We start from the raw sequence: 110364 nt of genomic DNA, 5'->3' as shown, positions 1-110364 counted from the left end.
GGGTGTCCTCTCAGTCCCAGCCTGGACTGCAGAGGGTCGGAACTGGGCAAAAGGTTGGGGTTTGCACCCTCGCTCTTTCTGTTTCCCTGGTCAGACACAGCTCGTGACGGCTGGTGAGTCAGAGGAGCACAGGAACACGTCACCACTGAACAAACTCCAGTAACCTCTCAGTAGCTGCATCTCACCGTGTAAATGGGGAAGTTTTCTCAGTCAGAGCTGAGCCACTAATTTCCAAGTGCATGTCTTGTCTTCCCTTCATGTCTTCAGGGCTGTCCTGTGCACAATATGAACCCAGGTGCACCTGGAGCCATTGTCCCAAACCAAGTATTAAACCATTTCTATCACGTCACCTTATCAGACCCATTAATAAAACAGATTTGTTTTGACCAGCAGACACCCTAGACAGACTCTTTTAAATGTGTGACTGCTGGAACTAGTCTATATTAAATATTTTATGGGGACTCTGAGCAGAGCCACCGAGTGAAAAAGTCTGAAACTGATTTAGTTTGCAGTGTGTGTTTCACAATATTATCCCATCACCCATCTTTCTCCTGCTTGATGCTGCTTAGTATTAAAGCTGTTAAAAGAAAAAACAAAACCAAAAGAAAATCTTATGATTGCTGAAATGTGACTAGGTGCATGATGATTGCACCAGGAATTTTCATGTAACTTTGCTCCTGTTCTGAAGATGTTGATTTTAACAGAATGCTGTTGAAAGATACTCTCAAATCAACCTATACATGATCACTGGTGCCCTCATGCTGAAAATGCTGTGCTATTTACACTGAGTTGTCTTGTGGTGCCACCATTGGCCTGTGAGCAACTGAAAAAGAAAAAAAAACCAAACCCCAACCCCCCCAAAACAACACATCTGAAAGTTTCCCAAACTTCAGCAAATTGTTGAAGAAACTGTTTCATCAAATTAGTAAAATCCTAACTCTGAATGGTAAGATACCTTTAATAGAATACATAAGATACATTTAATAGAAAGCAAAATGCATGTAACCTTCAGAGTTAGTCACTTTGCTTTTCTTTTTACCTTTCCTTCCATCCTTTACACAGGGAACTGGAAGAAGGCATTGCTGCCTCTGCTCCCTGCCACTCACACCCATCATCTGCTGTGTCTTCACCAGTCCAAATTGCTGCTGTTTCATCAGCTACATCATTTACTCTGCTTGTCACCACAGTGATTGCAATCTTGATTTTTTAGTGTTGTACACTAATCTTATGGGCTGCATCGCCCAGTGATTGCCTAACCACAACCGTTCCTGAGCACTCCTGGCTGAATCAGCACCTGGTCATTCCCATTTGTAGACGTGGGAACCCTAACACCCCAACTCTTTGCTTCAGCTTCACTTGCTTTCACCTACCCACAGTGCCAAGCAACTTGACTTCTGCAGCACTGCTTGTTTCCCTAATTTTTCCTTCCTTCCTTCCTTCCTTCCTTCCTTCCTTCCTTCCTTCCTTCCTTCCTTCCTTCCTTCCTTCCTTCCTTCCTTCCTTCCTTCCTTCCTTCCTTCCTTCCTTCCTTCCTTCCTTCCTTCCTTCCTTCCTTCCTTCCTTCCTTCCTTCCTTCCTTCCTTCCTTCCTTCCTTCCTTCCTTCCTTCCTTCCTTCCTTCCTTCCTTCCTTCCTTCCTTCCTTCCTTCCTTCCTTCCTTCCTTCCTTCCTTCCTTCCTTCCTTCCTTCCTTCCTTCCTTCCTTCCTTCCTTCCTTCCTTCCTTCCTTCCTTCCTTCCTTCCTTCCTTCCTTCCTTCCTTCCTTCCTTCCTTCCTTCCTTCCTTCCTTCCTTCCTTCCTTCCTTCCTTCCTTCCTTCCTTCCTTCCTTCCTTCCTTCCTTCCTTCCTTCCTTCCTTCCTTCCTTCCTTCCTTCCTTCCTTCCTTCCTTCCTTCCTTCCTTCCTTCCTTCCTTCCTTCCTTCCTTCCTTCCTTCCTTCCTTCCTTCCTTCCTTCCTTCCTTCCTTCCTTCCTTCCTTCCTTCCTTCCTTCCTTCCTTCCTTCCTTCCTTCCTTCCTTCCTTCCTTCCTTCCTTCCTTCCTTCCTTCCTTCCTTCCTTCCTTCCTTCCTTCCTTCCTTCCTTCCTTCCTTCCTTCCTTCCTTCCTTCCTTCCTTCCTTCCTTCCTTCCTTCCTTCCTTCCTTCCTTCCTTCCTTCCTTCCTTCCTTCCTTCCTTCCTTCCTTCCTTCCTTCCTTCCTTCCTTCCTTCCTTCCTTCCTTCCTTCCTTCCTTCCTTCCTTCCTTCCTTCCTTCCTTCCTTCCTTCCTTCCTTCCTTCCTTCCTTCCTTCCTTCCTTCCTTCCTTCCTTCCTTCCTTCCTTCCTTCCTTCCTTCCTTCCTTCCTTCCTTCCTTCCTTCCTTCCTTCCTTCCTTCCTTCCTTCCTTCCTTCCTTCCTTCCTTCCTTCCTCTATTCCACCACCCTTCCCTAGGTAGCCTGTGCAAGAATATACTGCTCTCATGTGCACATTATGTACCATCACATTTGGTGATTGATGCACCTGAGCCTGTCTCTCAGCTCAGGGGGAGCATAAAGAAAACCCTTTGCTGTTAATGCTTTTGTGATGACCAGGGTGGACAGTTATACACCCACGACAACTGGGGGGGAAAGGGAGCTTTGTGCAGCTGAGAGAGGCACTGGGGAGGCAGCAGCATAGCCTGTACTGGCCTGTGTTACGAAGAGGTGGGGATGGCAAGGGAAGCGAGACAGAGAGTTGAGGCTTTCACAACCCTACTAGAAATTCTGTGCCTGGTCTTGTTCCTTCCTGTAATTTTTTGCAGTGCTGCAAAATAGATGTGATTATCTCTGCCTACTCTTAATTCTTAGTAACTCTAATTTATTTCTATTTTAAGAGTTTTGCTGTCAATCAGCCAGGGAATAAGTAGCTGTGGCTGTTTCTGTTGCTGGCATTTGTTGACCAGAATGGTTAATTCCTTTAAAACTTCTTTGTGGGCTTTAAAATCAGTCACCCAAGAGCCTCAATACTTTCACATGTATCGGTAAAGTGTGATGTGTCCTATAATAAGCTGTATAGAAATTATTTATTGTTTATAATTTCCCAATATGTACTCATAATAGCACCATCCTTATGCATAAACGAAATAGCTCCCTCACGTGGTTAAAAACATTATTACATGTTTCACTTAATTTGTTTCCTTAAAAAACCCGAAACAACAAAATTACAGTAATGTCAGATCTGTAATGTTAAGCCAGTTATAAATGAAGCAGTAAAATGAGCTTCAATTTCTGCATAACCAGAAAAATGGTGTGGATGTAAGACTGAAGCCAAAGCTCAGTTAGGCAAGTGCTGCAGTTAAATATATATATAATTTTATATCTATAAATATAATTTCATGTATATATCAAATTAAGAAACTGTAGAGGACTTCAGCCTGATCTGGTAATGAATGATTGAGTTTTGGCAGGAAAACCAAAAACTAGCTCCAGCAGATATCAGCAGCTATTGTTGAGGATGCCTGAAGTGTTTACAAATCATTAAGACTGCTTTTTAAAATCTCTGGTTCAAATTTTCACAGTTCCTGCTACCAGCATGTTAAGATTTTGTATGTATTTGCCCTTGCTCCTCTTTACTTTGTCTGAGGCGCAGAATTTTCAAAACATTTGGTGAAACAGATTCAGCAAATTTCGGAGGAAAGACAGAGGCAGCAGGAATTAAAACTCCAACTTCAGTGAGCAATTCCCCACTTCGAGTTACTTTCCAAGCAATGAAGTTTTGCAGGAAGATGAAGCAGTCGGAAAGAAATCTCTCCCGGCAGAGGGCAGCGATACCTTACTCAAACATCACGTCACTTTCTGCCACAGAACTAAAATAGTCGTTGACAGAGCACGAGGTGCAACAGCCAACTTAATTGTGGTGATTCCATTGATGAAAAGGGAAACTTGCATTATTTTTTGAGGAACAAATAACTTTTCCTTTCCCTAACACTCTGAAGTATGGAATGAATCTTGTAGTTGGGCTGGTGTGATCATTGGGGTTTTAAGTTGAGGAAGTTATTTCTTCAGGCTATTTAAAAAGAAGTAGATCCTTCTAACCTGTAAACATCAAATCATGAAAGATATTGAATCTGTATAGGTATAACTATTGCCTAGCCCTGCCAAGGTGAACCGTGTTTCCTGAAACTGCTCTTTACCCTCTGCAACATCCCAGCTTTCTCTCTCTGTTAGGCTCAGAAACAATTTCACCTGGGTCCCAACCACATTATATCTCATCATTACTTGGTGACACTACCTCAAGCCAATCTCAGATTTATTTTGCAGCATATTCTGCTGCTTATTAAAATTGCATGAAAATATTGACCTGGTCTCTGAAGTTATTTCAGCAGCCCTATTAAATGTGCAGGCAGCCCTGGAAGAGTGACTTCAAAGAGATTAGTTCCAGAATAAACAGGTCTAGTTACTCATATTGACTCTCCCATATATAAGGGCTTTCTAAATATTTTTGTGGAAACTCAGCACTGGACTTGGCCAGCATCTCCTTCCTGTTCTTACAGTAGCAACTGTACATGCTCCTTGTGACTCAACAGATTGGCAGCTGTGCTACGCAGCTGGGACCCTTCTTTGTGGAGGTAAGACATAGCAGGTGGAAAAGTAGACATTTTACACCTAATTTTATGACTACTCATTACTCTGTAGTAGTAATCTCTTCCTCTTCATATTTCATAAAAATGTGCATTCATTCTTTCTCTCCCCCCTAAGTAAATACAAAATTGTTTGCTATTGTTCTCTCCACAGCTACTAAGGCTCTTAGGTGGAGAAAACTGTGCAAGCCAGTGTTTTCTACCATTTTGTTGGCAGCACTGCCTGATGATGGACATGGAAGAGAATTAGTGCTTATGGAATGACTGGTCCAGGGTGATTTACAAGGCAGTTGATTGCAGTCTGCAGATGTACAGTCCTACCTATGTTGTACTTTGCAAAGGGCTTATGGGGACTAGTAACTTTCTATGTGCAGTAATCAACTTTTTCACTTTTCTAATGTGGGAGATTTCTACAGCTTTCTCCACTCCCCACTTGTAGAAACAGAAGCATGTTCTTAAGGCAGGGATTTCATACACATGCTGTAATATATATATGTATTTGTAATCTTTTAGACTGTCTTCAAAATAACATTATGAGGCTGTGGGAAAACAATTGGATTTGAAAGGTGTGGGGGGAAAAACCAACATTGAGGTGCTACGTTGAGAACGGATCAGCCTCTTTGAGGGAGTATGAGACTCTTAGCGCCATCAAGGAGAGATCTGACAGAGAAATATCACATAGGTAGTGAGTGTACTTGCAAGAGACATAGTGAGCACCATGGAGAAATCTAGAGTATCAAAATGACAGCTGGAATCATAATGCCAGAAGTGTTTGATTATTGTAATTAAAAATCCCCCAAAATATGAAGACATGGGGAAAAATAATCCCCATCAAAACCAGAGGAGAAAAAATATCTTCATAAAACCATTGAAGATTGACTCTCCACTGTAGAAGAAAACCACATTTTCAGCTTTCAGTGTCGGACATTTCTGCTTTTCCAACTTTTTTTAATCTCTGTGAAGATAGATGACATCTTCCGAAAGTTAGTCCCAAGCAGGAGACATTTCTAAATCTGCCCAGCCAGCTTTTTGGCTGTTTCCATGGCAATGAGGCAGTGTGTCCTGCTGCTCTCCCTTCTGCAAGAGCATTTCCCAAGCTTGATACGGACTGATAATGCCATGCCTTTGCAGCTCCCCTGCCAAAAAACTTCCCTCTTCTCTGTTAAGGTCATTCCCATCTGTTCCTTTCTGCTTCTCCCTGATTTTGGAAACACCTAGCCAGAGAGAGAATCCATCCATGTGTTCACTTCTCTGCCACAATGATTAAGGGCAAGGAGAGACTGCTGCTGGTTATACAAGCTGAGGGACTGGAGAGGGCAGTGGCTTCCAACCTTCCTGTCTTAGAAAGATGTTTTGGGTAATGGTGAAGGGAGAACACTGTAGGGGCCAGGAGCATGAACTAAGCAGAAAGAAAGAAAATCCAGATTTCTGTCTAGTCTCTCAAAAGATTCAGACTGAAACTTGGCACCTCTGGCCATAGCAACAAGTAGAATAGTAAAGAATGTACAGACTTGGTACAATGCAGTGCTTATTAAAAGACATGACAAGTGTGAAGGAACACTTCCAAAACCCCAAATTCAGATAGATCTTTGTCACAGCTGAGCCTCTGGCAGCTTTCAAGAGCATTTCACTGAAAGTGGGAAAAAAAAAAAGTAAAGAGTTACAAAGCTGAAAGAGGAGTTTTGCTATCAGCTGAGGACTGGCAAAAATGGGAGGTTATAATGGAACTACACTGGGAGGTGAAGCAATCTGCAGGGTTTACTGCAGTTGATCTGTATTGCACTGAGTTGATGTGGTTACAAAAACATCTTTGTGCTCAGCACTATTCCGTTACTGGCCTAGTGCCTTGAGGCTTACATGCTTTGGAAATATGGATGAGGAGATGAAAACTTGAGCTTGTTTAAGGGATTTAAATCTGAAGATGGCAGGCCCAGGGGAGGGATTCTGAGTTCAGGCATGTAGGTCATGCAAGAGAGGTCTTGTCTTCACTAGCAAGTTAGTATGAAATATAGTAAAAGTGTTCCTGTTAGTGCAACCCTTGCCCACACAAAAAAAATCCCTCATTGCATAAAGTGGCTGCAGAAACATGAATTGACAAAACAACCAGAGAACAGGGTAAGCCCTGAGTGAATTCCCTTCATGCTTTACCACTGCCATTTCTCTACAGTAGGGACCCACAGGAGTACTATTGAAGCAAACAGCAGTGGTCACTCACCAGATTTTTTCCACTTGTACTTTCCTCACCGACTGCTTATTGCTTCCTATTTGTGAGCTAATTTTCACACTTGCAAAAGGCTTCCAGTGCCCACAGAAACAATTGCCCACCTTCAGCCCATAAATCTTTGGTTTTTTGAAACTGCATCTTGTAAGACCTCATTTTACTGTTCCCTGCTGATCAGACACCAAGTTGTGGGAGAATCACTGGTGTGATGCTACTGTAGTCTGTGATTTTAGGAGGAAGGATCCAGGCTGAAAGATTTCTGGTGGCATTCCAAGTAAGCTGTCATGAGAAGAGAATCCAATGCGCAAGACCTCAGTGCTAAGGGAAAATCAGTGGGTTTCTTCTACTCAGAGGAAAGGTGTAGAACTATAAATGCTAACCCAGTAACTCCCCAGGAATGAGCATGTGCCATGCTGAGACTGAATGAATCATTAGCAAATCCCTGAGGCCGGATCTCTATTTCAGACTGCACAGTATAACAGCTCCAGGGAACATACAAACAGAGGATGATGGTGATTTCACAGTTTCTGCTTCCCTGGGAGGCAGAAAATAGAAGTGCTCTAAAGCTCTTTCCTGGGATCACAGAAGTAATGTTTTTTTCAGGGACATCAAAAGCAGACAAAGATAGGTGTGTTCTCTGCAAACTGGGAGAAAGGGAAACAGATTAATCTGCTGCCATGGCTGCTAAAGGAGACTCTCGGATAATCAGGCAAGTTTTGTGGAATGAAGCTACAGGACTGCTTCCTTGCAGAAGAAATGTTAGGAAGGGATGTGGTGTTGGTTCAGGTAGACATAAACCTCAGAAGCACATACAATGCACTGTGGATTCATGCCTTATCAATGCCTTCCCTAGCAGCACAGGTTAGTAATGCGTCTAGTATGTCTGCTCTTTATCACAAGCAACCCATGGGAAAAACCTCCAAGACTGATGACTCAAGGTAATTTTGTAGTGACTGCATCCTAAGAAAGAGTAGACAAAAAGGGAAAGGCAGACAGCCAGGCGGTCTCTAGCACACTGAGGTCAAATTCCCCTTTCTGTCACTCTGGGATATGAGAAAGTTGAGGACGACACAGAGAGGTAACAGACATACTCCTCTGTCTGCTGGCAAAGAGAAGGCACCAGGCAGACTTAAACACACACTCGTGTGAGCACAACGATATAATCTCTGACTATCAGAAAGAAGATGCCCGGGTTTCACTCCTAAATGTCTCAACTTCTCTGCATAGTTCAGATTGCACAGTAAATGCCTCAGCTGTATGAAGTGTGCTGTTGGCTCTGGGGAAATATTATTTCAGGTTGGCTGCAGCTGGGAGTATGTAGCATGACTTCAGGCCACATTAAATGAACACTAGACAAGTTTTCTGCACAAAGATAAAGGGAAGAAAGATTTTATTAAGAAAACAAGGCTTATACAGTTGTCCTAGGTGTGTGGGGAAGGGATTGTCTGTCTTCCCTAGCAGTCTTTTACCTCCCAGTAAGTTCAGAACCTGTTGGCCTATTTGATGCAAATCAGATGGAGAGACAGACATTCCAGAAATATTCAGTTCCTATGACTTTTGTGACAAATTCAGACTAATTAGAGGACAGTCTTAGTTTATGTTCCGAATGGAGGGAACCTGCAGGTGAGCTCACCTTTTGCTAGAATAAAAATTATTGTTGACAGGGATCACTGCAGGACATCTAGTCCAGTCTCCTGCTCAAAGCACAGACAGCTTCAACATTAAATTAAACTGCCCAGAGCCTCATTTTTAAAACCTCCAACTCTGGACCTCAACTTCACAAAACAAATGTATCAAATGCAACTCCTTTGGCTCTGCCATTTCTCCCTCTTTTAAAGAAGGCTTAGAAGTAGCAGCTGATAGTAAAGCCTGCAAGAATTCCTGCACCAGGCAGCCCATAGGACTCCACTTAGGTTAAATACATGTAACCAGCAGCTAGTTACTTTATTTTGGCATTCTGTGTTAGTTAATGAGTACAAGTACAAAGGTCAGGCTCAGAGACACAAGGCTTTGTATGTCTCATTGTCTGATTTACTAGAAGCTACAAGGGAAGGAGCGCTGCTCTGTATGAGCGGGAACTACAGGCTACATATCCAGCCTGACAAGCTAATGAGAACAAGTCATTCATTAACAGAAGACTTGCTGCTAGGCAAACACACACAGCTGGTACTGGAGAAGAATTTGGATGTGAAATGAGACAGTATAGCTGTTTTTTTATAAGACATTTCCTACTTCAGCAAGTTTACAGTCTAAATAAAGACCACACAAAACACATTAAGAGCCTGATCAGGGGAAGACTGGGGCTTATGTGTTTTCTGAAAGGTTTGGTAATGAGCAGAGAGGCAGAATTTGCAAAGAGAACAGAAATATTTGCATGTTTAACAGAAGGAACAAGTTAAAAATTTGAGTGAGATTTGATTACAAATGTATATGCTGCTCTCTTGGGTACCAGTCTATTCTGTGCACATACACATACATGTGTGTTCACAGAGACATCAATACAAAACCCTGATACTTTCTCCTACTTCAGTTGTATAATTTCACTTTTATTTAGAGCAATTTCATGCTACTGGGATTTTTTTTTAAGAAATAATGTTAAAGCTGGAAGCTGAAGAGCATCGATATTTTATACTATATAACTGTGTAAGGAAGGAACACAATGTTATTTGAAAGATAAAGTAGTCACAATTCTTGCATAATTAAACAAAAAAGCCTGCCAAGAAAGAATCTCCAAACTTTGTAGAATAAAACAATAACAATATTTTAGACCAAACTTTGACTTTTAAAAGTGATTAAATTATTTAGCATCACTGCACAGAGTATTACACTATTCATGGCCAGAGCACATGGGCATTTACCAAAGTGGTCTAGAGCAAGGCTGGATCCCTGCCATCCTAAATATATAATACAGAGCAACAATCCTGCAAGAAGTTGTACTCTCAGTCTTCTTTACAAGATCAAAGACTAAAATCAGAAGTGTGTACAACTCAAAGCAATACCAGGAGTGCAATCACAGAGATACTAATTGGCAATAGCAAGGGCAACTTTGGAAGGTACAGTTTTCAGTATGATTTATAAAGGGGAAGTGAAGCTGCATGAAACTCACTGGCTGGCAAAGTATTCTGAGCATAAGAGACAGTGCGAGGAGGCAAGAAGACAGAGTTGGAGGAGGTACAAGGGGAAACTAGCACATGAAGCAAAGAGCATGGAGAGGAAGCACTGCCAAGTTCAGAGTCTTTTCAAACCTAAATGATTCTGTGATTCTAATTCCAGCTTACTTTAGCTGCATGTCTTGGAAAATCGAGAATTTTTCTTTTCTTTTTTTTTTTTTTTGTTAATGAGTCTTTATTTTGTTTTGGACTATCATGGTGGTTATTCTAATTCAAGAACAGTAGAGCAGTCATCAGAGGAATCTAAGGTGGGATGAGGTTGATCTCAGAGGCACTGATGGAGGTACCGCAGTATAGTGTGCTCTGAAGCATTTGCTATCCCTTATCTAAATATCAGCTCTCTGGCTGTAAACCTCTCAGAGACAGAAAGCAGAAAACATAGGAAGAAAATCTTCCATCTGCAAACTAGAGAACTCCCTCACTGTCCAATGAGCTATTAAGATTTCAAATGAGGAACCAAAAAAATCAGGCTGCTAAACATGAATTGAGGCAACCCTAGAACTCTGGTGGCAAAACATTCCTATTGACCCACCTGCAGAAAAATGCCTAAAAGCCTGAATCATCACCAGCACTGTCAAGGGACCTTATATTACCTCAGCAAATGTACTTTATCAGTGATCACACAGTGCAAGCTGAGTACTAATTTGCAATTCCCAGCAGATGCAGAGACTTGTCATCATTTTTGTTCGGTGTAGGCAACATTTTCCATGGAAAAAGGCAAGCAAACAACATTCTTAATGTTTTTATTAGCATACCCTTCTACAAACTTTTGTGCCTTAAACAGATGCTTGGAAGGGACAGTGCAGCGGTAATACTTACAGAAACATATCAGACAGGAAATAACTGAAGAAGTCCTATAATCTGCTTATTCTATGTCTCGCCACCTCTGGCTTTACTCTAATAGAGGCTGTGAAAAGGTTATGGGTTATATCATGAAGGGTATAGTTATGCAAAATTTCAGCACAGTTTATGTGCGGTTGTTTACAGTTAGCAGATATATACACAAGGGCTGGCCACATAGCCATGATCCACAAGCATGGTTAGTTATATATCTAATAAAAAAACACGGGACCAAATAAAAGAAGAATAGGGATGGCCAAGATGCTGCAGCTGTCTCTACACATGGACACACCCACAACCTTTCCTCCCTCTGCACAGAGCCCTTCATGTACTTGCTCTCCTGGTAGGCGTCAATGTTTAGACTAGTAGCTGGCAGTGTCAGAATAGTGGTTTGAGTTAGGACAATGCTGAAGTAGCATTGAAGAAATTAATAAAAGGTTGGTTGCACTGAGGAAAGGGCTGAGTTGGGTGGTGGGATGCAGTGTTTGGGGGAGGGTGTGTGTGGGGGGGGGGGGTTAATTTTAGCTATGGTGGAAGAAAGAAAAGTTACTGTGAGAGGAAGTGTCATCTGTCAAGGGCTGCACGTGACCCCTTCTGTGCTGTTGGGCAAAATCTGTTAGAAATCCATACTTCTCCAGAAAACTTTTATGTTCATAGACTCTCATTGAACAGGCATATGAGTACCCCAAGCTATCTTGCACGCACTGTACATAAATTCTAATTTAAATCTTAGTCATGATTTCAAGTAACTTGTAAGACAACACTGAAACACTACCTATTGTGCCATGAAAGATCTGTGCAGACAGTACATTTTAAGAGCTGTCAATCAGAGATTAAAGGGTGAGTGCTTGTGCATGTTGCACCAAGAAATATTCTCCTTTGAAATGGCTCAGCACTTACAAGCTTTCAGCGTATAATGTGGAGTAACTAACCTTCTGTTACAAAGCCTTTATCAGCTGAGATTTAAAAAATATTTATTTTTTCTTTTTGTGTTGTTTCTTTTTTTGCTTGTTTGTTTTGTTTTAATGTCTTTCCCCAGAACCCTTCCATTTAGTCTGAGAGGTGGCTGCCTGGTTTTCAAGCAGGTGTAGTCCAGGGCCTTACAGGGATGCAGAAGAGCAATGCCATGGCCATCTAGTGGACATAACACATGACCTTTGCAGGCATCCCAGCGGAGTTACAGCTGCCCTGAGCTCCACAACTTGTTCTAGTATTGCAGTAAAGAATAAAAATCATGCCGTGTTATGCACATGTATCCCTTATGCTTGAGAATTCACCAAATACCTCAATCAGTACTCTGTTGTTCAAGGCACTTAAATACCTCAACTAATACCATCCATGTCCTAAATACCAGCCAAATGTTTAAACCAAATCTGTTTCTCTATGTAGCTTTGATACACAGAAGGTGTATGAGTTGGGAGAAGAGCAAAGATTACCCCTAGAATTAATTTCCAAGCCACTGGTGGAGTACTGCTGGTTCATTTTTCCTAAGCTACAAACAAAAACTCCCAGTTGATTCAACACTTAGTTAGGTTTAGGAGTCTCCAATTTTTTCACAGGCTGCTTCTGGCACAGGGCCTGTATTTCAGGTGGATGACAGCAGCACACTCATGACATATAATTCTGAGCATGTAAGTCTGCTCACCCAGCACTTATTTGATTGTGTGATTTTGGGAGCACACTGTGGATGTGGAGCAATGCACTGACAGTGCATAGAAGAAGCTTCAAGGAATGGATATATGGTGAATATTTAAAGTCCGTTCAAAAGCATTTCTAGAAATATCAATTTTCTTGTCAGGCACATCATTATAACCTCAATGCTGCTTTTGTTCCTTGGTCCTTTTTATCCCTTACTTGAACAGCTCATGAGATGGCAGGTTGACTGGAAGCCCAAAATCGCCAGGACAGTAACTGTTACTGACGTCTCATTAATGCATGGTGCCAGACCTCTTCAAAAGGAATTACTTTCTGAAAAACAACCTGTTCCTGATCCTACATGAGGCTGATAGCATCACAGCTGATAATAACACGTAGCATTGATACCGAGTTTACCTCTTCAAAGCACTGTGTAATCTTTTCAAGATTAATAACCATGACACTCTGTGAAGTAAATACTTATTAGCTCCCACTTTAACAATACAGAATGGTGTGGCTCAGTGTCATCCATGACTCAGTAGCACAGAGTCATTTTAAGTTTGGGGAGTTTCTTGTTTATATTCCCATTGCTTTTCTAGCAGGCACTCTAGAAGACAGTCACCAACCAGATGCATCCACTGTTTATATGATACCATACAAACTATGTTGTTGGTAGGACCTAGTGGGGTACAGTCCAAGGGTATGGCTTGTTTAGCACACAACCGGCAATGGCTGGGGCACTAGTTTTGAAACTTCTTTTAATAGGGTACAGCCCGGATCTTAAAATACTATGGTAACAAATGGCAACCATGCTGCAGCCCTCTTCCCCATGTAACATGCTGTTTTAGAAAGCCCTTGGCTGACTCCATCCCCAGTACAGACGTATCTCTGTGCCACACAAGCTCCATGCAGTCAGACATTAATGTAACCCACAGCAAGCTGCTATATGTGCACATGCTGCTGGTAGAGAGAAGGAAGAATTTCATGAGATCTGAGGAATAAGAACAGTGTTGAAACCAAATTCTCCTCAGTGCACTTATGTATAATAGTCTCTTGATACTGGTATCTTCTTTTAAATTGCTAATGGCCTTTCTCTGGATACTTCTTTAGGATCAGCAAGCAAAGGGCATTAGGAAAGAAAAATCGTATTTGATTTTTAAAGTGGCAACTGCAAATGGCACGAGGGAATTCTGTGTTTGTTGTTTCTCTACAGCCTCCAGAGAACATATATTTTGTTTACAAGACAAACCATTTACAAATGCCAAACCCTGTAAATTCTAGCTGGAATGAGACCAGGAAATATCTCCACTGCAGTTTACCCATGTGGGCCAGTTCTGCCAGAGGCTGTTCATCCTGCAGAGACAGCCTCTGCTCATATACACGTAACCATACGTATACATGGTCCTGGACGTGGCAATGCATACCCTATGCTACAACTCAGATGTTCCCAGAAATCATTTGCTGTATGTTTTTAGTCCAATAATTTAGTGAGTTAAGGCATTTCTGGCTCCATGTGCTCCTCACTCCCATTTACTCCAGCCTGTGTCAGAGTACACACCAGCCAGCTGGACAAGCCACACCTATTTTAGGCAGGGTGCAGTTTGAGTGCATGTGATAGTATGGTTAGCATTTTGGTACCACCTCATGATCCTCAGAAGGTAGTCTTAGAATTCCTGTAACTACAAATTTAATGAAGAAAGCTCACTTTCATGGAACTTGCAAAGGAGCTTCTTCTCACCTTCCCAGCCCAGGACAGCCACACAAAGGTTCATCCAGCCATAGGCTGCAGTAGCTCCTTGGCTCTTTGTCTGGTGCTGGGTGTTACCAAGCCAGTTTGTCACTGTCATGTCAGTTCTCAGTGATGTGGTGAGGGCATCTGAGATGAGCAACATGATGGTTCATCCACAACGAAGCAACATTGCCAAAGCATTGCTGAAATAATAGCCAGCATGGAGACTGAAATACTTCCAAGCGCCTTGTTCCTCTAAATGGCAACAAACACCATTATCTTTTAGGATGAAACCTCTCATTTTTGCCTTGTATTGGACCACCTTATGCTAACATTACAGAAGTGGAAAGGAAACCGTTTACCAATTACAGAATAAAGTGTACGTTCAGTCACCCGATGACAAGATGCTGCTGTCAGCCACACCTGGCCACTAACTATGCTATTCATACACCAGTACCTTTCTCTTCCTCCACGCCTCTGGCCAGGAGAGCAGGTCCTGGATGAGAGGAGCTCATCCAGGGCCTGGTGAGCCATGGAGGAGATGTGTATGGCTCAAGACAGGCCCACCACTGCTCCCTTCTGCAGCCGGGTATGCGACCCTAGCATAGCACCTCACATCTGCTTTGGTTTGCAGGTGAACCTGCCTTGCTTTAGCTTGCAGGTGAAGCGTGTTTGTGGGGCTGGCGCTCAGCTGCTCTGAGTGGGGCTGCCTTCGGGCCATGGCCTCAGCATTCGGTCAGGTTGCCGGCGCCTCAAATCGTGGCCAAGAAGGAAGGACCCTCCGAGGGAGCAATCCCGGCAGTACCCTGGGGGCTTGCTCCTCGGTCCGTACTTGTCCCCGTCACAGCCACGCTGCCGGTGTGACCGTGCCCGAGGGACCGCGCGTGACTGCCGCTGCTGGGGAGGGGTGAGCGACCTCCCTCGGAGGACCGGAGGCGGCTGCGGGAGCCGCTCTGTCCCCGCTCTCCCGGCGCTCTGTGGTTTAAGATGGCGACAGGGGCTGAGGGGGCGAGTCCGTGAGTCCCAGGCCGGAGCGCCGCGGGGGCCGGCGGGGGCGGCGAGGCGGGCGGGAGCCGCCGGGCCGGGCCGGGCCGGGCCGCGCCGCGCCGGTGGGAGGAGCGGGAGGCCGCCTGCCGGGCCGGGGAGCAGCGGCGGCATGTGAGCGCGGGCCGCGGCCGGGAGCGCGGCGATGGGGCAGCAGGTGGGCCGCGTCGGGGAGCCGGGCGCCGGGCTCCAGCACCAGCCGCCGCCTCAGCAGCAGCAGCAGCAGCAGCCGCGGGGACTGCGGGGGAGCAGCGCGGCCAAGCCGGCGGGCCGCCGGCGGGAGGCTGCCGGGCGCACCGCCGAGGGAGGCTTCAATATCTTCGCCCAGCACGGTGAGGGGCCGGGGCTGGGGCCGCGCCGCCGGGCGGGTGGAGGGCCAGGGCTCTGAGGGCGCCCGCCTGCGCTCCGCTTCTGCCAGAGGGTCGATCGCTGGGATTGGGGGAAAGGGGCGAGATCGCCCTTCCTCCCCTGCCTCCTTTGTTGTTGTGGGTTTAACTGGGGGAGGGGAGAGGTGCGGGGCGAAGAGAGGCGCCTCTCCCGGCCGGGGGAGCGGGGCAGCCCCGCCACCGTACCACGTCCTGGGGGGCGCTTGCCTCGGCCCAGCCCGGAGCCTGGCAGTGGGGCCAGAGGAACTTCCCCCGGAGCTGGGACTCTCCGGCATCTGCGGCAGCGAGGTGGCACCACCGGGAATCAAAACTCGCAGTTCTTGGTGGCTGTCAGTGCAGCGTTTTCTAGCTCTGGTTTTGTTTACAAAGGTAAAGTGTACATGTGCTTTGTCTTTCTGTTTACTGGGGCGCTTATAACTTGCCCATCTACATCTGTAAGTCTCTGTTGTTGTATAGCTCCTGACAGAGCAAACGATTTTGTTTTGACTGGGGTGTTACTGCTGAAACCTCATTCTCTGTTTAAGTTTTTGCCTGTCCACATCTATTCTTACTGCTGTAAACTGATACCGGAAATGTTTAATGCCACACGATTGTTTTCAGTAATCTCTTTTAGGAGGACCCCACAACTTTAAATCCCCCTTTGTAATTATGTAGGATTTTGTTGCTGTTTGTTTTATCTGTCTGGCAACACCTTTATATAATGCATAAGTTTTGGAAGATAGGATCAGCTGAAACCTGTCTGCTCTGACAAGCATGTTGAGAATAGATGTGTGGATGCATCTCTAATCCTAAGGAACTGAATCTGCTATGGAGTGCGTGACTGGTTTGGTTTTAGGTGGAGAGATATGTCAGTGTTTATACCAGCAAACTTCTGACAATACATGTTTTCTTCTGCTCAATAGAATGAGCATAGGCAAAAAGATTAAGAAACATGCAAGCAGCGGTCTGAATGTAAATATCATCTGCTGTGACTGCTGACACGTAAGTATGAATCAAAACAAGAGTGCAGCAATAAATTTGGTTTTTAAAATCTCAGTCTTACAGCTTTTGAGTTCAGGGAGTGGTATCAACTTTGAAACCAAAACAGAACTCTGAGCTTGCTGAAATGCCTGACCCTCTATTACTGCAATTAAAACTAAGTGTTTTATTGCATCCTTCAGCCCTAGTATCATCAACTTAATGTTTTACTCTCTTGTTTTTGTATTTTTTGTACTTTGAAAGGCTCTTTGGCAAAACCATTGCCGTCATAGACTGAAATACTGTAAATGCACAATGTTAGGTTCAGAACTCAGAAGTTATGCATGTATCCCACTTCTTTCAGGATGCTGAAGTCTACATCTTTAGACTTTGGAGCAAAACTGCTATATAGACAAAATGCTAAGTATGACTTAGCAGGCAGGAGCACTCCTGCTAATGACAAATAGTCTCTTTTTGTGTTTTGGTACCAAGATGGCTATTTAGTTCTTGCTCTTATAAGGCAAGGACAGAAAGGATGTTTGTGGGAAGTACAGTGCAGCATCTGGGAAACCTGTAGTTACTTCAGAATCACACAGTTGAGACTGACTCAAGTGCATCTTTTCATTTATTGTTGCATGTTTTAGTAGTAGTTTAGTTTAACATCCTAAATAAATCCTTCTAGCTCCTCCCTCTGCTCTACTAATTTTTAAAGGTAGATGGTAGAATTATTAACATGGAGTGGCAGGGAAATAGAGAGGAAAAGCTTTCTTAAGCATGCATGCGCACCAAGGCAAGAAATTATGTGCTCTACCAGCCCTCTGCTTTGTCTTCCATAGAACTCAAAACAAGAATGAGCCAGGGAAGCCAACACACTCTGAATAAAACTGTTCAGGGGCATATAAAAAGAACATTTATCTGTGATAACAGTGATTGTATCTTTAAAATATTTTCTCTACTATTTATATTGCTTAATTTATCTGCTTCAGTGGTAAGATGATTGATATAATTAGGTATTTGTTGCCTCTATTTTCTTTGCAGACTGTAAAGATATGTCTATTGAAAATAAGATACAGCTTTTTATTCTGTTAGATTATGTAAAAGGGGTGTGTTTTTTTGGCAGTCCAGTTTTTGAGTTTTAGGGCAGGCTTCAAACTGCTGTCTTGTCTTGGTGAGTACCTCAGCCGTGTTAAGTTGTTCCCTGATTCCATGCACATTTTACTAGAAATGAGTGAACAGCTTGCTGTTGATTATCTGTACCAAGTGCTAATCAAAGTTGGGCATCTATTTAAATACTTGTCTTGGGTAATAATAAAATATTTTTGTCATGTTCCTGAATCTGGAGTTCACTTCCTTTCTCAGTTCTTTTCTTGTGATCCTGACTTCCCTTGCCTGAGGGGATTTCTCAATTTCTATTCTTATTTTTCATTTACTAACCTTGTTGTCCTGTTTTACTTAACCTAGCTTTTTGCTAGCTTTAAGTGCTACACTTATTTTGCTGAGATGCTGCGCTTGCTGCTGATATTCCTTCATCTAGATTTCTCTTTTGTAGTAGTTTCTTTCTGAACCTGACCTTCCATCCCATCTCTAGGATGTCCATTTACAGTATATGAAAAGTGATGGAAGAAGCACAGGATTATGAGTTAGCACTCTTGGACCAGCGACTAAACCAGCCAGTCAAAAGATGAGCCTGGATTATCTATCTTCCTTGGCTTTTCTTGACAGTCATTTATTTAAGGAAGACAACCTGTTGACCTACAGGTGTAAATCCCTGCCTCAGCTCACACTGGTAGATTTCATACTATACTGTGAACCTTCCTAAGCACTCTTGCCAAAGTTCATTTTGAGTGGTTGCTTCTTCAGGATTGTTTATGAAAAGGGTGTAAATAAACAATATTTTCATCCTCAGACCCATACTGCTACAGGATTTTGAAGAACAGCTTGTGTCAAATCAATAAAATGTAAAATCCCCTATGCTAGGCTGAGGCTCTTATGAAAACCTGAGATGAGTGTTTTCGTGCAACTAACTTGAAGTATAGTCATCCTTGAAAAACTGATAGATTGAGTTGAATCAGTTTGTCCCAAGCATGTTTGCTGTGTTACAGCTGTGTAGGGAAAGCACTACAGCTATACAGGCACTACTTACTTCAGCATGTATTTTGGAAGAGGCAAGGAATTTGAAGGTGTTTTCTGCTTTATGGAAAGAACAAGGAAATCTGTGTTGTGGAATCCCACTATTCTTTCATGAGAACAGATACCCAGACTTCTGGAGGCTTCAGTTTACCATAGTATTGAATTCTGTGAGCACTGCTGCAAAGTTGAGCAGAAAAGTCCTAAGCAAGCTGATATACTTGTATGATTTTTAGGGAGGTAATCTTCCCCCTCTATTTGATCCTGGTGTGGCCACATCTGGAATACTGCATCTGGTTCTGGGCTCCTGAGTACAAGAAAGACAAGGACCTACTGGAAAGGGTGCAGTGAGGAGCCATGAGAATGATCAGAGGTTTGGAGAATCCTTCTCATGAGGAGAGACTGTGGAAGTTTTCCTGTTTAGAGAAGACTGAGAGGGGATCTCATGAATACATGTAAATATCTCAAAGGTGGGTGCCAGAGGATGGTGCTAGACTTTTTCTCATTGGTGCCGAGTGACAGGATAAGGAGCAGTGGCCATAAACTAGAACACAAGAAGTTTCACCTTTCAATATGACGAAGAACTTCTTTATGTTGATGGTGGCAGAGCACTGGAACAGAGTGCCTAAGAACATTGTGAAGTCTTCCACCTGAACATGATCCTGTGTAACCTCCCCTAGGTGGCCCTGCCTTGGCAGGGGGATTGGACTGGATGATCTCTAGACACCCCTTCCAACCCTACTTATTCTGTGATTTGTTAGCCATGGAGCAGATCTCTCCAAAATGCAAAAAGATAGGCATAGATTTTGCAGCCTTTTGCAATTAGCCCTTCGAAGCACTCTTTTGTGAGCATTCCTAGCGTGTAATCTGTGACTTATAAAAGCAAGCAATGGATCATCAAGCATATTTGTTGCTAGTAATGTACTAGAAAGGAAGAGTGTAAACAGAAGGATTATTCAAACACTAGTGTTCCCATGTGTGCTGCATCAGAATTAACTAGTACCACAGGGACAATAACAGGGAAAAGCTGTAGAGAACACTAATTATGATCAAATTTTTACAGTTCAGTACAACCAGAAAATAAGTACTTGATGCCATTACAGGATGAGCTTCCTTTCCTCTTTCAGAGAAGGAATAGAGGAGAGAACAAGAACTAGGTTAGCTCCTTACCCTTTCAGTAGTTTATTTGAAGGAAGTGGTACAACTGATGACAACCAGCAACTTCCAAGTTGTATGGAAGCTCCTTGTATGAACTCTGAATAGTGACATGCTTTCATTTTCTTTCTGAAGAGTAGATAACTGCCTGCTATACCAGGATATTCTTTGGAATGTTCTTAGCATGCTTTTCATCTCCAAAAAAGACTTGCTGAGTATTGTAGAAAAAATGCTGCAGGAAAATCAGATTATTTAAATCCTGGCTGGAAAGCCTTTTACTACCCGTTTGCAGTACTGATACAGTTGCCCTGGTGATATATTTTGGGGTAGCAGAAGTCTCTACCACACTTGAGCTTTTGATCAAGCAGGCGCAGGACATTTGTTCCCTGTTTTGTTTTCTAGAGGAAGAGTTTAGCAACCTTTTACTATGTGTATCAAGGTCAGGCAAGATAAGCCTATACTTTTAAAAATAAAATTATCAGTAAAGCTCCCCTAAGGCAGTTGGAGTGCTAAGCCACATGATAAAAACATTCTAAAGTAGGAAGAAGCATAAATAACACTGTCCCTTTGAAATTCAGTGAAATTGAAGGGCTGGATGCAGGAAAATGAAAAGAAGGGGAGAAAATAGGGTCAGTTTAACAACTGCACTTTGTGAGCTGCCTAAAATGTTCTTTAGTTTTCATCTCACTGAAATGCAGCAAGCTCAGGCCAGAGCTACTTGCCTGCAGACTTTCCTGTCAGTAAATGCTCTGTGCAGATGGAATATAATCACTGTATTCAGTGTCTGACTCTTTATACTGTAAATCAGAAATCTTGTGGGACCATAATGTATAAATAACTCTTAACTAATTATTTGGGGAATGAAGGATAATTCAGATAAATGTCTAGGGGAACATCTCCTGTAGAACATAAAATTGCAGGCGTGTTCTGTGTTGCATAATTTTCCATGATATCTAAATTATTCCTCTAGATTCAGTTGCATTCAATACTCATTTTTATGTCTTAAGTTGGGATTTTTGCATACTGCATTTTGCAAATGAGAAGACTCTGCCAACTCTGTGGAAGGGACAATACAATACAGACTATTGATTGGTTCTAATTCCTGGCCTATCTGTATTTCCTATGTAATTTTCACATACACAGAGGACTGTTGTCAGAAGAAGGTAAGACTGAAATTAAACTACTTCATAATATGTTAGTCAGAACTAACTCAAAAATCAAATTTCAAAGCCCAGACAGATCTCTGATTTCTCAGTTCTCCACATGTAGCAGATGGTGTGGTACAAGTTGTTCTAGCAATATTTCGCAAACTTGCTATTGCTTGCAACTCCAATGTTTTGCAAAAAAAAACTTGTGGGATTTTTTTTTTGGAAATAGGGACATGGCCAAGTGAACAAATAGGTGGAAAGTGAACATGTAAACTATAGGACAAACAAGCAAATTGTCACAAGCAGCCTAAATAAACTTTTTCAGTCTAGCAGGGCTGACAGCTCACATAACTGGGAGTTTGAAGATAGTTGGACTATCTCCTAGAGAAGCTGTTGGAGGGTTGGCTTCAGGAATACTTTATGGCTGGTACTAATTACAGATTTTGGGATAGTAGGCTTGAAGTCATGTTTTCATTGGTGTTCAGAAGTGACCTGTTCTGTGACCCACTTTTCAGCATATGTCGTGTTTGATTGTTCTTAAAGCAGACCAGTCTTTGCTGAGCTAATATCATACTTTTTAGGTCTGTATTTTGTAGATAAAACTAGATGATTGTTAGTGTGATTTATTCTAGCGCATTTCTCTTAGTTGTCACAACTTAATGTTTCCAGCATACTTATCCATAAACTGTCTTCTAAATACTGCTGAGAGCTGACTAGTTCACACTTGCAAGAAACTATGTTAAAATCCAACTAACATAAAACAAGAAACAACAGTTTATGCTTATTTCAGTAGGGATGTGTATGAAAGATACTTGAAGTTAAGTTTTGGCTAGTGACTTGCAGTTCATTTTTACCTCTTTGCATTTCAAAAAGCCAAGAAATAAAAGACCACAAACTAAAGCTTCATCTACACTGTAACTGTTTGAGACTAATATCCTAAATCATTGCTTGCCAAACAGTTAGTAGTTCTTCCAGCAGTATGTAATTATGAATGATGCAAAGCTTGGTAGCTGTAGTGCAAATGACCAATTGACAGGCTTTGCAGGTGAATCTGCAAGGTAGGCATACAGGTTCCTTCTTAACAGCATTCAGAAGCGTGTTTACTGGTAAAGAAATACTTTTCATTGCGTTTGGACCACCAGCAGTTTCTCTCTTCGCACAGCAGGAAAGAAACAAAAGTTTGTGCTAAGTGATATAACACAGTTGAAGTGCTGGGTCTGAAGTAATGGCTTTTAGTAACTGCATCATCCTTCACGTTTCACTGGTTTTGTGGTTATGAAATACTTTATTTTAAGGACTGATCTTGGTATTATCAATAGAGGCTATTCTCTCTAGAATAAGTGACTGTTACAAAACCATTGAGGCTTCCTGTTGGTAACACTGTAAACCACAAGCCTTAGTTATATTACCCATATCTGCTTAGGAAGTTTCATGTGCTTTGTGGGCTTTCTATAAAGACATGTGCATCTCCTAATACAACTGCTTATAGTTCACTAAGTGAATTGGTTTTATTTCAATCTTCCACTTCTCTTTAGTGGCCATTTAAACATCTTTTAAGACTGAACTTTTTCAAGAAATTCCTTCTCTCATGTGTCTTCCTACCAGATGTTGTTCTTAGGATCCTAATCTTCAATTAAAAATAATTGCATGTGTTAATAAACTTGGAGCTTCACTTATGTTGATTTGAAAGTATTCTATGACATTGTGATAGAATTGGGACTACAATTACATAAGAAAAGTAGCTTTTCAGTGAAGAAAAACTCATTTTCTGTAGGACATCCTCACTTTCTGTAGGACCTTCATCCATTAATTTGATGTTACCGGTTTGGATTTTGGCTCTTTTCTGTTTTGTTTTTTTGTGTGTGTGGTTGGTTGGTTGATTGTTTTTTGTGTGTGTATGTTATTTAAAGCAAGCTTTACTAAAGTGAAACTGAAGTGAAACTAAAATAGCTGCTTCTTGTTACAAGCTATATAGGCAAAAGCATAGGAACCATCTCCTGCTGCTGTTGGGGTCCAATTAGGAATCAAATTAGAGGATAGTAGGATGAGACCATTATGGATTTGTGACTCTGTGCACCTCTGTATCTTATTTCTCCTTCCTTTCACCTACGATAATCCCAACAGCAAAACATCAAGTGTTTGTCTGCTGTTCCTATTTGTCATCATCTCAACTAGGAAACGTAGCAACTATGGAGAAAAGTATCTCCAGAAAGACAAATAATGCTGGAGAGAAAAGAATGGGAATAAGGAAAGACTGGAAGAAGAGAAAAGGGTAAAAGATGATCTTGCAGCTTCTCTATAATAGTGCATTTCAGTACACTGGAGACTATTTCAACTGTTCAGTTTTGCAGATAGTGTTTTAAAATACAATCTTGAGTATATTTAATAATTGTTAAATTAGACAGGTGGGTTTTCTAAACTGACCTGTCATAAGTTGAAACTGGGTTACTGACTGATGTCCCTGTAACGGGCAGCACACCTGTTGGGGGAAGTACCCCCATATAGAATAGAATATCTCAATTGCAGAGGACCTACACCGATCATCTTACTCAACTCTGTGACTGAATCGGGGCTAGAGTAGCTGATGACTGATACCAGGCACAAAAAGATGAGTTCCAAGCTCCTGGAGCACAACCAGACGTTAATTTGCAGGACTGTTCATTTTGGGAAGAAAAAACTCATCGAGATCTCCTTCTCCTGTTCCCTTGTTACCAGAGGTAGAATCAAGTGCAATTGGAGAAAGAATACACGTATACCCTCTTCAGAGTTCACACATGGGATTTATAATGGTTTGGCATGAGATTCCAGTAATCGCTTTTGTTGCAGGTTAAGTGTGCTCCACACCTTGGCTAATTTTGAAAAGGTTTCAGGCTTGCTTCTGGTTGAAATAAATGATATTAATATTATCTATTATAGTGGTAAGATGTAGCATAGGTCATGAGGTGTTCTGTTTTTCAGATTCCTTGTTCAATTAGACACATTTTTTTTTGAAAAGTTGACTGTAGAGTAGTATTCCTGTACAGTAGACACCCCAAAACATAGGAATTGCAGTGTGATGAACTATCCTCATCACAAATCTGTGCACGTTCCAACACAGCCTAGCCTAGAAGCTTGTTTAAATATTATCAAATTCAAGTAGATTAGTATTGCCTCCTACATTTACCCTAAACATTAGGAGTCTAAAGGTGTTTACAGAGCACAGATCTGTTTTCTAGGGAAAAACAGAAAATATTTGTACATTCATACTTTGTAGTCCAATTGTGAAGATAACCCTTGAAATCCAAGCTGGAGTGTAAATTAATATAATGAGGCCTTCCTTAGCTTACACGGTCAGCTCAGTTTCTCAACATTATTTCAAAGCCTTTGCTGCTGAGGGTTCACTTTGCTAACCAGCAGTGTCACAGAGTTAACAAGACTGTTCAGTTTTACTGCTGCTATTCAGAAACCTGTGGGAGGCTGTGCAACTGATGAGAATATCAATTCTGTGTTGCCACTTAGGAAAGCCAAAAGCAGAGGTAGAGACAAGATACAGCTATACTGCTATCTCTGAAAATTACTTAATAGAAGAAAACTGAAAAAAATATTTAGAGCTCACCTATTAATGAAACTATGATGACTGCTTATTCAAACTTTTAAAAAGTTGATACAAGTTATGTTATCTAGGCAGGATGAAATGGACTCTTCTCAAGGCTGTGAATAATCTTGAAGATCTTTTGAAACAGTGGCATAGCTTCCTTCCTCTGTTATGTCACTAAATGCAGCAGAGCTTGAGTTTATACTGGTCAGAGCTGTATTGCATAAACAGAGACGTATTGTTTGTATTTAACACAGTTGTTTTCTTAGAGCACAGGTTTGTAATTGTAAAGCTTTCTTCATGTCTACTATTCACTTCCCTACAAGTGAAAAAGAAGCCGTCCTTTCAGAGCTGATCTGTGGTTCATCTTCTCCTGTGAAGTTTTTTCATCTGTAAACTACTCTTATAGTTGGCAGCTCTCTCACTCAGAATTAGGATACTGAAGTTAAAACAGCAAATTCTTAAAACTTGGAACTTTAAACTGCTGAATGTCCTACATGTGCTTTTTAAAATATTGTTGATTATTAATAGAGTCAAGCCTTGGTAAGGTACTCTTGACACCTTGATCAAAACATAAAGGCTGTGGTACAGGCATTGGAGATGCTCTGAAAGTTGTTTCTTTGATTGCTTCATGGTGATATCAGGCAATTCTGGTTTGTCTGCAAACCTGCTTTTTTACTGACTGGATTGGCATCAAGTAAGCCATGGTGAGATTTATCATTTGTGGTAGTAACATATATGAACAGTAAAAGCCAACTCTCTATAGGCCCCAGAGAGTTCTTGTGCTTTCTCTGGACTAGGAAGATGAGTGAGGCTTTGGTAAGTTTTGCCATCTGTTTTCGAGGCAGGGAGATGCATACATTTTACAGAGGAAGAAGGGATGAGCAGTGCTATTGCAGTTGGCATCACTGTAAAACCTATGCTCTGGCCCAGTTACCCAGGGAAGCACAGTGAAATACCTTTTTCACTAATCATAAGTCGTATGCTTCTTATTCAGGATAATCATTGGCCTTAATTTTGATTTATGGCTCTTTAAAAAAAAAATCCCAAGAGTAAACAGAGAAAGAAGAGCTGCTTTATCGGATTAAAAAGTTTTTGTCTAGAGAAGATCCTTAGAAAATGGTATGTAGTGTCTTGCAGTGCTAGTATTTCAACTTATATTTAGGGTTTTTTTTCTTCAGGATCTTAAAACCTGTGGATGTTAAGGTTTGCAACATAGCTGTGAGGGAGGAGCTGTTTGTTCGTGTTATAAGAAACTGAGATCTTATTTTTGAGAAATAGAATACATGAGTCTGATATAAACTGCAGAAAAGTCAACTAGCCCACTTTTTGTAATTTTTTCTTCCAGAGGTGCATTGATGGCTTAGGACTGATGTACAGAATGAGTAGACAAATGATTTGAGTAGCCTGCCAGAGATACGCTATGAAACAGAAGTCTGGCAGGTTTAATTCTTGCTTTTGTCATAACAGTACTAAATCTGTTTTTGTTAGAAAACATTCATTTTCTGGTTTTAGATCATCATAATTAAATATATTTAACTGCTTTGGGGGTAAAATATTTGAAAAAGGGCACTACCCGCTAAATCAGGTCATTTAATTGTGTGGTAATTCCTGTACTTTACCATTAGCTGGGAGTACAGATATGCTTTGAGAAGTTGAAATAGAACACACCTTAACTCTGTCAAAGCTAAACTTGTGTGTGGTCTTGTATCGTAACTCTTTCTTTTGTTGATATGAATAAGTCTTTATAGCTTCCACCTATTTCTTGTCAAATGGTTAAGCTGAATTTGATTAAAACAGTTTGAGATGTGTCTCTTGATCAGTACACAAGTTTACACCATGAGGCTCAATGACTTTTTCCGTGTGCCATGTTAGGAGTTTCTGCTATATGTTTTTCTCAGTTTAGGGGTTGGTGGCAAACCGTGTAACTGCTGCTAGGTGCAGCCTAGCTCTAGAATAGTGCTCAGCTGGCCTCTCAGTACCTGCTCACCACAGGTGGATGTGTTACCCCTAGTATTATGCTCATTGGCTTGTGGGCTGTGGAAGTTGGCATGCCTTAAGGCAGCATAGACTCTGTAGACTCAGGTGAGCCAATTATTAGCATGAATTCTGTTGTGCATCAGCTGTTACAGAGCTACACTGCAGCTGCTATGCATGAGGTATTGCTTGTAAGTATTTGGTTCCTGAGCAAAACCAGCACTTTACTACAAAGAACTTTTTAGACAGCCTTTCCACTTTCTCTAGCCTTCCTCTCTCCACACAAAGCTTACCACCTTCTTTTCGAGCCAGGAAGTAGGCTTTGAAACACGCTCTGCATTGACAGCAGGGAGCAGGTGAGAATGAGAGAGAGCAGCCTCACGCTGGGCAGACCTGCTACGCTAGCTGAGAAGCCTGGGCAGCACGCAGAAGGCTCTGTCAATGTAAAGTAGAAGTAGAAAGGTCAATCGCTGCTTCTTACGGAGAACACGATTTTTCCAGCCTACCACGCGAGGGTGCTACAAACCTTTGGCTTAATTTAACCACTGCTAGAGGGTTTTTCTGTTAGGAAAAGTGGAGTGTGTTTTTCAACATTACTGGGTTACAGGGAAGAGTGTTTTAACTGCTTGTTGGTTTATGAAAGCAGGCAAGATCCACATATCAAAAGGCAGATGTAGCTGTCTTAAAATACGTGTTTATTTTGCTTTTGACTTTTAAGAGCTGAACTGCTTCCATTTTGTTGTTTTGTGTATGTTGGGTTTTGTCCTAACTTCATCTGCCAGCAAGAGAAATTTTCCAACTTGTTTATGTCCTCGTATGCAGGCAACCTTTCATGCATGAGAAGATGTTAAATCTGATACTTCTGCTAGGTAATCTGAACCTTCAAATTAAGAGTCTCCTTGCTTCTGTGCACTTCTCATCTGTAAAATGGCAATAATGCTTGCTTTGTTTATGGAGATGTTTAGACTTAACTTTTGCATAAACACTCACAGAAAAGTTGTCTGCAGGCTAAATGTTCAGTCATGCACTCTTGTCTCATCCTTTAGGCTGTTAGGGAAATGTGTTTGTTGTGTTTCTAGCTTGTATTTCAAAACACTTGGTGCATGGTAATAGGTCTGAAAGAAGGTCAGTGTTTGTGTTAATTGTTTGGCTTGCCTTGAAATGGAAGCTGAAAACAGTGTGCTTTCCTGAACGTTATCTTATCAAGCATCCATAAAGAGGCTGAAGCTACAGAGAATTAGCGATACATAGCTTTAGTTTACTGTCTTTGGTTGTTTAGCAGTAGAGCAATACAGAGTGAATTGCAGTAAGCGTTCATGCACTTAGGTTGTTGGCTGGGAGACAGGATCTCTGCAAAGAGATCCCAGACCTGGTGTACAGAGTTCAGACATGTAGTTACAAAAAAACATGACATCACCTGACACGACTATATTGTTCATCATTGACTGCTCCGTTGTGGGGTAGTTGTTAGACTAAATTGGGATGCATTTATGTTTTTCTGGAAGTCACTTATTTCTTTTAATACTAATCAGTGACAGGCCACATTGAAAGAAACAGGTTAACTAGTCCTAAAATACAGAATACTACAAAGGAGATAGGATTTTTTTTTTTTTTTTTTCAAAATACTACCAAGGCAGACTTTGTCTTGAATACTGTCATGTAAAAGCAAAGGCAGAGAGACTTCTGGTATGCTGTAGCTGTCCTTCTTCTCTTCTCCTTCCCCCCGCCCCCCCCCAGTCTGTTATGAGATAGAGAACTTGCGTGCATTTCAGGCCTATGCATTAGGCTTTGTTACATCCACCTGTCCATTATTTACAGAAGGATCTGTACATTATTTTACAGAAGGATCAAAATATCACACTTATTCCCAGTGCTCCACCCCCAAGCCTATAGGGAGGGTAGAAACCATAAAAGCTGTTGAAGAAGCAGCATCTTGGTTTGTTAATAGAGAAGCAAGCTTCAGTATGTAGAATAAACTGCTTAGGCACAGTGGTGCTTCATATTCCTAACCCGAAGGTTACCCTTCCAGGGATCACTCCTGTGCTTTGAGATAATGATCCTGTGCATTGAGAACAAGTGTCATTCCAGTGGTGAATACTGTGTGGAAGGTTATCTAAGGCTTAAAGAGAAACAGAAATAACTGTCCAAGAATTGGTGCTGGGTGACAAATTAGGAAAAACTATTTCCTTTCTTACAATCATTTAGTGTTCTTACTCAGCTGCCTTTATCTTGATTTGGAGCCATCTCTCTTAACGAAAATGAAACAGGTGATGCACAGTATACTTCTGTCTGTCTCTCTGTTCTTGGGGAAATATTTTGTTCCCAAATTCCTTGCCTTTGCTGACAGACAAAGGATGTCAGCTCTAAAACCAGGAATACAGACATACAGGAATTGATTAAAATGATTTCTCCCTATGAGGGTAGCATCTTTGTTTAAATATAAGAAAATGAGATACTCATATGAAAAATCCCTGCAGTTAGGAAACTGTTTTCTGTAGTGGTTAGCTGTTTAATCTATGTTGGTCTAATTTCAGACACACTGGTAAGTAGTAAGTTTATAAAAGGAAGACAGTATTTTATCATACAGGTGAGAGGCATGAGTACACAAGAGGGTTTATGCAGCAGGTCTCTAGTGGAACTGATGCAGACCACTATCCACAGGACCATGCTTTCTTTTCCAAGTTTGACTGCAGGGGCTTTCTGTTATGCTTGAATTTATAACAGATTTTCTTCCCCTTGAACTTAAAGCTGTTTGTTTTAATCCTACTTAATTAGTGTGAGGAAATGTAGGAGTTTTTGTTTAGAGAACATTGGTAGCTGAGGCAGTAGCTGTTTTCAAAGTGTTTTGTGTCTTCATATTGGAAGTGTTATTCATTACTTGGAGAGGTACTGTAAGGATTTTGTAAAAAAAAACTTAAGTATTGCATTTTAAGGAGGATGACTGATCCAACGCCAGTTTGTGTCCTGCTCTGCCATAGCTTCCAGTCTAATACTTAGCAAATTACTTTGTTTCTTTTCCTTAGACCTTCTTCTGCACAGTACAGGTTTTACCCTGCTCTGTAGTACTGTCAAAAGAATAAAATACCAAAACTGCAAGGCACTCGATATATCAAGTGCTACAAAAATATCCCATGTAGTATCAAGTCATAATATTAGCATGCCCTGACTGAGAATGTTCTGCAGGCTGTGAATTTAATGCATGTGAGAATAAGTATTTACTGCTGGTGAAAAGTACAGCATGGTTAATACTAGTGAGGGTAGTCATCCACAAAACAGGTATGGCCTTGGCAGAAACCTAGGATCCAATACATCATTCTCTTTTGTCCTTAAATTACTAACAAAGTGTTTCAGCAAAAATTGTGGATCTTACTGTTTAGTTGCAGACATCTGAGAAGGTTACATGGTTACCTACTAGAGGGTTTCAAAATAAATTTTATTAGAATTCATGTCCTCACTGGAAAAAAAATGTTATTGCATCTCATCACAAATCTGGAAAACAATTATCTAGTTAGAAAAGCTTCACTGCTGGGGATGAGATACTCATGCTGCTGAACAGGCACATAACTGTGTGACGCATGTGTTCACTCAACTTTGTTAGCGCTCTTGTAATTTTAAATCTGAAAAAAAAACATGACAGCACATCTCAGGTCTGGTCTCTGAGGAGGAATGCATAGTCCTTTCAGCAGCATGCTTCCAAGGACAGCTGCACAGTTAGCATTCATGCCTGCCAGGGTCTGTTCTCCACAGTGATCCCCACCCTGAATCTCCAGACAAAACCAGGAGATGAATCTCAACAGCTGCAGAAGGCTTGGTTTATGAATCTTAGTTAGAGTAAGTAGCTATTTGAAGTGTTTCTTTTCATACGTCTCTAACAATGGTCATAAGGGCTACACATTCCTATTCAAGTTGTCAAGATAATGCTAACCTCTTTATAGAGGTGGACATCCAGTGATCTGAGCCTGTGTGGATGCTGTGTCCCTCTAAACATAAATGATGTTCACATAGACCATAGTGTTTTGTCCTTTGCTCTACCAATGTGCTCTCAGTTCTCCTTCCTCTTTTCCCCTGCCCAGGTTGCACCTTTTTTTGCACATGCTGATTTTTCCAGTTGTGTTTTTTCCGTGAGAGTAGCTACCACACTTATGTGATGTACTGCTTTCATAACATTGGCAAAGCACCCCCAAAAAATGGTTTGAGACCTCCACACCCAGACCTGAATATTTTTCCTCCTCAGTTTAAAGCTGAACTAGGTGGGAACTTAAAATGCAGGTCATTGGTTATCCAACTTTATATTTGTCTTAGATTACAGCAGCCACCTTCATATAGTAAGAACAAAGGCAAGGATGTTGGTTTCCCCATAATTACATTGTACCTGTCATTATGTAGGAAGCCCTGCCCTTTCTTTAGAAGTTAAATCATTAGATTCCATGTATTTTAATTGGGTGAGTAATTTCATTTCAGTCCTGCTGCTAGAGCACATGCCTGTTGTTGTCTAATATAATTTCCCCTTAGTGGGTCCAACAGTAGCAGTACCAGTAGCATGAAGTCTGTTATAAATAGTATGTCTACAGTATTCACAGTACATTATTTCCAAAGCTTTACCATGAGTTTTCAAAGCCAGAATACTTGCATTACATATTTTATTTTCCTGTGATGGAGAGGGGTATATGTTGAACTAAACTTTTACAAGAGAGAGCCTGTTTGTATCCTGGTGATCTGAATTACAATGAGTTGATAAAAACTTGTCAAAAGAGAAGCCTGTCACCATCACCACTGTGCTGCTTCTTTACTGGTATTTGTTCTCATCTAGCTCTGGGGTGATGCAGTCCAGGGAGCTAAACTGACAGAAAGCTCTTAAGTGTTCATTTGGTTTCCTGACCCAGGGTACTGCACACCAGATGAACATGGGTGTGAGCACTGAGCATTTGGGAAGCAGCAAAGGAGGCAGCTGGGAGAAGGGGAAACAACCATCAATCTGGCAGCAGCTGCCTGCTGGGTTCACTCAGCCACATGCTCAGTCTGCACCCTCAAAACCTCAAAGTAGTTCAGCAGTTTTGTCTCTTGTGCCTGGGGAAGGGCTTTGGTGAATCCAGTTTAGGATTACTTAAAAAAAAAAGGAAAAAAAAGAAGAAAACCACCAAAAACTTAATAGGCTATACATATATGCTTAGTATTGTATCTCGTTAGTGAGGCTGCTCTCAGAAATGGGCCTCTGAAATTTGTCCTTTTAGAATCTTTGAAATTCAGAAATTAGTTGGCTGAGATGCTTAAAGAATCAAAGGCAGTATCTCTTCATAACAGGTTACTTCCACAAGCTTCTAAGAATAGGATCACCGCTTACCTGTTTTAAGGGTGGGCTTTTTTAACATCTATTTTACTTCTCTGCTTATTGAGTTCTTGGCCTTCCTGGCTTTCTACAATACTACATTTGTACGCCTTGAATGAAAAGCTGATTATAACCCAGTGCTCTTGAACAGCAGCTCTCACTGCTGTTACTGAGTTGGTGAGACTGACAGCTAAAGGAAAAGGCTGTCCTTCAAGCTGAACTGGGTGTGAACTTAAAGTTGGATAACCAAATGGATTATTTGACTAATATTTCTGCCAGAAGAGTCTTAGTTCTGTGAATAAATCTGTTAATTCCGTTTCTCTAGTAATTAGGAATTAAGTTCTTACACTGGTAATCTGCTGTTGCATTTTAGTTAGATACACAGTTTTCAATACAGTTTTACTGAACAGTCACATTTGACATTACTGATAAGAGAACATACCCACCTACATTAGTCAGTCCTTTTGAGGGTTGATTCTGCTTGTTGTATTTGATCATGACAGTCTGACTTTTGCTATTACTCAGCTTTTCTAGCTTCAGAACCTGAGGTGTAACCCTGCATGTTTAATCTATTGGTCTTTTTAGTGGGGGTAAGAGGGAGGGAAGAAGGTTTGTACTATGTGCAGATCTCTGCTGGATATTCTCCAGGCTCTCATCTTTGTACTTCAGTCACTGACTTGTGTGCTGTTTGTCTTTGTGGGTGCTTCAGCGGTTTTCCTTTTTTTGGGGAGGCTGCAGACAGCCTACTCTTCATGGTGAAAACATGACTTTAAGGGTGTTTGAGAATCTCTACTGATGCTTCATGCTTGAGCTTCAGCATTGTTGGAGGAGCTTAAATATGCTGGGTGCTTCCAAGTTTCTGTATTTCAGCTCTTGGTTAATTTTTTCAGGGACTGACCATGCAGGCTTTATGAAATTTAACATTGTTATGCTTATATGGTTTATTTCAGATTGTAAGAGACTTAAATCTCAAAGCAGTAGTATGTCCATATAAACGTCTCCCCTTGCCTCACTTCCCTTACTGGTTTTGACAGTTTTGGCATATGCTCAGTTCTATAAACTATACAGGAAGCTGTTTCTTCTAAGCAGCTTATGCAGCACATAGTTATATTGGCTTTAAGTGCTTAAAGTAGCTTGAAAGCAATGGGAAGACTGTTTCTGGTAATGATGTAGATGAGCAGGAAACATGTCATTAATTCTAAAGACCCTTCAGATACCTTTCAAATATTAATTATCTTTTGATTCTATAAAGTCCTTCTAAGCTGAAGGACCTATTTTAAACCTACATGGTACAGCAGTTACTGAAGTTACTCGTATCTGCTCATGGATACTCCACTGCTTGCCAAATAGCAGTTCTTGAGGTATGTCTTGCAGTTTACCTGTAGGTACTTTTTCAAAGAAATTTCAGAGTTAAGTAACCAGTAACAACAACGTGGAATTCCAATAAGGAAGCGTCTTAAAAGGTAGACGTTTAGTGGCATCTTAAGAAGCTGGCAGTGATTGACTGTCTTGCAGTAGTGCTAAATAAGAGGTCTCTGTAAGGGTGATAGAGAGGCCCTTGGCTGGAACGAGTTTCTACATGGGATGGTAAATGTTCTGCTTTCTAACTACTGCTCTGAGAACAGCTAGTTACTTTGGAAACACGTAAATACAGGATTGCCAGAGATAACTGCTGTAAATAGTAGAAGTGAAACTGAAAAATCTTACCCAAGCTTCCAAAAGCCAGAGCTGCTTTAATTTTGAGTACCTGAACAGAATGCAGAAGACAGCATTCTGTCCCTTTGTTTCAAGAGGCTAAGTTAGAACTGAGTACTAGTTCATCATGCTTTTGGTTAGTGAGGTATCCAATTTAGAGTAGATTTGTACTGCAAGAGTCTCGAGAGAATGATTTTGAGGAGCATTTGCAGGACTGCCTGTTGTCTTGGCACTTCCAACTTCAAGACAGCACCTGGTATGCTGCTACAGCCCAGTAATGAGCTCTGGTCCCAGAGGAAGCCCTTAGTGTTGCTGATTCTTGAAGGGATACAATATAGCCTTGTGTAGTTGTCCTGGTTTGAGCAGTAGCAGTCATTTTTTCTCCTTCTTGGTAGCTGGTGCCGTGCTGTGTTTTGACTTTTGGGCTGAGAATGGTTGCTGATAGCAAGTATGTTTTGAGTTACTGCTCAAATGTTTGGTTTTGTCCAAGGCCTTTTCTGAGCTCATGCTCTGCCAGGGAGGAGGGAGGCTGGGAGGAAGGAGAGACAGGACACCTGACCCAGGCTAGCCAAAGAGGTATTCCATACCATAGCACGTCATGCCCAGGATGTAACGGGGAGAGACCCAGAAGGGCTGGAGCTCTGGGGGGATGGAGGAGGTATCGGTCGGTGCTCAGTCAGGCAGGGTGGGGTGAGTTATGGGCCGGTGGCTGGTGAGGTGTTGTATTCTCTTCACTTGTTATTGGCTTTATCATTATTATTTGTAGTAGTAGTAGCAGTAATGAGTTGTGTTATACCTTAGCTATTAAACTGTTCTTACCTCAATCTGTGGGGGCTACATTCTTTGGATTCTCCTTCCTAACTCTCCGAGAGTTGGGGGAGCGAGAGGGGGAGTGAGTAACGAGCTGTGCGGACTTGGTTTTAAACCACGACAGTAATCCAACAGTCAGCTGTCCTGACAACCTATATAGGCCAGCAACAAATGGGAATGTTTTTCTGTGGAGGGGGAGAAAGAAGGAGTGAGGGAGAACTCTGTCAGATTAGGAGAGGAAAAAAATAAAATCTTAATTTGACAAGATAAAGAGACCTTTCTTGGCCTTTCAAACCAAAAGGTTTGCTGCAAGCAAGTTCCATTGTGGATGGCACAGTTAGACTTTGGTTTCAATCTCAGTTCAAAATTTACATTTCATAAAACAATACTCCTAAATTAAATAGCAGTTTTACATACCTCCCTCTAAGCAAGTATTATGGCACAACTGGCAAAAATCTTGCCATGAAACTGAATGCAGCTTATTTAGTCATCTTGCACTTCATTAATTTCCCCAATCATTCTTAGAGTGATGGTGATAAGAGTACAGTTACCATTCCTCCTACGGGCTGCAAGTACTTCTATGAGCAGTATTTGGTTGATTTCTCTGATTTTTGTAACTTAAATATTTTTGTCTTGTTCATGCATGTCATATGTCAGTGATATTTTGTATGAACTTCAGTGTCAGTTTCTGTGCATTTCTACTTGTCACTGCTACCATTGCCACAAGAGGCAAGGTAGTATTGAAGCATCCTCCCAGTTCATGGTGTGCTGTACTACTTGCCTCTATGGAAAAGCATCTTACTGTCCATGGTAAAAAAAAATCTACAAAAAACCAATGTTCTAGATGGATGCAGTTTAGGAACTAATCAGTATTGTACAGATAGAGAAGAAACAAACTGCTGAGTGAGCTGCAGTGTTAGACTTCCCACTGGGAATTTCCAGACCTTTTCCTCTTCCTTCCTCCCTCAGAATATGTATAGCAAATAGAGCACATCAAGCACTGGGGGAGGTGGCATCCAAAGGCAGAAACAGTAAGAGGCCAGAGTAACTTTCAGTTAAAAACAGCTGACAACATACTGGCCAATCTTCCTAGCATCCCTGTCGTACCACCACGAATACAGGCAGCAGGAGAGATGTCTCAGACATCTATGTCAGTATTAAGTGGGAGGAAGGCTCTTTAAATAGCTAGGGTGAGTCTTATTCCCTGACTGTGTCAACATTGAGTTGTTATTTCACGCTCTGAACAGGAAAAATTAGTCAAGTAATTGTGTGGCAGGCAAGTGACAAAATGAAGTAATTTTTTGCTTTTTCTAGTTGCTGAACCTGTTTTAGAAAGCAGCAGATACTTCCCTTGTCATTTTGCATCTCTAGTCAAAAACCTCCAAGCAATAGATGAATATCAGTACAAGATGAATAATTTTGTTAAAACTGGGGGAGTAGCAATCCATTGAGTCACTGGAGTAGTCCAAAACAACACTTGTCTATATCTTGGTTTTGGAGTATCTGCATTTTGAGGGGGCTACGGCAGCATTCATACCTTCCTTTCTCATTGTTAATGTTAGCATGCTTTTGGACTAGCCTGCGTAATCCAGTCCCAAAAAGTCTGCCTTACTCTTACACTACATAGGTGACATATCTGTCTTTTTTTATTCCAGGTGAATAGAAGGTTTTGTGGTACTAATTCAATGGGATACAATTTCAGTTAGTTAGGATTGCCTTAAAGCCCTTTATGATCCTAGATAAATCCATACAACAATTTTCCTCTTCCATATTTCCCCAGCACAAAGAGGGAACATTTGTAGTTTTATAGAAAACCAGACTGTTGGTGTTCAGGTTAGCATTGAAAATAGGCAACAGTTCTTGGCTCTTGTGAGGATTTGCCTTTTGACAAATTATTGGATTAATCTGGAATTGCAGCTATCTCCTTTGAGGTTTCCTTGTCTGTAGATCAGATTCTGTCCTTGCTAGCATAATTTGTGCTTAATCTAAATATTTTCCATGCAGTTTCTGGTTTTTGAAATAGCCATCTTTAACATAGTTAAAAGAGCAGTGTGCGCTCGCAGCTCAGAAAGCCAGCTGTATCCTGGGCTGCATCAAAAGGAACATGACCAGCAAGTCAAAGGAGGTGATCCTGCCCCTCTACTCTGCTCTCGTGAGACCTCACTTGGAGTATTGTGTGCAGTTCTGGTGTCCTCAACATAAAAAGGACATGGTACTGTTAGAACAAGTCCAGAGGAGGGCCACGAGGATGATGAGGGGACTGGAGCACCTCCCATATGAAGACAGGCTGAGAAAGTTGGGGCTGTTCATCCTGGAGAAGAGAAGGCTGCGTGGAGACCTCATAGCAGCCTTCCAGTATCTGAAGGGGGCCTATAGGGATGCTGGGGAGGGACTATTCATTAGGGTCTGTAGTGATAGGACAAGGGGTAACGGGTTGAAACTTAAACAGGGGAAGTTTAGATTGGATATAAGGAGGAAGTTCTTTACTGTTAGGGTGGTGAGGCACTGGAACGGGTTGCCCACGGAAGCTGTGAATGCTCCATCCTTGGCAGTGTCCAAGGCCAGGATGGACAGAGCGCCTTAGGTGACATGGTTTAGTGTGAGGTGTCCCTGCCCATGGCAGGGGGTTGGAACCACGTGATCTTAAGATCCTTTCCAACCCTGTCTGTTCTATGATCCTGTGTGGCCTTATGTTTCTGGGCAATTCAGTCCCTTTTTTCCAATACTGTTGTACTTTGTTTGCTTTACTGCTCTGAAAACTAATCAGTAGCAAAACCACAACTACTGGATGTTTCTGCTCTGTTTGCATCCACACACATTCAAGTTTCCATTCTTCAGGAGTATTTCTCCACAGAGCCAATTATATCTGCTTTAACTAGTCTTCTAGTTCAGCGGTTTCCCTTACAAAGTCATTTTTTGTCTTTTTTTGAAATATTCTCACCAAAGGTTAGCAGTATCTGATGACTTAACCCGACCATACACTGTACTAAACATTAAACATGTAGTATACTACTTGCTGGGATGCATTAATGCTTTTGTTTAGTGAAAAGGTGCTAGAAATGAATCAGCTGTCAAATAAGAGTAAAGAAAATGTCTTCTACCCAACTTCCAAGGTTTTCTTCAATTCACCTGTTTTTTAATTAAAAGCTGTTATTGGACCACGAAGCATGATGTGAAGAGGAAGAAAGCAAATACAAGATGATAAAGTTGCCAGTAATTCTAACTTAGAGACAGCAGAGATGAAAGTCGACTGAAGAATTACATGAGGTTGCAGGTTTAAGTAGCAGAAGATTCAATGTAAATGTGTGGGAAGGGATACACAGAGGAATATGCTTCTAGGCTTTGCATATGAGGCATTTATCTCTGAGCTGGCTACTGTAATAATAGAAATAAGTCTTTGAGCTGCAGTAAGACTATATCTTCCCAACACTGAGAATTATAGTCTAAAAAGCAGGGTGTTAAGAATAGAAAAATAGTTCTGCCCCTGTACAAAGGTACGATTTGAGTACTGCATGTAGTTCTGATCTGGTTATTTGGAAGGGTATGTAGTGGAGCTAGACAAAACAAGCAAACAAAGTAATCAAAGGAGGACTGTTTAAAGGTGACCAAAGTCTTAGCCCTCAGACTGCCTAAGACAAACTCTTCAGCTTGGAAAAGAGATGGCTGAGGTGGAATACAGTAAAGGCCTATAAAAACCGCAAGTGGCAGGGAAAACACCAACAGGTTGTGATCATTCAGGATTTGCGACCACAGACAGTGAGGATCATCAAATGAAACCAGCAGATGTCATGTTCAAAACAAGTAAAAGCCTGTTTTTTATTCTATAATGTGCAATTGAGCCATGGATAACATTGCAGCAAGATACTGTTTGTGGTGAGTTTAGTTTGCATTACTTTAGACAGCAACTGGACAAAATAATGGAGGAAGCCTGTTAGAAACTTTAAGTACAACACCACCAGCTCTGGCTCAGAAAGACCTCGAGCTGCAACATGCTGGAGGCTTGGAAGGTATTCTGGAATAATACCATTACCCTTTCCCCGAATGCTGGGCTGTAAGTACTGTACCCAGTACAGTGATTGTTACCTGCCTGAAGAATCCCAGTTGTCAGCTAGTTGGCTTGCTTTTGGCTTTCTTAAGTGTTCTGCTAAATCCAAGAGGCAGAACTTGTTTTTCCTATCATACTTCCTTTAAATGTTCAATAGTTTTGACGTTATCAAAAAGTACTTAAAAAATAGTCCCAATGCCTAACTTTACAATAGATGCTACTACTGTAGTGGACATACATGTTTGTACTTTAGTTGCATAAAATTTCTTCAAGTTGTACACATTGGCTAGTTCTACCTCTCCAATTAATTATTTTTAAAATACTTTATTATTGTGTCAAAAAATATTAGACCTACTGAGTAGTATCATCAGAAACTTGCTACGTAAGCATTTTCAGTCTAGATCCAGTTAACTTGTTCCTAGTCTTTGTATATTCATTTACAGTTATCCTTTGTAATAAACATGATCTTTTTACTACACCAGCATGTCAAACAGTGACTTTTTTTGTAGCTTTGATTACTTTTAGTATAGGAGTATTGAGCTTGCTCAGTCTTACTGTAGGTTCTTCTCCAAAGCTGTATTCTGCTATGACCCAGAAAGAACCTTTCAAAAAATGTTTCAGTGAGTACATTCTTGTCTTAGTATTGGTTTCAGACACACTTGGGCTAAACACCACTGTTCGATTTGAAAAAGCAAATGTAGTGACACAGCCTGATACTGCAGAGCTGGTGATGCTGAGCTGGGAATTCTCCTCCTGCTGAGGCTGGGGTTCATGTTACCATGGTTATTTAGCAGCTGTTGGGAATGGCACTGGTGAATGGAGCCCCTTGTCTGGCCAGTGGAGCCAATGACAAGTGTCTGGGTTTCACCGACAGGAAGTGGCACAGCAGCCAGTAGCTAAGTTTAGTGCAGTGGATGTTTCTCTGACTTCGTATTTGCACAATCACACTGCCCCCCCTCCCCCCCCCCCAAGTTAATTAGCCCATAGTGCTGAGAAGGAGTAAGACAACTAAAACTCCCTCAGCCAGGGCTCAGCTCAATGTCAGACTTGGATCCCCTGACAAGCATCCACAGTAAGAGTTTACCCTGGTTCTGAAGTTAACAAGACAGCATGCGATTTTTGGGCAATTACTCCTGCTAAAGCTCTGTTTTTCTTGGAGGAAAGGAAACACTGGTTTATTTTCTAAGACAAACATATTTCAAAGGAGGCAAGATCACAAGAGTATTTTAGTCAAATGAAGTAAATACTTTGAAAAGGAAAACCTCTTCTTTGTTCAAGAGAAGAAAATGGCTGTGGACAATGGCTTGAACAGCATATTGGCTGCTGACAAATGAGATTGACAGTTTTGTGATTTATTTTTAGCTAGGGAATTTTTTTAAAACCAGAAGTACTGTGTAGCTTTGGCAGTTGCTACGTGTTCAGTGTGGGTGGATGGAACTGAGAAGTCGCATCTGTGCTAACAAGCTTTTTGGGATTCCATTAAAAAATTAAACTCATGTACTGGAAACTGAAGCTATATCAGCTCACCTGGGGAGCTCTGCCTTCCGAATATCCTCCAGAAGGTAAGCAGTGCTGCCTTGCCTGTCCAGGGCACTTGCAAAAATAATTACTTGGTCCTCAAGATATGACATCAACTCAAATTTGAGCTATTAGATTGACATTTTCTCTCACTCCTGACATTATGAGTTAGTGGGCTAGTCTCTCTCCTCTCCTTCCAAGTTTTTCCTCTAATTAGAAAGGCTAAAAATAAATTTCAAAAGGCCAGCTGAAAAACAGTTTAACGTGGTCATTGTTCCAGGTGCTGAGTCTAAGGAGAGTAGCTAATACTGTAAGACTTCTAGATGTAATTATGTCACTTGGAAAGCAGTTGGGACATTTATGCCATGCTAACTCAAAATCTGATCAGTTAGTGCTTTACATCTGCAAAATAAACCTCTTACCAGCTAGACTTCATTAGTGTAGATGCTTCTGGCTTGCTTAGGGTTGAGGGGCTCAGTTGAGCCATGATTTTTCAAGTAGTCCTTTTGCAGAAGAGCTCCTACTTCAAATGTTTGTCTTAACTTTGTGAGTAAATAGCTATTCATTTGATTTGCTTAGTAGATAGTATCTTGACTTTGATGTGGCCAGTAGTAAGAAGTCCTCAGGAATTCTGTTGGAGTGAAGTGTAATCCACATTAGGCAACTTCTCTCCAAAGTACTGATTTAAAAAAGTGCTAAGTGACTTGCTGTAAGATGTCAGAATGTTTGGTCATCCCACCTTTCCTGGAGAGGGACTGGGTGACCTAATCCTCCTTCCCCTTCAGACTGGAGAGTTTTTACTGGAACTTACAGTGACAGAGGGAGAATGTCAAATAGACTTTTGATCTACATATATGCAGTTTCCCCAAATCTTTGCAATTCAGGTGTCCCTTCATTGCACTCCTTTCCCTAAAACTGTCATTGTGGGGATAGTTACTGTCTGCTATAGGCAGGATTCTGAGGAACGAAGATCTGAACTTCATCACGTCAGTACTCAATGGAAAGAGGTATGTAATGCAGAGCATCTGAAGTTGGTGGTCTATTTGTTTCTAGAGAGTGCTTGCAAAGCTGACTAGTTTTATTGGAGCAGAACAAATCCTTAGAAATTAAGGTAGCAAACACTTCGCAGTATTCAGGATTTTGCAGAGATATTACACTTGTAGCTTTTTGTTCTAAAATGTTTTGTGTATATAATTTTAATGGCATTAAGACAGACACCTTCTGAAGTGCTGTTTTGTATTATCTGTTGTGCTGTTGAGTTTTGATTCCTCACCCTGAGGTACATTCAGAGAAGTAAGATTGGTGCTTTGAGTGAATTCTGGTGCTTCTGGCCATTCCCATTACCTGTGACAGGAAACATCCATTGCATCTTTTAGATTCAGCTCTCCTGTGCTCACATGAGTTCCTCACCTTAAAGTGTTTTTTAATTGCACCTGAAAACCTGCATAACTTTGCTAGCTACATTTATCCCAGAGCAAGTTTCCTGCTGGAGTTCTGCAAGGACAGTAAATCTTAGAGCTCATGAGAGCCAGTCTATTGAGTTAGCAGCATTTGTACTGAAGATGATCAATATTTCATCTATTTTGAAATTCTCTCTTAAAACAACAGTGCTACCAAATGGCTCAGTAGAAGGTTTGTTCACTTACAGCCTATACAGTTGTTGATCTATGAAGAGATTTATGCACTTTTCATTCAACATAGAGTGAAATGAAGATTTTTAGATGCATACTTTTAAGCTTAAACTTGATATATTTAATACTGATTCTGCACCAAAAAAAGATACTTCTTCACCAGAAATCAGTTGAAGAAAAAATGAGAAGTACTACATTAGGTTGATGTTAGAGGACATACACATCACTGACATCTGAGCAAAGAAACGTCCTGAGAGATGCCTCTATTTGATAACATTAACAACAAAGCAAGAGTATAACTGGAACCAGTGAAACAAAATAAGTCTGCTCCAAAGAGGTCAGGTGTATGGAGAGCTTTTAGGTTTCTCCGTATATTTCTCTCTCTGATACCAAAAATTACTTTAACATTTTCTATGTCAGATATATTTTGGTAATTGAGGTAAGATGGTGCTGCCAGCTTGGCTTGAAACGTTTCTTTTTATATGATGTGAGTTGTTTGTGATGCAGTTTTGTCACTGGCTCTAAAGTCTCCTTCTATTCTGTCTCTCCCAGCCTGGTGCCATAAATAGAAACCTGTTCCTTGCCCATCCCAAGTTCTTGGCTTGGAGCCGTATTTCTTGGCTTTAGTCAGTGGGCTGTCTACAGTACTTAAACCTTGCACCACAATGTGGGAGGCCCAAAGACTAGATGGATCTGTGCTTAGTTCAAGCAAACCACCTTATTAAGAGTCTGCTTGCTTGCTGGACAGGAACACCTAGGAATGGCATTTAGTTGGACTGCCTGCATTTTACCAAAGCCATATGTGAGCTGTCTAACCCCTTTAAACTGGTGTTTTTCATGGCCACATGTATGTTAGCAGAAAGTCTAGGTGGTCCACTTAGGTAAGGGATGAAGTCTGTTACAGGGTAAGGAAAGTTCATAGGTCTGCTTCTATGCTACCACATTATTAGACAGCAGGAACTTGGCCTGTTTAGCATTGATTTGCTTCTTAGTATGTACTTTGCCTTGAGTATTTTTGGTTGGTAGGAAGTGCTGAGACTTGGCTTCAGAAACAAAGCTACTGTAGAACTTGGTACTATTCCAGTCATGTCAGCAAAATAGGAAACCCACTTGCTGCTGTGTTATCAATTTTGTTTCCTCTTATTCATTAAGGCAGGAATCCTCCCACTAACAAGCTGGTTAAAGATCTTGAAGTCTAGTGATGTAAAGTGATGTACGTTTTGAAGATGCAGTGGAAAGTTGAAGTTATGCTAATGGTTGTTAGATACTGGATGGCCTGTTTTCTATGGTTGACCAAAGTCTGTTCTTTGGTAGTTTTAAATTCAAGTATATAAAATGAGTCTGCATGTAAAATAGTGCATTGATATTTATATTAGCATTTAGTTTGAGAACTCAAAGTGAAAAAAGCGAAAGAAGTGGCATATGCAGAGATCTTGGTCGCCCCGTATGCATGTGTCCCTTTGTGAAGGGAGACATGCGAGCAGCCAGAAGATAGAACACCATGTGTTGTCTATATAATGTACAAACACATACACATACAGCCTATATGTTTTGCAGCAAAATGAAAGATAACAGATTGAGACTGTATGCAATAACTAGTATTTACCCTATAAACCTTTCTTTGTCTCTTCCTTCCATTGACAAACCAGTCACTTTTGCCTGCTGCCAATGCCAAGTACCTTTCAGGGCTGTATTTCCATTTACATGTTTTAGGGACACTGGCAGTTGGTTCAGAAACTCAAAGTCTTTTTAGGAGTACACTGAGCTATACATTTCAAAGTAGCATAGTCAGCAATATTTCCTTTTATTCAACTTTTCCCCATTGCTGGAAGAACTAAAGAAATGCTTCAAAATGGATGACTTAAGTTGTACTGGAAGGGTAACCACTCTTGGGCAACAGTTTTGAAGAGCACCATAGGGAATAGTCTGAAAAGCTGGGAAGAGCTGTTGTGCCTGAAAGGTGGATTCTTTCACTGAGAAAGTTGAATATACCAGAATTAAGATTTTATATTGTGCCTTTACTGTGAATATGGTGCAGATGTGGTGGATGGAGATGTTGAACTGATGGCCTACAGGGTAGAATAACAATGTAGGAAAATCAGTTGTAAAAGAAATAATGCTCATCTAGAAGGCAGAAAGATGCCCAAGTTTATTCTGCTTGGGTTCATTTGACAGGACCTTATCAACTGCTTCACACTGCGCAGCGACATTCTGTGTCCTTCCCACTGAGAAACACCTTCAGGAGGGTGGCTGGAAGGGTGCAGGCACAGAACTGCCCTGTAACAGCAAGCTTACAGCCCAAGTGTTACTTATCCATAATGCCAGTGCTGGCCACTGCTTGATTTCCCATCAGGAGCTCCTTAACAGATCAGCCAAGCCAATAGGCTTTTGGCTAAGGATACTCTTCTGACAAAGACCAAAACTGATAGAGTCAATAAATACCTTTGCAAGTTACATTATTAATCCAACCTGTCTTTCTACTAGTTCTTCTGTGTTCCAAATACTAATTACTCATCTGATGTATTTTAACTAACAAGTAAATTTGTTATTTTAACCAAGGTAATTAACTGTAACAGCTACGAGTAATTTAGCCATAAATCCATACATAGCTTGCCATTTTCTGGTACCATTTCAGAAGTGTGTTACAAAACTCATGCACATGTTTCTGAGGCTATGCTGTCTTTCTCTACAAATCCTGCTTATTCTTTGTGTATTAACGGATACACTAAGGTTGGTACAAATAAAAGTGTAATGAAAAATATTTTGATCAAGTAGGGGAGAAAACACTAAAAGAGGCAGAAACACAGAGGAAAAGAGATAAAGCTTAGGAGCTCTTAACTAAAGAAAGGCAATCTCTGGCTACTAGGTAGCATGCTGCAGGATTTACTGAGCTTAGTTTTGGATAAGGAAGAAAAAAGGTCACTCAGTTGTCAAAACTTTACAAAGACAACACTATTCAGGTAGTCAGCCTAAGTTATTTTATTTTTTTAGTTACTTTTTCCACATACATTAGGGGTTGGTGGTAGGGGATGTAACTTATGTCACAGGCCATACAGATGGAAGCAGTTCCCCATCACCACAGGATACCCATACCATTTTATTACAGTATTTTTCCACAACCTTACAAGATACAAGTATTTGGAATAAGTCAGGTTGGTCATTTCTTACCTTCAGCCTGATGAGTCCTCATCACATGGTGCAGCTGCCTTTCTCATAGAACAGTGGAGTTAATGGACTGTAGAAATGCTGTTTGTCTTTGGTCTTCCCCTTGCTAAGCTTTGACAACTCCTCTCTCCTCCTCACAACCCAACCATTGACTTCCCTCTCCCTGCTCCCTTTATACTGCTCTGCAGGCCTACCACCATCCCAGGTGTGAGAGTGCCATGGTGATTTCTTGTTCTTTAACCCTTCCTTGTCCACGTGTTAGGAGGAGCCTGTCCTGGTACAAAACATACAGTACAGCCTTTCAAAAGCACTAAGGCTTTTGAAGAATTTATCCAACACATCTTACGGTTTTTGAGAGGTAAATCTGATGGTGCCCTTTTGGAGAGTTCCTGACTCTAGTAGTCAGCAAATATGCAGTTCCCATTGGGTGTACTGTACTGCCCTTGCTTTCTCTTTCTTTCTGAAATCCTGAAATGTTCAAGAGTTTTTACTTGATCAGTGCTTGTACATCTCTTAGACATATATATATTTTCACTAGCGCCATTTCCTGTTGATTCATCTAAGTAATGCTCCAGCAATGGTATGTGGAGTGGAAAAATGAATCAATCTGGGCAGTCGCCTTAATGGGTAATCTGTTTTGTAATTTGTACAAAGGAATTTCTCCAAGGAAACTGTTTGCTTTCTTCCCAAACACTTTGTTGCCTAACTCTGATCGGAACAAAACTCTGTCCTTATAGCTCATCTCAAAATTGTTTCAACTTGCAGTCCAGTCCCCACATCCTCTTGTTTGTTCAGCGTTCCCTGGGAAGCTCCACCCTCACTTCCAGCTAATAACCACTTTAGCCCACAGCCCAATTTTCCCAGTTTCTCCTTTGCCCACTCGGGAGCACTTGATATTTCATTGGCCACCAGCCTTCAAGCAGGGATTGACTGCACGTGGTGGCATTTGTGCTGGCAGTGGCAGTCCAGGACTTCTTGTGTCAAGCAGCCTCATCTGCTTGCTGTGAAGCACAGTATGATTGTAGGGACGATCCTCTTCCAGTCTAGCAGCTATGGCAAAGAAGGCAAGCTGCTCTGCTGCCTTGGCAAGGAAGCCTCTGAGCCTGGCGTGGATTTCACAGGTATGATGCTCAGGAATGTAATGTTCTGCTGTCCCTTTCCTGTATTTCTCCAAGTGTTTCAAGGAGGATATGGGTCTTCTCAAATCTACCATTGTCTTGTAGTATGAGATCAGCCACAGGTAGGACTGAATTGCCTGGTTTTATCTGGGTTTGGGGATTATTGAAATGTTTCATTTTTATGAGCAATTACATAGTTGGTATCTCAGAAATAGAGACCACTCCAGCCATAATATGACTAGAGTTAAAGTTTTAGTATACACTACGTCCTGCTCCTGGGATGAACAGAATAGTAATTGCAGCGTTGGCAGCACAGGGTAGGGGACAAAACACCCTTTACATATTGGCTGAATAGGAAAAGTGTTCATAGCCGGAGGGAAGCAAATTGTATTGTGGGAACAAAGAAAAGGAAGGAGATGGATGAAGCATAACCTCCTTGCATGGCCATGTATTACTCGTGCACTAAATGATGATGTAAGTTTTCCATTGTATAGGAAATGAAAGTGGTAGTATATGATTTATTGTTAGCCTTTAAAAGGAGCTGATATAAAACAGAACTTCCTAGCTCATTTCTGTATTCTTGGTGTGCATAGAGCTTGCAGACTATTCAGCTGGAAAAGAATCACTTGTGATACGCTTTTGTGATCTAGTTTTCTTAATGAGGTTTATGTGACCGTCATGTTTCACTGACTTTCCATAACCTTACATACTGGATGGTATAGACCCACACTGTATTGAGCAGCATAGGTTATTGTGTACTAACAATAGGTACAGTAAAGTACTAAAGACCTGGTAAAGTCTCCTTTAGTAGCTATTGGGTAACCTGTACAGTTACTTAAGCATCCAAGTCACTCTAAAATGAAAGTGAAGGAAGTTGGTGAGACATGAACTCTTAAAAGCATTTGCTTTTTAGGTAATGTGATTTTTAGGTAAGTACTGTAGCTGATTGAAGCTCTTCATCAAACATTAACTTCTGCTGGGTTTTTCTGTACATAAAGTGGGTGTTAAGAACGTGTGCCAGCCTCCCAGGTATTCCCGAGGAAGTGGTAGTAGTCCCACACCTGCTTTGAATCTTTGCTGGCAATCCAGCACAGCACCACAAATGGTTTCATGTGGGCAGAGCTGCTCAGTGCTGAGCAGCAGGTGGCATTCTGCTGGTTTTGCCTTGTCTGGAGTGCCCTCTGGGGGGCTCAGCATGGGCATGTTTAGCTGGTCATGGGATTCACTGCAGCAGCTCTGAAGCTAAGTTGATACTGTGCCACTTCAGGCTTACCTATCGAGTTACATGCTCACCTCTGTGCTGTCTGTTAAGCAGGGGTTGGATGCTTAGTTCATGAACTTTTCTGGCTTGAGAAAGATACTTAACATATGTTTTGATTTAGAAGAAATGCATATATTTCTATTTAAAACCTTTTGTATTTCAGCAGGTACATAATTGAAAGGAAGAAGTTATTTAAACATTAAGATATTTTGGAGCTGAAAGGTTGGATATTTTTTGGAAACATTGCCTACTTTTGTGTTTGCTTCTTGGCAGAGATGCAGAAGTCAGATTTCTTGTATTGCACATTTGCTGAGTGCCTTCACGTAAGGCACTGAAACACTCTAACACAAGTCACTGTAGGAGTATAAAGAATGCATTATTTAATTAAATTTGTTTTGGTTTTTTTGCTTCATAAAGAGAGCTGTATTTAGGAACTAGTGTTCTTTCCTAGTGCTGAACAACTGGACATGTATATGCACATACTCAGTCCTAAAAAATTGGAGGGGGATGTTGGCAGCTATACTGTAATGTAGGTAGCTGAGCAGGCATTGGGATTTCCTCTTTTTTTCCGTGGTAAAGCCAGTCTGAATGGTTTAGTATATTGTAAAACTAATTGCAGTTGATAGTTAGGAATAGGAAGCATATGTCAACATAGCATCTGCAGTGAAATCAAAGAAGTGGCATTCTGTTCTTGCTAGGAAAACCCTGATAAGCAGGCTACTTTGGCAGGGCTCTGAAGATAAGTTATTAAGTAATTGCAAGTTGAGCAGGTTATACAAGCATTTTAACCCTGAGTAATTATGAGAAATACTGTCAAAAGCCTTAGCTTTTGACACACACTTAGCTATGTGTTTAAAAACAAAATTGAACAAACCTCAACCATTTACTTTCTCATGTACCTACAATATGAAAACCCCCTACGTCCTCATTTTCCAGGCTTGAGCTCTGTCCTGTGACACAGATTTGGCATATGTTTGCCTATTACTTGGCACAGGCCTCTTCCTGTTTTGTGTCTTGCTGACTTCCCAGTTTTCCCATCCTGTATTACATTTGAGTTCTTTGTTCTCTTTTAAAGTGTGTTATAGACTTGCTCTTGCTCACGAATGTAAATCTCATGGGAGTGTGGGGAAGGGATAGTCACATGCACGCGTTCCTTGGCAGTGGTCTGCTTAAAAACATCCTAAGCCTTACTTCTCAGCCCCTCAGAAATGGGTCATGGCAATGCTTGTAAAGTGAAGAAAGCCTCAGTTTTTTTAAAGAGGACTTTTCATGTCTGGTGCTTTTAATGAAATCTCCTTACTATGTACATTTCCAGAATTAAGTTCAACAAGAGAATTTGGAAATACATATTGGGACAGGAATTCGGTGTCAGTTCTGCCGTCAGAGAAAATATTTGTATCTTTACATCTTCTTATTTTTTTGCCCCCTAGAGCAGCCCATATGCATTAAACTTCATCATTGCTCTTTTCTCATATCTTAATATTGAAATTTATTTGGCTATGTATTCCCAGAAACCCTCTCTCTGTGTTCGAAAGCCAGTGATGGACTTGGCATAGTGCTTGCATGAAAAGTTCAGACAGTTCTGCTTTTTACTATTGTTCTTTCCAAAACTTGTGCATTTACATTGTTTTCATCATCACAGGGTGGGGACTTTTGTCTATAAAACAAGTCTGACTCCTCCCCCCATTCCCTTGAACTATCAAGTTTGTATCAGTTGGCCGTTGAGTCAGCAAAACAGAGCTGCCTGGGAGTTCAAAAACACTACTGCTACATATCTGCCATCACTTTTGCTACTTTCTGTCCATGTCAGTTTTCCACCTCTTATTTACACAGTCTCGAAATGTATTGCAAATCACCATCATTCTTATTAATACTACTACATCAGTTACTGTCCTAACCTGTAGATCTCATTTGTGTCATGATTCAATCTGTCTTACCTGTATTTATGATGTTGGCTTCAGATCAAGGCTATCTATTTCAGCAACAGAAACAAAAAAACATAAAACACTGTATTTCAGCATCAGAAGGTTTCTTTCACTACTTCACGTAATTAAAAAAAAAGTACTTTTAATTTCTCACCCATTTTTTATCTATAAATATTTAAATTATCTCAAATAAAAGTGTATCTAAATAGAATATATATAATACAATAAATACTAAATAGGAATTTTATATACACAGCTTGCTACTTGGTATCTAGGCAATTAATCACCTTCTCCAGCCCATATTAGAAGTAACCTATGGAATGAAGAGTCAGCAAAGTGGGGATTGAAAACCACTGATCCAAAACCATGCATGTGGTTTTCCCTTTCTAAAAAGAGCATATTGTGCAGTATGAGATTCGCTCTGCTCTGCACTGGGGTTTGTTCTATTTATGAATGTACACAAAGTAATTTCCTCTTCCATTCCTTCTTCAGAGGCCCTGCACCGCCCTTATGGTTGTGATGTTGAACCCCAGGCACTGAATGAAGCCATCAGATGGAGCTCCAAGGAGAACCTACTTGGAGCCACTGAGAGCGATCCCAATCTCTTTGTTGCACTTTACGATTTTGTAGCAAGCGGTGACAACACCCTCAGCATCACCAAAGGTAAGGCTGTGAATCACCGAGCAGCTACAAGGTTGAAAACTTAGCAACAGAAAACAGAAAGCAGAATCCTGCTCCAGAGAGGGATAGGAATGAGTATAGTTACAGATTTTTCTCTAAACTGGTAAGTAGACGGTCTCTCTCTCAATTGTGTTGGAGATACACCTGCTGGGCAGTTCTCCTAGTGCAGACACTGCTGAACAGTCTAATCCAGCTGCAGTAGTTCCTGTTCTAGTCCCCCCAGATCACTGGCCCTTTGAGACACCTGGTTTAGGGAGGAGCAGAGGAAACCATTACATTCTTGATGGTAACAGAATTCAGCACTTTGAACTAGGGCAAAATCAATAATTAAGAATTGCACAGAGACTTTCTATTTCTGTTTGGTATGTATATGAGAATATGACCTGCTGCAGAACCATTTTAAATCCCATGCCATTTAAGGCTTCAAGAAGGAGACACACCTCTTCCCTCCAAGAAGAATAGTCTTTCTAGTCTAAAAAATTGGACTACAGGGAGCTCTTATTGTTCGTCACTCACACGGCAGTAAATTAGGGAACAGTATGCTGGGTGTTCTGCTTGAAACTTCATAAATACTTCATATACAGCAGTTTATTTATAAGATAGCTACTGCGTTTTTTTTATTGCTAACTACAAATCCAGGCTTAGTCAGCTGATGGTGAGTTTCTTCCTTAATGAGACCCAGTAGATTACACTGTGCTTATTTTCTTTTTTTCTTTCTGGTCATAGGTGAGAAGTTGCGAGTCCTGGGTTACAACCAGAATGGTGAATGGAGTGAGGTACGTTCAAAGAATGGGCAGGGCTGGGTACCAAGCAACTACATCACACCAGTGAACAGCCTGGAAAAGCATTCATGGTATCATGGACCAGTGTCACGCAGTGCAGCAGAGTATCTGTTGAGCAGTCTCATCAATGGCAGCTTCCTGGTTCGTGAAAGCGAGAGCAGCCCAGGGCAGCTATCCATCTCGCTCAGGTACGAAGGACGTGTTTACCACTACAGGATCAATACCACCTCAGATGGAAAGGTAAGGATCTCTGGACAATGCTGTGGGGAGAGGAAATAAAAATACAATTAATAGGTTGTGCAGAATCTCAAGTTGCAGACTGTTATGGGAGGGCTCTGTGTGGGAGAAAACGCATTCACTGCTTGATATACATGTTCTTTTGGTATACATGCACTTTAGTAACTCACCAAACACCACTTTGGCAGAAGTACAGACAGTACTTCTCATGACTGAAGGTAGCTAGAGAGCAAAACAGATGTGGTTTGATGTTGTGGTATCTTTCCATTGGTTCACTTTGAACAAGAAGAGCTTTGGTAAGTCAGCATTTTTAACCTTGATCAAGCAGAAACAGGCCTTGTGCTTTGCTACAGGAATTCCACTTTCTAGTCCTATGAAGCACAAGGCAGGAGACATCACTGCTCTCAGGTGATAGCTTATATCTAGCTGCATTCTGTAGGTAACAATCTCACAGATTAATAATTCATTTGCCCAACAAGATGAGAAAAAATACTTTAAAATCTGGTTCTCTGAGTTTTATTTTAAACATGTTAGAATTTTTTTACTATACCGGTTTTCCAGTGTTCCTGAGAACTTTCATTGAAATAGATTCCTGGTTCTTAACAGGTATATGTGACAGCAGAGAGCCGTTTCAGCACTCTAGCAGAGCTGGTGCACCATCACTCAACAGTAGCAGATGGACTGGTGACAACTTTGCATTACCCAGCACCCAAGTGCAATAAGCCCACTGTCTATGGAGTGTCCCCCATCCATGACAAGTGGGAGATGGAACGAACTGATATCACCATGAAGCACAAACTTGGGGGAGGGCAGTATGGTGAGGTGTACGTGGGTGTCTGGAAGAAATATAATCTCACAGTTGCTGTGAAAACATTAAAGGTGAGTTTTCAGATTGTTTTGTTCTGTTCATTTATGATAAGGGTAAGGAAATTGTAATGTTCTCAGATTTTACCACTTAATTGTATTAACATCAGAAAATGGAGTGTGCTGATCTGCAGAAGCCCCATGCTTGAAAGTAGCTTTGCAGAACAAGGTTAGCTCATCAAACTTGCACCAGTGCATGTGTCTTAGAAACAATTTTGAATTTTGGCCCAGCAAGCACCTGCAGGAAATGCACATCTGTACAGCTGGTTTCCATGTCCACTTCCTTTGCCTCAGAAGAGCTGTAGAAGCTTTAAGAAATCAAAAGTGTTGGAAATACATTCTACAACTTTTCTGCTACTCCTGGAAAAATTAATCTTCTCCATTTATCTATCTTGTCAAACTCTTCTGTTTGTTTCAATATGAACAGCTACAATTCTGTGTACTCCCTAAGTAAGGGAGCTTTCAAGCTTAATTTTTTTAGCTAGGCAGGGGAACTAAGGGATCCTGAGAGTCTTTCTCTTACCAGCCATAACTGGTTTGGTAGCCACAATAGCTACCAAACAAGAAAGCCTAGCACTTTCTGGGTACTGCAGATCTGTCACTTGGCCATGCTGCAGGACAGCCAGGCAGCTTTTCAGGGCTATTATATATATATATTTTTTTTTCAGTTAAAAGCCAAAGCAGCGGAATGGAGACAGGGATGGCATCGCTTATATTCAGCTAGGATATGTGGGATTAAGCAGATCTTCTTAACGAAGATAATTTTTTCCTTCTTTTGCCTCTCTGTTCATCTAGGAAGATACCATGGAAGTGGAAGAGTTCTTGAAAGAAGCTGCTGTGATGAAGGAGATCAAGCACCCAAATCTAGTGCAGTTGTTAGGTTAGTGAAATACCTTGTTCTTTCTGTTCTTATTTTTCCACCAGAATGAAATCTGTCTTGTTTAAAAGCAGGGGCAGATTTTCTGTAATTATATAACTTTAAATCAGGTCATGTTATGGGTGGTGTTTTGACAGCTTACTCCTTTAGGTAGTATTGAAGCTGAGAGATGCCAATTTTAAATAAAACATAAAATACAGTCTCTTACATTAGTAGACATAAAGGTTTGCAATATCAGCCTCCTGTTAGTTTGTATTCTTGGCCTTAGACGTGTTCCAGGGGTTAAATCAGCTTTACAGAATTATTGTACAACTTATTTTTCTGATAGAACAGAACAAAACTATAAGAAAATTAAAAGTGAAAGAAAAGTTTTTACTGGAAGCACAACAAATACTGTTCTTCATGCTTTTCAAATCGGAGACATTTCTAGAAAAAGCTGCACTAAATAGAGCAAATTTGTCCACAGTTAAGCAGAAAACAACCAGATTGCTGCTGCTGTAAGGGTCCCAGTATATCACCAAATAAGTACATGAGGTCAGGGCCCTGGAAATGCAAGGAAGATCAAACAGTACATGACTAGAAGAAATCTGCAGGGTTTACAGCTTGGCTGGGCACTGTTTGTTTCAGTGGCAGATGCATGATATGATGATCACTATTAAATAGTCTGTATAGATGTTAATTCTACATGTACAAATATTCTGAAGGAGACACCCTAAATTTCTTTATTAGAGTTTATTAGAGTTTTGTTAGAGGGACCTCTGCACTTTCACTGCTTTCAGGAGCAAAGCTGTCAAGCCAAGTGTAGGATGAAAGGAGAAATGTGAAGAATGTGAAGGCTTTTAATAATGCAACTATTCTGTACCCATTTAAAAAAATGGGCATAGATGAGGTTTCTGTCCAGCCCTGTCCGGTTTCAGGAGTAGAGACAGAAAAACTTCTCATCAGAGATGCATTTTTGCTCTTTCTGATGCACAGCATAGTTCTTTCACGCCTGTATGTGTGTAATCGTAGGAAGAGGCACACAGCAGTGCTGCAGTGGGAGTTCAGAGAGGTTTGACATGAGTATCCTGTTGCCCTCCTCCTCCACTAATACATACTTTGTACATAATTGCAGTGACTGTAGCAAGTAGTCATCTGAAGAATGTGTGAGAATGCTGCTTTAGAAAGAGGTCCCACCATGCTGATCACTTACCCAGCTAGTACACATAGGACTGCTTCACATTACTCTGTAGTGACACTTCAGTCTCAAAATCTTGTCAGTTGATGGGTATTTACTTCCAGTTGGACACACTTTAGCTTCATAGAGGGAGAGAGAGGAAGGAAAGCAAATCACACATGTTCAAAATAATTCCTGTTTCATTCAGGAACCCTCCAGAAACAGAACTACTCCTTCATGTATATTGTATGGGAATAGCAGTGCTTTGATAGACATGTTTCCCTACGTCTGCAAAGTGGACAGACATATAAATAGGCAGAAGCACTAAATTTTAAGTTGGACTGCATTGATTTGGGTCTTGTAGATGGAAGTCTTCACTTTTCAGAGAAACACCAGCACAAAATGTGACAAATGAATATTAAATCAGGAATAGTGGTAAGCCAGGGAAGAAAGGGAAGCTTTATTCACGTGCTCTTTCCTCCTCACTGCTAGGTGTATGTACCCTGGAGCCACCTTTTTACATTGTGACAGAATACATGCCATATGGGAACCTGCTAGACTACTTACGGGAATGCAACCGGGAGGAAGTGAGTGCTGTCGTGCTACTCTACATGGCTACTCAGATCTCTTCTGCTATGGAGTACCTGGAGAAGAAGAATTTCATTCACAGGTGGGTAAAGTCACATTGAGCTGAGAGAGTTTCAGATTGCAATGATGAACAGGCCACCAGCAAGGTGGCCCAGGAATTTGTCTTTGGGGAAAGATTCTTCCGAAGTTAGGTTTCACACTGGCTTATCTATTGGCTGTTCTGGTTTCAGTACAGTCTTTCAGTACTTCCTCGCCATGGCTTTCATAGCAGACTTAAAATCTTGTGCCTGACAGCTATGAAAGTTGGTGTTGTCCTATTCTGATGTACCCCCTATATGCAAGACATTGTCAACCCCAAGTCTTGTTTTAACCCAGACAGATAAAGCCATGCCATAAAGTTGTTAGTGGTGTGGGATGAGCTGCTGATCTCATCCTATTCACAGGAAACATGAACTTCTCATTGTAACAGCTATTACTGGAAATTTATTAGAATTTGAAGAATGAGCCCCAATCCTGACTTGCTGCTTCTCAGAAAAAGTCCACTCAGTTTCTGACACTGTTGAGAGCAAGATTCACATTGCCTTTACCTGCGATATAAAGAGAGTGCTTCCCAATTCAGAAAAGAAGGACAGGCTATGCAGACACAAAACTGTATTCAAAAGCCCTGCTCTTGCTTCAGTAGAGGACTGTGCTTTTTCCCTTTGTACAGGGATCTGGCAGCACGGAACTGTTTAGTTGGAGAAAATCATGTGGTGAAGGTGGCTGACTTTGGCTTAAGTCGACTTATGACTGGAGATACCTACACAGCTCACGCTGGAGCCAAGTTCCCAATCAAATGGACAGCTCCTGAGAGCCTGGCCTATAACACCTTTTCAATCAAATCAGATGTGTGGGGTAAGAAAACTCCAGTCTTCTTTTCTCATTAATTTTGTTTCTGTTTACCAGCCTAGACAGTAACTTGCTTTCTGTCCTGGACAGAAGTGTGGGGAGGAGACAGTCACACACCAGGCCACAATAACATTTTTAGCATATAATGTCTTCACCTAGACTGGCCTGAAATAGTGCACAAGAGTAATGTTGTCTCAAGCTGAAGTAAAGGCCACAATGTGTGCACAAGAGAAGGACAGACTTATGACCAGAAATTCTGTTTTCCTCCTTTTGCAGCTTTTGGGGTACTGTTATGGGAGATTGCTACCTATGGGATGTCACCATACCCAGGCATTGACCTCTCTCAGGTGTATGATCTGCTGGAAAAGGGCTATCGGATGGAACAACCAGAGGGGTGCCCTCCAAAGGTCTACGAACTGATGAGGGCATGTGAGTAGCTTCTTCCAGTTTGGAGGACAAAACCTGGGAGAGGTGGGAGAAATCTGTAGGTAACTCTGAAGTCCTTTCTTCTTTTGACCATTTTGTTAGCTAATGCAGAAAAGGGCCCATCACCTGAGACATACCTGGTTACTGATACAAAATGAGTGTGGTCTCTAGGGAACAAGAATTCACTCCCAAAACCTGTAATTTCTGAGTACAGCCAAATACCATTTTATGGCACATTGTACTGGTATTTTGTCAGTAGGACTTTTACTATGGAATCACTAAATGGGAAGGAAATTTAATTCTCTGCAAACACAGCACCTGTGCAGGAGACACATAGTTGACAGAGTTGCACAAAACACATCCTCCAAGCATGCCATGAGGAGCTCCCTAATGCAGCATAACAAATGGAAAAGGTACTAACTAATAAAAGACAAAAAAAGTACAGTTTGGTACAGGAAGAGAGCAACAGAGTTTAACAGCATTGCCAGTCTCCTTCAGGCCTGCAAGAGTGGGACTCCTTGAGTCCCACAAGAGACTATACTGGGCAAAAGGCTGAAGATCTTAGAGAGCAGACCAGGCCATGATGTAGCTCTGAACAGAGAGACCCTGTCAGTGTGACCTGGGAAAAGACTCCTTGGTGCTAACTTGGGCAATCTCTGTGGCCCTCAGTGTACAGGACAGACAAAACAGGGTAGAAGAGGCCATTCTACAGCCTGTCTTCAGGGATGCCTGATCCCCTCAGCATGTCAGAGAAAGTCAGGGTGAACTTTAGTTAAAAAACAAGGAAGTTTGGTAATGATGAAAGATATTGCTTTAAAAAACTTTCAGGAAGCTGACAAAAGCCCAAAAGCAGGTAATTCTTATGATACCAGTGCCACTAAAAATGAGCGGAATGACAGTCACTTCCCAGACCCTATAGTGGTATGAACAGGTAGTCAGCTGCTTCCAGAATATATTCCCCTCGTGCAGACTTCTAATTACAGAAATTACACTTTTCATCATGATACCCTTCTCTAATTTTCCAAGATCCATCTCAGATCAATGCACTCTCTTGCTCATCCACCCACAGGATATATACATTCTCCTTTTGGAAGGCTCTGCCTGAATTTCAGTATTAAGAGCATGTGAGCAGAATGTGCCTGGAGCTTTGCATACACAGTTATCTATGACTGGCGTAGATGTGCATTCAGTCCAAACAGCCAGGGTAGCAGACATGGAATTCACTTTTGCCCCAAAAATTTAGAAAAGAGGGATACAGAGACCCCAGAAAAAAATAGTTGAGTTGGTAGAGAGCTGGGATTTTTAATATTGGTTCTTTCCTCTCAAGATTTGGTTAGTTAGGATATGACTGCTGCTGTGAATTAATTTCTGTAAATGACTCTAAAGCCTGTTTAATTGTAGGTCAGAGTCTGACTACAGTTGAGAAACCTTGTGTATTTTCTTTCTCCTTGCACAGAATAAAATATCTCCTACCTCTTTCAGACACTGAGACTTACTCTGCTTTCTCACATTGCAGGCTGGAAGTGGAACCCACCAGACCGACCTTCCTTTGCTGAGACCCACCAGGCTTTTGAAACTATGTTCCATGACTCGAGCATCTCAGAGGGTGAGAGCCCCTGTTGCTTTATTTCTGCAACAGTACTGGAAGGTTCCTTCCAGAGTGCTATGCTTATGGATAGGCCCTTACGGCTCATCTGCTAGCAGTGGAGGTTGTGGTGAAGCTTCATCCTTCAGTTAATTTCTTAACCATAAGTAGGTAAATAAGTTCTCTTACTTGCTGAACAAATACTGAACAACCTTTAGATATACAGCAATGCAGGGGACAGTATAGTTTCATTTGAACACTAAAATGCTGAAGAGTTAATTTAAAAAATATCATATCCTTTATTAGAGGAAGCTTCTTGTGTCCCAAACTGAAGAGCTGGGAATAGTGAGTGATGTTGAGAGATATATGCTTGTCACAGTCCTTTGCTGACTGTGGCAATTAGGTCATGAAATACTCTTCTACCAGCCTTCATTTTTAAGTTTGCCTTAATCCCTGGATTTTCTACATAGCTACTTATAGGAGCGAATCTGTACAATTCAACTCTCAAATATAATCCATAGGAGTTAGTTAAATCCTGGTGAGACATGTGATACTGGGCAGCAAACAAGCAGAAGTGTCCGAGCATCTTCTAAATTTTTAAATTAAATACAAAACTTCCCTACCACAGAAAAAGTACACCAGATTGAATTCTACCAGGGTGGATCTATATCAGGCCCATCCAGTGGCCCACAAATGCCAGCTTTGGTACGGCCAGGAGGTTGTGGGGGACTTTTTGGTGTTTTTTTCAGTCACATACCTTGTGTTGATGCTGGGAAGCAAATGTGCAGTCTTCATTTCTGAGGGGGAGGTGCAGGGCTTTGCTTCAAGCAGAGCAGCTTAGACCCAGACCACAGAGGACACATCTTTCGGGGGATTGCAGGAGCATCAACAAGAAGCACCTTAATTGAAAACAGAGGCAGTGCTGACTTAGCTGTTGAGCAATCCTTAACCTAGCAAAAAAAGTAGATTCATACTAGGTGTTTTGCACAGATCCTACCATTGTTTTGTTTTCCTGAATTCATTAAGATGTTACTGAGTGTGAAAATACTGTGAAAAACAAACATCTTACCCTAAATACCTCTAGACTTGAGCAAAAACTAAATCCATGAACTAGGTATTTCTCAGTCATTTATTTTTTCTTGCCAGCCTGGGTTTGCAGTAAAGACACAGATTTTCTTTGGCTCTTCCTCTGCAGTCTCTGTTTCAACTATTCCCTTATTGTTTGGTTTGTTTTTTTGTTTTTCTTTACAGAGGTAGCAGAGGAGCTTGGAAGAACAGCCTCCTCCTCATCCATAGTTCCTTACTTGCCCCGGTTGCCCATGCTTCCCTCCAAGACTAGAACACTGAAGAAACAGGCAGAGAACAAGGAGAACATTGAGGGAACACAGGATACTGTGGAGCACTCAGCTTCCAGCTCAGCACCAGGTATGGGCACTGGGACAGTGCCAGTGAGGCCATGCATTCTGGGATAAACTTGCTGCTGGTATCAGTGCCAGAGAAACAGAAGAAAACAACAGAAAAAAAGCCAACACAATAGGGCAAGGTGCTTTGTACTGCTGTGTCATCAGAGCTGTCAGACATCTCGTCAGTGCAGTTATTCACTAGCAGATAGAAAATACTACAGCTTTTTCAATGTTCTTTTAGTAAATCCCACTGTATTTCTTTAGAATTTAGTTTTGCTGCTTTTTTTAAATGACAGCTTCAAAACTTAAGGTTGACACTGAAGCAACAGATTTTGTTTTATACTTGTGGTATTTGGGGAAGGAGAAAAAAAATACAGGAAGGAAATAAGAAACTGGGAGAAAAGAGCAACTCCATCTTTTCCTGACCTTTCTCCTAAGTGGCATACTCAGTTTAGACAAGAGATAATGCATGCATGCAGAAGTGGGATAAAAGTAAAAAAATCACACAACCCTTGCACAAAATCAGTGTTAATTTCCTCTCAACCTGTCTCTAAGCAGAACCTGCAGAATCTGGGCAGCTGAATATGCCAGGCCCATAAAGCACACTGCAGGATAGGGAGGTGAAAATGAGAATTGATTTTAAAAAGTCACACTTGTTTCTTCTGTCTAGGTTTTATCAGAAGTACACAGGCAACAAGTGGGTCTCCTGCACTGCCTCGCAAGCAGAGGGACAAGTCACCCAGCAGCCTATTGGAGGATGCCAAAGAGACCACTTTCACCAGGGACAGAAAAGGTGGCTTCTTCAGCTCCTTTATGAAGAAGAGGAATGCTCCCACACCTCCTAAACGCAGCAGTTCCTTCCGGGAGATGGAGAATCAGCCACATAAGAAATATGAGCTGACGGGTAACTTTTCATCTGTTGCTTCCTTGCAGCATGTGGATGGATTCTCTTTTGCTCCCACGCAGCAGGACGCAAGCCTAGCACCACCTAAGTGCTATGGTGGGGGCTTTGTGCAGAGGAGCTTCTACAACGATGATGGCACTGGTACCAGCGGTGGTGGGGGTGTAAGCACCAGTGGTGGGTGGTCGGGCATCACTGGTTTCTTTACACCACGCTTGATTAAAAAGACACTTGGTTTACGAGCAGGAAAACCGACTGGCAATGAAGAACCTTCAAAACCTTTTCCAAGGTCAAACTCTACATCTTCCATGTCCTCAGGGCTTCCAGAGCAGGATAGGATGGCAATGACCCTTCCCAGAAATTCCCAGAGGTCAAAACTCCAGCTGGAACGGACAGTGTCCACCTCCTCTCAGCCTGATGAGAGCACGGGGAGGGGCAATGACCTGCTTCCCAAAAGGTTTGAAGAAGGCCCTGCTTTGACCAGAGAGAGACCAAAAGCAAAACTCTTGCCAAGGGGTGCCACAGCACTCCCTTTCCGAAACCCCCCCGCATCAGAAGACAAAGAGGGTCCAGGGCTAGCAGCAGCTCCTAAGGGCAAGGAAAAAAATAGTGGCCCATGGCAAGGGGCCCTTGAGGATGGTGAAAGACCAGGGTGGTCATCTCCAGTAAAGGCTGCAGCAATACTTCCAACCACTCATAACCACAAAGTGCCAGTCCTAATCTCACCCACTCTAAAACACACTCCAGCAGATGTGCAGCTCATTGGCACAGACTCTCAGGGTAATAAATTTAAGCTCTTATCTGAGCATCAGGTCACTTCTTCTGGCGACAGGGACCGGCCCAGACGGGTAAAACCAAAGTGTGCTCCACCTCCACCACCAGTGATGAGGCTCCTACAACAGCCAGCTGCCTGCTCAGATGCAGCAGAAGAGCTGAGCAACATGGCAGGAGCACAGCACGGACTGGAATCAAATGAAGGGAGTAAGAAGGCAGCAGCAGCAGCACCTGTTGGTGGAAAATCTGGGAGGCCTGTGGTGCCTCCACCTCAAGTGCCTCTGTCATCGTCTTCCACCTCCCCAGTGAAACTGGCCAATGGCACGGCCGGCACAAAAGTAGCGCTGAGAAAGACCAAACAGGCAGCTGAGAAAATCTCCGCAGACAAAATCAGCAAGGAAGCACTGCTGGAGTGTGCGGATCTTCTCTCGAGTGCCATCGTCGAGCCAACGCCAAACAGCCAGCTGGTGGACACAGGGCACCAGCTGTTGGATTACTGCTCAGGCTACGTGGACTGCATCCCGCATACGCGCAACAAATTTGCCTTCCGGGAAGCCGTGAGCAAACTGGAACTCAGCCTGCAGGAGCTGCAGGTTTCTTCAGCAGCTGCTAGCGTCCCTGGGGCAAACCCCGTCCTTAATAACTTATTGTCATGTGTCCAAGAAATCAGCGATGTGGTGCAAAGGTAGCTACTGTCAATCTGGGTAAGAGAAATACACATGGGAAGGGGGGGACTTTTTTTCTGTACTGATGCTTTCAAAAGGAAAGACTGATACTTGAGTATGTGAAGTACCTCAGATCACTGAGTTCTCCTCACGTTTACAGGTTCATCTCAAAAAATGGGGATGGAGAGGGTAGACTAAAGCTGTAAGGGGCAAAACATCATGTGTTTGTCCCTGCCTAGTCAGGCTGATCTGCTTAGTATGGCAAGGGAAGGAGACTTCTTGCTTCTCCCTTGGAGAGGCAGGAGTATCAATGGCAGGTTCTAGCTCTGGAAAGGATGAATTGATCTGCGATAGCTGGAGTACTGGAGTGGCTGCAGGCCACTTGGCTGTACAGATCTTCCCCTGTCTGTGCCAAAGTATGCTTTGGTCTCCTGACACGGCAAAATACAGGCACTGGGGATCTGTTGGTACCAAGTGCCGAGCAGTCTGAGCTGGAGTAGCCGTCAAGAGGGAGGTTACGTGCAGTTGGGAGAAAGGTCTAATGCACTGACAGTATTCAGAGCTGCTGGAGGTGGATGCACTAGCCCAGATGGCTTACTTCCACAGCACTGTTGCTGCTGTAATGAGAACTGCAAAATTAGTTAATATATTAAACTATCCCTTTTCCCTCCTGTCCACCTCATCCACTACATGTTCTCATCTGCATTGTATCAAAAGCATCAGGGATACTGGGCAGACTTACCACTGGAATACCCCCTTCCCCACCACACAGCCTTGACTCAGTTGATACTTATTTCTAGTGGTTTCGCACCAGTGCTGCTTGATGGTCATTTGTGAGTAGTTTGGGGCTCTTGCACAACTTGCCAGTTATTGGGATGGGTGGTTTTTGTTTGGTTTGTTTTTTTTAAGCTCTAGGTTGTTTCTATCTTGTTACCAGGTTGACTCCCCAATTAAGTTTCGTCACCTTGAGGACCCATAGTAGGTAAGGCAGAGCTTCTGCTACCCCTAGCTGTTCTCCACATTCCTTTAGTGGTCACAGCGCTGCAGAGACAGCTGGAGAGCCAGGAAGTACAGCCTGGCCTGCCCATTACACACCTTTACTGCTGCAGGGTTCTCTAGATCTGTCTCTTGTCTTGGCCTAATGCTTTATACTGAGGGCTTCCTGAGATTTTCTGTAGTGCTTCCTCTTCTTGCAGACTTCCAGTTTCCTGGCATCTGAAGGTGACTGTGTATGGCAGTGCAGAGGAGAATAACAGTCATCTTTTTTATTTCTTCCTGTATTTTAAAGGCTAGATCAGAATTTTATGCTGTGGCAAAGGGAACATGCACATAAACTGCACACTCCCCTGCTTGAGATACGACAACAAATGTTATGGTTTTGCCTTGGAGTGCTCCCACTAGGTCATGGTTTCTGATGTCTGATGCCTACTAGCAATGAATGCAGCTGTGTGGTTGAAGTTGTCTTTCTTGGTCCTAGTGCTAGCTGTAGACTGTTGTGGCATCGAAGAGCTGGTCTTTTGCCTGTATGCACAACTCCCTGAGATGTAAATGTACTGGCAAGTAGGGAGACCTCAACTAATTTGATTTGTGAGAAATGGAAAACAGGCCTGATAGCTGGCTCCAAATACATGTTACCTTGCATGCTGCTGCTCACTTCACACTATTGGTGATGATAGAGGATCTCGCTTGCTTTGCACCTTAAATCTTTTCTTTTTTTGCTAAAATAATTTTTTAACTTGTTTTTAAAGTGTGACTGTGCTGCTTGTAGTTTGAGCATTTAGACTTGAGCTAGGGCGCAGGTGTGAATTTACAAGATGGGCACTTCCACTTCTGTCTAGGATCATTGACCTGTTGGTGCTTGGAAGCAGGTTGGGCTGCCTCGGTGAGCATCCCTGTTTTTTCCATGGAGCATAGCAAGACAGGGGCCTGAACAATCTTTAGAAATAGTATCTAAGAATCTTCATTTTATCATTAGTCTGTGGTAAATGAAGTTGTGTCACAACACGTGAGTGCACCCCAGTGGAGCAGTATGTGAGGCAAAAAAGACCACATGAGCTTCACTGTTCAAGTAAGCGAAATGGTGAGGGGAGAAGAAAAAGGCAACTCCTCCAGCCCAGCTGACATTAAGGCATTAAGTGACTGAACATCTCAGTTTTACTCCAATGACCTAAGTGGAGACAAATCAACGTACAGCGTGGGTTAGTCATCCTGACATACAGTCAGTACCAAGCCTACCCAGCAAAACCTGCTGTCTAGTTCTGCAGTAGGACCTTTAGTAGGTTGAGAAGGGCTGCACCAGGACCTTTCACAGCAATGCTCACCTGTGAGGCAGAGTACCAAACCATTATCGTGTAGACTTTACTGAGGGCTTTTGTGGTTTACCTTATCTCTTCCAGTCATCTTTACTGAAGGTGTGCATTGCTGCACACCAAACTAATTGTCTTTGGAAAGGTGACCTGCAAAGGGAAGGCAGCTTGTGATATTGCTACACATGGCCTTTCAAACAATCAAGAGGATTTAACAGGTATGGGAGCTTTCTTCGGGGCAGAAGGGCAAGTCTTGTTTGCCCTGGCAGACAATTGCATGGTTTCATCATTGTATTACTACTCAGCCTAGGATGAACAGACTGAAACTGAAGTGATTCTCAGGGGAAAGATATTTTAACCAGAACATTTTAAGGCTGTTAGTCCAGTTCTGAATGATAAAATAGGATACAATTCCTGGAATGTCTAGCTTCTACAACCGCTGTCAGCCCTTTCTGAAGAAACTGACTGTGCCCCAAGGAAGGACTGTTCCCCTCCACTGGTCATCCTCACTCCCTTTCAGATGCCACCCGGTTTCTTCTCCCCACAGCAGAGGTGATGTGTGGTGGCACTGGGCAGTAGGCAGTAACACAGCTGAAGCAGCCTCTGCTTTTACAGTAACAGAGCAGCTGAGGCTGTAAGGAACCCCTGCCCAGGCTCCTGCTCCAGCAGGAGCCACCTGCCCAGGACCACATCCTGACAGCTTTTGAGTATCTCTAAGGATGGAGACTCCAAAACCTCTGTGTGTCACAGAGCCCCATTCAGTTCTGATCCCTCCCGTGGTGGAAAAACTTGTTCTTACCTGTTGTCTTACATCAGGTGGGTAGATGGTGGCAGAGGTAGTGCTGACTTGACACTAGAGTTATTTCCCCTAAATAGGAGGCTGTAGAATTGCTGCTTCTGCTGCCTAATACTGTTTCATTCCCAAACTGGAATTTCCCCCCTGCCCTCTGGCAGGATATCAGAAGGATGGTATCTGGAAAGCTGGTTCTGCTGTAAGTTATTGTTCAGTTGTTCTTCCTTCCACAGCCACTCACATAACATCGTTTAAGTTCCATCTCGCTTTTGCTAGGTTTGGCTTTTGCCTTAAAGGTCTCCACAGTGGCAGCTTTGCTGCTGGTTTCAGCCATGTACAGTACGTTCAAAGTAACGTAGGGATGGTGAAGCCCTCGTATTTGTGCCAGTGTAGAGCACTTCTTGCTCTACTGATTAGGGTAGGGGACAAGGCATAAACTGTTGTGTTTCCTTTCCTCACCACTGTCAGCAGGCCTTGTGGGGTAAGGATGTTATTGCAGCTGGGCTCTCTCACTTGCACTAGAACGGGCTAGAGTTTAGTCTTCTCTGCAACAGGGGATGGCAGCACATAGGGCCTGGTAAACACCAAGCACAAAGCATGCGCTCACATGAGTGAGTTGACGTGGGGCACTTTCTCTTTGTAGCTACTGTGGGGAATTGGCCAACTCACAGGTGCAATTCTCTTTTCTTCCTGCACTGTACACCCTTTTTAACCCCAGAAGTGGTGCACTTGGCTGTCTGACTGACAGCAACACTTCAGTATAATCATTGTCTTTAGTGTGGACAGAGGTGAAGCTGAATTAAGAGTCTGGGTCTTGGGACTGAATCAAATTTAGCCACTGGGAAGACAGAATTGAGTGGAGCAGTGCTGCTGATGCAGAGCACAGTGGGAGAGAGGAAGGCTGCCTGCTCCTGTCCTTCTCACACAGGACATCTCTCCTGAGTACCACTGGCCTTGTGTCAGTGAGACAGTCACACACATGTTGACATCCCATCAGGTGTGCTTATGCAAGAGTTTTATGGCACACTGCTCTCTGTGAGCAGTGGGAACTAAACCCCACAGCATGGGACAGCAGCTGCACCAGAACTGCTGCAGTAACAGAGCAGCCTTCCTTGAAAGGCAGTGGGTGCAAGAGCAGGCAGGATGGGCCATGCTGGGCAGTCATAGCATAGGGAAATCCAGACCCTGGAGCCTGTTCCATTTATCTAAGGCTTTCCCAGCAGCTGAAGCATTCTGCATAGTGCTTGTGGGTGTTCTTGGGCACCAGCAGCTGTGACAAGCACTAATGAATCCAGAAGACTGTTTCTGCAACAGAACAGGCTGCTGTGTTCTCTTGTAAAACACTGAGCTCCACTCCTAATCAGTGGCTGGCAGGAGAACCCAAGGGTCATGACATGCATGGTTGGAACCCTCCTGCTTCACCACGAGTGGCACCGTCTGGCTCAGGTGGGCTCCGGGGTTGTGCTCTGCTTGCCTGTAACGTAGAACAAACCTTCAGCCTCTTCCCTGGTGGTGGAAAAAGAGGTTATGGGACACCTGACTTACTGACAATATCTACACAATAAGAAATGTCTGTACCAAAGGAGGTCATTCTTCAACTGTGTCTGTTGTGCATGGGAGGTAGAGCCCAGTGGGCTCCGCACGCTGTTTGTATCAGTAGTGAACTCATTGAGGGCAGGAATGGGTTAAAATGAAACACGTTAATCACCGATCACTCTACCAGTGTTGTCAACTGTTTTTTGTTTTTATTGTTATTGTAATATATTTTGGTTGTTTTTCTAATTTAATTCTCTCACTATCGTCTGACTGTGAACTGCGAACAGTGTTAAACTTGATGTAAATAAGGCCCTTTGAAGGGCCTCTTTGCCTGTCGTTCCACAAAGTTTTGCCAATTTGCATTTTGTTTTAAATAAAGGTTGCGATATTTTATTGGCAAAACCCCATGGTTTTCCTAAGGAATATTTGAAGCTGCTCAGTACTAACCTGAAGTTTGTTGGTTTGGGTAGAAAAGAGGAGATTGCAAAGAAGAGCAGTAGCTTTATTTATACCTGTAAAATCAAGCTTAGTGTTGCCGTGGAGTGGTCAGAGGAGAGTGGGTCTCACTATTGGGTACATAATTGCTTACATCTGAAACATCCCTGTGTGACCTGGCAGAGTGCAGGGCCTTGTGTGGTCAAGTGTGAGTTGCCCCCATTGGCAACACCACCAGTAATGGAGTAATAACTGCTCAACATGCCAGCTTCATACCAGCCCTGCACTGGTGAAACAGCTGCCCAAGAGACTTCCTTCCCCTCTAAGCAGCACCAGCCTAACCTGGGCACCTGAAGATTCTTTTCTATTAAATTAAAAAATAATAATCCTGGGTGATCCTGGCAACTACCTCCAGCTAACTTCCTCAACTTTCTGCCCATGTTATAAAACACAGAGTTGTGTCCTTCTGTGGGGCTGTTTCCTCCTTTCCCCACCTGCCTCTGCCTCTGATGTTTCCAGGGTGAAGCTTTAGGCTTGACACTTGTGATTAAGAAATTGATCTTAAACCAGGTCTCAGAAATGCCTGATAACAGTGCATGCTGGCACAGGCCCCAAGGTCCAGTCCAGAGACAACAGGTAAGTTTAAACTAACTGCATCAGCTGAGCAGCTGGCTCATCTTCCTGCCTTGGACTATGAAGCCTCGTTAGGTAACAGAGCCAGCGTGCCCAGAGCGACACATGAACTCAAAGTCTACAGGACTAGTAAGTGTGTCTGGTCAGTCTTCTCCCAGAGGTCATGCTGCTCATCACTGGCACTGCAGGGAGGTTCAAAGCTTAAAATAGACCAAAGGTCTGCGTGCGGGGTGTCCAGGGCGCTAAGCCCTGTCCTTGGCGTGTGCCGTTTCACCTCATCACCCAGCACAGCTCTGTTGGAAGGGAGTTTGGACCTAGAGGTCATAGTGATTCTCATAAGACTGTTGAAATTTTTTGGTCCTGCTGCAACATACTTATCACCTGGCAAGTAGCCCGACAGCAAACAGGCCCTTAGTGCAGTAATGCTGATATCAGCTGGAAAAACACAGATGCAACATACTGAAAGACCCTCAGGCTTGCTGCATCCCTCAAACCCCAAATTCAGCTGCAGCCCGTTCCTTCAGCCACCATCCTCATCAACTGCCCTTTGCCCTTGAAAAGGGAATTAGTCTCCCCTTTTTCATCTTGCAGGGAGGCAAAAAGGTTCTTCACCAAATTGCTTAGAAAAATAATTTCAGCAGAAGGTCACCTCATCCCTGCGGCTGCTTCCATACAACAGAAGACTCCACTGAGAGGGGGACACTCCAAAGGGGGAAGCTATGGATTTGACATCCCCAGAGGAGATTACTGTCATTTTCTCAATGCAAGGGCCTCACTGAACAAACCATGATCCTGGCACGCGCATGCATCCCTGAGCAGCAGAAACCTTCTTAGTACAGGAGAGTAACAGAGAAAAATAAGCAAAACAGTTCTGTGCAATCTTGTAAAGTGACAGAACTGGAGACAGGGTGAGGACATGGCTTCTGCTGCACTGTCCCAATAGGACCAGTCTTTCCAAGATCTGCCCTCATCACATAAGTAACAAACCAAGGACTTGGACATCCCCACTCCCATAAAGCATAGCACCTGTCAACACAACCACATCACCAGGCTACAACCTGCTAGAAGAAGGGGCTTAAACACTGGACAGACTTGAGATGGAGCCAAGTGCAGGCTGTCCTGGCGCCCCAGGAGTGTGGCTGGGCAGGGGGCATCTCCTTCCCTGCAAACAGCCCTCCGAGTAACGGGGTTAAGCGCGTGTCCCTGTGCAAGGGCATGGCTGGGTAACCTGCCTGCCTGACCTTGTGCAAGAGAGCAGGTCTAGGGTGCAGAACCACCTTCACCACTGGTGTAGTCCCACCTGGGGTTCAAGGAAGGAAGTAATTGATGCGCTGGGGTACAGATTTGCAGCCCTGTGCAGAGAAAAGCTTCTCTTCTTTGGGCACAAACACCATCATCCTGGCCACCTCATCGAGGGCTGCCTCTGTGTATGGAAGTCCACGGGCTAGGAAAGCATCCCGTGCGCAGAGCTTCACGTGGTGGTACTCCAGGGGCAGGAATGGCACGAAGAAATCAATGAGGTTCTCTTTGAGGAGGTGGCTGTGGGCATAACCATCCTCTGTAGCAAGACAAGACAAACAAATTTCAGAAGCTTCACCTGGGAGCTGTCATCTCTCTGCAGCATCAGGCTTGTCTCTTGGCAGGGCCTGTCCTGGCTCATCCATATGTTTTGGGAGAGAGACACCCACTTGTAAAGAGCTGTTCAGCACTTAGTCTGAACAGGGAAAGACATTACAGCTTGCCCATTTCAGGCCAAAAGAAGCCTGAATCCCTAGAGAAACCTTGATACTCCTGTACAGTGTTGGGCTGCCATTCACAACACAACCATTTTCAGGGCTGAAGTAGGTAAGAAGGACACACAGCTCCTTCCTCATGCGCCTCATGCGTGGGGCTGTGGTCATGTGGATGAGGGAAGGGGCTCATGCAGCAAATAATCTTGGGGTGGGGTGCTAGAAATAAAGCACGCACACTTGTGCAGCACAAGGTGGATGGGACTGTAAGCAAGGCCCCAAGCCAGTGCAGAGGGGCAGGCTTGCAGGCAGCCTACCCACAGCGTCCCACAAGCAAGCCTGGCTCTTACCTGCAGCCTTCTCCAGCTCCAGCTGCAGCCGCTGCTCCAGGAGCTCCATGGAGATCTCCTCCCGTGCCCGGCCAGCTCGCCAGAAGTCCAGGGCTACCTCATTGATGGTGTTGCCGCCAAGATTGCTGTGGACACAGGAGGGAAGTCATTCAACCCTGTCCTCTCCAAGATGAACTACTGAGAGCTGCCAACAGCCTCACCTGCAGACAGGCCTCAGCAGTTCTCTTAGCAATGAAGGCTTTCCTGTGTAGGATCAGCATCTGAAATAACTAACACATGGAGGAGCCAAGCTTCTTCACAAATTACCCCTTTCTAGAGGCATCTGTACAGCTATCTTCCATCTTGCCAGCTCACAGCCTGGGGCAGCTGCTTTCTCTCCCAGGAGCCAGCAGAATCCTCCATCTCTGTCAGTCCCATGTCCTGGCTGTGATGCCATCGACCTCACAGGTAATGCTTGGCTGCACACCAAACCCTCAAGAAGCCACCATTGAAAGCCCAAGTTAGAAGGCAGAACACGTGGCAGAAGCCTCACTAGAAGGGAAAGTTCAGGGCAGGGATTCAAGTGGCAACCCAGGACTTGGCAAAGCACCCCCTGCATGAGGGACAAAGCAGTTCCCATGTCACGACTACTTTGGACACAGTGGTGGCAGCTCCATGGTGGGGAGTGGAGTCCTGACACCCACTGAGGTTCCCAGAGCAGTCCCTCACCCTGGAAAGCAGATCAAGGGCAGGCAGCCCCTCGCATGCTGGTGAGAGGTTTGCAACAGCCCCAGCACCCCACCACCAGTAAGCTGGCAATACTGGAACCAGCTGACTGCAGAACTGGTATAGGTGGAGGCAGACCGGCACTAGGACAGACCTTGCACCAATCTTTTCTCTCATGTCAGAGGCTCTGGACCCACTCCCCAAATGGAGGGGAGGCAACATTAAAAATCCACCACTGTTTCCCTCCCCCCTGCTGCCTTGTTAGGGCAGGGGAAACAGCTTACATTGATCCTGCTCCCACATCCCATGAGAGAAACACAGCGTCTTTTGACTGAGGACAGGCAGCCAATCCCCCCTTATCCCCCAAACCTGGCCAAAGCTGCAGGACCAGGCCAGTGTCCAAGGGAGCCCTGGGGCAGAGCCAGCCCTCCTACAACAGGTCTGTGTCACACTGCCACCGGGTGTGATGAAAGCTCCCCAGGATTACACACTGCTGCTGTGCAAGGCACCCTGCTCCGCTCCACTTGGGGGCACGAGGGGGCTGATGTCACCCCCCGACCTGCATGGCTTGCCAGGTAGGACACAAGATCAGTGGAGCACAGTCAGCACCACATCCACCCTGCCCTGAGCAACAAGGAAGAATCTGCCCCCTCCACCATGGCTCCTGCTGGGAGGCCCACACAGGTAGGACTGAAATACGGTCAGTTCTGCAAGCATTGGGCACATATACAGGTCCTCAATGGGCAGAGAAACTTCCTGGGAACCACCAAACCTGAGATAAGAACATTTGCTTAGATAGTGGGAGATTGAAAGCAAATGCTCTGTCCACCTCTAGCCTGTGGGAATGTCTCTTGCCAAGGCCAAGCTAAAGGCTGTAACTCCTCAACTGAAGGGGACCCAAGATACTTGTCCCTCCTGGCATTTCCCACTGCCTACTTCAAGGCACATGCCCTCCTCACATCCTAGTTCTGAGATGTCCCACTTCTCCCTTGTGAAGCATCCCACCTAGGCTTGGGTTGGGACAGCACTGGGCTGTGCACATGCCAAAGTCCTTTCTCCCTCTGGATGGGTAAGGGACCAACTAAATCACAGCATGAACTGATGCCAGATCAGTCCTCACAGCATAGCAGACTGATGGCACCTCAGCCTGCAGCCACAGCCACACAGTGGGAACTCCCCACCTCCTGCTCCCAAATAACAGTGCCACATTGCACAAGAACTTCCCACCAAGGTCTGCTTTGCTCCCTGGAGTATGTGATCTCCCTGCTGAGCTGTGCAGGGTGACACTGTGCTAGCTCTCTCACTGGTTCCTTGTCTCAAAGCCTAGACATAGGATTAGGTGTCCCAGCTAAGCCAGATCTTAGCTCTTCCTGCAAATGCCCCTGAAAATACTCAAGGAGGATGCCCAGCATCAGTAAGCAAAATTGACCATGGAGGCAACTGCCTTTTTCTAGACATTTTTTCCCCTCTCCTGCAGCCTAAGCCCCTCATATCACACACCTCAGGGGATAAACTCCATCACTTTGATCCTTGCCATCCCTTTGGGGGCCCAGAAATCACCTGAGGAACAGGAAGATGGATCTCCTGTAAGCCACCTTGCTCTTGTTGTCGTAGTGAGCCATGAAGGGCTTGATGGCATCCAGGAGGCTGAAATGAAGTTTCTCTGCCTCATCGAAGATGAACAGGGGCTGCTTGCAGCGCTGCACAGTCTCACTGATCTGATTCTTCAGCTGAGCCTGCAGAGCAGCAGGGAGGAGCATGAGAAGCACAGCAGCACTCAGTGCCACCGGAGCACTGTGCACGGGCTATGCCGCAATGTCATGGGTTAACCCCGACTGGCAGCCACTTGCTTATTCCCTCCCATCCAGCCAGACAGGGCAAAGAATAGGAAGAGCAAAAAGTGAGTCAAGATAGTTTAGTAAGTGAAGGAGAGAGGAAGAAAAAAGAAATCAAAGCCAGTGATGCAAAGGCATCCACTCACACCTACCACAAGCAGACTGTTGCCCAAGCCAGTCTCTGAGCACTGGCTTCCTACCCCAAAACCTCCTTTGTTCAGTTTTTATTGCTGAGCACCACAGTAAATAGCATGGAACATCCCTTTGGTCAGCTGGGGTCAGCTGTCTGGCAGGACCCCTCCCAACTCTTTGTGTACTCCAAACCAACTGTCTGTGGGGGCCAGACTGGGAGGAGAAGGCTTTGAGGCTGTGCAAGCATTGCTCACTGGTGTGTTATCAACACTGTTTCACTCATAAATCAAAAATACAGCTCCATTATGGGCTGCTGTCAAAAAAATTAACTCCATCCCAGCCAGACCCAGTATACCGGGCCATCCCACAGCAGCACAGTGTTGTTGGTTCTCACCTTGTATGAATCCACATACACGTGATGGGGGAAATGGAAGAGTGAGATGAACAGCCTGACACACTCGCTCTTCAGCCCATCCCGGTACAGGTGACTGGCCACCATCCGTGCCACAAAGTTCTTGCCTGTGCCAGACCAACCATGGAAGGAGAGGACCAGAGCCTTCTCTGGCTCTGGGTTCTGCAGGAACCCTTGCACAGCCTGGATGACCACTTCCTTTGCCAAGTGTTGCCCATGGAGCTGCCCATTGAGGTCTGCTGCTAGCCCTGCAGGGAAGAGAGAGCAAAAGCTCAGCCTGAAACTGCAAGCCTAGCTGCTGCTGCAGGTGGGAATAAGAGGAGAAAATGTGGCAGGGCCTGAGGCCCACCCAGCCCTGCTGGTGGGGCTGCCTGAGAGGAGGCTGAAGTGGTGTTATACCCCCAGGGTCAATGAGACAGGCTGCTGGTACCTGCCTGCATCAGCCACTGACCACAAAAAGATGGATATTCCACTGACCCCTTTTTTCCTTTGGGAAGCAGAGGAGGTATTTGACAATTGCAGGGAGCACTTGAATCCAAAGATCCTCATGAGCTCCCAGCAGAGGTTATGGATACCAGAAGTCTAAGGACCAGCAAAATGCAGACACCAGTGCAAGCTTTACATGCAGGTCTCTGTGTACCTTCTTGACCTGGGGTTGGATGTTGGGTCAGTTTGTATCCCACTGTGCATGCCTGAAAGCTACCAGATGAAGGCAGGGCTCATGGCAAACTGGAACAGATAATGCTGTACAGTAAGGAACAAACTCTCTTGCAGTCTCAGAACTACAAATGAATAATGGGAACCAGGATTTAGCTCAACCCCGTGCCCTCCCACCAGCTCAGCCCCTGCTCCAAAATGCTCTTTACTCACCTCACAGCTCTTGACAAAATACACCTTTTTTTGAAGAAGAAAACCCACAAGGAATCAACAAGAGACAAGGGAGAGGCAGCAGAGACGAGCACTGCTTGGGCTCTCCCAAATCCGGCACAGCACCTACCTGTGATATTGTTGACTACCCTGCAGTCTCCTGTCCGGCAGCACTCGCTGAAGCTGCAGTACCAGGTAGAGAGGATCTCCAGGTAATCCCGTCCCACCAGAGGCAGGCCCCAGCCTGGAAAGAACAGCAGACTGAGCAGAGCTGTTCCAGCAAGTGTCTTGTCTAGGTTTGGTGTGGGCCCTCAGCTGAGGCTGGTTAATGGCAGCCCTCCTCCTGCGTGCAGGGACACTGCCCACCAGCAGCCCAGCCGTGCGGAGGGGAATAAGCGGGCAGCAGCTGGCTCGGGTGGGCACAGTGAGACACAGGAGGAGAAAGCCAGGGTAGTGATTGCCCCTTGGGAAAGGCAGCGTCCACAGCAGCTGGGGGAAGCAAGGTGATGGACCTTGCTGTTTCTGGGGTATGGGAGAGGGAGGGAAAGGAGGAAGGTGCTTACCCGGGCTGGGACTGGACACTTCTTCCTCCTCTTCACAGCCCTCCTGCCACACTTTGCACTTCAGGTACTGCCAATACTGCTTGGAGAGAGCACCCACAGCTCCCAGATGCTTCTTGACGGCTTTGTACCTTGCCCCACTCCACGGTTCCCCCTCTGCTACGGGGCCCTGCTCCTCTCCCCAGAGCCACCGCGTCGTCCCTCGGCTGCCCAGGCCCCTCGATCCCCCCAGCAGCAGCAGGCAGCAGGCCAGCCCCAGGAGAGCCGGGAGCCTGCCCGGGCCCATGGCGGTGGGTCGGATGTCAACAGCCCTGTCCCGGCTCGCTGGGTGTCTGCGGGCTCCCTGCCTTCCTTAAACCGCTTGAGCCGTGATCTCACTTCCTGGCCGCCTGCGATTGGAGTCGCTGGAGAACAGCGGCGGGGTGGTGTCACCGCCAGGCACTGATGGCTTCACGGCTGTCCCGTGAATGGAGGCTCCAGCCGCACGGCCCGGATCCTGCCTGCGCCACACTGCAAAACACAGCCCCTGAAAGAAGGCTCCAGGCACCCCTCGGGTCTGTATCCCCGTCTGCTTCCCGGGTCCTGCCAATCCCTGCTGGGAGGGGAGGCGAGCGGCTTCTCTTGAGCCGGGCTGGAGAGGTGCCTAAGGAAGCTGCTGACACCGCCGCAGGCCTCCCTCTGGCCTCCGCACCGCGGCACCAGCAACAAATGCCTGGGGAAGGCAAATAATCTGGGGTTTTTCAGGTCAGGGGCTCAGCTGCAATTTTGCTGCCACAAATGCAGAAGGCATCAGCAGTTGTTGTTCATCAGCGTCCTTTCCGAAGGACACAAAAATTACAGCCATAAACCTGGGAGCAGGAGGCAGTGGATGAGCCACACCAGCCACAGAGGGAGCTGGGGTGTCGGGTTGGTTTGCTGCCTTCTGTGCTGTTAGTTTCGTGATTAGATCAAGGCTCCAAGACATGGTTTTGTTGCTGGCTCTGGGGCAGGTTTGCTGTGTGACACTGGATGCACGTCCTTCCTCATCAACCCCAAGAATTGCTGCTGTTTGCTTCTACATCCATGCATCTTCATCCACCAGTATATCTGAATGCGAAGACAAGGTATGGTGGCCTCCACTCACACGGCCAGGAAAAGGTATAACTCAGATCAGGACAGAACCACCATGAAATCATGTATGAGAACTGAGCTACAACTCATTACCACCACTAAGCTCACCATCACCAACCGCTTTAATCCAGTGCTAGCTGTAAACCCTCTCCTGGAGAGTGAAGCAGCAAGCACAGTCATTAGGGCTGGCTGCCTGTGCTTTGGCTGGAGATTCTAGGATCCCAGGCAAAGCCTGGCTTTTGGAAACAGGTATGCACACAAACTCAGGTAGGGGTAGGGGGTTTAAAGTGGATAAGCTCCACACAACTTGGATCTTACGTTAAACTGTACCCACCACTGGCATACTGTAAGAGACTACACCTGTACAAGTTACTGAGCATCAGGACAAGTCCACCCACAACTTATGCCATCCGACATGAGGCCAGGATGCTTTGGACACGAGAAAGAATTTCAAGAGTCAGAAAAATAAGAAGGATACCAAGTGCAACTGATCCAGCCTGACGATTCTGTTGTTCAGGTGGATGGGGAGCGAGTGGGATCCAGCACCGCCAAGTCATGGAGTGGAGCATATCACCATCTACAGGTGTCTATAAGTATTACACATCGATATTAAAGATACCGGTGTTAACAGTATTGCCCCCTCCAGCTTCAAAAATAGTGAGGCTAAAGCCTTAGCAGCAGTTGCAATGACAAACATAACTAAAAACATGCACATTAAAAAAATCAATTAAAACTCAAACTCACTATAGCCATAACAAATTAAACTATCAGCCTTTCTGAAAACCAGCTAAAGCATCTGAATTTAAGCATTTCCTCAGGCAGGAAATCATCCCCACAGAATGGAAAGGAAGTGGCAGGAGGCTGGAAGAGATCGTAGTGCACTACACTGAAGAGACTTGCCCAGACCTGACTTGGGAAGGACCGGGATAGGAGGCACAGAAGGTACTGCCCTAGGAGAGCTTGTTGGGATTCTCTCTCTCCCCTCACCCTCTACCCCTCCTTTATTTTTTCTCCCTGTGCTGGAACATTCACTAGAGTACTTGCTAACCTTCAGGTAACACTCTTGCAGGAAGAGGTACTGCAGAGCTCTGCATGGCCCCACAGATGGTCACAGAATCATGGAATGGCTTGGGTTAGAAAGGACCTTATACCTGGATGCAGAGCTTTTCACCTCGTGGCTGGTTATTCCAAAAGGAGTCCTGGTGAGCAGAAACCACCTCATTAAAATCCACGTTCTCAGGTCAAGTCAGGCCTTACAGCGCAGGGATCCTCTCAAAACAGATTAAAACCAGCATCATAAAAATGTGATTGTGCCTGCCTTATTTAGCACCCCTAATGCAACTCAGGACAAGCAAATACTTAGAAGCAACCCGCAGTCCAGGTTTTATACTACAGGCTGTATCCCCTGGATGGGGAAATGCCCTGCTTCCATCCTTTTAGGGGTTTTCAACTTTCCATTCAGCAATTCCTTCTGCACATCCATAGATGAACTCTGAAAGAAGGCAGGAGGAGGAGAAAAGTCTCTCTGCAGAGTGCAGTATTACACAGCTATGAATTAGATCACTAAAAAATAAGATCTGGAATAAAGGGTGTAAGGGGAATCCTTTGCCCTCCTACCTTTAGTTCTCTCCTTGAAGACCCATCCCCAGTCTCTTAAAAATATTGAGACTCCACAAGATAAAAGCAGAGTACCAGTCCCACACCTGGGGTGTATTAAGTATGAACTTATTTTAATTTATGATGTTTAGAAACAATAAAAATTTGGAGGGAAAGAATTTGAAAGAAATTCAGGGAAAATGCTGATTTTCAAGCCCCTTTGATTCTCCCATGGCTCAAAGTTGTTTCTGTTCATTCTTCTGTAAAATTATTTTTGTTACGCAATCAGAAACATGTTAAAATGTTTCAGTTACGTGAATTCTCACCCTGTTACTAAGGCAAACCACTCCAAAATTACGTAGCAGTAGTACAACAAAGCGCTTGTAAGAACAGCTCTCCAAACTAGCTATTTCAGCCTTTCAAAACTCAAAAGCATCTGTAATTCTGTAAGTTGTTGAACTGTTAACACACAAGCAAAAATCCTGTCCTGCTCCTGAGCAGACTGGCACCTCAAAAACAGAGATGGATGATATGAAAAATTGTCACCACACAATGCTAGGAGACAAAACAACAACCCCAGAACATCCACCCTGCAAAATGCCCAAAACAAAATCTCCAAACAATTCTTAGAAAACTCAGCAATGCTGAAGTTTAAAGTTTCAGCTGAGAAAGCCTAGTTTAAAAAACAGCAGGTGCCTTTGGTTGGTTCACAACATGACGCTGATGCTACAAGCCAGGTCAAAGACTGTCCCTGCCTTTCCAGGAGTGGCAAAGTGCTTTGGCGGTTTTGGGGTGTCCTGTCCCCAGGAGCTGTACGGGGACTGGCAGCAGCTCACGCATCCCTCACAAGTACACAGCAGCTCTCGGTGGCTTCTTTGCCTTCCAGATGTTTGACATTCAGAACTGTGAGCATCACCTCTTACCTCTGAAGAACTCACTGCAGGGGGTTAAGAAAACAAGCTCCAATACAGCCAGGTTAAACCCCTGCACTCTGTGGGAACAGATTTTGATGCCTGTTTACTTGCCTCATCTTACAAAAAGCTTTGAAAAGCTAGCCATGAACACCTGCCTACTCTACATACATCTCTTGCTCCACAAAAGAAAGCCAGCCTACTGGGACACAACCAAGAGACCAGCCTAGGTGCCTCGCACACGCCAGGCCACAGGATACACTTTCAAAAGCTGTATTTTGAAGGAAGACCACTTAAAGTTCACACAGAACATAACACATCTTTTTAAACTCATCTTTCCTTACCAGCAAGGCTCTTGCAAACAACCTGGCCATTCAACCCCATTCCTGGATATACATGACTGTAACAAACACCACTGATAACCATTAGTGAAAGAATAACTGAAACAGCAGTAGCAAAACACTCTGAACAGTCAGCCCAATACATGTCAGATCGAGAAAAAGAGAGATACTTAAACAATCCATCAATGTTGCTTTATTAAAATCTTTATTCACACAATGTCGCTTTATGTGGAATCTGACCCTGGGGGATACAAGTAGAAAGTCATGATTGCATTCTCTTTTCTTATTAGCAACCTCCATTTCTGCAGCTGCTCCCAGGGGCAATCCTCTGACAGCTCCAAGAGGGGTGTCTGTTTCAAGCATCTTGCTCCAGCTGCCACAGCAAATAAATTACCTTCTTAATAAATTAGTATTTTTCAGTTGAAGTTTGTTTGGCATGACACACTCCAGTTCATTAGCTGCTGGAAGAGGAGCAGACTTCCATGTCTCCTCCAGCCTGACTGCTGACTTCGGAAGGAGGAGATAAATAGCAGATGGCTGATGATGCTCTCTTTTTAATTAGTTCTTGATTTCTGTGCTTCAAGCGCTCCTATATTACTAATATCCACAACACAATCATGTTGTAACATCTGGAGCCAGCGGATGACGGTGTGCACAGTGAACAAGAATTAGGTGTCATAAAAACCTCATCAACACAGGATAGCACCTGCCTCACGAATGACACTTTTCCAGAGATTCAAGCAGACCCTGCTCGCATGTGGATGCTGCTTCTTATTTCTTAGGGTTCCATATTCAAACAAATCACTGCCAAAATGCCAGAGACTATCACAAGGCTAAAATCAGATCTTCCTGATTCTGGGTAAGAGAGGAATTTATTTTTCTTTCTTGCTGCACAACCCCATTCTCCAGTGGTGTTTACAGGGGCCAGAAGCATCAATATGACAAAAAAATTAAAAAAAGAAGAAAAAAAGCAACCATTTCTTGCTTCCTCCTACTGATGATGCCTGACTTCACCGCCCTTTGTTCAAGTAAACCAACACACTGCTTTAAACCTTTGACATTCATACTGGGGATAAACTTATCCCCAGGTTCCATCTAACAGCAATAGCTTCAGCTTAGAGCCCTGTGAAGAAACAACATGTAAGTCCCAAACACTAATTTAATTTCATAAAGGCAGAAAGACTTTTTTTGGAATCCATTATTAAATCAAATGTAAATGATCAAGAGTGATCACATAGAAATCAAAACATCAAATTTTGGTAGGTCTTTTCCAAAATATTAAGTGCTCATGATTAAGCTCGAAGAACATACTTTTAATAATGCTACAAGCCATTACCGTGTGCTTCACCATCTACCCCTTATGTAAATCAACTTAAATTTCCTGGGAAAGAGTTTATGCCAAAATGCCTCAGTATGAACCTATTCTGCTTTAGAATAAAAGCATTCACTAACCACCTCACTGCTGCACACAGTCCTTTCCACAGTGTCTCACTCAACCACTGAAATCTAATGGGCAGCCAAGTGATAGGCCAGCTCAGCCAGCGAGGGCCCAGGGCAATCTCTGCTCAGCTCCTGCCACACTCACAATCAGCTAGGCATGCTCGCCTCTGCCCTAAGGAAACCTGCAAGGCACAATCCACACTAGTGGGTCCTCACTGAAGGACCATGGCTTCCAAAGCACGTGTTATGCTATTAAGTACAACAATAAACAGGCACTGGCTTAACACCAGTGTCCTAAAAGCTGTCTGTGCATTACAGTCCTGACTGGTAACACCAATAAATAACTCCAGATCCCATCCTGGCTCTCAGGTGGGTCTGCGACATGGCCAAGTCCAGAACAGTTCTAGAAGAACATAAAATTCAGTTTAACAATTACATTCTACTTTCAAGATACTCTGCTCATGCAATGACAAAAAGACTCCAAACAAAATAGAACTGCATTTAAAAAATAAACTCTCTCACTTACACCTCTTTGATCAGGTATAGCGGCAGGTGCAAGAACAGAAACAGCTCTTTGTCTGCCCCCCAGGCTACTCCAGAGTTACAAAGGTTTTGAGAGGTAAATCAAGGAAAAATTCCTAAGCTGACATTTTGCTGCTCTTGCCCCCAAGTCCAATAATACATAATCACTTTGGGAAGTGAGCTCTTTCCTTACTTCTAAGGTCCACACTGTCTAAACTAAAACCTGATGCAAAGCTGTTAAATTTGGAAACGTAATGATAAAGCTGATTCCCTTCTGGGGAGACGTATTCAGACCTACCACATGTGTGACAGGTTTTGCATCTAGAAGCTCATCCACAGTGCAAGCTGGCACAGTGCTGAAAGAGGACAGGGACTAGCACTAGATGAGAGTTACAAGTTTGCCGCAAAAGCCAAATTACACTAGCTCTCTCCCTGTCTATGGCAGAGTCATTAGGAGTGAGGACCCCAGGATGACTACCCCAGTCAGAACATTGCAGTAGGGGTTGCAGGAAGGCAGAAAACTTTCTGGAAGTGCTCACAGCTTCAGAGCTCAGCCACAAGCCAGACCAGCTAAATGGTGAGACTGAGAAACTGCTGGCGTTCCACAGAACAGCAGCACTGAGCTGTGGTTATAACATCAAGCAGCAAGAAGCTCTCCCATATGAAGACCACAGCTCATGGTTCTCTCCACTCTTCAGGGCCTTGCCCATGGCTGTTGGTTACTGGGGAAATTTAGCAGTACACCTCTCTTTCTGCAGTACAACACACATAGACTCCCCACATTAAATAGGGCCTACAGTATAAGCAGCATGACCTCACTAAATAGAACCTGCTTCCAAGGACAGAATCTGTCCCCCTTCTTCGCTACAATATAATGAAAATTTGGTTAATATGGGCACAGGACTGCAATGATATTTTCTCTACCCAGACCTTGCCAGATTCCATAGAAATGGAAAACAGTGACAGGACACATGAAAACTTACTGTAACCCCTTAATTACCAAGTGCTGTATAACCACCCTGTCCTCCCCTCTATCTCCAACCCTGTGGATAAATCTTTGATAGGACTTCAGCAAAAACACTGAAGCATTATCACATGAGGCAAACCCCTTTCTCAGCCTCTTACCAAGGAAAAGACAACTGAGCGGCAGAGGTCCCCTCTCCCACCCCTAATGGCATTCAGAAGAACATCCCATCCCCGATGGGGGGGGTGGCACAACTCTTCAGTCTAATAATTTATTCACCACTTCCTCTTTCTCTAAAGAAGCAGTAAAATGCCTAACCAGCTCACAGCTGATTATGTACAACCCTGAATCAGACAAAAACTCGCAAGAGTATATGTGGGGAAGAGAAGGGCAGAGGATCATACTGTTCATCTCCATTTGTTCCCTCTAAATTCAGTCTACAAATTAGTGTCTGCATTCCACACACTTCCACCAATACCAAACGCCACTTTTAGCCAGTGCAATGCCCACTGCCGGCAATGGACACATACTACAATGACCAAGATGCCATTACAAGTACTGAGCTATCCAGGGCTCCAACTTCCCACCTCTCACTGCTGTCAGCCCAAGGTAAAAGCCAGTGTCACCTGTTTCTCTGGCTAGGAAGCTTTCCTGTTCATTTCAGTCCATCTTGGCCGCAGCCTTTCTGAACTGATTGTGCTGTTTTTCTATCACTTTTCTGTTTGTTTGTAAAAAAGGAGTTTCATCTGTGTTCCACTACAATTACAAATGAGACAGAGTCATCCTGTCTTCCACCAGCACAACATCTGGCCCAAACTGGTCTGTGCACTGCTTCACTGTAGCCAGAATGCTGAGAAGCCGCTGGTCTAGGGCATCCAGATGAGGGTCAGAAAGCACCGGTGAGATGGGGTCATGCGACATAGCAGTTTTTAAGGCAGACTTCAATGCTCCATTCTTCAGGTAATTAAGTCTGTTCCAGGTAGAAACCCTGATGCTGCAAAAGAGAGAAACAACATTGTCAGATGAAGCCCCGACAGCAATACCAAAGCTAGCCTCTTGAAGAAGCCTGTCACACCAAGAACGGAGCCTTGCTAACAACATGGTTTTGGATGGGAGGGTCCAGGTATAGCTGCATTAGATGCAGTTATCTAATTGGAACTTGAAAACTGAAGGTGAAGAAGAAAGCAACTAATGTGAGTTAATTCTTATGTCATATAAACCCACTTGAAGCTGCTAGCAAGGAAGCTCTCTTCAGTCCTGAGGCCTCCCAGACACAGTCTGAAAAGGAAAGAAAATTAATAGTCTGGCTGCTAATTCAGACACAAAACTCATGTCACCTCAGGAAGAGTATCACTGAACAGCAATTAATCATGAAGAACAAAAGTCAGTTGACTGAACCTCCAAGAAAGTGAACCCAGCAGTGATCTTTCTCCTCACTGGCCGTTGAACTTGCTCATATCAGCCCATATAAACTGAGTTGTTCTGTGAAGTTTCTTAGGATTCTCTCTCAAATTTTTGTGGTTTAGCACCATTGCTCTAAATTCTTGGCTATTAATGGACTCTACAGAAACCAGCAATATAACCAAGTGCTGTAATAACCCAATAGTTAAAACAATTATGCATCTTAATTTTTATATGGCATTCTGTCTGCTATAAGAAAGAAAGGATATCTGAGAAGAAGGAACTGCGGATTTATGTATTACAGATAAACTCCTTTTCTGGTTGCATTTGGAAGAGCCTAGATGAGAAAGATTCCAAAAGAACCTCATAAAGTGGGAAATCACATATGCATTTAAAATTAATGTAGGAAAACTAAATAATTTGAAAATCATTTAGTTTAACTGTTCTCCGTATGGTTTCTAAAAGAATCTTGCAGAACACAGGCCAGATGTACTGTAGCATGCATAGAGCTTTGCTTAGAGCAAGCAAAGGGTGAGAGCTCAGGGTATCTGCAGAATTCCCAGGTTTTACAGGTCCTGAGGAATTCAGGAGACAGGATCTTCCAAGGACAGGCTCAAGGAACTCTCAACTAAACGCTTAATTTGGAAGGCTTAACAGAGTTAATGTTTTCTTGAAGTAGCAGAAGCAGAAAACAGATAGATCAGTATTTTTCTTCCTGGAACTTTTAATAGAATGGTTTGGGTTGGAAGGGACCTTAGAGATCATCTAGTTCCAAACCTCCTGCCACAGGCAGAGACAACTTCCATTAGACCAGGTTGCTCAAAAGTTGCTCTAAGCCCTGTCCAACCTGGCCTTGAACACCTCCAGGGATGGGGCATTCACAGATTCTCTGGCAACCTGTTCCAGTGCCTCACTACCCTCATAGTAAAGAATTTGTTTGTAATATACCAACCTAAATCTACCTTCTTCCAGTTTAAAGCCATTGCCCCTTGTCCTATTACTACATGCCCTTGTAAAAAGCATCTCTCCAGCTTTCCTGTAGGCCCCCTTTAGGTATTCAAAGGCTGCTATAAGTTCTCTCCTGGGCTCCAAGCCTTCTCTTCTCCAGACTGAACAAGCCCAGCTTTCTTAGCCTGTCTTCATAGGAGATGTGCTCCAGCCGCCTGATTGTCTATTCATTAATGAGAAGGAGCAATAGCCTGGTGAGAGAGCGGACACAGAAAACAGAAATCAACAAGTCACAGTTTCTAAAAATAAAACAAAACCACAGCTCAGAGGGCCAAAGCAGAAACAAAATCCTGCAAAAAACCTACAAATGTCACATTGAAAGGAGCACCCTGAGCAGTGCTGCAATATGGTTTAGAAAGAACATTCAGCAATGAAGGTAGTTAAATTGCCAGACACGGTTAGTTGTTAGCTTCTGTCAGGGAGGACTCAAACTGTGATGTGAACTTTTATTCGGCAGGATCTGGATGGAGACAGCTGCAGATGCAAAGTACCTGTCATCCTGACTAAGGACAGATTTGAACCAGTGACCTGGAGGCAAGACTACTTCCTACAGTCTACCATCTGATTTACTACCCTAATGAAAATGTATTTCTCAGCTTCTTGAGCAGTGACAATACATCAAACAAATATAGTAAAGCAAACATTTTCAAGTTGCCAGAAGGCTTCAAACTTAATTACATTGCAAACCTAAGGACAGCAATTGCATAAATAAAGTGAGCAGCATCCCTGCATTTCACTTACATGCAGCACTGATAAAGAGGAGCCAAGATGCTTCTTTCATCCAGGGCAGGATTTCCAAAGCTGAAAAGCAAAATTAAAATCAAGTGAACCAGTTGAACTCCTAATGCTGTTCTCAACATCAAGAGATGGGTAAGGAATTAAAAAAAAATAAAAAAAATCAATACTAGACAATTCCATGCTCCAACAGATCAAATTTCAATTAACATATAAACAGGCTATGACCAGTTACAGGTATAACTCTCAACAGTGTCAGTTAATGCACCAGGTAAACAGAAGCAACACTAGTGTAGCTACTTCTTTATCAGACCAAGGCACCTTAGAAACAAACTTCAGAGGAGTTTTGAAATTGAGCTCATCTTGTGAAGCAAGGGAAAGGAATAATTGGTATTCTGGACATAGAGAGCAGAAGAGTTGTGTGTTTGACACAGCTAAACAGGGAATGAATGAAATAGCAGCCATGTGCTCTTTTACATGGCCAAGCTCAGATCAACAGTTCAACTAACAAGGTAATCAACTTTAATATTTTACAATCATACTTTCCAAGGGAGGCCTGCCAAGAAGATTTCATAGTATTTTAAGCTTCATCTAAGAAATCCTTTCTTCTTTATTTTTTAATAGTTTCACTCTCCTTATAATACCATTTTTAACAAAGAACTTTGCCCTCAGTAAAGGTAACTCACTCTAGGAGCCTGGCATTACTCAGATCAAATAGTTCTGTTATTAGGAGCTTTAAAACTGGAATAAGCTCCCCGCAGCACCAAGAACATCTGGACAACGCTTAGTTATATGATTTAGTTTTAGGGAGCTGCAACTAGATGATTCTCATGTGTCCCTTTGGAAGAAATTCTTTACTGTTAGGGTGGTGAGGCACTGGAATGGGTTGCCCAGGGAGGTTGTGAATGCTCCATCCCTGGCAGTGTTCAAGGCCAGGTTGGATGAAGCCTTGGGTGATGTGGTTTAGTGTGAGGTGCCCCTGCCCATGGCAGGGGGGTTGGAACTAGATGATCTTAAGGTCTTTTACAACCCTAACTATTCTATGATTCTATGATTCCATGAAAAACCTGTGCCCCTATCCCTTATCTCAACGGAGTTGAAAGAATTTTACTTAAGCTTTCAAGAAAACAATTTATTCCTGGGCCTGCAAAGCCCCACCGGAAAAGTTTTCATAATGTTACAAGAACATACCATAATGAAAGGACATGACCTTCAACTACCATATTCACTTCCAGTGACTAATACATTAACTTCCTCCCAGCACACTGCCAGAGCATTATAGAAAGACCATTTTTCCAAATTCAACTAAAGCAGGTGGAAAGCAGCAATAATTCAACAGTCCCAAGGTAGAATACACCCTGCTGATACAACCAAAGGTGTGTGACTGAACAGGCTGATGCATAGACAAAATATTCAAGTCAGCCACTGCAGACAAATTAAAAAATAAAAAAAGAAGGAAGCAATCTACTACACGAGAGGCAAATGGAGAAAGAAACGGTAACTCTAAGCCTTCCAAGGATCTGTCTAGACCAGAGGTCTCAACTGTTGTGTACACTTCATACAAGCAGTATGCAAAGCCACTGTAGAGCACAGCACAGGTACTGCCAGAGCTAACCATCAGAAGCTGGTCCATCCACAGAAGGGGAAACTCAAGGCCACTGCAAATGGTAGTGCCCATCAGAAGAAAAAAACATGGGAGTCTCTGGACTAAATAATAAGAAAATGCAATAAGTTATCTCTGTTTTTAAAGGTAAATTAAACAAATTATGATTTAAACAAGGATGTATCTTCAACAGGATTTTGATTTTTCACAGATATTCCAGCCACATACAAAAACTATAGCAAAGACAGAACTCACATTTAAACACATACACATAATAAAGTTAGGCCTCAAGAAGGACTTCTCATCAGTTCTATCTTCGATTTACACATTTAACCTTTTAAAGCCAGAGTCCAGAAAGCAGGGAATTCTAATTTATTCAGAAACACATTTTAAAAGACCTACTTTTACTCTGGAACTTACTAATAATCACTGTTGAATAATAAACCATAAGTATTTAATCTTTCATTAATTAAAAGTATAAAAGAGAGGGGTTTTTCTGAGGTTAGGAAGAGAGACACAAGCAAACTTTTGAAAGTGGCTTGGGGAAAAAAGGTCATACTGTGCTAACCTGGGAGTTTCTGTTGTTTGAGTAAGACTTTGCCAAAAGCAGTCATAGTATCTAGGGCACAGAGGAAGCAGCACAGCCTTTGAAGGACTCTACTATCTGATGAGTAATTTCCGGTAAGAAGGAAAGCTTTGGATTTTTAGCACAAACAGTATTAATAAAAAAAATTGTGGAAGAAAACAGAGATACGGAGCAGATAAATGTTCGCCCTTGTGCTTACCACTGCCTGGCCACCAGGATTTCCTTTACCCTCACCTTTTGGCATTATCCAGGAGGATGAGCATACTGGCTCCTTCATCATCCTGGAAACTCTCATAGTGATGCCTGTCAGCATTCCCAATCAAATAGTCAAAGATAGCAGTGTCAATGATATCAAGGAGACGAGGGCCCGAGTCATATGGTGAAGTCTTCTTCACAGCATCACAATAGCTTTCATCATACTCCCACCTGTGGGCCGTGAAAACAAATCAAACCTTCTAAGAATACTCCATTGTTGCACAGCAATGGTGTTTACAGCTGCCCTTTTATTCACATATGAGTGTAATTAAGGCTATATAAAGAAGAAAGAACTAGACAAAAGTGTTTTAATAGAAGAGTAAATCCTTGATTAAAACTCTAGCATACAGAGCAAGCTATAATTTCAGTGCAAGGCTACATGTATTCTTCCTGCAGAAAACAAGATTGGAGTTTGCTTCATCAATTCAGCAGTGGTTGGGCTGCCTCACAGCAAAATTACTGTCATGACTTGTCTCCCTTACAACTTCTAAGGACTTCAAATCCTGCACCTGATTCTATTGCCTTGATCTGCTTCCAAGAGTCTTGTTTTCCAGCAGTCCTTTTCATTTTTTCTTTCAAATACAAATAAGCTCATCTTGGTTACTAACAACCACCTCCTATGTGTTCATTCTAGCTCATCAGTTGTCACTTTCTTCCCTACTTTCCTTCAACAGTATCTCACCTTCTTCTCCACTGGCAAGATTTCAAGCTTCCCTCTTCTCTCCTTCTACATGTAACCTAGGAATGTAGTTCCATTCTCATAACATGGATGTCATGTCTCAATTCTCCCGAGCTAGGATTTGAAATTTTCTCATGTTATTCTTTACAGTTTTCACAGCTGAAAGGACTGAAATAATCCTTCACAAAGTAGCAGTTAAGTTGGAAATGCCTTAAACCATCTGTGACTTAGAAAAGAGGAAACACAAGCTGGAGAGACTTGTTGACATGCTCAAAATTGCAAACGCAAATAAAAGCAGGGAGAAGGTAAGAATTTGACTACTAGAACTGCCACATACCCCACCTCATCTTCTAGAGGTCTGGAGCCTAAGCTCCAAATATCCCATTTTTCCTCCAGTTATTCAAATCAGAGTGGACAAAAATTTATCTTCTCAATGTTTTTTTCAGCATGTCACATATACTCCACAATCTCTGTCTCTAGTTCTCTATTTCTTTTGCATCAAGGTCCTACCCACATTCAACTTACAGCACAAATCCACAAGGCAAAAGTCTGAGAACATAATCCTCTTTGTACTGGATACATTTATTTTATGCTACATTTCTCTCTCCTTCAAGTGTCTCCCTTTCCCTCGTTTTACTTCAGATCAGTACTTAATCTCCCTTCAACAATTTTTCAGATACATTATGGTCTCTCTTCTCATTTTCTATTCAGTCATTCAAGATAGACCTTTCTCCAACATTTTCGCTGATCACTTCTATTGTATTATCATATGTCTCCAAAGGTCAGGGATTTTATCTATTACACTCCATTAAAAATTATGTACACTACTGTGACTATATGAATTATGTTCAAAAGGTCAACTCAGGACAGCGTAGAAGCAGCTAGATCAGAAAAAAAATTCCTACAGAGTTCTTTCTCCATAATCACCAGACACAGCAAAAGGAGTGCACGACATTTAGAACATTTAATTCTCCTGATGCTCTCAAAGTGAAAAGCATAACATGACAAGGTGCAAAACAACAGAACCATGCAATCCCAGCTGAATGAAGGAAGAACAAGTAAGTTTAAAATACAATAAATAGCAAATCCGTGTATATATCAGGGTAAACTCCCATGTAGGCAGGCAGTTTATGATAAAGTCTTTCAGAAAAGAAACGCCTTCAAGAAATTAAAGCCGTTCATTACTGCAGTTTACCATTTTCCATATACAGCCGACTTAGACCTGTTGGAAAGGAGATAACATCTGCTGCTTAAAAATCAAACTGTATATTTAATACTCTAAAACAATTCAATTAAGCATTTGGATGAGATTCTTTCTCAAACAATCACGTCATTGGAAATCAATGGGTATTTTATATCAAGGACTAAAAATCTCTTTCTAGTGTCTTGTCAAGGACTTGGAAAATTTTACAAAGTTCAAAACCATTTGCTCCGGTCATGGAAAAACATCTCCAACACAACTACTCAGACATGTTACATCTATTGTACAAAACTGCTAGATCCCATGCTTGCCTTTCTCTAAAACCATTTCTTTAGATGCTGAGCATAGTCATCAAATATACCAAAGTACTCAAAGCAAAGAACTTCCTACTTTACCTACTTTAGCTAAACTAGCTCTACAACTCTTAAAACAAACTCCAAGGACCATGAAATCATGTCTGGCAGAAAACAGCAAAATGCTACCATATTTTAATAGGCCACAAAGAGGCACAGTGTCAAAAGAAGGTCTAATGGCAAAAGAGGAGTCTTGGTTTGCCCAAAATCAAGAGTTTCAGAGCTTGGAATGACTGCATAGTGGAGTTCTGTTCCAGTAAAGAAGTAGGAAAAGGATAGCACTTAGTATCAGAGAAAACAATTGAGATTCCTTTCTTGCTCAGTTTAATTTAAATCGCCTCCTAGACTTCTGGACTTCTCTGCCTTATCAAGAAAGCTGTCGACAAAACTCTAGGTTTTGAGAACACTTGCTCCTTAATTAGCCACTGTATTGCATGGGTAGTTCTAGTACAAATTATCGTGCATAAAGAATAACTCCTTCACATTCTCATACCTGGCAAGTTTGCCTTCACGGTAAGTCCTGCCCCACGGGTGCCGATGTTTCTGAAGAGGCCAGACATCTGGAAGCCACAGGGTCACTGATCCCTCCATGATGTCACCATCTGCACAAGCTGGTTCTGTTTCCCGACAGTAGTAGCACTTCCCATAGAAGCAAGTGTTATTACCTTAAGCAAGCAAACAAAAAACCAGATATTAAAAGAGCAGAGTTTAATCCAAAGGATGCAAATTAAAATTCAGGTGCATATTGTTGCAGCAGAGCCTTCCCTGCAATAGGATTTCACTGCACTTGACCTCATGTTTCCTGCCTCTGAGAGGGAGAAGTGAAATAAAGTTATCTATTCATTCAAAGCAACATTAAAGACTAATAATCAAAGGAGAGAGTAACTATTTTCTAGTGTTTCTATCACACTCCTAGTACAACACTGTACTATAAACAAGTTTTTGTGATCCCTCCCTAATCCTTAAAACCTTGATTTTGCAACCTTAGCACTTGTTTTTTTAAATTTCATACTTCCTGTGTCAGATTTCCCACTTTTTTTGAAAAAGTTGGCAAAAAAGAAGGAAGTGAAAGAACACTAAGCAGAACTCAAATGGATTTGCAGCCCTGAGACCTGGTACCCATCTCAGTTACTTCAGCTGAGTTGGATGGAGAAACACAAGCAAGCTGTTACTCTTACAGGAATGCAGTTCTGTCAAAGTTTCATGAGTGTCTTCTGACAAGGAGAGGCACAATGAAACCCTGCACTTTTTAATTTGTTATGGCCTATGTTGCCTGTAGTGGAAAGAAATCTATGTAGCCTTGTCATGGTTTGAGCATGTTTTGAGGGTGTTTTTGTTCAAGGTTTTTTCCAGCCAGGTGGAGGAGGGGAGGCCGGGAGGAAGGAGAGACAGGACACCTGACCCAGGCTAGGCAATGAGGTATTCCATACCATAGCATGTGATGCCCAGGATGCATACTGGGAAAGAGAGGGCTGGAGGGGTAGAGCTCTAGAGGAAAATGGAGGAAGGAGCACGCGGTGCTCAGCCGGGCAGGGTGGAGTGAGTTATGGGTCGGTGGCTGGTGGGGTGTTGTATTCTCTTCACTTGTTGTTTGCTGTATCATTATTATTTGTAGTGGTAATGGCAGTGGTGATTCTGTGTTATGCCTTAGCTATTAAACCGTTCTTATCTCAATCCATGGGGGCTACATTCTTTGGATTTTCCTTCCTAACTCTCCGGGAGTAGGGGGACTAGGTTTAAACCACGACATTTTTGGCGCCCAACGTGGGGCCCGAGGGTTTGAGATAAGAACAGATCTGAGCGGATTTATGGTCTCTTGTCACAATGCTGATTTATTGGCTCTTAGAGGTTTTTCTCTGGATCTCGCTGTTTCGGGATTTTGCTGGGTACTTTGTGTATGGATTGGATGTGTTTGTGTTTGTCGATCATGGGGCTTGGGCTAAAGCTTTTGTTTCACTGTACTTTGTGTCGGAGGCTTGTAATACGGTGGGGCTCCGGCAGCGGGGGGGGATGGACGTGGCCGTGGACTTGGACTTGTACCAGGCCGTCCCACTGCTCTTCGCCGTCCTTGTCCTTATCCTCGTCGTCATCTGCGTGGAGCTGCGTGAAGCCAGGAAGGAGCGGCCCTGGGAGCTGCCGGCAGCTGAGGCTGCCAGGGAGAGCGGCACGGGGAGCCAAACGGCTGTGGCAGAGCAGCGGGAGCAGGTGGGGGAGGAGCGGAGCAGGGCGGTAGCTGAGCAGCGGGATCAGGCAGCAGGGGGGGTGAGTCCCGCGGCCGTTCCCGACCCTCCGATGGCCGAGAGTGTCCCCCAGAAGTCGCCCGCCGAGCCCCAGCAGGATGCAGGAGACCACGCAGCACTTCCCAGTAAGGCAGAGAAGGAGGATCCGGACTCGGGAGAAGAGAAGCTGGTGGTGGGAGAACTGGCAAGCAGGGCAGCTACATCAGCCCCAGTCGTAGAAGTTAAGCAGAGTCAGGTTTGGGTCTTGTCTAATGTTAGACAAGTACATAGGAGCACCAGGAGACTGTTCCCAAGGCTGGACAGTCATGAGTGGCAGGGCATGTGGGACAGTATGGCCAGGTATCTGATCCACTGGGCCCCTCCAGTGCTTTGGAAGCATTGGAAGTGGAAGGCAGCTGTATGGAGTCCCCAGCAGCAAGCTGTAGAACTGCTGAAGGGGACAGTGAATGATTTTGAGCCTGGTGGGCCCAGATACTTCAGGCCATCATTCCAGAGATACAACATAGAGATGTCTCATGATCGAGGGGTGGACTTAAGAGTGATGGTGTATTCAAAAAGTAGGATCTGGGCATGACGTGAATGGTATGGAATAAGGGGTGGATAATGTCATGGTTTGAGCATGTTTTGAGGGTGTTTTTGTTCAAGTTTTTTTCCAGCCAGGTGGAAGAGGGGAGGCAGGGAGGAAGGAGAGACAGGACACCTGACCCAGGCTAGCCCATGAGGTATTCCATACCATAGCACGTGATGCCCAGGATGCATACTGGGAAAGAGAGGGCTGGAGGGGGAGGCTCTAGAGGAAAATGGAGGAAGGAGCACGCGGTGCTCAGCTGGGCAGGGTGGAGTGAGTTATGGGTCGGTGGCTGGTGGGGTGTTGTATTCTCTTCACTTGCTGTTTGCTGTATCATTATTATTTGTAGTGGTAATGGCAGTGGTGATTCTGTGTTATGCCTTAGCTATTAAACAGTTCTTATCTCAATCCGTGGGGGCTACATTCTTTGGATTCTCCTTCCTAACTCTCCAGGAGTTGGGGGACTTGGTTTAAACCACGGCAAGCCTAGACTGACATTTTTAACTTAATCTTTTCTATTTCACCCTTCACTCTTCCTTTGCCAAGTTATTTTACACTCACAGATGTTCTTCCAAAACATTCTTCATCTACATCTCACTTCTTTATGATACCATCTATTCCCCATCCTTTCTTCCTTCAGTTTTACATCCACTATCCCCCCCAAACCCTGAAAGACGTGTTTTTCACTTTCCATCCATATACATCACATCCTTACACATCCACTGGGGAGCCACCACTCCTTTGCAGTCCTCCATACAGACCCAGGTCTTATGCTCCCACTACCCCAGTCAGACAACCTAAGGACATCAGAGAGGTGATCAACAGCACAGAGCTTGCAGCAGACCAGATCTCTCATTTGTATGTAAAGTCCTGCAAGTCTCTCTTCCGATCCATGGCCTGCAGCAGGTCTAGCAAGAGACAGAATTCTTTCGGATTCTAGTTGCAAATCCAGCAAATCTGCACTGGGGACGCATGAATTATCTTTTCTTCAAAACCTCAGAAACTTGCTCAAATTTGGGTTGACAAGAGACCAACCTTCTCCCCAGACCCACCCATTTCTTTGGCTTATGCTCTGCAGAGCAGGCGGTCCCAAGGAATCTGAGGAAAGGCAATGAAAATTTCTGCAACCTACTTTTCAAGTCAGCGTTTCTGCTATAAAACTGCTTAGTTATCTTGGCTGAAATTAGAATAAGTAGTCTGCCTGAGGCAGACATCCAATGTGAATGCAAAGAGTTTGGCAAGGCAGACCTATTCTGATCTGAAAGTTACATCTTATAACTGAAAGTGTTAGGCAAACAGTAGGTGAGACTGCCAATACTGCTCATAACAGAAATATACACAGGCACACATATTTACCAGTTCTAATGAACAAGCATCTCTAGAGTCTCCTTATCAGAAAAAAAGCCAAAGACAGTAATAATTGGATATTTTAGGAAAGCCTGAAGGAGTTAAGACTGCAGCCTAAGTAATTTCTTGGTACTTAATGACCACCTGGTAGGATTTCACATTAATAATTCCCATTAAGTGCCCTTCACAGCATTATTACTGTAAACAACATACGGAAGTTCTGACACATTTAGTTATGAATGCTCAGCACACTGATGCAGCACAAACAACATCTAATACCTACCAACACATCAGCTCTATAAATTATCCCAAATCACCACTGTGTTCCTGTTAAATACAATTCATTTTTCTTCTTTCCAGGTCCAATCACAAACTTTTCTAACCACCCCTGACAGCAGAGAGAAAATTTTTACTTAAAACAAATCACATCTGTAACAACAGCATGAGGGAACATAGAAAAGTTACAGAGGAAAAGTTACTTGGAGAGAATCAAGTCCTCCTGCCCGCCAAATGGGGTTATACAAGTGTTATGATCTCTCTCGGCACAGAAAGAGACCAGCTTTCTGTGCCATAGTTAATTGTTCTATAACTGTGTCAGATTCCCATGGCTCATTTTCCCCATTAAACATATTGTGTTTTTTTACTGGCTTGCACATTCCATGGAATTCACTTACCCACAGTCATGAAGGTACCCAGAAGCTGCTCTGTGGCTACTGGTTTGATCTCTGTACGTAAATTCACAAACCTGCCAACCACCAGTGGAGCTCGTCGGAAACCCAGAATTCTGATTTGGGATGAAAAAAGGTGACATGAGAATTTGCAACATAGGCAGCAGTCCTAATTAAACCAAAACCACAGCCTCTGTGCCATTGGCTGAAAATTGAGATAACTGGGAACAAAGAATAAAGTTGGAGCCCTACAGCGACCTCTTCTTCTAGGCAAAATAAGGAAACTCATTTTTCTTAAGTGCCTGGATGTTAAACTTGCTTTACAGGCCATCAGTGACACTCCTTTATTACAACATTTGCAGCAGAGCAACACAGGATGTGCCATGCTCCAACTCTCAGAAGTCAGACCTCATACCAGAAATATCTATCACCTGTCTTGTGTACAGGCTAAAGCAGTAACCATATGGCCTTTAGGCCACCTGGAAAAATAATTTATAATTTGTGGGGATTACTCTCTATTAAAATGTTTTGTTTAAGCCCAGTTCAATTATGCTTGAAAGTAAGCAATCAAGGAGTTATTTTGTTTGGCACAAGAGGGAGAAGGGAAGAGAGAATGGTAGAACAAAACTGAATGCCTGAAAAGTGTCTGGAAAAAAAAAAAAGGAGGTGGTAAGAATAATCAGAAAGCCTGGATCACAAGATCCAGGTTCCACTCCCATGTCTACCATGGCCTTTGCTCTGTGACCACAAATGACTTGGGGATTTGTAATGGAATTTTAGAAGTGCTTAAAGGAAGAGTACAAGCAATAGTACAATGTAAGTCCCAGCTTTCTTAATGTACTTTTGGTAGCACCTTTGGTAGTCTTTGCTGTTCAGAAAAAGAGACTGAAAAGGGACTGTCTCTTCTGAAAAAGGGACAATCTACATTCCACAGAGATACTGTGAGAGTCACTTTAATAGCTGCGCAGTATTTCTGTTTTTAGATATTCAATGAATAAGTTGCCTTCCATAAGTATAAAATACCTCTAAGAAAGTGAAAACACAACATGTCTGCCTGAGCAAAAAGACAGAATTCATAGCCAATACAGAGAGTAATGTACAGCTTAAGAAAATGCAAGTGTTCCAAGTAAATAAACACAGAGCTTAAATCTGGAAAACCTATCCCTGTTTTCCATACCCACAGCTGAAAGGCCACTATCTGGGGTAATACAGACTCCCCGTTAAGGATAAACAAGCAATATGATTCAGATCCTTCTTGAAACAATGTAACTGTCACCATGAAAAACAAAGGTAGGTGCTGAAGTTATGTGGGCAAGTAGCTTCTGCTAGGTATCCTTTAAGAATATAAAGGTGCACATCCACAAAGAGGAGAAAGGCCAGAGGAACAAGCACAAAACCACAACTAAATGAACAGGGAGAAAGAGCAAAGAAATAGGGGTCTGGATACTGGAAAGAGGCTTTGAATTGTTGCTTTACAGTGTTGTATCACTGCTTTTGCAGGGAAACTAAATTCTGTATGTTTCTTGAAAGCACAAATGAACAACACAGATTTGACCACATCATCTCTTCTTGGTCCTGAAATACCCTGATTTTGGCCCATCACCTCAAGAGTGCAACAGCAGCAATGGGTATTACACAACTAGTTATCACCAAACCTTCCTAGAATTACTAATATCCATTGTCTATGGAATAAGTTCCACAGATAAGGATTAGCAAACTCATCTTTTACCACCTATTAATTCAGTCAGTCATAAGTCTTTAATTTATGAACTGAGAAATTTCAGTTTAAGTTCAACCATTCTATTTTTCATTATATTTGTCCCTCCTTATTTTTTTCCCAGAATTTTAAGTCTCTTCACCTAAGAATTTCTCTCATGTGTGAAGATAATTAAATCCTCTCCCAATTGCCAACATAGTCCTTTTATAATAAGGAGATGAAGACTGTGCTCATTTATTCTAGGTAAAACTGCACTTCTAACAGTATATCATAACTATTGATATTCAGTGTTTGGTATTTTCTGTTCCACTCTTTGTGCATCCTGTAACTGTTTTTCTTCTTGTAATTGCACATCTAGCTCAGGTCCACAAAGCCATCTGGGCACCCCAAATACAATATATGAATAGCTGGTTTTCCTCTAGAATGCACTGACTCATATTTAGTCTAGACTAAATTGTTAGTCTAGATATTAGACTTAACGTTTTAGTGTACTGGATGTTAACTGAGCACATACATTCAGCATTTCAGACTCCTCCACAGGATTTGGCTAAGCTCTTTCTTCCATATAATATTATGTATCAGTGGTTTCAGTGCTCGTTCTCCTTTCTAAGATTTTTTGAAAAAAATGGAACTTCAAAATCTTGCAGAGATGTTTGAAATGATTTTTTGGTTTTGGTTTCATTAGGGCATATTGACAAGTTAGAATTAGCTCACATCTGAGCTGCATTCCCTAAGGAACCCCTTTTCCCCGCAAATCTGACAAAGCATTTACCAGAGACCATAAAACCAGGTAACCAACAATTACATACCTGTCCAAGTGAAAAGCTGCCACTTCTGCATTGTGTCTGTCATAGCCAGCGTACGGTTCTCCTTCCACTACATAATCCCTGGCATATCTGTAATAGAAATAAGTCAAAGTGATTCATGCAAGATTTCCATCAATTTTGCTGTTCAGAGTAACAAGACAGCTCTATGTTAAACAGACTGTGTTGCTTTCAAAATCATTGCAAATGGGTAATGGAAAAATATTAATGAGATTAAATAGCATACAGACTGTTGAAGTAGTAAATACGGGGGAAAAGGTCAGTAATGTACAGTGATCTCAAGAGCTTAGGAAGCAGTGCCCATTCAAACAAATGGGTTTTAAGTCAACCATATGCCAAATCACATCTAAGAAGAAAGCACAGACCCAGCTACAGAACAGGGGATTACTTATACTGGAAAGCAGCAATTCCACAAATGATTTGGGGTTAGAATGGATTGCAGATTAACATGAAAATACAATGATATTGTGGAAGAAATGTCAAATGCAGTCTTCAATAGCTAGAAGATCAGCAAGCGCGAACCTGAGAGCAATACTGGATATTAAAAAGACCCTCTATTCTGGTGGAAAAAAGACATAACAAACAGCAAGAAATAGAAATTAGACACTTATTACAACAACAACAGTATTATTTTGATTAAGTGGTGGGCTTTCCTTCTTTCCCACCCCCCTTCATTTCCATTAACATATCAAATTGTGTAAACTGGGTTATTTCCAACAGACTTGAGGTTCAAGCGGTAGCAACAAGTGTAAGAGAAGCCACAGTGATGTTTTAACCCTTCCCAGAGAGTATCTGGGGCAAGATAACACTCCATCAGTCTGAGCAAATGCTTTACCTTCTCTGCAAGGCAGCTCAAAAGAGAATTAACCAGTGCAGGATGGTATGGAGATTTTTGGGAGGAAGATCTGACACAATCCTGCCAAACTGGAACTTACACCAAACAAGTATATTATTTCACATACACCACTGGCATGTGATGGTAGAAACTATTAATCGTTAGTAACATCGTCTGGATTTCAAGGATTTTTAAATGAGACAGCTGACCCTCAGAACATGTCCTTGAAGTCTGGTCTTTTGTATGTACTTACAGCAGGCTTTTGAAAACATGGTCACATTTTGAAAGCTACAGAGCTAAAAGTTACTGATAAAACACAACCAAATTCTTGCTTCCATGCATAGTAAGCATCTAGTCCTTTCTAGGGAAGAGGTAACAAGAGAATTCATTCTTCCACAACCATCAAGTTTTCTCAAAATGGTTTTTAGTACTAACTTTGCATACCTTTCAGGTCAAAAGCTAGTTAAATAGACTATCTTGCAATGACAGAACAAGATTCTACCTACAAACCCCACTATTTGGCAGTCACAAACAGAACACGGGTCCACCAGTATGGCTAGGGCCATACTGCCTAGCACTCCTATAAACTGTCTAGTGCTCCTATAAACATTCCCAGGTGCACGTGTCCCTGATGGAGCATAGTCGCTGTTTGCCTGCACAGACATTCCATTATGGGAATGTAATTTAATGCCTGGTGAAACGCTTTACAGCACTCACTTATACAGAGAGCACTACAGAAATGCCATGTCCTGGTACTGCATTTATTGGATGAGCTGTCTGTCATACCACCAAGACTTCTGAGTGAAAGGTTCATACTGTTTAAATGCTGCCTAGCCCCACAGTGAAGCTCCAGACAGACCAGTAGTTGACCAACAGGACTGTGAATTCAAGAAGTGAAGGACAGATTTTTTTCCCCATTCTCATGAAAGAAAAACTTTGTGCTTGCTCAACCCAATATGCTTTGGAGGGAAATGTACTTATTCCGTGATGACAATGCTACATCTGCAGTGCGACCCCATAACACGCACCTGCCTTTTTCACATCATGCCTTCAGGGAAAAGGAGAAGAAAACAGTTCAAAAGCCTGACAGATGTGCACAAGACTCTTTATAAATGTCCGATCATGTCAAATTTCCCTGCAGATCAATGTAAACAGAGACCATACCAAGGAAGTATCACTACCCACCCCTTCTTACATTGCACCTCCAGTATTCATTATCAGCGTACAGGAAATTCAGGAGCTTTCACTCTGACCTACCACACCATTTTTACAGTCTTCATGCAGCTACACCAGACACCCAGATCTACTTTTAGGACCAGTGTCAACTTTCAGTCCTTCCCTGTTCTTGAACTGCATTCTGTCATGGTAGTTTGACATGACCCCTATGCAGAAAGAACAGGCAAGACTTGTCTCCACACTGCCAGAACCTCCACTTCCAGAATCAGAAAGATACTACTTAGAAACATCAGGTTTAACCAACACTGCCCCAGGACTGAACACAGGGATTATTCTTTTAACCCAATGACAGGCTGTTTCAAGCATCAAAGCTATACAGCCTGAGAGACAGCTGGAACAGCAACCTAATGTTACTAGAGCACTAGCAAGGCTCTATACCATCTGTCTCATAAACAACAGGATAGCCTTTCCATTTACGTGTGAGTTTGTAACTTAAGCATTAATGCAATACCATGGAGATAAAATATATACATAAATCAGTTATTAACTGAAATACTTGCCTCTTGGGTTTGAAGACAACCTTCTGTCCTCCTTCGAGTATTAGCAAAGCTTTCAGTTGGGTCCCTTTGTATCCCACATCAGCTTTTATTATTTTCTTGGTTGTCATGGCATACATAACAGCCCCAAGCTCAGGTGTCTCTTCGGGATACACCTCCCGGGGCACCACCCACTGGGCTGCAATCTCCCAGGGGGACTGCAATGTATGGTCAAGTCGGGGGTCCAGTTCTACATGGAGGCTTGCCATCATACGGTGAAAGGCGCGCTGGTCTTCCCGGTTGGCAGCTGAGGTGTCCAAATTGTCAATGAGGAAAACTTTTGTGAAAATAAAGATGACAAGGAGGATGGCCAGCAGCACAACTCGCTGCTTTAGCTTCATGGTGACCCTTCTCCCCTGACCCTTTCTTCCAAGTGTTTCAGGAAGTCTATTGGAGACCAGGGTGAGGAAGGGATGTTAGTTAATGAATTTCATTCATAACTTGCATTGTGAAAGACGTATCACCACTGAAGCATCTTCTGGTACCCCTAAAAATAAACAAAACCCACAAAATAACAGAACTGTATTACTGCAGATCACAGCAAACTCAAAATCAAGTTTGTGCTTGGAACATAATTCCACATTTATATATGTTTGTATTCTAAAGCCCAGACATTTCTGTTAAAACAGATGGGGTTTGCTGTCCTCCTGTAGTTCTTCAGCAACCTGCACAAAGGGAGAAATTGCCTTATAGCATATCTACACAGCTGAAATCATAACAGCTGCAACTACCATAGGCAAGGCTTTTGCAGATAATTGTTACACAAACACTTTTCTATTAGTAAGAGACCTGTGACCAGTTCCATGACCTGTGGCTTCCTAAAGATTTGTCCCTCAAGAGAAAGCTCCCAGGTAGATTTTCTGGCATCTGACAACCAATGAGAACAGATGCACAGCCTAGTTTCCTAAAGGTACAAGACATAAGGACAGAATAGACTAAATTTGTTTACTGCCTTTCATTTCATTACTGCCACTATAAATTACTCAGCTTTTGGCCTTTGCCAGTACAGTGTTACCATGTTAAGGACCATATAACACACAATCAATTTTGTTTCAATCATGAGGATAGAGATTATCTTCATAATATTAGTTGAATGTAGTCAAAACCCAAATGGAAACAGATACTAAAGCACATCTCTGAGGAACATTCAGAGGCACTAGAGATTTCTCTTTGCACAAGCTATGCTAATCATGAAACCCATAAATGGCACCCTGAGCTGTGGCAGGACTAATATAGAAAAGCCTTCTCATACAACTTAGTAATGAGCATATAAACCAGTCATTATTAATCATGTCACTGGAAAAACAAGCTGCACAGGCTAAGTTAATTTACCAGCAGCAACCAAAGGACACCAGGCTATGACTAGCCAGCCAAACACAGGTCACAGCCATCTTCAGTGTCTGTGTGAACACTGAGTGCTGCTTACAGAGATCACAGGGGTACAACAGTTGAGGGGCCTGAGCATACTGTTGAGGTACATATCCACTGAAGATTAAGGTTGTGGCACACAGCAGATAACAGTAAGGCACATCCTTTGAGCAAGTCATGAGTACAGAATCAGTTTTAGCACAGTGTAAGAGTTCAAGTATAAAAGCAAGTGCAAGAATAACTCTGCAGCACCTTAAGTAAATTTACATTAGGTCTACAGCAGACCCACCTTACCTCCCAGGTTGGTGGCTCTCCCACCCTCCTGTGTGACAGTGTTAGCATTCAAACATCCCAGCTGCAAGGTAGCTCTTGATCCAGGTTGCCACCCTACCTAAACATTAACCACCTTCTTTGGGTTGTGTGTGAATTACCCATTGTTAGTTTTTGAGCCCATGCAGAGTTTATCATCTGACTACAAAACACTGCTAATGGTGCAAATCAGACAAGGGAGGGAAGCACAGAACTTCTCATAGGGGGTGATGACCCATCAAGTGTCTACAAAGCCTAGCTATCTATAGAGCAGTGTCATTCAAAGAATGACCCTGCCCTCCATGTACTTCCTACCTTCAAGAAATGAACTCCATGAAAGACCTGATCAATGTTAAAGCTCAAACATTTTTAATTATTAAGTCCTCACTTCACCTTCCTTCTCTCAAATCTGGTTTCCAACACAGTTTCACAAGCATCTGAGGAGGGTACACAAAGAGGCCAAGAACAAGTGTTTCTCCTGGCAGCAGCACTAGTGATTATACATGCAAATAAAACTATGACCCAGGCCAGCCCGACACAGAATAAGCAGCTGAACCACTTAGAAACAGTCACAACGAGCCCCACCAAAAGGGATAAGGAAATCCGGTAACAAACTGTCAGATCCTCCTGTTTTCAAAATCACTCTTTTCAGCACAGCAACCAAGCTAAGCATCACTCAACTTAGAGGTGACATGCTCTGACGATACAGAAGCATGGCTTTTACCTCACTTTATCACCCAGAATTTTTCTGCCGTCATTGTCCTGCCTCAGGTGAAAGCTCTGTTCAGTTTGGCCTTTCCCAAGTTACACATTTTGCCTCTTAAATACTTCCTGTAAAACCTTTCCACTAAAACAGAAAAGAAAGTGAAAGTTTCCTAATGAAAATGAGTCAAAACTGAATAGTGAACAAGTGACTTAATGTTACTAGAAACCACTTGCAGCAACATAAAAACCTCATGAAGGGCAGAGTGTAGAGCGAAGAGCGAAAGAAAGCTACCAAGTTTCAGGAATGCTTCAAACTAGTACTGTATTCCCCTGTTAACTGTGTAATATTGATTTTAATCTATTAGAAAATGTGTGCTTGTGCTAACAATGAAAGATAACAAATCACATGTTTATATGGAAAATAAAGCATATCATTGTTCTTCTCAGTTGTTTTGCTCATCTCAGTTCAGCCTGTATACCTCAAACAGCATGTCAATCTGCATCTTACATACTACAAGGATGAGACTGAAAAGCACAGATAAGGAAAACACACTTGACCTGAAAGCCCTTGCTCTTGGGAGCACAGACACACCCAGGAGAGCCCTATATAATACTACTACTACTACTGTTCTTAAATTTTAAAAAAGCAAGCAAAAGAGATCAGGCTGTAATTGTACCCTCTCATTATAACATAATTTCATCTCTTTAAAACTTGTAATTCTAAATCATTTTGAACACTGCCATTATCTAGATCTGCTTTCATTCATTTTTTAAATCCATGAGAGTTGATAAGAAGCTACACAGAACACAGATAATTTCAGAACAGTTGCTCCTCCTTATGAGATACGTATACACATGCACATATATATTAAGAAAGCCTCACAGCCCAGCATTGGCCAACTGAAGCACAGGACAGAAATGTTTCATACCTTTGGAGCTCAAGCTGGGCACTCACTTTCCTAGACTTATTTTCAGGAATGCTGAGTTTCTCTAGGGGTATTCTTCTCGGGGGGTGGGCGGGAGAATATAACTACAGCCACCGCTTAAATTAAAGGCCATTTACTTAGCTTATCATTTGTGACAGCTTTGAAACTAATGGTTGCTGAAATACTCCAATGATGTAGATAAAATCACAGGAAAAAAAATAAATATTTAAATATTTGCTGGTGAGTGGGCTCTGACTTTTACTGACATCTGACAAAATGAGTCATCAGCTGCTTTCCTCCAACAAACAACAAAACACCCCTGAGGTTGCTATGCAATCGATTTCAGAGGCTACCTGCAAAGCCTGCATATTATTCCATAGGTGCTGACACTACACTCACTGCTGTACAAGATAACACAAATTAATCCCTTCATGAAGAAGTTTACCCCAGAGAGCAAGAGCTTACGCTTTATTGTTTTAAATTCAAGATGGCAAGAGTGACAGTGTTGAGGTAATGTAAGAAAATTGTAAAGAGTTTGGGAAGAAAGTAAGTTGAAGAAAAGGACAAGACTTCAAAAAATACCTGGATAGGAAAAGAGGATTATGAAAGCTCGGGAAGCCTGAAGCTGGTCCTGGAATGAGGACAGACATGGGAAAGGTGGGCACAGAAACAAATTAAATAATAACAAAATCCCAAAATCTTAAAAAGGACAAATAGCATGAGCAGAATTCTGGAATGAAGGAGAAAAGGGTCTAGGACAACAACAAAAGTAAGCCCAAGGATAATCTTTGAAGAAGACCCAAAAAGGAAATATTTCTAGAAACTGGCACACTAACAGGATAAGGCAAGGGTCTTCATGCTTGACAAAGAGGCAAAGGAACAGAGTAGCTGCCTACTCCTACATAAAAGTCATGGGAATATAGGATGCACAAAATGATAGCAGATGCTCTTTGAACCAGGAAGCATTAGAGAAGGAAGGGCCGAGATGAAGTTTTCCAAAATCAAGTGTCTGATTAGAGCTGATGTGATAAAATGACAGAGCAATCCCTGTGTACCTGCAGTCCCAGAACTACACACATTCCCTCCTGCTGCTGGGCAGCAGCTGCTGATCTCTTACCAAGGTCACGTAATTCTGAAAGTGTTGGTTTGGGTTTTTTGTTTGGTTGCGGTTTTTCCCCTCCTTTTTTTCCATTTTTTAACTTTTATTTTTCCTGAGCTTCTGCTTAGCATTATTCTCTAGCTAAATGGAAGACATTACTAAATGGAAGACGCAATCCAAAGAGTTTTGTTGCTTTACAACCCAAACTCAACATTCATGTTACAGAAGAAAAACCTCACTTCCCTCTCTACCATTTTACCACACTCCCGATCAACCTGGAAAAGTCAGAAATAAAAAAACATCCCAGCTTTTTAATAGTGCAGTCATCTGGCAGGCTTGCATAATAAATGCTTCTTGTTTTTCACTGTCTCTTTGGGGTATTTCCTGATCAATTTTGTTTCTTGTTATAACCAGGTTTGTATTCTCAGTAAGTCATAGAGTCAATATCCAAATAGCAGCATCTTCTAAATATCATGGTGGGGTCACTGTGCACACAAATGCCTGAACTAATGCATGTCTACTGGCATTAAATACCAACATCATACCACTTTACCATCAGTTAAAAAGCAGCGTGAAACGTGCCTGTTACAAAGAACAGCAAATCAGAGCTACCGTAAGCAGCCTATCAAGTTAGTAGAGAACCGCACCCCAGAAAGCAATTTTTATTGGAGTCACAAGATCAATGCCACGTCACATATCATGATATTACTTTTTATATCACAAAGCTAGAAAGCTACTATCTCAAAAAAACAAACCTTGTGTTCAATTTGCAAGGATTTTGTTATGCTCCAAATGACAAACAAGGTCTGAGGGCAGAAAAAGGCTTAGTTTGTCAGCACAAGTACACAAATAAAATAATCTCAAACAGATGCCAATCTGAAATAAATATGGTTAAGTATGCTCTAATTCCTGTTGAAATATATGTTTTATCTTCCTAAATATGCTGTGCCTTTAGGGTCTTTAAAAGTTCTCCATAGTGACATAGTGACATTTTCCTCTTCCCAAAATGTACCCAAAATGATCAGTCTCACTAGATCAATCTTTCCTCCTTTCCTCCCCTCTCTGGCCAACTCCTCAGCAGCTCATGCTTTTCCTCTTTGCATCAGCCTTGCTATTTCAGCTTTCACAGGCAGGCTTCCACAGACCTTTGCTTAGATTTTTCAGACTCATTCTGTCACTTCTACTTTCTGTATGCTGCAAGGGTTGTGTATGAGTTTAGTAATCTAGTGCACAAAGCTTTGCACATATTTGCTTGTCTGCTATTTCTCCATCTCTTTTTCTGTTAAGGCGCCTGCTGTCTATCTATAGACAAAATCTTTGTGACAGTCTATGCTCAAATTTTCCACATGCACAACTGTATCCCCAGTTGAGAGCTGGAATATAAATATGAAAGATCACAAGCATTTTAACCACTGTATTATCTATGCCTGAAACTCTAAAAATCAGTAGCTGCTCAATATATTCTCCCATCTTCTGAGAGAAATTATATCTATTTTGTCCACCTGTCTGTCCACCATGCCTCAATATATTCCTTAGTAACTTTAGAATCCATTACCAACATTTCTGCCAAATTTGTCAGAAGAGGAATTCCATGAGCTTTACAAAGCCAACTGGCCAGACAGAGGACAGAAGCCTTGAGAAGCCAAGGACAATATGGTTTATATTCCCAGTCTTCACCAGCAGCCGGCTGGCCACAGGCAACACCTGGATGCAGTCCTGGGGAGAGAGAAGCTACTGGGGGGACTGAGGGTGATGGGAGTTACTAGTGGGGAGGAGTCACTATGGTAGGATGTGGCAAGCAAGTCTTCAGGCAACCAGATTTCATTAATGCTCCTCACAGAACAACTTTCCTCCAAGCACAGTTTCCTATGGAAACAAAGTTTATATAATCACACTTTTCCCCGGTAACCTTTTGGATCCAATTGGCTAACTTCAAATACATTTGAGAGGACAGTAGATGTTTTGAAGACAAAGTTTATGTGTTTATTGGAAATTGGCAGCTGCAGACCACTGCAGGAAAGGCTGCAGTGTTAGCTCAACAGTTGTCTGTTTGCCTTGGCCATCTGGGCAACCAGTGTGCTCACAGCTGATACATGAAGAGAGCTGGAAACCCTGTATGGGAAGGAAGAAACGGTATGGGACACTGACATATAGCAGCAAGGGGCCTGTCTCTGCTATAAGATAGCACAAATCAGTTTCCCCCACTTGTGAGAAGAAAGGCAGTGGATGATAAACCAGAGGACAAGAGACTGTGGTACAGAACTGAGCTGGCAACTTTGTTAATGTGTGAGGAAACAAAATCCACCTCAACCCCCTGAGATTCGGTAAGACAAACAGAGACAAACCTTGTTGCAACTATGTAGGTCAGACTAAAGGACACAAGGGGTGCACAGAGTAATTTTCAAATCAAAATAAAACCACAGTGTTAATGCCCTGTTCTGTAATAAGTACCAGGTGGGATAGGGGGACCTATTCACATGGAATTCACTGCAGGACTAGAATCCATATTTTACAGCTCTCTATTTCCTCAGACCCTAAAGCACATACATATTTTGTAGGACCAGGGCCTATGCTAGCACAAACCAAATCAGCTGCACTGCTTATACACATGTGTAACCAGAAAGGATCTAAAAGATGTCCTTTGAAAATTCTTAACCCCTTCTTAACTATGGTCAATGTTTGTGATGAACAATATACCTTTAGTTTTTCACAGCCAGACATCGACCTTAGCTACACTGCAAATGGTAAGCAGCAAGCTAGCAGCCAACTGTGCAGACGGCTGTGCACAAGCGTAAGTACATCCTTAGAAAGGCAGCAGGCTTCTCAGCTGTGCGGGGCACTTTCCCCACCTGAAAGCAAGAGTCCAGGAGAGGAAGGAAACCGAAGAGCACAGATTAACAGCCACATCTGCTACAAAGATGTCTGTGAAGTCCTGAACTGACTATGGATGACATCAGGATGTATTCGGGGAACCCAACCTTCCACGTATGGAAGCTGCAGAGACACTTCCAGTGAGCCAGATGTGCTCGGACCGAACACATTCTGCGTGGAGGACCCGGCCGTGCGCATTTCAGCGCGCTGCTAACACCGACCACACGGACCTGCGGGGTGGCGGTAGCCCCCAAGGGGATCAGCCCCCCCCGGCCGCATGCCGCCCCCCCCCGGCCCAGGCCCGGCCCTGGCGGAGCAGTCGCGCACCTGCGCGGGCACGGCGAGCCCCTGGCCAACGGCCGTAACGGTTCTAACGGCTCCTCCCTCCCTCCTCGCGAGGCTCCTCAGCCGGCACCTAGCCCCTGCGGCGGCGGCAGGCACCCGGCCCCGCGGGGCACACGGGCGAGCAGGCCCGGCGCCGCAGCCGCTGTGCCGCGGAGGGTAGCAGCGGGCTACCTCCCTACACCCCCCGGCCGCTGCCCCGGGCAGGGCGAGGCGGCAGGGGCGTGCCTGCCCCTCAGGTGCCACCGCCCCGCCGAGCCACGCAGGCAGGAGCAGTGACAAAGGCAGGGGTGAGAGCCGCCTCCCCCGGCCCCTGCCGCGACTCCGCGGAGCTCCCCAGTCACCGCTCACTCGGCACTCACCCCGCCCGGTGCCCGTGCTCCATATCCCCAGCCCCTGCCGCCGCCTGCCCCCGCCAGCTCCCCAACATGGTGCCGCCCGGCACCCTGCCCCCGCCCCGCAGCCAATGGGCGGCCGCCCCGCCTCCCCCGCTCCACTGACCCCCCGCTTGCAGACCAATCAGCTGGCCGCCTTTCCTTCTCCGACGGGCCGCGGCGCGCTCTCCCGTAGGCTTGCTCCTAGCGCCCTCTGACTACAGCGTCCAATCGGAGCGGCGGCGGAGCACCACCTCCTGCCGGCCAATGGGGCGGGAGCGGGGTTAACCCCGTTCCTCCCGGCGGGGCGCGGTACGGTGCTGCGCGGGGAGGAGGGAAGCGGTTGGGCTGAAGGCAGGCAGGGAGGCACGTGTGCTGTGAGCGCACGCGGCAGCGCTCCGTGTGAACAGGAGCCTGTGGCAAAGATTCCTGTGACAACACACGACAAGATGCAGACGTATTTGATTTGTTAATTTAGCAGTAGAACTCCAATTTATACTGCATTATACTGCATTGTTATAGTGTATAGTCCCTTTTACTACACAGTGGGACTATATTACAGCCCTAAACAATTTACCTCCTTCTAAAGTTTAGCCATAGAATAGAACAGAATTTGTATATCTATGCCCGTACTACTGCAAACAATACATTTCTTTCCTACATTTACCAATTCCTAATGAAAAATGGTGCTCCAGTGTCGATTTAATGTAGCAGCATCACTTGACGCTTGCCAGCGACCGGGCAGCTGGTGCAATGCCAATCCGCCTCAGCAGGAGTCACCACTGAGCAGCACAGAAACGTTCTCAGAATCATTGCAGCAAGGAAGGGCGCTGAGCAGTAGGGTGACAAGGCACGGCTGTTCCTGCCATGCACAGCACCCAGGGCACAAAGGCAACACAAGTGCTCCCTAATTACAGCCTATACATTCCGTTCCTCCATGGCTCCTCACTATCCACACTTTCTCCATCATTTCTATGACACTTGCCATTCCTGATTATTTTTGGTCCCTTTTGCACACTCTACTTCCACCTATTTCTGGAATCAGCCCATTGAACCACAGTCCTTCTTTTCAGACTGCTGACGGCTCCTCCTGTACTTCCTCATCACCCCAGCACCACCCATCCAGGTGTCCCTCAACTGCATCTCACTTTTTATTGCACCAGTTGCTGCTGAGGACTAGACACTACATTTGTTTTCTTCAATCTGAGTGCAGGAAAGGGAGGGGAAGTCCTTTGCGTATCAAATTGGAAGGCGGTCTCCTACACAAACCACTTAATTCCACTAGGCGAGAGATGTGAATGAAGTGGGTGTGAAAGGCCAAGTCGGAAAAGGGGTGCACCAGATCTCCATTACCAGGGCACTGAAAAGTACAATTTGTGGAGGAAGAGGGCTGCTACACAGCAGCTCCATCCCCCAGATATCCTCCTCCATGCTGCAAGGGAAGGGGTTCACTGCTGGGCATGGTGAGAACACAAAAGTGGGATAAGCTGTTGGGAAAGGGGAGCTTGCTGAGAAATGTGCTGTGGCTATGTCCCAACACATCTGGCTTTCACTGACTTCTTCCTAAACCAAAGAAGATTTCTTTCTGTGGCACCGGAAAGCAATCCCTCACAGAGACAGGCAGAGTATAGGGGGAAATTTTTTGTCTTGCACATGGATAATGGATATATCATTTCCTATGCAGAATATCCTGGATTTGTTTGGAACCACGCATCCGAACAGCACTATTTTTAATAACACTGGCTTGCTGTGGCTTTATAAACACAGTGGAATGCAGTATCTTTGGCTGCTTTAAGACTGCAACAAATACTGTGTTTGCAGACTGGCCTGTCTGAGGTGGAAAATAAATATGTTTCTTTCCAGGAATTTTCCCCTCCCCTCCTCCATTCTGAAGCCTCAAATTAAAACCTTTTTTAACGGGACATTTTCAAACCCCTTTGAAAAAATTAAAAAAAAAAAAATCATACCTAGTACTTTATGACTTCCTGCTCCAAGCTTCCAAGCGTCACAAGCAAATGTCTTCACAGACATCCATACACAGGATACTTCTCTCGTGCAATGCTATTGCTAGAGGGAAAGATACATATATATATTAATAGTGCAATTTCATTGTTATGCACCATGTCTTTGCTAACTCCTCACCAGATTAAAATTTTAAACCCAAGTACAATTATGGTTTTCATTATTAATTAACGTATTAATATTTAAGTGCCATATGATTAAGATGCCATTATTTAAGTGCTTGACTATAGCTATAGAAACATTAAGAGCTAGAGTGGCAGAGTGGATTAGGTTATGGACAAACCATAGAGCTGGGGACCATGGATGGCAGAGGGATTAGGAGGAGACAGGGTAGTTATGAGGAGCCATCATCTTCCAAAGCTGACAGGCAGAAGAGCTCCAGTATCCCTTCCCAAGGAGACAGTGAACCCAGGGAAGATCAAGAAAAAGAGCTGAAGGAGTTGGAGCTGCTTACAGAAATCTGTAGGTCACGGGAACAAATACGGTGTCAGGCTGGAGAACAAGGTCTGACTGGGGAACAGCAGTCAAAGTGCTGTCTCAAAACCTGGGGCTGTTGTGGGAAGGAAGCCAGAGAGTCTGTTAAATAATTCTATCTGCTCCAGGAAAATCTCTGTGTGCTCAGAAGGAGAAAGCTTTAAATCAATAGACACACTGTCACCAGATGCTGCGCAGATCTTCCTATTCAAAGAGGTGTGTGATCCTGGCAACAGGCTGAAATCAGATTTACACAATACAAGAATTCCTGAGTCAAGAACACCACTTAGACCCAGTGAAGCATGTTAAATGTCACTTTACAGGAGATATCTATATAAAATAAAACCATGTGCTAATGGAAAAAATAAGCTAAAGTTACAGAAATAATTTCAGTCAGGGTGACGCTGAGGTCAGTTATCAAGCACAGGCTCTTGGGTGGAAGCTCTTGAACTGAATAGGTGCTACCCCAAACTCTTAATTTCTCTCTGCTATGTAGTGGTGAGAGAACAGGTACAATGCCTTGATTTACCTCTAAACAGGAGTTCCTGGATACTGTGAAATGGGAATGATGAAAGAACCTGAACTAGCAGAACCAGCAGAGATGAGACAGAGCCTGGGGAAGGACAGGGTGGTGAGATGAGGAGCACTTTTGTGTCTGGGGTCTTCTCCATCTTGCCAGACTTTGCTGCATTCCATCAGGTTAGTGTGGCGGTCAATGCAACCTACTGGCTGCCCTCTCCATGCTTTTCTTGTGCTGTATTTATGCAAAAGGAAGTGCCATGAGATCATTGTTCAGTGGAAAGATGCCACAAGAAATCTTTCACCATGACTAGAAAGTGGCAACGGGGTCCCTCAGTATGTGGTCAAAAGGGCCAGATCCTTAGTATTGGGATCAGATGGATGGGATCTGGGCTTTGGACAATGTGTAAATCATGCAGGGGTGTCCCAGGCAAGCATGAAAAGCAAGTACAGCACATGATAACTCAGTCAAAGTGACCTTATCGGTTGACAGCAGGTTTGCTGGCATCTAAGGAGCAGACAGGCTGGGCAGGGCTTGCTCCTCGTTCCTGGACCTGTCCAAACAGAAGGATAGCAACAGACCCCTCTGTCCAGATCCGGCCTGAGATATTACACCCTCCAGCTGCTGCTTAATACCAGCCCATGAGGTCGCTAGCACCAAATTTCTGTCCACTGAGAAGTTCTGCATCATCACTTCCTCATCTGCTTCAGGGAAGAATCAACAGGGTTAGCTTGTATAACTGATTTGAGCTACCTTGGGCGATTTTGCCTGAAGCAGATTAGGAAACACTCACTCTAACTGCTCCCCAGACAATGCTGAGTAGAAGAGTTACAATAAGAAACTACACGTATTAGTATTTTAATAGAGCACCGCACCCTGAAGCATGAAGTTGAAGCAGTTACACAGGAGATTAAAAATCTTTTAATAGTAGTGTCAAGCTTACTTTTATAATTAGATTGTAATTTTTATAATTAAATATTTGGGATTCTTTTCTTCAAACTGTGTTTAACTGTCAAGGCAGAAGCATACATTTAACATTTAAACTTCCTTAACTGCTTTTAAATGCCACTACAAATTAGACAGTGTTTATTTGCAGTACAACTGACAAGCAGCACTAAGATGTCACCTCTCCACCTGAGCAGGAAGAGTGGCAAGGGAACGGTGCAGCAATCCGAATTTGCATTGCAGACGCTGATTTTATACTCCCTGCCTCCCACCGGCACCTCTGCTCTTCTCTGTACCTTCGGCGGCCCCGAGCCTGCTCCTGCCTGTTTTCCTGAGCGGGAGTTGCCAAACCCCAGGCTCATCACCCGGCGGAGCAGCAGGCAGCTCACTGCAGATCAAACCTCCTCGTGGGGAGAGGCAGAGTCCTGGGCCCTTGGAAGAACAAAGCAAAAAGCAGTTAAATGAAGCCCAGACGCTGGTTCAGGTGGGTTTCCCGTGGAGCACAGCAACGACCCTCTGCATCCTTCCTGCCAGAGGTTGTGCTGGGAGAAGACAGAGAACGTG

General features: G+C 43.2%; 3 protein-coding genes and 1 long non-coding RNA gene across 4 annotated transcripts; 2 read left to right on the top strand and 2 right to left on the bottom strand.

Annotated features, from left to right (window-relative positions):
- The first annotated feature begins 15375 nt into the window (after nucleotides 1-15375).
- On the top strand, nucleotides 15376-65912 carry ABL2 (ABL proto-oncogene 2, non-receptor tyrosine kinase). Its single transcript, XM_034063796.1, has 11 exons — nucleotides 15376-15562; nucleotides 49541-49711; nucleotides 50456-50751; nucleotides 51355-51627; nucleotides 52408-52492; nucleotides 54138-54315; nucleotides 54943-55127; nucleotides 55398-55550; nucleotides 57064-57153; nucleotides 58384-58557; nucleotides 59206-65912. Exons 1-11 carry the CDS (start codon nucleotides 15376-15378, stop codon nucleotides 60897-60899), a joined length of 3486 nt encoding a protein of 1161 aa, XP_033919687.1. The 3' UTR covers nucleotides 60900-65912.
- An 86-nt stretch (nucleotides 65913-65998) lies between these two features.
- Nucleotides 65999-73719, bottom strand: TOR3A (torsin family 3 member A). The gene is made up of 6 exons (XM_005150199.3): nucleotides 73173-73719; nucleotides 72740-72853; nucleotides 71725-71990; nucleotides 70924-71099; nucleotides 68659-68783; nucleotides 65999-68136 (listed from the first exon to the last, which is right to left on the bottom strand). Exons 1-6 carry the CDS (start codon nucleotides 73453-73455, stop codon nucleotides 67886-67888), a joined length of 1215 nt encoding a protein of 404 aa, XP_005150256.1. The 5' UTR covers nucleotides 73456-73719; the 3' UTR covers nucleotides 65999-67885.
- A 514-nt stretch (nucleotides 73720-74233) lies between these two features.
- On the top strand, nucleotides 74234-75662 carry LOC115946723 (uncharacterized). The gene is made up of 3 exons (XR_004080766.1): nucleotides 74234-74272; nucleotides 75098-75221; nucleotides 75349-75662. It is a non-coding gene; the product is annotated as an uncharacterized lncRNA (long non-coding RNA).
- A 1635-nt stretch (nucleotides 75663-77297) lies between these two features.
- FAM20B (FAM20B glycosaminoglycan xylosylkinase) lies at nucleotides 77298-98332 on the bottom strand. The gene is made up of 7 exons (XM_005150198.3): nucleotides 97810-98332; nucleotides 95224-95310; nucleotides 92704-92813; nucleotides 88368-88539; nucleotides 85621-85812; nucleotides 83204-83263; nucleotides 77298-81047 (listed from the first exon to the last, which is right to left on the bottom strand). Exons 1-7 carry the CDS (start codon nucleotides 98184-98186, stop codon nucleotides 80816-80818), a joined length of 1230 nt encoding a protein of 409 aa, XP_005150255.1. The 5' UTR covers nucleotides 98187-98332; the 3' UTR covers nucleotides 77298-80815.
- Between the last annotated feature and the right edge of the window lie 12032 nt (nucleotides 98333-110364).

The sequence above is a fragment of the Melopsittacus undulatus genome, chromosome 6 (genome assembly GCF_012275295.1).
Source record: "Melopsittacus undulatus isolate bMelUnd1 chromosome 6, bMelUnd1.mat.Z, whole genome shotgun sequence".
NCBI lineage: Eukaryota > Metazoa > Chordata > Aves > Psittaciformes > Psittaculidae > Melopsittacus > Melopsittacus undulatus.
The sequence above is the reverse complement of the archived record's forward strand: the minus strand, read 5'-3'. Positions and strand labels throughout refer to the sequence as shown.

What these genes read in the sequence shown, in the direction of transcription:
- TOR3A (XM_005150199.3), bottom strand. Translation starts at nt 73,455, where the DNA reads ATGGGCCCGGGCAGGCTCCCGGCTCTCCTGGGGCTGGCCTGCTGCCTG. An exon ending in GGTAGTCAACAATATCACAG is followed by an intron (nt 71,991 to 72,739) that starts GTAGGTGCTGTG and finishes TCTTCCCTGCAG; the next exon opens with GGCTAGCAGCAGACCTCAAT. An exon ending in GGAGCTGGAGAAGGCTGCAG is followed by an intron (nt 68,137 to 68,658) that starts GTAAGAGCCAGG and finishes GTCTTGCTACAG; the next exon opens with AGGATGGTTATGCCCACAGC.
- ABL2 (XM_034063796.1), top strand. Translation starts at nt 15,376, where the DNA reads ATGGGGCAGCAGGTGGGCCGCGTCGGGGAGCCGGGCGCCGGGCTCCAG. An exon ending in CACCCTCAGCATCACCAAAG is followed by an intron (nt 49,712 to 50,455) that starts GTAAGGCTGTGA and finishes TTCTGGTCATAG; the next exon opens with GTGAGAAGTTGCGAGTCCTG. An exon ending in AAGAAGAATTTCATTCACAG is followed by an intron (nt 54,316 to 54,942) that starts GTGGGTAAAGTC and finishes CCCTTTGTACAG; the next exon opens with GGATCTGGCAGCACGGAACT.
- FAM20B (XM_005150198.3), bottom strand. Translation starts at nt 98,186, where the DNA reads ATGAAGCTAAAGCAGCGAGTTGTGCTGCTGGCCATCCTCCTTGTCATC. An exon ending in GCAGCTTTTCACTTGGACAG is followed by an intron (nt 92,814 to 95,223) that starts GTATGTAATTGT and finishes ATCCCAAATCAG; the next exon opens with AATTCTGGGTTTCCGACGAG. An exon ending in GGGTACCTTCATGACTGTGG is followed by an intron (nt 88,540 to 92,703) that starts GTAAGTGAATTC and finishes TGCTTGCTTAAG; the next exon opens with GTAATAACACTTGCTTCTAT.